Below are 140,947 nucleotides of genomic sequence, written 5' to 3' on the forward strand. Positions count from 1 at the left end.
TTGAGCCCCCCACCTGGACTGAGCCCTGACCCCAGACTAGGCCTGACCTCTGGACCCTAGTTTGAGTCCAAGACCTCCTAGTGGGTAGCTGACCCCTCCGCTAAACTTCTGACCCCAGTCAGATCCCATCCCAAATGTGGTGCCGACCTGGAGTGAGTCCAAATTCCAATTTGAGTTTGAGGCCAGTGTTGAGACTCTTAATACCAGGCTAAGCCACTGAGGTCAGAACCCATGCCGAGCCCCTGACTCATCTGGTCGCCCAAGCCCTGGGGCACAGCTCACTTTGCAACTTGAGGTTTTCTAGCTCAGAAGCCACCAGCAGGTGGGGCCAGGTCCCCACAGAGCCATCTGTCCCAGTATGAGCTCCTGGGGCTATCCTCCTGGGCTCCCCAGTATGTGTACTGGTTTGTGTACTGGGAGCCCGGAGGCTTAGAGCCTAACTTGTGCCTGGGGGCTCTGGGACGTCTGTCACCTCCATAGGCACTAAGGACCAAAGGCAGGAGAGGATGTGGGTGAGAGCTGGAGGGTTCTCTCTCCCCTCTCATCTCAGTGCCTTAAAGAGATTAATGAAGTGTGAACAGACTTTTATGAGGGAGGTGACAGACTTCCAAGCCCCAGGGCCCGAGTGTCTGGAGGGAGAGGTGGAGTCGGAACCAGGGGCTGTACAGAGAGTGAAGCCTGATTGGGTCTAAATGGATGCGACTGGAAAATGGGCAGGTGGAAGCGCGAACTGGATGAGGGCCGAGGAAAGACCTGGGCCCGGTGCCCCAAGGACGGCCCGTCCTCAGTTTCCCGGCGCAGACTTTGGGAGGGGGGAAGGCAGGATGCGGTGGGGGTGCTAATGGATCGGGCCTTGGCAGAGGCGCGTTCTGGGCAGGATCGAAGTCCTCCCATCCGCCCTGCGGCCGGAGGAAACCTGACCATTAGTGGGCCCAGCATAGATGTCTGGAGCCGGGCCGGCCCGCAAGAGCGGGGTGACCTCAGGTTCTCCCAGCGACGGGGTGGGGGGAAGGACCTCTCGGGTTGGGGTTTTAATGTCTTGTCCCTTTAAGGAATGGTTGAAGGAAAAGAGAAAAGTAAGAACAGTCCCGGGCGGGGTAGGGTTGGGGAGGATGGGGTGAAGAAGGGCCCGGGGGATTTGGAAAATGGGTGGGGGTCTTTTAAGGCGTCGGTCCAAAGGCGGCTGGTGGCAACTTTCCTTTAAGAGGGGGCGGGGCGTCCGTTGTGCCCCGCCTCCTGGGGGGGTCCCGCCTTTAGGGCGCTGTTCTGGGCTTCCGCGCTGATGGAGGCGTGGCCGGGCCTGCGGGGGCGTGGCCGAGCCTGGAGTGGGCGGGGCCTGGCGGGCGGGGCCGGGCGCACCGCTCCAAGCCGAGTTTCCCGGCGGCGGGCGGCGGGGACCGGGCGCGGCGGCGGCGGCGGCGGCGGCGGCTTCGGCGGGAGCAGCATGGATTGGGGCACCGAGCTGTGGGTGAGTCCGATAGGCCCGGCTCCAAGTTCCTCCCTTTCTGGAGTCCAGATCCCCTCCCCCTTTGCTTCTGCAAGACCTTAGCGGGGGCTCGGCGTTTTCCCCCTTCGGAGACCCCTGGAGTCCCCGCTTTTCGCCTTCTTTCGGAGTTTCCCAGGGCGTTTCAGGACGCCCAGGGCGAAGGGCGACCTTGCAGGAGCGGATTAGGGAAACTGAGCGCGGGGTTCAGAGTGAGGAGGGCAGAAGTCCCGGGACCAGGCCGGGGCGGCCGGGCGAGGTCACCTATTTTGAGCACCCTGGCTGGGCGGGCGGCTTATCTTACGGCCCCTGGGTCCCTGCCCGCCGCCCGCCTGTCCGGTTCGGGCGGGGGAGGGGCCCCTCTGGCCACTTTCAACCCCACGTGGGACCTAGAAGTTCTGACCGCCCTTTCGGCGCCTCCAATCAACACCTAGGGGCTTGGGACGCTCTGGGGGGGAGGGGGCTGCGAGGCTGCCTCGCAGCCCCCTCCCCCATCCCGCCCCAGGCACTGGGAGGGGCCGGCCCTAGGCAGCCTCTGACCTCTGCTCTGGAAGCCCCAGAAATTTCCCCGTATCCTAGTCGGGACCTCTGACCCCTCCTTTTTATGGGGGCGGTGGCATCCCTGGGTTTCTGGGTGCAGAGGGGTAACTAGAGTCCTTCCCCCGCAACTCTGGAATTTCTTTCGGAGGTGCAGTGGCGTTAGTGGGGGAAACTGAGTCACATTTTGGGGGGACCCCGGGAAGCATGGCGACCCGGGGAACATGGTGCTTGTCTCCTGGACATTCTGGGGCCCCCCAAACTGCGGCTAACCCTGCCCCTTTGGTCCTGACTCACGCCGGGCCGGCCGGATTTTCCGGAATCTTGGGAGGGGGGATTAGGGGAGCCGGGGCAGGGGGGAGTGGCTCTGCCCCATTCCACACCCCTCTTGGCGGTCTGGAGACGGGGACCCTGTGGTCCGCCTGGGGCCCCGCCCCTGTTCCCTGGCCCTTCCCGGGAAGGGGAGGGGGTTCCCGCCGGTTTCCTGCCTCCCCCCGCGCCGCCCGGGGCGGGGCCGGGAAGCCACACCTTCTGCTAGCTCTGAGCCTTGAGGCTTCTCCTGCGCCTGGTCCTCCGGCCCGTGGGGTCCCACACGGGCCCCAACGTCGTGATCTCGAATCCTCCACCCGCTTCCAGGATCAGTTTGAGGTGCTCGAGCGGCACACGCAGTGGGGGCTGGACCTGTTGGACAAATATGTGAAGTTCGTGAAAGAGCGGACCGAGGTGGAGCAGGCTTATGCAAAGCAGCTGAGGTGAGACCCTAGGATGGATCCGCCTGGGGCTTGGGGAAGCTGTTGGAGGGCTGGGGGCTCAGCCTTTCTGCCTCTCTCCGTTAGGAGCCTGGTGAAAAAATACCTGCCCAAGAGACCTGCCAAAGATGACCCGGAATCCAAGTAAGGATGGAGAGGGATTGCCAGGCTAGATTTGGGGGGCCAGGGGTGTTGGTCTCACTTCCTCTGCCTCAGCTAGACTACCTAAGCAAGTCCCTCACCTCTTGCTTCAGTTCCCACCTAGAGGGATGAGCATGGATGCAGGATCCCCATCATCTGTGCTGGAATCCTATATCCGCTATTTTCCAGCCCCACGACTTTGGGCAATTGATGAGTTTTCCATTTGCCTCTCCTAATAAGTGAGGGAGGCTCCAGCAGTTACTAAACAAGTGACTCTGGGTAATTGACTTACGTTTTATGCCTGTTTTCCTCACCTGTGAAACGGGATGATGATGATGATGACGATGACCTTGTACGGCTCATTTGAAGATTAACTGAGATAGTGTGTTGAAGCAGTGTCTAGCCCGTAGTAAGTGTCACAGGAGGATTGCGCTTCATTCCAGGCCCCCAGTTCCAGAATCCAAAAAGCTCTAGAAATCAAAAGATTGTTTTGGTAGTTTGGCAGTGGTTTCTGACCTGACCTGACTTAATTTCATCATGTCCTTGGTTTTTATCCCACTTAGTGTGAATATTAATACCTCTCACTGCAAAAATACTTAACGGTGTTTGATTACAGGATGCTGCCCCTGACCCCACTGGGGTGATGCATAAAAGATGGTATAAGCATTATGTCCCCTTTCTAGACCTGAAAAATTCTGAGTTCTGAAATGCATCCCCCTGAAGGGTTTGGGGTAAGGGATGTGGACCAGAATTTATGGTTGCTTCCAGGGGGAATGTGTTGGGGCTTTCCCTTTCCCATCTGGAGGTGGGTCCTGGGGCTCCTGGGGGGTGGGGGGATGGGTACCTGACCCTGGCTCGCCCCTGCCCATCTTGCCCCAGGTTCAGCCAGCAGCAGTCCTTCGTGCAGATTCTCCAGGAGGTGAATGACTTTGCGGGCCAGCGAGAGCTGGTGGCCGAGAACCTCGGCGTCCGCGTGTGTCTCGAGCTGGCCAAATACTCACAGGAGATGAAACAGGAGAGAAAGATGGTGAGTGATCCCCGCTCTGGGTCTGCCCGGGGACTGCTGCCTCAACCCAGGGGAGCCTAACCATTTCTGTTGGAACAGCACTTTCAGGAAGGCCGCCGGGCTCAGCAGCAGCTGGAAAGTAGCTTCAAACAGCTGGAGAATGTGAGTCTGTGGGTGAGGAGGAGGGTGGCTCTGACCCTGAGGAGCAGGCTGATTGATGGTCGCTGTTTCATGCAGCTGCCTGTGTTGTCTGGCCTGGAGCCCCTCGCATGGGTTTCCAGCGTGCCCGTTGCACCCCCCCACCCCATTTGCTGGGTGACGTCCCCCCCAGTCTCTGAAACCTTGCTTTCTCACCTTCTACCTCCTCCTGGCTCTGTCCCCGATAGAGTAAGCGTAAGTTTGAGCGGGACTGCCGGGAGGCTGAAAAGGCAGCCCAGACCGCTGAGCGACTCGATCAGGATATCAATGCCACCAAGGCTGACGTGGAGAAGGTACCTGTGGGGTCTGGGATGGGCTTGGCGGTCCGGTGGGGATGGAGCCGGAACCTGGCAGTGACCCCTGCCTTGATATTCCTCAGGCCAAGCAACAAGCCCACCTTCGCAGTCACATGGCAGAAGAAAGCAAAAATGAGTATGCAGCCCAACTGCAGCGTTTCAACCGAGACCAGTCCCACTTCTATTTTTCTCAGATGCCCCAGATATTTGATGTGAGTGTTCCAAGTCCCTGGTGCCCCCTCCTGCAAGACCCACAAAGTTAACCGACTCTTACACATTTTGTCAAAACCTTAGCGGCAATGTCCCGATCTCTGAATCGAAAGGACATTGGAAACAACGGTGAGCTCTGTCTTTACTCGAACTGTGTTTTTCTGTCAGGGATGTCTTTCTTTCCTTCGGAAACTCCTATTCATCCTTCTAAGCCCCGGCTCTCACAACCCCTCTGAAAGGGCCCGAATTTCCCCTCCTCTGCTCTAGCCTCTTCACTCCACTCCACCCTGGGACAGGCAGTATCTGTGCTGGGTGTGGTGTCTGTTCAAAGCCCTGGCTTCATTGCCACCTCCTTTGAGAAGCCTTTCCTGACTCCCCAGGCAAGGCGGGAGCTTCCTCAGACTCCCCTCTCAAATCTCCCCTATCCCATGCCTCTCCACTGGCCACCCTGGGCTGGAAGTCTCTGTTCAATGCTGTGTTTTCCCCACCAGACTGGGCTCAGGGCTGGGGCCAGTGTGGAGCCCCATCATGTTTGCGGCCTGAATCACTGCTCCTGGTCCCCATTAGCGCCCCTGTCCTGTCTCTGCAGAAGCTGCAGGACATGGATGAGCGGCGGGCCACCCACCTGGGAGCCGGTTATGGGCTCCTGTCGGAGGCCGAGCTACAGGTGGTGCCCATCATCGCGAAATGTCTGGAGGGCATGAAGGTGGCTGCAGATGCCGTAGATGCCAAGAACGTGCGTGTGGGGTCCTGGGCGAGTGGGCTGACAGGTGGGCAGTTGGACGACCCCAGGCCCTAGTCTTGTCCCTGACTGCTCCCCGCCCACCACCCCCCGCCCCTCCTCGCAGGATTCCCAGGTCCTAATCGAGCTGCACAAGTCAGGCTTTGCCCGCCCTGGTGACGTGGAATTCGAAGACTTCAGCCAGCCCATGAACCGCGTGCCCTCAGACAGCAGCCTGGGCACCCCCTCCGATGGACGGCCTGAGCTCCGAGGCTCAGGCCGTAGCCGTGCCAAGCGCTGGCCCTTCGGCAAGAAGAACAAGGTGGGGGCCGGGGCCCTTGGGAGGGGGAGTGTGAGTGGGGAAAGGGGGGCCCCCACTGAGTCAGGCCCAGCCGCCGGGACGCTGAGTCCTGGGCAGGAATTTTCCTCTTGGCTGTTGGCCCGGGCTGGAGGGAAGGGAGGCGGCCCGGCTATTGGCCTGGGAGTCCCCCAAGGCTGAGGGGGGTGCAGGGAGGGGGCCTGTGGCGTCTGTCTGCTGCTTCTCGGGATGCTGGGAGAAGACCTGCTTCTGGGATTCAGGGCTGGATGAGGGCTTAAGATACTCGCCCTAAGGACTCCCCTGGAGTCCGTCCTGCCAGTGGGTCCTTGGGCCCCCGACCCTCAGGCTGTTTTTTCTTGGGACTTTTGGTTTATTGTCAAGCACATAGCTGGACACCCCTGTTTTATACCTTAGACACCGCCCCCAGGTTTATATCTCATGACCCCTGTTACGTAGTTTTGATCCCTCTTGACATATAATTTGTTACCTCTCCTCACTTTGTACACGGGACTCCCGCAGCTTCAACCCCACCTGTGACCCCTTTGATACTTCGTGCCTTTACCTTTCTCTCTGCTTGCCTCTGGTCTCTGTGGCCATATACCTGTCTGAGATCTTGACTCCCCGAATGCATCTCCCTGTACCTTCTAGACTGTGAGCCCAGAAAGCTGGGTGGACAGAACCCTGGGCCTCCCTGCCCCCCCTCCCCTCCCCCCAGGCCCCATGCTAGGTACTGGATATAGAATTCAAGGGAGAGGTGACATACGGGGGTAGGGAGGGGTCTGGCCTTCTGGCTCACAGTCTAATGCCCTCCCCACCACCTCCCAGATTTTTGTGTTGCTCTTTGCATGCATTTTCTGTGTGTGATTGTGCATCTTGAGTTGTGGTTTTCTTACCGTTTTTTTTTCTTTTCTTTTCTCCATTTTGTTTTTTCTTTTTTCTTTATTGCGTCCGTCCGTCCGTCGGTCCATCCTCCTTCTCTACATCCTCCCACCCCTCCTGACCCACCCCCTCCCCTGCCCCGCCGGTAGCCACGCCCCCCACCCCTCTCCTCCCTGGGGGGCCCCCTGCCCTCTCCATTGCCTAACGGACCCCCATCCCCCCGCTCCGGCCTCGACCCCTTGGCCATACTGAGTGAGATCAGTAAGTCAGTCAAACCGCGGCTAGCATCCTTCCGCAGCCTTCGAGGCAGCCGTGGGGTAAGTGAGGCCTCCGGGGGAGGAGGGGGCGGCCCCAGCCTGCCCAGCGGCTGGGTGGCGGGACCCTGGGCTCGCTTCCTGCCGCCGGCTGGGCCCCCTCCTCCGGTTTCTGGACCCGGACCTGCTTTGCTCTGTGCATGGCCTTGCCCCCCAAGAACCTTGGGTGGGGAGGAAGGTGGACTTGGTATGTCTTTGCAGTGTCAGAGCCTGGAAGCTGAGAATCCCTGATCCCAAACTCAGTCTTCTTCCCACCTTGCAGACAGTGGTGACGGAGGATTTCAGCCACTTGCCTCCAGAGCAGCAGAGAAAACGACTTCAGCAGCAGCTGGAAGAACGGAATCGTGAGCTACAGAAGGAGGTCGACCAGAGGTAAGATTAGGGGCAGGCAGGCAAGGAACAAAAATAAAAGGATAAATGAACTATACTGAAATGGTACTCTGAGCTCTCCCGAACAAGCCCCAGGCACCGGTGGTTTTACAGGTGATTCCTACCATACTTAGAAGGAAACAGTTACTTCCCCTCTTACACAAGTTTTTGCAGCAAACAGAAAAAGTGAAAGCTGCCAGCTCATTTAGGAGGCTTGGTGGAATCAATTCCGACATCTCTTAGTGAGAATTCAAGACATTCAAATTCTGAGCTCATTTTACTTCACTTAGGATCTTGGATGCAGATTCCCAGCCAGACGAATCCAGTGATGTATTTTAAAAATAATGTTCCATGTGATGGGGATTGTTGCTCAACAGTGTGGCTGTACTTGATATGATAGCCTGGAACTGTACACCTAGATACGGTTCAAGTGGGAACTTTCGTGTTAATGTGTATTTTACCATAATAAAAACATAACTTTTTTAAAGACAAGTCATGATCGATTGGGTGTTATCCCAGTAATGCAAAGATGGTTCAATATAAAAACATCTATTAGTCTCATTTACTACCATAATTGGCTAAAAGAAAAAAAAAACTCACCCATGGTTATCTGCTTAATAACTCAAACACTTAAAATATTAACAATAAAAAATCTGCCAGATTGAAAAAAAGAAAATCTGTACTCACTTCTTCCAAGCAACAAGAGCCTCTTCCCACTCCTTAAATAATAGGAATGACGTTTGCCACTTGGGGATGGGCAGCCCAGTTCTCTCTTGTCATTTGCATAGAACCTCTTGTACAAAACTTTTATTGTACAAAGCTTTTATTGGTGTAAAGTTCCATTCAGAACTACCTGAGTCTTTATTTTTATTTATTTATTTATTTTAAAGATTTTGTTTATCTGAAAGAGAGAGAGAGAGAGCACAACGTGTGGAGGGGCAGAGGGGGAGGGAGAAGCAGGCTCCCTGCTGAGCCCCTGACATGGGACTCGATCCCAGGACTCCGGGATCATGACCTGAGCCGAAGGCAGATGCTTAATTGACTGAACCACCCAGGCGCCCCGAGTCTTTATGATGTAGGGGTGAAGGGAGCATGCTTTGGAGTCAGGACAGGTTGGCGTTGAATTTTCGCTATCCCCCCTCTCTGCTTGTTTCCCCGTGGCCTGGATGTGGTATTAGGACTGGAAAGAAGTTGAACCCAGGTTTGACATATTCCAAGGTCTATGCTTGTTACTATTACTGCCTATATACACAGTCTTGGAGGAGATAGGGACCAGGGACTAACGATAATAACACCGAGCATTTAGAGTGCTTACTGTGTGCTATACACTATTTCAAATCCTTTACATAGATTCACTGGCGTTCCCAAGTTCTCCTGTGACCGTGAGCCAGGGCAGAATCCTGACTGTCTTGTGTAGGGCTATATTTTGATGGCTGGAACAGTGACTGGTATGCAGTAGGTAGTCAACGTGTATCTGAATAAATAAAGGCACCATTCTAATCTTTGCAGCCACTTAATGAGATATATGCATCGTTATCCCCACTTGCCAGATTTGCGTACTGAGAGGTCCGGTAACTTGACCCACACTCACAGACAAGGAAATGCCCAGACTGGGATTCGAACCCAGGCAGTGAAGCACCAGCATTTGTGATTTAACCACTGCCTTATCTTGCTATTGGCTCCTTGAAGCCAAGCACATTTTTTTTCCTTTTTTTTGCTTGTGAAGCCATATGGGACTGTTCTTTCTGATCTGTCTGTCTGTGTCAATCCTAGAGAAGCCCTGAAGAAAATGAAGGATGTGTATGAGAAGACACCCCAGATGGGGGACCCTGCCAGCTTGGAGCCCCGGATCACGGAAACCCTGAACAACATTGAACGGCTGAAATTGGAAGTGCACAAGTATGAGGTCAGGGAAGACCCTGGGGAGGGGTGGGGGCCAGCGGGCCTAGCTGAGTCACTTCCTTGGCGGGGTGGGGGGGGCAGGGACAGGGAGGTGTTCGGTGGGGGTGGTGCCCCAGCTGTTTCTCATCACAGCCTTGGGTGTGCATGGGTGATCTCAGGAAACCTCCAGGCCCAGGACGGGCTGACCCCGGAGCCCTGCCCTGGAATTGACTGTGACTCCCTCCTCTCAGGCTTGGCTGGCGGAAGCCGAGAGCCGGGTCCTGAGCAACCGGGGGGACAGCCTGGGCCGCCACACCCGGCCTCCAGAGCCCCCAGCCAGCGCCCCACCAGACAGCAGCACCAACAGCAGACCGCAGGATGACAAGGAGAGGTGAGTGTGGAGGCCAGAGTGGGTCTGGCCCCAGGACCTGGGAGGCTTGTCCTGACCTGCTTTGCTCTCTCCAACCAGCTCTGAAGAGCCCCTCTCCGAGGAGGGTCAGGATGCCCCCATCTACACGGAGTTTGATGAGGATTTTGAGGAGCCGGCATCCCCCATAGGTCACTGTGTGGCCATATACCACTTTGAAGGTGAGGACAGCTTGTGTGTCCCATCAGCTGCTTAGGGGGTGGGCGGTGTTTTTGGCTAGATTTGTGTTTACCTGCACCTGAAGCAGATCTGAGCCTACTGCCCCTCCCACGACAGGGTCCAGCGAGGGCACCATCTCCATGGCCGAGGGTGAAGACCTCAGTCTCATGGAGGAGGACAAAGGCGATGGCTGGACCCGGGTCAGGCGGAAACAGGGAGGTGAGGGCTATGTGCCCACCTCCTACCTCCGTGTCACGCTCAGCTGAACCCTGCCACAGGCGGGAAGAAGGGGGCTGTTGGCTGCTGCTTCTGGGCCACGGGGGGCCCCAGGACCTACGCACTTTATTTCTGCCCCCGTGGCTTCAGCTGAGACCTGTGTAACCTGCTGCCCCCCGCCCCCCAACCCACTCCTCATCCCAGACGGACTCGCTGTGCCTTCTACCATTGATGTACATACTCGTGTTTCAAATCTTTTCTTCCTGCCGCTGGGCTAGGGCCATTTTGTTTTATATAAAAAAATTCTATAAAGCTTTTGGAGTCTGTGCTTTATTGGTAGATTTACATACTGGGGCTGGATATGCAAATGCCAGCCTCCTTCCTGGCCACGGAGAGAATGAAGAAGGGGAGGTAAACTCGGGCACACCTTGGACAAAACTTCCGTGGAGTTGGGTGCTTGTCTGTGACTTCAGTATGGGAAGAAAAGCACCAAACATCCTTTGTGTTTACCACAGCTTTACTGAGAAAAGGTAGTGTTTAGCACCTGCTGTGTACCAGGCATTCTCCACCCATGATATCTGAACACAGCTTTAATCCCCCATGAAAACCCCTAGAAAGTACACGGCCTCCCTTTTACGTGGAAGGCAAGCACAGAGAGGTTGAGCCATTTGCTAGAAGTCACACAGCTCTTAAAAAAGCATTTGAACTCTGGCTTCTGAGTAAGAGATCTGCAAGTTCTCTTGCCATTAAAAGCCTCATGTTGCCCATTTGTCAGATAGGTGTGTGGGGGTGGGAGGTGGGATAGGGCCTCCAGACACCTGGATTTTCTAACGTGAGGGAGGAGGCTGTCCCTCACCCTAGGATCCACGTACACTTCTAGGGATACAGTATGAGTTTTTGCAAATCTGTGAGGCAGAATGTGGGTTCCCACTGCGATTGGCTATGTGAACAGCTTGGGGCAACTTCCTTGGTGTCTGCCGGGGTTCCCCAAAGCCTGGGTGTCCCAGGAAGAAGGGGTTCTGTGCTTTCAAACATCCGGCTCAAGGCGCTGCGAAAGGACACTGAGGACGCGCTGGAACTTCTCGAGACGTGTGGCTTGCGGCGCCCCCACGCCTCGGCTTCCCCAGAGGAGCCTCTGCACGAAGCCTGTGGTCAGGGCCTCCCTCAGCTGCGGGTTTGGCCGGAATCCTAGGGGCGGGGCCAGGAGGGCTGGGGGCGGGGTCCAGGCCCCTGCCTCGCCCCACCCTGCACCTGCCTTCTCCCCTCAGAACTTTGTCCCAGCAGAGACTGTGGAGGGACTCTGCCCAGAAGCTCTGCACAACTGGGCGGGGTTCACGGGGAGGGGGCGCTCTGAGTCTCCGCAGGACTGGGGGTGGGGCGGCCAAGGAGCTCGGCGGAAGCATACTGTGCCAGGCTGCATGCGGGCAGTCTGTTCCAGTGCGTGATGCTGGGGGGGGGGAAGGGGCTGTGCCTGGGGATGAAGCCACTTGAGGGGCAAGATTTGGAGTCTGGGCCGCCCAGTGCGACACATTTTGGGGGAGATTGAGCCATGTTGGAGAGAGAGGAGTGCTTAGGTCACCAGCGAAAGCGGAATAAGCCAGGTTGGGGATTCTGGAGGCCGGGCTGTCCCTGGACGGGAGGAAGGTTTGGCTCTGAACGCAGCGGGGGCGCTGTTTTACCAGGTTGAAGAACTGACTCATCTTGGAGAGAGCTAGGCCTTGTTGGAGGGGACCGAGATCCTCTGGGGGCAGGGCCGGTTCAGGTGGGAGCGGGGGTGGGGGGCGTGCGGGCAGGGAGTGGGAATCTGTGGACGTGGCTCTGGGGCCGGGGGCCAACCCTTTTGGGGTGGAGAGCACTATTCCCTGTCAACACTGTTGGCAGCGACTCGGACTTGGGGTGAGAACTCCCCGGGGGCCAGGCCGTCCCAGTTTGGGTGGGACTCTGGGAGGCGTGGCGGGAGGCTCTGGTCCCTGGCCTGGTGGGTTTTTGGGTACCCGGTTAGAGCATGCGGGGTGCTCGGGAAGTCGGGACCGTCTGGCAGCAGGGAGCAGAGGGGAGCACTCACCTCGTAGGCGCCGGGCGGCTGCCTCACGGAACTTGGGCGCGTCCCGGGCCATCTGACGCGCCCGGTGCAGGGTGCGCAGCAGCCGCTCGCAGCTCTCGTCCAGCGGCCCCGGGAGCTCCTCGCCCTCCAGCAGGCGCACAGCGGGGACCACGTGCGGCAGCGCCACCTCGCCCGGCTCGCAGGGTCCTGTGCGGGGAAGGGCCCTGAGTTAGGCTTGGGGCTGAAGATGGGGCCTAGGGTGAAGAGGTTGGGAGACTCGGTCGAGGCCGACCCTAGGGGTGGAAGCCCAGAAACATTGGTTCCAGCTTAGCACAGAGCAGGACTGGGTCCGGGGCGAGGCCTAGGGCGGGGGCGGAGCCCAGGACAGAAACAGAGGCGGGGCCCAGGGTTTGGGCGCTCCCGGACCGAGCCGGACGCAAAGGGCGGGGCCTAGAGCGAAGAGGGTGGAGTCTATGGTGAAGGGACTTGACGTGCTGGGCCTAGGGCTGGATTCGGATTCTGGTTGGAGCGGGTGTCGAGCGCCAGGCGATGCCACTCACCGGCGCCCTCATCCAGTGCCCGCATCAGCGGCTTCAGCTCCTGCTCGAAGGCCAGCGCAGCCTCGGTGTGGCTCCTTCTGAGTTGGCGCCACGTGCGTTCCAGCCGGGACACCTGGGGGAGGAGTCTTGAACATGGGGCCTCTTCCCTCTTTCCCATCAGCAGCACTCAGGCTTTCTCCATATTTCTGCTCCCCACGCACCTGTGGCATGAGCAGGGCGCCCATGACCGCGGCCAGTCCAGGCAGGTCCCCGGCCGCCCCTGGCCGCAGCGCCAATGCCAGTTCCACCAGGCCCCTTAGGGTGGCCGCGCGCTCCTCCAGCGGCCCCGCGCAGCCCAGCACGGCCAGCGCCCCCGCCAGCGCCAGCGCCTCGTGTCTGTGGAGGTGGAGAGCAAGGGTCTGAAGGCAGTGGGAGGTTTGTAACTCTGAGGTGAGGGGCGTGGTGGGGGAGTAGCTTTGCCCATCTCACCTCCCCCCTGGGCGGTCCTTGAATGGGGGGAGGCTTGAAGACCCTGGGGATTCCAGGTGGCTGGCTCACCTCTCCAGAAGTTCCAACCTCAAGCGATGCCCATGGGGAAGTGTGAGCAGCTCCAGGCCAGAGGCGACCCCCATGGCACCCCGCTGAGCCTTGGTCACTCCTAGGAGGCCTGTAGCCTGGGCAGGGGGGTTAGTGGGGACGTCAACCGAGCAGAATGAGTATATGGGTGTGAGGTGCTGTTGGGCCTTGGCCCGGCTTCAGCCCCTGTCTGGGGAGGAGTGACCAGGTAGGTGACCCACCTGGCAGTCTACCAATAATAGGTGCAGGGCCGTGCTCCCAGGATGGTGCTCCAGGAATAGGTCACGGAGAGTACTCAGGACTTTGGGTTCCAGGGGCCGATTCTGGGGGCCCAGGAGGCAGAAGGGGTTGTTAGGGGGCCAGAAAGAGACCTCGGCCTTTGGTCTTGCAAAACTTCTGTTCTCTTCCTCCTCTTCTTTGTTGGCTTCCCACCATGGTGGGGCCTCTGTCTCTGGGCTGCCGTGGCCTGGGGGGGTTCCCTGGGCACTGGGCACTCGGGGCACCAGCTCACAGTACGTTGGGGGGCGTCCAGACGCATCATGCAGCAACAGTGAGGGTGTTCGAGGTGGTTTGGTGGGTGCCTTGGCATGAAGCTGCCCATCGGAGGCCCTGAGGCTGTCAATAACACACCCCAGAGAAGCTGGGGTCTTCAGCAACATGGGGTCACTACCCATCCGAGGGAGGGCACATATGGGCACAGCGGAGTCTCCTAGGGATCAAACAAGAGGGAGTGAAGGGAGTACACAGAGAAGAAAGCCAGATGGGGTGGGGGGCTTCATGGGCTACCAACCTTCTGGTTCATCAAGTCAATAACTGGGTATCTTGGTGTGGCTTTGAACTTAAAACTTCACCAATATAAATGCTACACACTTATCAGTGGTCTGAAAATGAACTTTTTTTTTGACACTTACATATGAATTCTGAATGCTACAGTTTAAATTTGAATTCTTTGTTTTTGCCCCTCTGATTGAAGATGGTAAGCACTGATGTACAAAACTAAAATAGAAAAAAAGTTATTCAAAATTCGAAAAACTACAAAAGCATCAAAGAAACTGCATTTATCAAACTTTCAAATGATGTCTTTTGTTAAGTGTGTGGCATTTTTACTTCTGAGGTTATTAGAACTTAAAGCTGCACCCAGACTTTTGGGAGACACTGTATTTACTGAACATATAAATAGACCCTCTTATAGAGACTTAAAACCTTCCCATGGTTCTAGCTCACTCTGAGTAAAGGCCAAAGTCCTCACAGTAGCCAAAAAAGCTCCCCAAATCTGAGCTCCAGATGGTTCAGCCCCACTCACATCCTTTGGTTGAATGAACAGTTCAAGGTCTTGTTTTGGCCCCAGGACTGCACTGGCCATTCCTTCTGCCTGGGCCACTCTCACCCTCCAGATATTCACGTCATTTCCTCCTTCACCTCTTTCAAATCTTTCTCCATGCAGCCTGTCCTGACTACTACTTAAAATTGTAATACTCCTACCCCCTATTCCCAATCTCCCTCTGTTCTACTTTTAAATTTTACCCCAAAGCAGCCTCATTTTTTGTTGTCAATGTCCATCTTCCTCCAGTAGGACACTGGCACCACTTGGGCAGAGGTCTTTGTCTTTCTACTGAGTGTTACATCTCAGCACTTAGTACAGTGGCTGGCCGTGAGGACTTGTGATGAATGGTGGGAGGGGAGGCAGGGCCGATGGGGCACACAGGGCACAAGGAAAATCCTCCTTTAGGTAGGATGGCCAGGGTCAGCTACTTTGAGGAACTCAAGTTAAACGAGATGGAGTCAGTCAGGAAAAGATCAGGGGAATGGGCTTTTCCATGGCCAGAACAGCAAGTGCCAAGACCCTGAGGCAGGAACAAGACCGGCTGGAGGGAGGAGGGGGTGTGGCAGGAGTTATGAGAGAGGTTAGCGGTGGTCAGACACACAGAGCTTCTGGGAATAATCCTAAACTCCCCCATTTTTAAGCCCCTACAAAGTGCCTGTGGATTTCCTAATCACCATGACAATTTTGAAAGTCTTGTCCCCAGTTTCCAAGAGGTTAAGTCACCTGCGCCATATCAGTCAGGCAGTGGGTGGCAGAGTAATCTCAGAGCCACGCGCTGTCTTGGTGGACCCTTACCTGGTCCAGGATGGTCTTCTCTTGACCGCCCCATGTGATCCAAACCTGCAGGCTGACTGTCACTCCGCTTCCTAGCCCTGGGGGACAGAGATGAGGGAGATGTGTAGTCCCACCCTGAGCAGGGCAGCCCCCACCGATGCCCAGAAAACCCCCTATCTAGTCACTCAGCACCAGTGGACCCCAACCAAGGTGATCTACCCCCACGGGAACACCTGACAGAGTCAGGAGACATCTTTTGCTTGTGACAACTAGGGGGTAGGGTGGAGAGGATTAGACAGGCACCCAGTAGATAGAGACCAGGGATGCTGCTCAACATCCTACGATGCACAGCACAGCCCCCCGACAATTAATCCAGACCCAAATCAGCAGCGGTTAGTGCACAGGTGGAGAAACTCCGGGGGTATCAGGTGTCACTGGAGAGGTAGAGATCCTGTGATTACCTGGGCAACTCTATCCGAGCTGGGCTCCCTAGGAGGGTGTCCTCACTAAAGCTGCGTCGAATGGGTCCTTGCCGTATCACAGGCCTGGAGGCCACGGCCCCTGTGGCCTGGGACAGTGGACGCTGCCCAGTCACATAGCTGCGAACCAGGGAGGGCAGGCTTGGGAAACGTTCATCCTCCAGCTGAAAGAGAGCTGTGGGCCGGCCTGGCCGGGGACGCAAGGCCACACGGAGCACCTCGAAGTGTAGTGCTGAGCCCTGCCAGCGGCAGGAGATCACTGGGTGGCCCCCCTGGGACCTGGAGGCTCGAACCAAGAAGTCCCCATCTTGCTGCAGGAGGGCCTCAGCCTTCTGGGGGTGGAGGACAGGGGGTAGAGGGTTTAGCCATGAGCCCAGATCAGCAATTCATGGTGATTCCCCACCCCCATCCCTCTACCCAAGAAAAGCCACCCCAGACACTGGGTGGTTTTGCCCCAAACCATTTCCTGTTTTCTCATGGGCACACCTCTGGAGTACATTTCCCAGGCTCCCTTGCAGTTAGTCATCATCTGACACAATCTGGCCAATAGGATGAGGGCAGAAGAGTTGCCGGGAATGTCCCGACCTGGCTCAAAAAACCCTCCTGCACAATCCTACAGGTTCTGTCCCCTGTCTGTCAGGGGATGTCCCCAAAGCCCTGGTGGAAGGCAGAGCCACAAGACAGAAAGAGCTCGGGTCCTGACTGACTTCTGGAGCTCCACGTTCCCCACTCCTCAACCAGCTCGTACTGTAACATGAACAAGCCCATAAAGATCTGTTGTGTTTAGCCAGGGACACCATCTTGGGGGTGCTGCTAGCTGACACTGACTAATGGAACTTCCAACCTGAGTAAATGCACGAGGCTTGGTAAACAAACATGGCTTCAAAAAGTGCCCTTCGCTGGATCCTTCCAAACTGATTATGGCCTGGAAATCCTCCTTTATAAAAATGTTCAAGCAGTCCTATGCCAGCCATGGTGGCTGGTGTTGAAACAGGGGCTGGGGGCCGCAACACCAGAGGGAGGCAAAGTGGAGTTGCTGATGGGAGCTGGGGACTGAACAATACATATGGTGGACACATGTAGCCTTTTCTACATGCCAAGCACTGCTGTGGGTATAAAACATAGGAACTCATTTAATCCTTTACCGAGGTTAAGTGGTAGATACCATCATCCTCATTTTACAGATGGGGAGACTGGGGCCCAGATAGGTCAAATACCTTGCCCAAGGTCACACAGAATGGAAGTTGTAGGACTGCGATTTTAACCACTAAGCAATGACGACTCTCATGGTTTGATTGGATGCCCAGGGTCCCAGGACTCCTGAGGGTGACAAATGAGCTGGAGATGAGGGTGAGGAGATTTGGGTTAAGAGGGAGTGCTCAACACCAACAGAGCACTCCCTGTGTGCCAGGGCCTGTTCTAGACCCTGGAGACACAGTGATGAATGAGCCCAAGGCTCTGCCCCATGCTGTCTGGTGGGCAAGACACACAACAAATGCACATGAATGAAGAAGATAGATAATGTCTAAGAGTAATCACTGAAGGTGATAAAAGAGGGAGATGGGGCCCTGGTGGCCACAGGTGCCTGGGACCCAGATGGAGAGACAAGCAAAGCGAAGGAGTAGGGTTGGGGAGCATGCCATGATACCAACCAAGCTTCAAGACAGTCCCCAGACCCTCAGTCACCCCTTCCAATAGACCTTGACCATAAGTCCCTCAACCAGGACCCCAGCAGTCCTCAGAAGTCCCCAGGAGGTCAAGGGCGGGAGAGGCTCCCTATCAGATGGTGCTGAGGCCCTGCAGGAAGCAGAGATACCTGACGGGACAGGGGGCCGTGGTACCAGGGCTGGCTGGCAAAGTCCTCTCCATCCTGTTGCACCTGCATGGAGCTCTTGGGGGCAGAAGGTGCAGGGGCTGAACTCTGTACTTTCAACAGTCCTCAGTCTTCCACATCTGTAAAATGGGAATAATTATTCCTGCATCCTAAGCTTCCTAAGTGGCTGGGTCAGCTCTTCCTTCCATGTTCCTCTTAGTTTTAGAGACAGCAGCCTGCATCCTATCAAACTTAAAATGCAACTCTCTCTCTCTCTCAACATATTCTAACACGTAAACATATTCTAAACATATAACATATAAACATATTCTAAATTAAACAAGTCACTTATAGTCAAAAATATATGTACACTAGATTTTGTTTATATATATATATATGCTAGATTCATATATACACCTCATATAAAATTGGGCTATGATTTTTTTTAAAGATTTTATTTATTTATTTGAGAGAGAGAGAATGAGAGACAGAGAGCACGAGAGGGAAGAGGGTCAGAGGGAGAAGCAGACTCTCCGCCGAGCGGGGAGCCCGATGTGGGACTCGATCCCGGGACTCCAGGATCACGACCTGAGCCGAAGGCAGTCACTTAACCAACTGAGCCACCCAGGCGCCCCAAAATTGGGCTATGATTAACTTTAATTTAGAATTGGCTGTGATCTCATGGAAACACTTGTGCCTTCACTGAGATGCTTGCAAAGGGAGAAGACCTATGCATTGCTTTCAAATGGAATGCAATTTTTGTGCAGATGACATGATGCTACTTTTTAGAGAAATTTCATTAACTAATTCACTCAAACTAATATTTATGGGGTGCCCACCATGAGCCAGGTGCTAAGGGGCACTAGAGGCCCAGCAGTGAACAAAACAGGGGCATCCCTGCCCTTGAGGAGCTGCTGTTCTAGTGGGGGAGACAGCAATTAAGAAAATAAATAAACAGATGAAGGAATAGATAGATCAGAAAGAGATAAGTGGAAAAATAAAGCTAGGGATGGGATATGAAGACTCAAGTGGTGGAGGTAAGATTTTCCATAGGGGAAGGTCTCAATCAGTAACAACTGTGAGGATTTTGAGGGAGTGAGCCCGGTGGGTGAAAGAACATTCCAGGCCAGAGCAAATTTATTTTACTAATCTCTAGCTTCTAAGCAGTGTATGTGCACACTCAAGAATTCTTAAGTTGTAAGGAAATCTAACCCATACATGGCTTTCCAATGTAACACCATTTTTTTTTCTTTTTAGATTTTTTTCATTCACTTGACAGAGAGAGACACAGCGAGAGAGGGAACACAAGCAGGGGGAGTGGGAGAGGGAGAAGCAGGCTCCCTGCTGAGCAGGGAGCCCGATGTGGGGCTCGATCCCAGGACCCTGGGATCATGACCTGAGCCGAAGGCAGACGCTTAACGACTGCGCCACCCAGGCGCCAACACCATTTTTAAAAAAAATTTTTTTATTATTATTATATTTTTAAGTAATCTCTGTGCCCAACGTGGAGCTCGAACTCAGGACCCCGAGATCAAGAGTCACATGCTCTACCAACTGAGCCAGCCAGGTGTCCCTTCAATGCAATACCATTTTTAAGGACATTAAAAAGTCACATTTTGTAGAAATGTCAATTTGGCATTTGCAGATTTTTAGATTTTGGAGTCGATACACTTTGTTATTATTATGGCCAAATTTAGGTCTCTGACATTTTGGGACTCCCTTGATACTGTGCAGGCCTCAGGCCCTGTGTGTCTCAAGTGTCTGGTGGAGAAAACCTGCCCTGGATGGGAGGGAAGCAGGAGGTCTGCTTCTCACTTCTCTACCTCTAAGGTGTTCTGGGCCTGGCCGGGTGTGCAGGGAAATAGCACCAGGATTCTCTCACCCTGAGTCAGCAGGGCCCTGAGGGCCAGAAACAGGCAAGAAGTTCCCAGGCCCGCCCCAGGTAGCTGTAGGGGCGGGGAGCTGGGCAGGGACCTGGCTCCAGGTGCTACATACCTGAACACCAGGTGTGTCTCCTGTGGATGCCTGTGTACTTCCTGTTTGTCATCTGGGCCAGGCCAGCCTCTCTCTTGAGTCCCCCAACGTCAGCTTCCCCTCGTCCCTCTTTAGTGGGCACGCAGGTGGGTCACTGACAAGGCTCTGGTTAGTTTGGTGGAGGGGAGTTTGGATGAGGGGGGAGCTCAGAGTGGGCACAGGTTAGACGGAGGCCAACTAAATCATCTTCCTGCCCTTAATCCTTTGGAATAATTTCTGGATATTTGGGCAGGGGAGAGAGGAAGGGAGCAGAATCAGGAAGAGGGTGGGGGTAGGGGCAAACATGGAGAAAAGAAGGGGGTTATTCATGCCCTGCAGACCACACCTATGTGCACACATGTGCAGGGGGGCAGCCGCCTACACATGGACACATGGACACAGTTAGACACGGGTACTCAAACTTGACATTGAGCAAACACTGATTGGTTGAGACTTACTATGTTCCGGGACCTGTTCTAGACCCTGGAAACACGATGATGAGTGAGATCAAGGCTCTGCCCTTTGCTGTCTCGTGGGCAAGACACGAAATAAACAGCACACAAGGAATGAAGACGATAATGTCTACGAGTAATCACTGACGATGATAAAACAGGAATGTGTGATAAAAAAGACTGGAGGAGGCAGCTACTGTAAATAACATATAGTCAGGAAGGTCTCTCCCACCAGGTGACATTGGAGCTGAGCCCTCAATAAAAGGAAGGAGACAGTTACGCAAAGGTTCCGAGAAAGAGCAGTTCCAGATGCGGGGGTGAGAGGGTGGACAGCAAGTGCAAAGGCCTGGGGTTAACAGAGCTTACTCTCTACATTTTACAGCATCAAGGAAGTCATTGTAGCCGAAATGCACTGAGCAAGGAGCTAAGGGGAGAGCAGCGAGGTCGGCAGGGGTGAGACCATTCTGGTGGACCCCAAATTCTCATCTTAGCGGGATGCAATGGGGGTTACGGAAGGGTTTTAAATGAGGGAGGGGCACGATCTGGTTTGTGGTTTAAAAAAATAAAAATAAAAAATAAAAAGATTGCTCAGGCAAAGTGGAAGCAGGGAGGCTTTTCATGTTGCACAGGAAGCACGCTTAGAGGTGCACTCCCAGGTACGGCCAGGTACATGGACACGCGCGACGCACAGCGACCCAATCAGGCACTCGGCGACCCTTCTCCGAACGCCGCTGCTCCTGGCCCGACACCCAGATTCTCCCTGCAAGACGGTGGCCCCATCTGGAAAAGAGAGGACTCCCCACCCCAATAACCCCCGATCCTGGATGTGCCTGGGTCCCCTCACTCACCTGGACCGGGACCCGCGGAGCTGGTGAGAAGCTGGGGCCGGGCCGAAGCCGGAGGCTCTGCGGCTCCCGGCCCCTCCCTCCCCGCCCCAGCGGACCCCACCTTCTCCAGCCGCGCCCGGTGCGTTACCGAGCCAGATCACCTGGCCCCGCCCCCGAGGACTCCGCCTCGGAAGGTGGCCTCCTAGGCTCTCACCCGCCCTCTCGTCCCGGCTCCACCCCCTTAGAGCCGTTCTCGGCGCTAACCACGCCCCCTTTGGAGAACCTCCCCCCTCCCATAAACCACGCCCCTTGGGAACTCCCTCTGTCCCTTCCAGGGGGCCCCCCGGCCTAGAACGTCGCCCCGCCCCCATCGGATGGCAACGCCCACACGCTCCTCGCCCCTCTTAGTCCCGCCCGTTAGAGCTTGGCTCCTCGGTTCCCCGCTGGCTGGTCCTAAGTACCCCTAACCCCTTGGGATCGTGGGGAGGGTGTTTCTCTCCTCTATCCCCCAGGGCTCCTCGCGGGCACAGGGCGGCCCCTTACGGGCTCTCTTGCAGCGCGGGTGTGGCGGCTGCTGTGACGTAGAGGTGCGCTTCCTCCAGACCGTCCCGTTGGGTTTCCGGGAAGGGAACTCCAGTGGATGTCGGGTTTTGTGGAGACAGATGCGGGAAAACACGACAGCCTCTCCCCTGTAACAGCACGAGGGAGATGAGCTAGACTCTGGGGGATTATGGCCGGGGGAAACATTCAGGTGGTTTCCTTGGTGGGAGGTGGGAGGTGGGCTTCCATCGTGATGCTTGGAGCAAGCATGGAAAGGTTTGAGCACTTACTGTGTGCCAGGACTGTCCCGCTTCCTTGACCTGCTTCAACGCATTTAATTTTTACATCGACCCCTCAGTGAAGTAGCTACTATTTCCATCACCCCCATTTTCCAGATGCAGAAACGGAGGCACCGGGCAGCTAAGCCATTTGCCCAAATTGACCCGGCTTGTGAGTGGCGGAGGTGGGATTCATACCTGGAGCCCTGGAGCGCCATTCTGCCTTCCTCGCTTTCATCTGTGCAGCCCCACAATCTCTGATCCCTACCAGAATTCTAAACGGTGAAGATTGCTGTCACCCATTTTACAGATGAGGAAATGAGCGCCCGGGATGGTTGGGGATGAAAAGTTTCGGTGCCTGTGGGATCGCAAAGCTGGTGATTTCCAGGCTCGGCTTTCCCCCCGCGAATGTGGAAGAGGCTCGAGGCTCAGGAAATGCTGAGGGGAGTGTCTTTTCCTTGACCTCCTCCCACCTAGTTTTGGTGCGGTCGGGGGTTGGGGGGTGGGGTGGGGGTGGTGTCTGTCCACTGAAGGAGTCTAGCGCCCCCTAGTGATTAAAGGATTAAAAAAGAAAAATCCAAGGGGCGTGCCTCGTGAGATAGAAGGGAGTCTATTCAGCCTAGTGGGGTGGAGGTGGGGAGAGAGAGACCTTGCATACAAAATGATTTCAGGTAATGATAAGGTCTACGAAGACAGTAAATGTTTGCTAAACGAATGGATTAATGAACGACACCATCGAAGTCTATAAGGAAAGAGATGGTGGTGGCCAGGGCCATGGCAATAAATGAATGAATTTGGGGATGTTAGAGGTAGAGACAAAAAAAGCTTCCAACCATTTATTTATTCATTCAACAAATACTTACGGAGCATGTATTTATGCCAGGTGCTGGGAACATATGAGACAGAGATTTCTAAATAGACAATAAAGAAATAAATATAATAAAATGTCAGGTTTGTTGGATGGTGATCAGGGCTTAATGTAGGGAAGTGGAAAAGAAAGTCTGTGATTTGAAATGGAGAGGTTTGGGAAGATTTCATGAACAGGTCACATTGAGCAAAGAACTGTTGGAGGTAAGGGAGCAGCTAGCCATGAAGTTGCTTGTCGGAGGCAGAGGAGTGGCATGTGCAAAGGCCCTGTGGCAGGATTTTGGGGTAAGATTCTAGGGTGTCCTGGGTGAGGAGGCCTGTGTGGCTGGAGCAGAATGCGTGAGGGAAAGTGGTGAGTGGAAGAGGTGAGGGCAGGGAGGCCATGTCATGTAGGGCCTTGTTGGCTGCAGGGCAGTGGGCTGTAAGAAGAGGAGGGACATCATGACTTGCCCAGATGCTCACAGGTGTTCTCCTCCGTGGGGAGGACAGACTGTGGGGGCGGGGGTGAGCCTGGGCACCAGGGTAGAGGAGAATACGCTCATTCAAGCTAGGACGTTGGGTGCCCACGTGGGGTGGAGGCAGGGCAGAGAGGGTTCAGAAGAGAGCAGATCTTGAGTCTGTTGCTGAGAGGGTTGGATACGGAGGAAGGCAGCAGGCCTCAGTAACTCCGCCAGCAGCCCCCCACCCCCAGTGCCCGGGCCTGTGTTGAGCTGGTGGGGGGAAGAGATGCCAGGGCCTGAATAGAAGGGGATGGGCTGCAGGTGCTCCCGCCTCCCCCCCCCCCACGGCTCCGCCTCCTCCACCCCCTCTCAGGGCGACAGTTACAGGCAAAGAAGAGGAAGTGGTAGCTAGCTAGCTTAGGCAGGCAGGCAGGCGGTGGAGGCCGCAAGGGCGCGCGGGCTGACCCGGCAAGGCAGCGGCCATGGAGCTGTGGCGCCAGTGTACCCACTGGCTGATCCAGTGCCGGGTGCTGCCCCCCAGCCACCGCGTGACCTGGGACGGGGCCCAGGTGTGCGAGCTGGCACAGGCCCTCCGGGATGGCGTCCTTCTGTGTCAGCTGCTCAACAACCTGCTGCCCCATGCCATCAACCTGCGTGAGGTCAACCTGCGCCCCCAGATGTCCCAGGTGAGCCTGCCACTGGCTGGAGTGCCAAGGGTTGGAGGTGGGGGCCACCCCTGGCTGGCACCAGGAGACTTAATACACTGAAACTCTGGGCCTGTGATATAGAAGAGAATATGCTCCGGACTCTGGGACTGGCACAAGGGAAGGGGGGAGGGATGGAGGGGGCAGTAAACTCTGAGATCCGGGCGTGTCTCACCCAAGGGTAACAGGAATGGGTTAATAGGCTCTGGGTTAGTGCACATCTAGGCTAAGAACTGACAAACTTGGGGTTAAAGCTTCCAAGCCCCTGGCTGACTCCACTGAGGCTCAAACCCCCAGATGGGACTGTATGGGGGTCTTGAGGGTTACCTGGGAACTCCCAGGCGGCCAACAGGTTGCCTGAGGTTTTCACCTCCTTTGACACCACCCCCCCCACCTTCTGCCTATGGGGGAGGGGCCTCCATCAACTTCTTCCCCCACATGTGTCTCCTCCTCCCAGGCCCTGGGCCCCTTCCTTCCCCTCACATCTTCTTCCCCTTCGCTTCCTGCCTGGGCTTGGGGCGCGTGGGGCGGGTGGGGGGCTGTGGGCCCCCGGGCTCTGGTCTTCCTAGCTCTACCCATCCCAGGGAGACATTGAGAAAAGCCTTGGTCTTGAGCCCAAGAGTAGGTCCTGGGGTTTTGGAGCCTAGAAATAACTGCTCTTTCTCTGTAGGGATTACTGCAAAGACCCAGGTTCCGGGGGGGAGGTGGATTGTACCGAGCAGGGCCCTGCTAGACTCAGGAAATATATTCAAATCCCTGTTTGAATGCGGTTGGGGTGGAGGAGGTGACGTGACTGGATCCCCTCTCTGTAGCCCCTTCTCTGGGTCCCTGTGGTCTCCTGGGTGCTGGGTGGAAGCTGTGTATGCTGGGGGTCTGGGGGCTCTGGGTGCCTCACCTGCCTTGGGAGTCTGAGAGGACACTCACCTCTGGCTCTCAGGCTCCACTCTGCAATGAAAGCTTTGTGTCAGGGAGCTGTGGATTGGTGGGGGGCCTTTTCTCTGGTCCAAGATCCGCCACGTGCGGATGCAGAGGGGGGAAGTAACTGCTCAGGGAGGGGGCCCATGGGGGTTCCTGGGGGGGGGCATTCCCTGGGGACACAGCCTTGGGGTTGGGGAGGTGGGTGGCCCACCCTCCTTAGTCCAGGCCGGGCTTACTGAAAGGATGAGGGAACTCCAGAGGCCCAGCCCCTCTGGCCACAGGCCATCCCAGATTTGCATACATTTGCTAACCTCCTGGCTTTTAGCAGATGGGGAAGTAGCCATGGGACCTGTCAGGCCCCGGACCCACAGGCGGCCAAGGTCTCCAGTGAGGCTTTAATGGCAGCTGATGGGGAACTGGATAAACTTGAGGATGAACTTCCACCCCTGCCTACATCTTGTGTACTGCTGGTTGTCTAACGAAGGGCACGGGGGCATGGCCTTAATATCTGGGAAGGCAGCTGTGGGGGCTGCAGGGAGGCAGCCTTCTTCTTTGCGCCAGGTGGTGCCAGGCCTGGCCCTCCGGGTGCTCCCAGACTGAGGAGATGGACACCCCCAGCCCTGTGCGGTCGTGACTGGGACAGAGGGAGAAACCTCAGGGCTGGGAGCCCTGAAGCAAAGGCGAGACATGGGCTGGCGACGTCAGGCTTTATGCAAGAGGGGACATTTTTGTGCTATGTTTTGAAGAGTGAGCATGAGCTTTCTCATTGCTCTGGCTTCCTATGCCCAGCTGTGTCAGGCCCCAGGCTGCACAGGGCTGTTCCCCCATCCTCTCATATGGAGCTCTGAGCCTTCCTGTCTCTGCTCATCTTGTCTCCCCTCAAAGCTCAGCCCTGTGCCCTGTTCACAGTGGAGATGTGTGCGCCAAGCGAAAAGGTGGTTCCACTGGGGTGGAGGGAGGTGACGCAAGGACAGAACAGCTTCTCTGGGTTTGCAGGGCCCCGTCTGTCCATTGACTTAAGCTGGGGCCACGGACCGCCCTTGGGGTGCGGAAGGGCAGAGGGAGAAAAGGGGAGAATGATCCCGACGGGAGCGCCGTAGATGAAGGTGTGGCAGCCGGGAATTTGGATGCTTCTCAGTTCCTCTGCTTTTTCTCAGTTGTTTCCCGGGAAGAGGGCGGAAAGAGCGCCTGCGCTCAACGGCAATTGGGGCGTATGTCAGGCCTCTTCTCGGTGCTGGGATGGCGGGAAGGAGACCCACACGGAGCCCTGTCACTGAGGAGCCCGTCTTCCAGTGGGCAAGACCGACAGTGAGCAAATAAGGAAACGTTCACCTTGTGGGCAGGCGGTATGTGCTCTGGAGAAATCAAAGCAGGAAAGGGAGCTCCTGAGTGTGGGGCTTGCACCCTTGAATAGGTGGTCCTGGAGGCCTCACTGATAAGGTGACATGTGGGCAGGGACATATGGGGAAATGAGGCGATGAGCCTTGTGAATCCGGGGACACAGTGCTCCTGGCAGGGGTACTGCCAGTGCAAAGGCCCTGAGGCAAGAGCTTGTGGGTGGCCTCAGAGTCTGCTGGGAATGGCTCAGGGCTGAAGTCAGACCAGAGTGTCTACAAGCCGATGGTCCCTCTGAGATCTGAGGCCGAGGGAGGATCATATCACAGGTGGTACCCTGACCACCAGACATCCTAACTCACCTCCTCTCTCTGGGAGTCCACATTCTGGGTTGCAGAGATGAAACTTGAAGGCCAAGGGAGTGGAGAGGAAGGGACGAATGTGGCAGTCATTGTGGGAAAGACCCACCAGGGCGTGGGAGCTGATTAGACCTGGTGGAGAGGCAGGCTCTGGGGCCCGGATGATGTCGAGATTCCCATCCTGTGAATGCCCGGGCCACTGACAGAGGCAGGGGAGAGGGAGGGAGAGTTAGAAGAGGGGCCAGCTGGAGGGCAGAGGCTCTGAGGGGCCAGACCTGGGTTCAAATCCTGATGCCACCACCTCCTGGCTTACCCTCTCCAAGCCTCAGTTTCCCCATCTGTGAGATGTGGATAAAAATGGGACCTTTATTTCGAGGACTGTTGTGCTATTTCAGTACTGCTTAGCATGGGGTCTGACACCTAATAAACCCTCACTAAAAAGTCTCCTTAGGAAGGATATGGGGTAGCAAGAGGGTCACGCAGCACGCAGGAGTCTAGGTTGGGGTAGTATTTCTCAGCTGAGGTGATTTTGCCCCCCCCCCCCAGGGGCATTTGGCAATGTCTGGACCCGTTTTTGGTTTCATCACGTCTGAGAGATGCTACTGAAATCTAGTGGATGGACGTCAAGGATCCTGCTCAATATCCTACACTGCTTCACACAGCAGAAAATTCTCTGCCCCAAACGTCAATAACGCTGAGGTTGAGAGACCCTGTGATCAGGGACAGAGAGCTGCAAGAGTCTTTAAAATATTTATTTGGGTGAATAATACATTCATATGGTTCAAATATTAAAACACATAAAAAGGAGGGGGGCGCCTGGGTGGCTCAGTCAGTTAAGCATCTGCTTTCAGCTTAGGTCATGATCTCCGGGTCCTGGAGAGTCAGCTTCTCCCTCTCCCTCTGCCTCTGCCCCTAACCCTGGCTTGTTCTCTCTCTCTCTCTCAAACAAATAAATCTTAAAAAAAAAAAAAACACATAAAAATGTGCACAGGGAAAAATTTAGCTTCTCATCCTGTCCCTTAGATACCCAGCTCCTTCCTTCTCCCATGTAACTACTTTTTTTTTTAAGTTGACTGTATATCCTCCCAGAGTTTCTTTATGCAAAACATAAGCAAATAGGAATTTAGGTTCTCATTTCCTACCCTCCTCCCTTAACACAGGTGATGGCACATACCACTGACCGCTTTATGTCTTGCTTTCCTCACTTAATCATCATCTTGGGACTCTTTCCAAATCAATACATAGAGATTGTCCTCATTTAAAAAAAAATGGGGCGCCTGGGTGGCTCAGTCAGTTAAGCGACTGCCTTCGGCTCAGGTCATGATCCTGGAGTCCCAGGATCGAGTCCCACATCGGGCTCCCTGCTCGGCGGGGAGTCTGCTTCTCCCTCTGACCCTCCCCCCTCTCATGTACTCTCTCTCATTCTCTCTCTCTCTCTCAAATAAATAAATAAAATCTTTAAAAAAAAATAAAAATAAAGAAAATGACTGCATGGTATGCTGGATAGTCCATTTATTTAACAAATGACTTATATTGTGTTAACTATGTGCCAGGCATTAATCCAAACCAGGGGCCAGCAAACTACAATCCAAAAGTTGAATCTGGACCACAGCATGTTTTGTTTTTTTTTAAAGATTTTATTTATTTATTTGAGAGAGAGAGAGAAAGAGATAGAGAGATAGATAGAGAGAGCATGAGTGCACTAGCAGGGGGAGAGGGAGAAGCAGGCTCCCCCCTGAGCAAGCACCCTGGGATCATGACCTGAGCTGAAGGCAGATGCTTAACTGACTGAACCACCCAGGGACCCCTGGACCACAGCACGTTTTTATAAATAAAGTTTTATTGGCACACAGCCATGTCCATTGATTCACATATGCGTTGTCTACGGCTGCTTTCCAGCTACAACCACGGAGCTGAGGGGTTGCCATAGACTGTCTGGCCTGCAGAGCTGAAGATATTAACTATCCAGAGCTTTGTAGAAAAAGTTTGCAGATTCCTGTTGTAAACATTTTCTTTTCTTTTCTTTTTTTTTTTTTAAAGATTTATTGTTTGTTTTAGAGAGAGAGAGAGCTAGAGAGAGCACGAGTGGGAGGAGGGGCAGAGGGGGAGGGAGAGTCCCAAGCTGACGCCACGCTGAGCGCTGAGCCTGATGTGGGGCTCAATCTCACGACCCTGAGATCACGACCCGAGCTGAAACCAAGAGTCGGTCGCTTAACCGACTGCACCGCCCAGGCGCCCCGTAAACATTTTCTATATACTAACTTGTTTAATTCTCATAACACCCTAGGTGGTAGATGGTATGTTATCCTCATTTTTCACACGAGGAATTGAGACACAGAGGCGTCAAGTAACTTGCCTCGGGGAGCCTAACTTGAAAGCGGCAGAGTTGGGGATTGTAACCCTGGACAGCCTGGTTCTGGGATTCTTGCTGTCCACAGTTACCCAAAACTGGCCCTATCCCATTGCTCAGTGGGGTGATCATTTATTTTCTCATCCTCTCTATCAGTGGACACTTGGATTGTGCCAGGCTTCTGTTAACGACACATTTACTTCAACCATTAACCTTGTCCATGAATCATTTTTTGACTCCTCCTCTGTGTGACCTTGGGCCTGTTACCTAACCTCTCTGTGCCTAAGTATCCTCATTTCTAAAATGGGGATAATAAATTCCTATCTTTAAGCATAATGAATTACTATAAAGAACCTAGAAAAGTCCCTGGCTACACAGGAATGTTATTATTGCTGCCATACACATGAGTAAGTATCTCCATGGAAGAAGTTCTCAGAAGGATTTGCTGGCTCAAAGTGTCTGAGCCTTTGTATTTTTGGTAGATATTGCCAAATTGTTCTCCATATGGGCCTGTTCCCATGTGGGCTATTCCAATTACATTACCACTAACAAAGCATGAGAGTGCTTACTGGCCATCACCTTGCCACAGACTGTTCTGTTGTTAAGCTCTCGGAGTCTTGCCAACTCATGGGTGATAAATGGAGCTCATTATGGCTCAATTCACATTTCTCTTATTCTGAGTGAGGTTAGACCTCTTTTCCTTTGTTTAAGAGCTATTTCTCTTTTCTCTTGGTGAAGTAATATCTGTTCATATCATTTGCCCATTGTCTTTTTTCCTTCTGGGACTGCTGTCCTTTCTTACTGATTTTTAGGAGCTCTTTATATATTAGGCTGGCTTGAAATTCAAATCAGGTACTTACTACCTTTGTTGTCTTGAAGAAAAAAAACATTGCTTGACCTATCTGAGCCCTGGTTGTCTTATCTATAAAATGGGGATGTGGACAGCATGTTTATCTCAGGGGTTGTATGAGGGTAAAATGTGATAGGTTAAGTTGAATTCCTTACTGGTGTGATTGATGTGCTAAATTTAGCCAATGCTGAAATAGTGGGAGGCACTCGTTTTTGTTAATTTGATTTCAGTCAGTCTGAGTTGGCTATATGTTGTGGTATAAGTCAGGGTGTGTAATGTTACCTGCTGTGCCAAACTACACACTTCAGTAGCAGTAAGGGTTTACTTCTTGCTCACATCACAATCTAGTTTGGGTCAACTGGGGGGTTAAGGGAGTGGCTCTTCTTTACAAAGTACCTACAGGACCTGGGCTCCTTCCATCCCATGGCCCTACTCTCCCTAAAGCCCTTGGAGTTCTTCCTATCCCAGAAGTGGTGCTGTCACCTCCATTCTTGATCCATTGCCCAGAACTCCATCACGTGGTCCCATCCAACTGCAATGGTTTAGGCTGAGAATGGTTTAGCTGGGAGCTAGGGCAGACAGGAAGTGGTTGGGTGGACATAGAAGAGAATGCTGTAGAACCCCAGAAGGATGCCTACCTGGCTTCAGAGATGCAGGTCTGGAGGGGCTGACTTGGAGGAAGCCGTAGTGGGATAAGGAACAAGGGGGGCTTGAATCAAAGCCACGAGGGAAGAATTCAGCTAGGGACTGGGGAGCCTGGGTGGGAGCAAATCTCAGCAAAGTAGGTTGGGTTGGGCTGTTTGGAAGACCTCATCACAACATGTTTACTACGGCTGATGGGGACGGAAGTCTGGGAGGGCCAACATTTGGTATTGTGCCTTCTTTTCTTCCATTTTGTTCTGTACACTGACTTCCTTTTAGGCCTTGTACTGGGAAATGTCACCCTTTAGGACTTTCCACAGAGGAGGCTGGAAAAATCCTGTCCCTCTCCTGCTCCCAGCCCTCCCATGGCTCCCCATTGCCTTTGGGGCAAAAGACAAAGTCCTCACCCTGGCCCATGAGAGTCTATGCATTTGGCCTCTGGCCACCTCCTGGCCCTCCCCTCCCCCCCTCTTCCCTTTCCTCACTCTACTCCAGACACAGGAGTCTCCTCGCTGTTCCCAGAGCCCACCAGGTCTGATCCAGCCTCAGGGCCTTTGCACATCTGTTCTTTCTCCATGGATCTGTCTTCCACCAGATATACACTGTGATTGTTCTCTTATCTCCTTCAGGTTTCTTATCAGAGAACTTCCCTGGTTTCCACACATAAGATTATGCCCCTTACCCCCCCACACACACTCCCTCTTCTTTTTCTTATTTTATTTTTCTCCATGGCACTTACAGCCCTCTGACCTACATAGTTTTTACTTCTTTGCTTATTATCTGCTTCCCGCACTGGAGTGTCAGGGCAAGGCTTTTGTCTGTTTGGTTCACAGTTGTGTCCCTGGTGCCTAGAAGAGCACCGGGCACATAGTAGGTGCTCAATAAATATTTATCAACTCTTCACTTCATTCAATTTATTCATCCTTCCTTTAATACTGGGAGAGCAAATCATAACTTATGTCCTGTTTCATACACACAATTTAATTGATACATGATCACACTCATTTGTTGACATATTGTCTTTGGCTGCTTTCATTACATGAATAATCGTGACAAAGATGCTATGACCTGCAAAGCCAAAAAAAAAAAATTTGCTGCCTGTCTCGTTACAGAAAGAGTTTACCAATTGATCCCTGATTTAGTGGGTATTTGTTGAGTGCTTACTTATTATTGGTTAGTGGTGGTTGGTTAGCAGTGGCTAAGCAAGTGTCTAGGCCTCTCTTGCCTTTGGTTTTCTCACTTGTAAAATGGGGAAAGTGATGATGATGATGCTAGTAATAATACTAATGATGACATCACCCATGTCATGGATATTTCCTTGGGTTAAGCCATGCACAGGATGATGGAGAATGCCATGATGATTAACACACAGATCCTCATGCAGCTCATGGAAATAGATGAGGAAGTAGGCAGTTACCCAAGAGTAGAACACACAGTCAGCTGATGGGTGGGTGGAGCCCAGGGCATTATGGGAGCAGAGAGGCGGGAAACCCCAGAAGTAACCACGGTAGGCGTCTTGGAGGAGGTGACATGGCAATTGAGTGTGGAGGTTGGGGCATATTTGAGGAGCCAAAAGAAGTTCTGTTTGTCTCCCTTGTTAACATTAATGGTGCCAGGAAGTGGGCAGTACCCAAGGGTGTGTTGGGTGGGCACAGCTGAGCTTCTAAAGATCTCACCACAATGTACAGATTAACTGTCCCCCTTTGATAGCGGGGATGGTGTTCTGAGACCTGGGCTTTAGGAGGAACTTGGGAGTCAGGTCCCTTGGGGAAGAGATAAGGGATGTTCAGTTGGAGAAATTTGAAGTTTGAGGAAATTCTGAGCTCAGTCTGCAGAAATTTTAACCAAGAGTTTTAGACTTAGTGACCAAAAACCCAACTGAAACTGCCTTTGTAAAAAATAATATTTACTAGCTCACATAACTGAAAAGCTTAGGAGAAAAAAGCTTCAGGTCCAGCTGGATCCAGGGGCTTTATCTCAGGATCACCTCCACCCCCTTTTCAGTTGTTTTCCTCCATTCTCAGTCATCCTTTCCCCTCATGGTGGCAGGCAAGGGTGCCCAGCTGCTCCAAATTTAGATGCCCACATTTTTGTGTACAGTGGAAAATAGCGGCTCAAGCCCCAATCTATGCTTCACTGGGCATGATTTCTTTGCGTATGTGTGTTGTGTGGGTGTGGGGGGAGTCACATATCTGTTCCTCAACCAATTGTTGTGGTTGGTAGAATATGTGGCTCTGATTGGCCAGGCTGAGGTCACATATCTATCTATTTCTGGAGATGGGGAGGAGTCGACCCCACCCAAAAGAGCTAGACTAGAAGGAGGACGGGTGGCTCCCAGGGGACACTGCGGGGCTGCTAGCAGAAGAATGGGAATAGCTGTCAGGAGGCAATCGGTGTTTACACTGGCATCAAGTACGAAGTTGCTGCACAGCCTCTTGCCAGTCCCCACCGCTGACAACTGGAGCCCCATCTTTCTCCGTCCTGGGGGCTGCTCTGTGCATCATAGGATGCTTGACAGCATCCTTGACCTCCACCCACTTGATGCCAGTAGCACCGTCTCCCCTGGAGCTGTGACAAGAAAATGTCTGCAGACATTGTCAAATGTCCCATGGGAGGTAGAATCCCTCCCCGCCCCCCCCCCCCCCCCACTGAAACTCTGTTTTGGAGGGAGTGAGCTTCTGATCTTGGGGAGGGTCCACAGAGACATGCACGGACAGTTACTGTCTGGGGACAGTGAAGAAGAGATCGAGAGCTTCATTGAGTTAGAATAATCACTTATTTTATTATCAGCAACAGGAGCTGTGCTGAGTGCTGGGGCTATGGGAAAGGACACAGCAGACATATTCTCTGGTCTCCTGAGTTCATGGCCTTGTGGGGAAGAAGGGCAGTATACTTGTTTCCTGTGGCTGCACTAACAAAGGACCACAAGCTGGATGGCTTAAAATACCAGAAATATATTGTCTCACAGTTCCAGAGATTAGAGGTCTGAAATCAAGGTGTGAGCAGGATCGAGCTCTTGTCTGGAGGTTCTCGGGGAGAATCCATTCCTTGCCTCTTCCAGCTTCCAGTGGCTCCTGGTGTTCCTTGGCTCCTGACTGTCACTCTGTCTTCACCAGCTTGTCTCCTCTGTGTCTATCTGTCTGTGGGTCTCTTCTGTGTGTCTCATGTGAGGACACTTGTTGGTGAATTTAGGGCCCACCCCAGTAATCCAGGATGATCTTGTGATCTCGAGATCCTTAACTTAATGACATCTTGCAAAGTCCTTTTATTATTTTTCCCCCCCAAATAATTTCACATTCACAGGTAGGTTCTAGGGATCTAAAGTAGTTATATCTTTTGGGGTGGCCACCATTCAACCCACTGTAGACAGTAAAAAAGCAAATCAACAAAATATTACAATAAATGCTGCAGACAAAATAAGCTAGAGGTCAAGATGGAGGAGAGGAAAGGGGCATACTTCTGGAGGTTGGTCAAGGAAAGCTGAAAGCTGAAGGCTGAGGAGCTAGCTCTGGGAAGAATGGGCTGAGGAGGGTAAATGCCATGCAAAGGCCCTGTGGTGAGGAGGGACTAAATGAAGGTGAATAGAGAAGGGAAAGTGATGGGATTAAGGTTGTGAGGAAGGTGCTTCGCTAGTGTGGCTGTGGGTATGTGTGCACAATTAGATGTGATGGGAAGTCCTTGGAGGGTTTAAGCAAATTGGTGGGTTAAGGAGGTCCCTCTAGCTGCTCTGTGGGGACTGGACTGTTAGAGTGATTGAAATGGCAATGAGGGGACATGGGTGGAGGGGTTGATGGAGATGTCCCACAGGGATGTGATGGTGGCTAGACTAGGAGTCAGGAACAGTCGATGGGCTCACATTTCAGTGGTTGTGCTGGTCAGACTTCCTGACAGACCAGATGGGGGAGGGGTCGAAGTGAACGAAAGGAGGTGAGATGATGTCTAAGTTTGTAGCTTAGGAACCTTGTGAATGGGGGCAATACTTGCTAAGATGGGAAGGCTGGGGAGAGTCAAGTTTGGGGGAAATTCTGATGGGGCTGAGTTACCCTGGAGATGGAAGGCAGCACAACATACTGGTTAGTGCAGTGGTTCTCAACCGGGGGTGTGGGGAGCAACTCTGTCCCCCCAGGGGACATTTGGAAATGCCTGGAGATATTTTTGGTTCTCACTACTGGAGGGAGTGGTGTGCTCCTGGCATCTAATGGGTAGAGACCAGGGATGCTGCTTATATCCTAAATGTTCTGTAATCCCAGGACAGCCACTGAAGTATCAATTGTGCTGAGGCTGATAAACCCTGTAACTCTAGTTACATGGGGGTCTGGGTTCTAGTCTTGACTGTGTGATCTTGGGTGAGTTACTGTACCTTTCCGTCACTCAGTCTCCCCACCTTTCAAATGGGGGTCAGGATAGTCCCTGACTTATAGGTCTATTACAAGAATTAAATGAGTGAATGGTTGTAAAGTTGTCACATGCTGCAAGCCGTACCGCGTAGTGATTGGTAAGCAAACTCATAGGGGGAGATGAGATCATTTGGGGAGGGAGGAGAGAGAGAGAAGAAAAGGGGTCTGAGCCTCAGGGTGTAGCTGCATGGAGAGGTTGGGGAGAGAAGGAAGAAGAAGCCAAGGAGTCAGAAGAGAGCCAGTGACTTAGGAGGAAAGCTAGAGACCAAAAGAAGAAAGTGTATCGACAGTGAGGTGTTGGTACTTTGAAACGAACAGTTTTATCGAAGTGGATGGAAAGAGTGTCAGAGAGTATAGTAAATAACAACAGTAGAAGCAGGTCCATTTATGGAGCACTTAATATGTGCAAGTGTTGTTCCAAGTATGTAACACTTATAACTCATTTGATTTTCACAGCAAATCCATGGAGTAGGTGCCATGATGTTCAGGTTATCTCTTCTGCAAATCAAACCACCCCAAACTTAAAGATGTAAGACAACTATTTTAGAATTCTCACAGATTCTGTGAGTCAGGAATTCATATGGAGTGTGGGGATGATGGTTTTTCAGCCCCACGATGAGATGTCTGAGGGCTGGAATCAGCTGGAGGAGCCTTCCCCTGCACGCTGGGAGTCTGGGATGGGGTGACTGAGCTCAGGCTGGGGCTGTTGACTGGAGCAGCGGCCCGTGGCCTCTCCATGTGGCTTGGGCTTCCTCACAACATGGTGACTGGGTTTTTTTGAGGAGTGTGGAGAGATCAAGGGTTTCTCAAGGTGGAAGCTGCAAGTTTTCTTCTGACCTACTTAGAGACCAGGTGGTGTCGCTTTGCTGTAATTTGCTAAGACCAGCCTGGATTCAAGGGCCGGGGAATCAGACTGCACCTCCCGATGGTGATGTGACAAGTCCCACTGCAGAAGAGCATGCTGGACGGGTGCTATGTTCGTGGCTATCTTTGGAAAGCACAACCTGTTTTCATTATTATCCTAGTCTCACAGATGAGGAAATGGAAACATGGAAAATTTAAGTGAGTTGCCCAAGTGAACAAGTAGCTATGTTGGGATTTGAACCCCCAAACCTGTGACCATAAGCACTATATGAATATCACCTCTTTGAGGTGGACATATGAAACTTTTAAGTGGTTATGGAGATAGTCTTGGATTCAAAGTTCTGGTTTTCTCAGTCAGGGTTTAGCCAGGAAAGCAGAAAACATCTTAGATCTTTCAGACAGAGAGGATTTAATTTGGGGAATGGCTAATGGGTGATGAGGGAGCTGAAAGACAGTTAGGGAATACTGAGGTAACCCAGAGAGTGGCCACTGGGCTGGAGAAACAGTAGAAGAGGTGGTGTGACCAGGGTCCAGAGGCCAGAACCATTCAGGGGAGCCAGGACCTTCTGCAAGCACTGCCATCAGGGAGCGGAGACCAGGAAGGAGAGTATTTGCGGCTGAAGCGGCAGAGCAAGAGAGGGAGAAATACCTTGGCTTCTCTTCCTCCCGCGCTTTGGTTTCCTGCCTGGGCATCCCATTGGCTGAGCCTACCTGGAAGCCAGGGTGCAAAGGAGACTGGGAAATGTAGTTCCCTTTGCTGTGACACAGAGCAAAGGGCAGGCAGGGAATGGATCTGAGAGCAAACCGACCAATGGTCCTCATAGTAACTGCCTCTTGGAGCTCAGTGCTATCTCAACGGGAGCTGCTGTTATTGCTATTTGCCTGAGAACGGGTGAAATGCAATGGTTTCGTTTCCCGAGGCGGGGTCCTCTTTAGTTCTAATGGTTCTGGTGGTTTTGGAGTTTAGTTTAATCTTAGATCCAACCCAGATCTCCTTTCTGAGGACTCTCCACCAGCACAGAGCTCATCAGCCTTCCACCAGACAACCCATCAGAGATCTGCCTGCAGTAATTATGTCCCTGGCTTCCTCCAGGTCACCTCTCGTCCTGGTAGAATACCACAGCAACTTCATGGCTCCTCAATGGACATGTTTCCGGAAATCCACCTTGGGGTGTCTGTCTTGTGCCTCTCTGCCCTGGGGACTCAGAATGATCCCCACATGGGTGTAACATCCAGCACCCCAAAAGATGTGGGCCTGTTCCCTTCAGTGTGATCTGCGCTGGAGTGTGGGACCAGGGGAATTAGGGAAAAGGCATTGACCATTTGTGCTTCCTTCTCAGGGACCCTGAGATATGGCCAAAGGGTGGAATGCTCTGGTGACAACCACCTGTCCCATTTTGATTACACAGTTTTTTTTTTTTTTAATTATTTAGAGAGGGAGAGGTGGGGGAGGGGCAGAGGGAGAGAGAATCTTTTTTTTTTAAATATTTATTTATTTATTTGAGAGAAAGACACAGAGAGAGCACAAGCAGGGGGAGAGGCAGAGGAAGAGGGAGAAGCAGACTCCCTCCTGAGCTGGAGCCCAACGTAGGGCTCGATCCCAGGACCTGGAGATTGCGACCCAAGCCAAAGGCAGATGCTTAACCATCTGAGCCACCCAGGCGCCCCATGGAGAAAGAGAATCTTAAGCAGTCTCCATGCCCAGCATGGAGCCTGACGCGGGGCTCAATCAACCCTGAGGTCGTGACCTGAGCCGAAATCAAGAATCGGATGCTTAGCCTACTGAGCCCCCCAGGCACCCCTGACTACACAGTTTTGATATCCAGTTTTGGTAAATCAGCACCTGATACTGCCCTTGGTTCACTCCCTCCCACTCCTACTTTCTCACGTTGCTCCAGCCACACTGGCCTCCAACCTCTTTTTCCAATGCACCAGGCAGTGTCCTGCCTCAGGGCTTTTGCCTTGGCTGTTCCCTCTGCCTGGAATGCTTTTCCTCCAGGCACCCACCTGGATCATTCCATCCTTCAAGCCCTTACTCCAATGTCACATTCTGAGAGAAGCTCCCCAGACCTTATTTAAAACTGCACCCCTTCCTAGCGCTCCCCTCCCCTTACCCCACTACTTTTCTCCCTTCGTACTCACCACCTTATACATACATACCCGTGTAACACTTCGGTGGTGCGTCTCCTCCTACCAGAGAGTCAGCCTCATGCCAGCAGGGATGTGTATCTCTTTTGTTCACAGCTGTATCCCCATGACTTGGATCAGTACGTGGGGCATAGTCGATGCTCAATAAATATTTGTTGAATCAATGAAGGGGTGGTTGCAAGATTAAAGCGCTCTGTCATGCCGCTCCATCTGATCATACGCTATGCACACTCTCGGTCTGCTTCTTTCACTGGGCACCATTCTTCTGCGATTTATCATAGCGCTGTGTGTATCAGTCCTTCATACCTTATTCCTGAGTTGAATTCCAGCGTATGGACGCCCCACAGTGTGCTCACCCTTTCTCCTCTTGATGGACACTTGGGTTGTCGCCATGTTTCGGCTGACGCTGATATGGCTGCTGTGAACATTCAGCTCCGTGTGAACACTTGCTTTCGTTTCTCGGTGTAAACGCCTGAAGGTAGAATAAGTTGTGTGGTAGATGCGCGTCTAACCTTTTAAGAACCTGCCAAACCATTCTTCCAACTTGGTTGCACCATTGACATCCCAGCCAGCGGTGCGTGAGGGTTGCCTGGAGCGCTTCTCTTGCTTTGCCATCCCTTAGTCCTTGGCTTTATCAGACACCTTTCCCATTTAACCAGATCCCTCCCGGGGCTCCCTATGCTGTTTCCCATGCTCACTCACCCACCACTGTTGTAACCAATCAATTATTAATGCCACTGTCTGCTCAGTGTCCATCTCCCCACTAGACTATAAGCTCTTTGGAGACAGGGTTCTGTCTGTCTTGGCCACCACCAGGTCCCGGGGCTTGGCACAGAGTAGGCACTCAATACATGCTTGCTGAATGAATGTATGACACTGCTTGGTGGGCCAGGTGCTAGAGTGGAGATTCGGTTGGTATTTTCATTCCCAGAGCGAAGACGAGGAAGAGGAGGCACCAGATGGTGCAGTAACGCATCCAAGGTCCTTGAGCTTGCTGCGGCTGGGCTGGGAGAGGAACCATGTCTCTCTGACCACCTCGACTGACACTGAGGTGTTGAGTGTGTGTTCGGGTGAGAGAGGAGGAGACAGAATAGAGATAGGCTGGCATGGGGAAGGTTTTGAAGGCCAGGATGCAGAGTTGATGCTCTGTACCTCTGTTGCCAGGCTTTGAAGCAGGAGCACAGAACACCCACCCTCTCTGGTCTGCAAGATGAAGTCTTGCAGTCCCAAGATTAAGGGGCTTCAGGGCTGAATGCAGAGGCCCCCCTTCTTCTGTCTCCCTGAGCAAGCCCTGGTAACAGGCATTTCCTGTTTCCGGTGGCTCCCTGGGCTGGGGTGGGGGTAGGGGAGCTGATTGCAGCAGTTGTGCTCAGCTGTGGGTCGTTGCTGCTGCTCCCTGCCCCCAGTCACCAAATGGAGCCTCTGTTCCTGCATACTGGTTCCCGAGAGGAGGGTGGCAAACTAAACCAACCTTTCTGCCTCTTTCTTTGCCTTGGGCAGAGGTTCTGCTGATGGAGGACCAGCAGGCAAAGGGGAAGTGTCTGGGTGCTGATTTGCATATGGGCAAGGTGCCAGCCCAACTCTTTGATATTCTGGTGGAAGGGGGAGGGGGCTGAGGGGCTTACCTCACCAACACGGAGGAAGTGTTCTCACACACCCCTCCTAACTTTGGTTAAAAGGTCCCCTGTCCTTTGCCACCTCTCCCACGCTTTGGGCTACCAGAAAGTCCTTCTGGTGGTCTAACCTCAGTCATTCTTGCTGCCTGAGGGAGCCCTTTTCTTCAGCTGGCCCTACCCCAGCCTGGAGGCCTGATAAGTCATACCCCCTGTCCCCCCTTGAGATGTCACATGACTTGGGGGAAGAAGTCTCAAGACTCAGCTGATCTCCCTGAGGTCAGGAGGGAACTTCCTCCCTCAGGCCAGATGAGGCCAACTGTTCTGTTGCCCCTGGTGACTTGCAAGCCCTGTCTGGAATCAGCCTACAAGGCTGCTGGGCAGGAGAGTGTTACATGTGGTTCCTGTCACGTGCCAAACCTCCTACGTGGCACCAGGAGGCAGACTGGTGTGGTTCAAAGAGGTAGGGTGGTACAGTGGTTAAGGGCATGGCCTCTAGGCTCAGAGAACTTGTGTCTGGCTCTTCATTCCTTCCTGTGTGGCCTCAGGCAAGCGATATATCCTCACTGAGGCTCAGTTGTCTCACTTGTAAAATGTGGATTCATTTATTCACCAACTTTTACTGAGCATCTACGGGGTGCCAGGCATTGTACTAAGTGTTAAGGCCATGGCAGTGAGCAAACAACACCGAGAATCCTCTCCTTGTGGAGCTGATGTGTCAGTGTGTAAGGGAGGACAGACAGATACTAACAAAATAAGTAAGAGAAATATACAGTGCCCCAGACAATAAGCTCTGTGAAAAAACACAAAGCAAAGGGGAGGATAGGGAGTGCTAGGTGTGTGTGTGTGTGTGTGTGTGTGTGTGTGTGTGTGTGTGTGTGTGTGTAGTGCAGTTTTAAATAGAGGGACTGGGAAGGTCTCACGGAGAGTGACATCTCCTCAAAGGCCCAGAAGAGACAAGGGAAGGAGGCACCAGGTTAATTGGGGATGGACATTCTGAGCAGACAGGAACAGCCTGTGCAAAGGCCCTGGGGCACGGCCATGCCTGGCAGGTTGGAGGAACAGTGAGGAGGCCTGTGTGGATGGAGCAGAGAGAGCTAGGAGGAGAATGGGGGCAGGGGAGGGGAGGGAGGGGATGGGACAGGTCATGTGGGGTCTTGTGGTTTGCATCTGGGTAGGATGGAAGCCTTGGGAAGATTTTGACAATATTTCTCTGGCTGCCATGTTGAAAATAAATGATATGGGTCCAGGGGCAGAAGCAAGCAGTCCCAACGAGGAGGCCACCGCAGTAATAATGCAGGTGAGGGATAATAGTGGCTTCGGCCTGGCAGGTGCAGAGGAGGGGCGGGATTCTGGCTGTATTTGGAAGGTGGAACCAATAGCATTTGTTGATGGGTTGGAAGTGGATGAGAGAGAAACAGAGGAGTCCAGGTAATGCCAACGTTTTGGGTTTGAACAACTGGAAGGCAGATGTCATTAGAGCGTGCCTCCTAGATCTCAGTAGCAATGTTGTTGGGAGGATTGCACAGACATGTGTATGCCAAACTCTTCATCTCAGGTTTGGAAGAGGCAATGCTCTCCATAAACGGTGCCTCCCCGGAAGGACTGGGGGCTCTGGAGGGGAGGGGCTGGCTCGCACAGGCAGTGCTGGTTCACTGAGTGACTCTTTAGGGACAGCTTTGGGAAGTAGGGCTGTAGCGAGAAAGGGAGGGTGAGCCATGGGACAGAAAGGAAGGAACACAAGACAGCATAGAAGCACACTACTTGCTGTTCGTGGATGCGTGCACGTGTGGAGGGAATGAGGACATGGACTGGAACGGTCCACATCTACTTGCAGAGACAGGCCACCAGTGAGGAGGGAAAGAAGAGAATGAGATCAGAGACAGTGCACAGGACTTGGAAATGTAACTATAATGTTTAACTAAAAAACACATTTACCCAAAGGAGCTGAGAACTCATGTCCACACGGAAACCTGCACATAGATATTTATAGCAGCTTTATACATCATTGCCAGAACTTGGAAGCAGCCAAGATGTCCTTCAGTAGGTGATGGATAAGGAAACTGTGGGACATACAGACAAGGGGAATTATGGAGACAGTGTTTGCCAGGGGCTGGGGGGAGGGAAAGATGAACAGGTGGAGCACAGAGGGACTTGAAGGCAATGAAACTACTCTGTATGTTACTATACTGGTGGATACGTGTCATTATATATTTGTCCAAACCCACAGAATGTACATCGGGAGTGAACCTTGATGTCAACTACAGACTTTTCAATGTAGGTTCATTGGTTATAACAAATGTACCCTCTCCGGTGGGGGAGGCTGATGGTGGGGGAGGCTGTGCGTGCTTGGAGGTAGGGAGATGTATGGGAAATCTCTCTACCTTGCATTCAGTTACTCTGTGGACCTAAAACTGCTCTAAAACATAAAGTCTACTATAAAAGAAGAGAAAAAAAAGAAAAGAAAGGAGGGGGGGAGGGAGGGCAGAGTAGAGCCTCCAGACAGGACTGACGGAGATACCATGCACACCAAAAGGGGATGACCTGGTGTATTTTCACCTCCCTCCAGCCTTGGCCAGCATGTTCGTCTCTGCTCCACATGGTCTCTCACCCTCCAGAGTTTAGCCTGAGCTCTTTAATTTGGCAGCACTGTTCCAAGAAAGCAAGAGCAGAGGTTACAAAGCCTCTGGATGCCTAAGCTTGAATTCACACAGTGTTGCTGCCACTGCATTCTATTGGTCGAGGCAAGTCACAGACCAGCCCAGACACAAAAGATGGGGAAGCGGACTCTGCTTCTACTTGGTATTTGCCTGACTTTCAAAAGTTTGCATATCTGGTGGGTGGGAAATAGTATCTTGTGGTTTTAATTAGCATCACTTTGATGACTACCAAAGTTGACTGCCTCCTCATGGGCTTGGGGTCATTTGTGACTCTTCTTCAGGGAAACTTGTGTTCGTATCTTGCCAATTTTCTGATTGAATTCTTGTCTTTTTCTTACTGAATCATTAGGAATTCTTTATAAATTTGAATACAAATGTGTAGCAAATATCCGTATTCACTCTGTGGCTTGTCTTGTTACTCTCTTCCTGATACTTTTGGATGAATAGACCTTTTAGTTTGATCAAATCCTGCTTATCATTTGGACTTTTGTTGTTCCAGAATCACTCACAATTCTGAGGTCATCCAGATAGTCTCCTCAATTGTCTTCTCAAAATCTTGCCTTTAGCATTTAAGTCTTTAATACCATCTGGAATTTGTTTCGAGTAGGATATGAGGGAGGCAGGGATTTGATGTATTGTTTGTTTTTTTGCCCTTATGGATAACCGGTTGAACCACCCACAATTATAAAATAATATTTCTTTTTACCATACATGTGTAATACCTGCTCAGTCATAAAAGACATTTTCAAACATGTATGATTTATTTCTGGGTCCTCTATTATGGTTTATTTGTCTTTATCCCTATATTTCTTATCTATTGCTAAGTAACAAATTATCCCCCAAATATTCCTTTATTGAGCACTTATTATGCTTATGAGTTATTTGGATCAGGAATGATGAAATGGCTCAGCTGGGGTTTCTTGTGAGGTTGCAGTCAGATGTCAGCCAGGGCTGCAGTCATCCAAAGGCTCAACTGTGGCTGGAGGATCTGCTTCCTTGATGATTCGACCACATGGAACCCAGTTCCTCTCCATAGGGCTGACTGAGGGGTCTCACAACATGGTGGCTGGTCAGTGACCCAAGAGGCCCAAAGTGGAAGCAGGAATGCCTTTTATTACCAAGCCTTGACAAGTCATGTATCATTACTTCTACCATACTCTATCAGTCAGTCACACAGGGCTAATCTTGGTTCAGTGAGAGAGGTAATTACAACTAGGGCACAAGTACTAGGATCTGTGGGCCACTGGGGGCCATCTTGGAGGCTAACTGCTATAATTACATTGTCTTAATTACTGTAGATTTATGATAAGTCTTGATGCGAGTATTTCCAGTTAACTTTTTCTCTACAGACTTGTCTCGGCTATTTGTGACTCTGTGCTTTCCCATATAAATTTTAGGATTCATGTGCCAAGTTCAGTGAAAAACCATTTTGAGATTTTAATTGAAATTGTGTTGGACCTGGGGTGCCTGGCTGGCTCAGTTGTTAAGTGCCTGCCTTTGGCTCAGGTCATGATCCCAGGGTCCTGGGATCGAGCCCCACATTGGGCTCCCTGCTCGGCGGGAAGCCTGCTTCTCCCTCTCCCACTCCCCCTGCTTGTGTTCCCTCTCTCTCTGTCAAATAAATAAATAAAATCTTAAAAAAAAAAGGAACTGTGTTGGACCTATAGTTCAATTTTGGAGAAGGCTGAAATTTTTAAAATATTGAGTCTTTCTAGACAAGAATTAGTATATATTTCACTCTCTTTGTTTAGATCTTCTTTCATATTTTTCAATAAAATTTTATAATTTTTCATAAAAGATTTTTCACTTCTTTTTGTTAGATTTATATGTATCACTGGCTTTTTTGTATGTTTATTTTACATTTTTTAGGCTATGATAAATGGTATCCTTTTAAAATAGAAGTCCAATTTTCATGCAGTGAAATGCTCAGTTCTTCAGTTACTGCTCAATGAGTTCTAGCAGATGTATACACTTGTGCAACCCACACCCTTATCAAAACACAGAACATTTCCATCACTTGTGGCCTTTCTGAGTCAATCTCCACCACCCTCCCCACCCCAGAAGCAACCACTGATCTGATTTCTATCACCATAGATTAGTTTTGCTTATTCTAGGATTTCACAAATGTTATCTTTTTTAAGAAAATAGCATTTTCTGATTGATTGTTGCTAATGCACCAACACACAGTAAACTTTGTATATTGATTGTGTATTCACTCACATTGTAAGGTTACTGTATTTATTCTGGTTATTTATCTGTATATTCTTTTGGGCTCTTTGTGTTGACAGTGGTATCTTCTGCATTTGCCCAATTTCTTCCTCCCTCCTCCCTTCTCCTCCCCTCCCTTCTCCTCCCCTCCCCTCTCCTCCCCTCCCCTCTCCTCCCCTCCCCTCTCCTCCCCTTCCCTCCCCTCCCCCTCCCTCCCTTCTTTCTTCCCTTCCTTCCTTCCTTCCTTCCTTCCTTCCTTCCTTGTTTTGTCTTGCAGTGCAGGCTGAGATCTTCAATGCAGTGTTGACTAGAAATGGTAATGGGGACACCCTACCTTAGTTCTGATTTCAAATGCCAGGGAATCTTTTCAACATTTCCCTATTAAATATAATGTTCTACTTTTTATTTAAAACAAAGGTTTAAGATTTTTTTTGAAGATGCTCTCTTTATCAGGTTACAGAAATTCCTTTCCACTCTTACTTTGCCAAGAGTCTTTCTTTTTCTTTCTTTCTTTCTTTCTTTCTTTCTTTCTTTCTTTCTTTCTTTCTTTCTTTCTTTCTTTCTTTCTTTCTTTCTTTCTTTCTTTCTTTCTTTCTTTCTTTCTTTCTTTTTCTTTCTTTCTTTCTTTCTTTCTTTCTTTCTTTCTTTCTTTCTTTCTTTCTTTCTTTCTTTCTTTCTTCTTTCTCTCTCTCTCTCTCTTTCTTTTTTCTTTCTTTCTTTAAGATTTTATTTATTTATTTGAGGGAGGGAGGGAGAGAGAGAGAGAGCGCACAAGGGGGAGGGGAGCGGCAGAGGGAGAGGGAGAAGCAGGCTCTCTACTGAGCAAGGAGCCCGATGCAGTTCTCAGTCCCAGGACCCTGGGATCATGATCTGAGCCAAAGGCAGATGCTTAACTGACTGAGCCACCCAGGCGCCCCTCTTTCTCTCTTTCTTTATCACAAATGGATGTTGAATTGCTACTCTTACTAATCTCTTTTCAACAGAGAAAGAACAAGCCTTGGGCAGGCAAGAGAATCCAGCTGGACTTTACTAACACTGTTTACATCATATTTATTTTACACTGCCTTCTTTTTATAGCAAATGATCCTAGTTTCCTTTTGATAGAAGGATGTAAAGTTCTCTTCTTAAATACATTTAAGTTAAAGTTTATTTATTTACCTTATTTTATTTTTTTAAAGATTTTATTTATTTATTTGACAGAATTAGAGAGGGAGAGGAAGTGAGAGAGCATAAGCAGGGTGAGTGGCAGAGGGAGAGGAGAGAATGGGAGCCCGATGGGGCTTGATCCCAGGACCCTGGGAAGCTGGAGGCAGAAGCTTAACTGACTGAGCCACCCAGGCATCCCTAAGTTAATTTAAAGTTCACGTTCCATAGAGAGTGGGGTAGGTATAATGTGGATGTAGCAATGATTGAGAAGAAGATGCAGTCTGAAGATGGAAGTGTGAGATCTACGGGTACAGTAAACACTGTATTGACTTGATTCACATATGTTACTACAGCATAGTGCTTGCAGTCACACTGACTGGGTTTGCACCCTGGCTGGCTGTCCTTGCCTCAGTTTCCTTATCTGTAAAAGGATGATATAATAGTACTTGCAGAATTCCATTACACACACACACACACACACACACACACACACACACACACACACACAAGCACGGGGTGGGGTGGGGAGAGAATAGGAGTGGGGGGAGGGGTATGGAGGGAGGAAGAGAGAGAGAGAAAGTCAAACTCATAGAAACAGAGATTGGAAGGGCTGAGGTGAGGGGATGAGGAAAATGGGGAGATGTTGGTCAAAGGGTACAAAACTGTAGTTAGGTAAGATGAATCCTTCTAGGGATCTAATGTGTAGGCATGATGTCCTTAAGAATACTGTCCTTAAGAATACTGTATTGAGGGGCGCCTGGGTGGCTCAGTCGTTAAGCGTCTGCCTTTGGCTCAGGTCATGATCCCAGGGTCCTGGGATCGAGCCCCACATCGGGCTCCCCGCTCTGCGGGAAGCCTGCGTCTCCCTCTCCCGCTCCCCCTGCTTGTGTTCCCTCTCTCGCCGTGTCTCTCTCTGTCAAATAAATAAATAAAATCTTAAAAAAAAAAAGAATACTGTATTGAGGAGCGCCTGGGTGGCTCAATCGGTTAAGCATCTGACTCTTGATTTTTCCTGAGGTCATGATCTCAGGGTCATGAAATCCAGCCCTGCATCGGGCTCAGTGCTGAGCGTGGAGTCTGCTTAAGATTCTCTCTTGCCCTCTCCCTCTACACCCCCACCCTACTCCCACTCCCACATGCATGTACACACACTCTCTCTCTCAAAAAAAATAATACTATATTGAACCTGGAAATATGCTAAAAGAGTAGATTTCAGGTGCGCTCGTCACACACAAGAACGACTATGAGGAGATGCTATGTTAATTAGCTGGACTGTGGTAATCATTTCACTATGAATATTCATATCAAATAATCACATAGCATGCCTTAAATATACACAATGGTATATATACATTAAAAATATATAGAGAGAGTGCTGGGAATTGGGCACATGGCAGGTGCTCATGCAAGGCCATGACATAAACCTGGGGTCAAGAAAGTTTGGTTAGAATTCTGTAGGATCTAGGGAGCTTAGAGAGAGCTGAGCCCGTTGGGACATTTGGATGAATTGATATCAGGCAAATGCAAGGATGTGAGGTCTTGTTTATAGCAGAACCAAATACGCCAAACCCAGAGTGACATCCTGTATGTTTGACTGCTGCATCAGTTAGTATCTTGTGGTTGCAAGTCACTACAACCCAACCCAAACAGATTTAAACAAGAAAGGAATGTGTTGGCTCATGAAATTGAAAGTTCAAACATCTTTCCTATAAATGGAACTGTACAATATGTAACCTTTTGTGCCTGGCTTCTTTCACTGAGCATCATGTTTTTGAGGGTTATCCACTTTGTAGCATGTATCAATACTTCACTCCTTTCTATGGCCCAATAATATTCCATTTTATAGATGTACATTATTTTGTTTATCTATTTATCAGTTATAGACATAAGTAAATTCACAGAGACAGAAAACAGACAGTGGTTGCCAGGGAGAAGGAAGAGACTGGGAACGGCAGGTGACTGCTTAATGGGGACAGGGTTTCCTTTTGGGCTGAGAAAAAAGTCTTGGAACTAGATGAGGTGCTCATTGCGTGACATTGTGAGTGGGCTAAATGTCACCGAAATGTACGCTTAAATGGTTCATGGTTAGATTTTTTTATTGTTGTAAAAAATACACAATATTTATCATTACATATACGTACACAAAATGACATAAATATATATTTGATAAATATAAATACAAATTTATCTAAATATTTGAATACTGTATAAATAAAGTAGAATATTTGCCATTTTAACCATTTATAAGTATACAATTCAGTGGCATTAAATCCGCTCACAATGTTGTGTACCTGTTACTACCGTATCCAAAACTGTTCCTCATCCCCAACAGAAATTCTGTCCCCATGAAGCACAGGCTCCCCCCACCCCCACCTCCAACCTCTGGCTCCCACCATCTACTTTCTGTCTCTGTGAATTTGCCTACTCTAGGGACCTCATATAAGTGGAATCCTATAATGATTGTCCATCTGTGTCTGGCTTATTTCACTGAGCATAACGTTTTCAAGATTCATTCATGCTGTAGCATAAATCAAAATTTCATTCCTTTTTCTGGCTGAGTAATATTCCACCATATGTATATACTACATTTTGTTATCAGTTAATGGTTAACTTTATGTTATATGAATTTTACCTCAGTAAGCAAGAATTCAAGGGTAGAGTTAGCTTCAGGTACAGCTTGATCTTTATCAGAAGAGGGTGTGGCTTACTGAGAGGGAGGTGGTGCCTTCTTTTTCCCCTTCTGGGCCAGTCCCCAAGTCAGACTGCCCAGGGCTCAGCTTCTCCCCTGTCCTGTTACGTTTCCTCCACCCCCATTTCTGTCTCTTTTCACAGTTCCTATGCCTTAAGAACATCCGTACCTTTTTGTCTACCTGCTGTGAGAAGTTTGGCCTCAAGCGGAGTGAACTCTTTGAGGCCTTTGACCTCTTTGATGTGCAGGATTTTGGGAAGGTAAGCTGGTGCTGAACTTCCCGTGAGCTGGGCACATAGAGCTGGAATATTGGATTTCAGTCCATTTCCATGAACATTTCCATCAAGAAAGCTAAGTGTTGTTGGGGGAAGAACAGGTAAGTCAGACCAGGCAGTACACCAGGTGCAAAGAGCATGGGATATGGCAGCTGGGTTCCAGTCCCTGCTTTGCTACTTGCTGTGTGACCTCAGATTTGTGACCATGTCTCTCTGAGCCCTAGGTCCCTCCTTTCTAACACAGGAATAATATCATCCTATACTTTCTGAGTGGTTATAAGGATTGCAAAGAAGAAGGCGATCAAGTGGTGGGTGCTTAGTTAAGGGAACCCTGACCTACTCACATAGAGGAGTGGGAAGGTGGAGAAAATCCTGAATTAGGCTCCTAGGGGCGTGGAATCTAACCATAATATCTAGCCTCAGATATTGGAGTCTGAGGCTATGTTCTGGCATGTGGGTGGGCAAGGGGCTTGCTGAGCATCCATGGCCTTTGTCACAGGTAATCTACACCCTGTCTGCTCTGTCCTGGACCCCGATTGCCCAGAATAAGGGGATCATGTGAGTAACCATTTGATCTGACAGCCTTGGGTTGATCTGGCTCCAATGCTCCCCCTCCTGGAAGTGCCCCTCCCACCTAGCCCCCAGGCCTCTGGCTCATACCATCATGTCTCCCCAGGCCCTTCCCCACCGAGGAGGAGAGTGTGGGTGATGAAGACATCTACAGCGGCCTATCTGACCAGATCGAGTGAGTGTGTGGGACCACCACCCTGCCCTAGGGAGTCTGAGAGGACATGGCCCTGCCTTACGGGGTCTGAGGGGACATAGCTCTGCCCTAGGGAGTCTGAGGGGGACATAACCCTGCCCTAGGGGGTCTGAGGGGACATAGCCCTGCCCTAGGGAGTCTGAGGGGGACATAGCCCTGCCCTAGGGAGTCTGAGGGGGACATAACCCTGCCCTAGGGAGTCTGAGGGGGACATAACCCTGCCCTAGCGGGTCTGAGGGGACATAACCCTGCCCTAGGGGGTCTGAGGGGGACATGACCCTGCCCTAGGGGGTCTGAGGGACATAGCCCTGCCCTAGGGGGTCTGAGGGGGACATAACCCTGCCCTAGGGGGTCTGAGGGGGACATAACCCTGCCCTAGGGGGTCTGAGGGACATAACCCTGCCCTAGGGAGTCTGAGGGGGACATAACCCTGCCCTCGCGGGTCTGAGGGGACATAACCCTGCCCTAGGGAGTCTGAGGGGGACATAACCCTGCCCTCGCGGGTCTGAGGGGACATAGCCCTGCCCTAGGGAGTCTGAGGGGGACATAGCCCTGCCCTAGGGAGTCTGAGGGGGACATAACCCTGCTCTAGGGAGTCTGAGGGGGACATACCCTGCCCTAGGGGGTCTGAGGGGGACATAACCCTGCCCTAGGAGGTCTGAGGGGACATAGCCCTGCCCTAGGGGGTCTGAGGGACATAGCCCTGCCCTAGGGGGTCTGAGGGACATAACCCTGCCCTAGCGGGTCTGAGGGGACATAACCCTGCCCTAGGGGGTCTGAGGGGACATAACCCTGCCCTAGGGGGTCTGAGGGACATAGCCCTGCCCTAGGGGGTCTGAGGGGGACATAACCCTGCCCTAGGAGGTCTGAGGGACATAGCCCTGCCCTAGGGGTTCTGAGAGGACATGGCTCCGCCCTGTGGATCTGAGGGGACATGAGTTTGATTTGGGAGGGACCTGAGGGGTTCCTGGCCTGGGGGATCCGGTGGCCCTGGCTGACTCCACACCCCGCAGCGACACGGTGGAGGAGGATGAGGACCTGTACGACTGTGTGGAGAATGAGGAGGCGGAGGGTGATGAGATCTATGAAGACCTCATGCGCTCGGAGCCCATGCCCATGCCGGTGCGTGGGGCGGAGTGTGGTGTCTGCGCGGGCGTATGGGCTGGCGGGGGAGGCTGCCCCGGGCTCCCCAGCACCAACCTGTCCTCCCCATTCTCAGCCCAAGATGACAGAGTATGACAAGCGGTGCTGTTGCTTGCGGGAGATCCAGCAGACGGAGGAGAAGTATACGGACACGCTAGGCTCCATCCAACAGGTGCGGTGCTCCGACCCAACCTCCGGCGGGTGCATGCGCATGCGCGGGAGCTGGGCGGGCAGGTGCACGTCCACCCGTGTGGTGGCCTCCGGGCCACGCCTGAAAAGCCCCCTGTGTCCTAAGCGGGCCTGGGGCTCTTCTCAGTCCCCGTTGCTTTGTGTTTCTTCATCTCTCTTCGTCTCTGCTTTTCTCTTTCATCCTGTCTCCTGCGTTGATCTGTCTCTCTTTCCCTCCAGGTCTCTCCTTAATTCTTCCTCTGTTTGTCTTTCTTTCCCTCTGTGTGTCCCTCTGTCCCCGTCTGTATCTGTTCCTGTGCCCTCGTCCTGTCCGCCTGTCTCGATTACGTCTCTCTGACCTTCTATTCCCTTCCTTTTGGCCACTGCTTTTTCAACTGCTTTATTGAGATGAGCCCAATATACTATACAGCTCACCCATTTAATGGATACAGTTCAGTGGCTTTTGGTTTATTCACAAGGTTGTGCAACCGTCGCCACTGTTAATTTTAGGACATTTTCATCATCCGCCCCAAAGAAAACCCATACCCTTCAGCCATCACCCCGTAAACCCCCATCCTTCCCCAGTCCCTGGCAACTGTTAATCTACTTCCTGTCTCCGTGGATGAGCCTGTTCTGGGCGTGTCACCCACGTGGACTCACACCCCGTGTGGCCTTCTGTGTCTGGTTCCCTCCCTGAGCGTCGTGGGCAGCGCGTGTCGGCGCCTCACTTGTATTCAGGGCTGATATTCCCGTGTGAGTGGACCACATCTTGTTACCCGCGCATCCACTGATGGACATTTGACTGATGGACATTTGGGGTGTTCCCACTTTCTGACTATTATGAATAACTGTTGTGAATAGCCATGTACAGGTGTCTGTGTGGACGTTCTCCATCTCTCTTTCTCTCCCAATCGCTCTTTCTGTTTGTCTCTTTCTGACTCTGCCTCCTTGTCCCCGTCTCTCTGGGACTGGGCTGGAGGGGGAGGTGTCCCCCTCCCTCACCCTTCTCTCCCCTCCCACAGCACTTCATGAAACCCCTGCAACGGTTCCTCAAACCTCAAGACATCGAGATCATCTTCATCAACATCGAGGTGAGCTGGCCAGTCCCCAGTCCTCCTGGCCTCTGTCCAGTGGGGACAACCTACTGGCCCCACCTGTCTCTGGAGCGCGGGGGTTGGGAATTGAGCAACATAGGGCGGGAGGTGACCCGTCTCCTGCTTGGCATCCTGAGGCCTGGCCCTCACCCCTTCCTCCGAGTAGGACCTGCTTCGTGTGCACACTCACTTCTTAAAGGAGATGAAGGAAGCCCTGGCTGCCCCAGGTGCACCCATTCTCTACCAGGTCTTCATCAAATACAAGGAGAGGTGAGACCCAGCTGGCCAGCTCAGACCCCTGGAAGTCACCCTGTCCTGCCCAGGCAGGGCATTTGGGAGAAATTGCCCTCAGAGACTACTGGACAGGCGGGGCTCTTCCTTCTTTGCTCATGGGCAAGGGACTACCCATCTCTGGTTCAGTCACCAGCTCTGCCTCTTTTGAGCTGTGTGGCATTGGGAAATCACTTAACCTCTCTGTGCTTCTGCTGCCACATCTATTAAAATCGGTGTGGCACAGGAATATACCTCCTAGGGTGTGGTGAGGATTAAATAAATTGATGCCTAAAGTGCTTAGCAAAGGGCCTGGCACGCAGCAGGTGCTCTGTAAGTGTTGGTTAAATGAATGAACATTGGAGAGACCACTATACCAAGTGCTAAGAGCTTCTTATGCATTATCTCATTCAACGCTACAATAGCGCCATGTGGGAGGTGCCACTGTTATGCCCATTTTACAGATGGGGAGACCGAGGCTCAGCATCACCCATCTGGGAAGAGGTGGGGCCTGGACTGACACCCAGATCTGCCTGACTGTGGTGCCGGCCACCATTACCCGGCCACCTGTCCTTCCCTCAGGTTCCTCGTCTACGGCCGCTACTGCAGCCAGGTGGAGTCGGCCAGCAAGCACCTGGACCGTGTGGCCACAGCCCGGGAGGATGTGCAAATGAAGCTGGAGGTCGGGGCCCAGGCCACATCTGGGGGACTCTCTTGCTCCTTCCCAAGGCCCCAGGGGCGGGCAGCGGGGAGGGGACTGAGTTCATGGTGCAACTTTCTGCAGCAGCCCAGCCAGGGACCTGCCCACTGAGGGTTTGGGGAAGGAGGTACTGACCAGCCGAGTGGGAGAAATGGAGCAGGAGGAGGTGGGCAGGAGCACTGAGCCCTGACCCCAGCTGAACCCCAGCTCTGGACTCAGCCCTGACACCAAGCTGAGGTCCTGACCCCAAACTGAACTCTGACTCCAAACTGATCCCCAGCCCAGCGTGGGCTGAGCCCCAGCCTTGGCTGCACCCCAAGTCCAGGCTGAGCTTCAACTTTACACCAAGCCCCCATCCTGGGCTGAGCCCCACCCTGGCCCAGTGTGTCTAGTGGAAGCACAGTCAGGGCAGAGGTGATGAGGAGTCACCTGTGTGTGTTGTATATCTGGCCTCGTTGGTACCCACTGTGGAGAACTTGCAGATCTGTCCCTCTCTCCCTTGCCAGCCCCACTCAGCTGGTGGGATCCTGGGCTTCTGCCCCAGGCAGTATTTGCCAGCCTTCCAGGAAATTCTTCATTATTTCCTTGGGGGAGATATGATGTTTCATGTTCTAGAAAAGTCCACACCTGTCTGCATCTCATCTTGCTCATGTCTTTCTCTGACCGCCCCCCCCCCCCCCAGGAATGTTCTCAGCGAGCAAACAATGGGAGGTTCACCTTGCGGGACCTGCTGATGGTGCCCATGCAGCGGGTACTCAAGTACCACCTCCTTCTCCAGGTGCGCGAGCGGGGGCCCCGAGGCAAGGGCTTGGCTTCTGTACCTCTATGTGTCATCGGAGTGGGTGCGGCTGGCTTCCAGAGGCTGGGCTCTAGGACCCTCTGGGAGGAAGGAGGAAGCTGGCAGGCCAAGGCTTGTCTGGAGGGCCCCCAAGAAGAGAGGGCAGGCCCAGGTGATGTCTGTCTCTGTGGGCCATGCAGGAGCTGGTCAAACACACGCAGGATGTGGTGGAGAAGGAGAGCCTGCGGCTGGCCTTGGATGCCATGAGGGTGAGTGGTCCCACACAAGTACATATTCATTCAAGGTAGTGCAGCTCAGGCACACGGTCACCCCCATGGGCAACCCCTCCTCTCATCAAGAGTGACACGACCATGTGACCAGCGAGTGATTCCCAGCACCCCCCTTCGGGACAGGACATGCTGGGGATACCCTCTCTACACCTCCTACCAACCCCTGGTGGGGGCTGACCCCCTATCCCCTGCCAGGTAGGGGACTGGGTGGGGCGGGCGGTCCAGGCTCATCACATGGCCCACCCCCAGGACCTGGCACAATGTGTGAACGAGGTCAAACGGGACAACGAGACGCTGCGGCAGATCACCAACTTCCAGCTGTCCATTGAGAACCTGGTGAGGGCGTGGGACAGGGAGAGCCAGGGGTGTGGCCATGTGGGGAGGGTGTTTGGTGTCCTCCTTGGTGGCCCCTTGCCAGACCCCCTTCCTGCTTCATAGGACCAGTCTCTGGCCCACTATGGCCGGCCCAAGATCGATGGGGAGCTCAAGATCACCTCAGTGGAGCGGCGCTCCAAGATGGACAGGTGGGCGGAGCCAACAGATAGAGGGTAGAGCCTGGGCAGGGGTGGGGCCAGATTTCTCGTTATACCAGGAGGTGGAGCCTAGGTGGACAGGCCGGGCAGAACAGGCGTAGATGTGTGGGTGAAGCCAAGACCAACAGGTGCTGGGACCAGTACTGGGTGAGGTCAGGATGGACAGACAGGCGGGCACTGCCAAGTTGGCCACAGAGGAGGAGAAGGGCGGGAATCCTAGATGGACAGCAGGGTGGGGCCCAGAAGGTGGAGGAGATCAGGCAGGGAGCTGGTGGGAACCAGACAGAGGTACCTGACCCAGCTGCTCTCAGGTACGCCTTCCTGCTCGACAAAGCTCTGCTCATCTGTAAGCGCCGAGGGGACTCCTACGACCTCAAGGACTTTGTGAACCTGCACAGCTTCCAGGTTCGAGATGACTCCTCTGGAGATCGAGAAAACAAGAAGGTGGGCTCTGAGGCCAGAGCTGGGGTCCCCAGTGCTGGGAAGCCCCAGTGCAGCTTAAGGCTCTCCCTTGGACCTTTCAAATGCCAGTGTGTGTGTGTGTGTGTGTGTGTGTGTGTGTGTGTATGTGACCCGAGTGTGTATATGCGTGTGAGTGTGCGATTTTAGATTTATGAATGTGTATTTGGTTCTCCTGGGTAGAGCCGTACAAAGGTACCCATGCCTGGTTCTTCTGGGGGCAGAGAGGCTGTATTTGCCTAACCCTGTTCTCCCCACAGGGCTAGGGGTAAAGAGGGTGTGTGGTCCCGCCCTCTGCAGAGCGGGTGCCTTCATTCTAAACCCTGCTTCCCTGCAGTGGACTCACATGTTTCTCCTGATCGAGGACCAAGGCGCCCAAGGCTATGAGCTGTTCTTCAAGACACGAGAACTGAAGAAGAAGTGGATGGAGCAGTTCGAGATGGCCATGTGAGACCCCCCGCCCCCCATCCTGTCCTCAGAGGACTCTGCATACGGGCAGGAGCTGAGAGACAATTCTGTGCTCCATTCTGTAGGGCCATTCTGAACCTCAGTTTCCTCATCTGGGAAATGGGAGGGATAGGCTTTTGATGTTGTCTGCATCCTCAGAATGCCAAGGTTCTGTGTGAGCTTCAGCCACCAGCCTGGACCCCTCTTCTTCCTCCTCCTTCTTTTTCTTTCTCTTCTTGAGGTGAAATTCATGTAACAGAAATTAAGCTGTTTTATTTTATTTTTTTTAAAGATTTTATTTATTTGACAGAGAGAGATAGCGAGAGCAGGAACACAAGCAGGGGGAGTGGGAGAGGGAGAATCAGGCTTCCCGCGGAGCGGGGAGCCCGATGTGGGACTCGATCCCAGGAACCTGGGATCATGACCTGAGCCGAAGGCAGACGCTTAACGACTGAGCCACCCAGGCGCCCGGAAATTTAGCTGTTTTAAAGTGCATGGTTCAGGGGCATTTAGTACATCACAGTGTTGTGCAACCATCACCTCTGTCTAGTTCCAGAGCATTTTCATCCTCTCAAAAGGAAACCCTGCAGCCACGAAGCAGTCACTCCCCATTCCCCCTGCTCCCAGCCCCTGGCAACCACCAGTTTGCTTTCTATCTCCACTCATGTTCATAGCAGCACTATTCACAATAGCCAAAAGGTGGCAACAACCCAAATGCCCATCAGTAGACAGATGGAGAGGCACAGTATGGTTTATGCAGCATATCCAATTTGGCTTTGATGCATCCAAGTGGCAGCGTGTATCCATAACTTCATGCCCTTGTGTGGCTGAATACTATTCCATTGCATGGGATTCTCTCCCCTCTCTAGCTCCAACATCTACCCTGAGAACGCTACTGCCAATGGGCATGACTTTCAGATGTTCTCCTTTGAGGATACCACATCCTGCAAGGCTTGCCAGATGCTGCTGAGGTGGGCATATGGGAGGATGGGCCTGGGAATTGGGCTTGGGCAGCTCTACTCCTTAGAGGGGCTCCCCCAGCCATCTGTCCCCTGAGTTGGGAGGTGGGAGGCTCTCCTTTGAGCTTCAGCCCCCCTATCTCTCTCCTGCCCTAAAGAGAACCCAAGGGGACCCTTGGCAAAATGATCACCTGTGTCTGTTCAACGTTACTGACTTTCCTTTATCTGGTCTTGCTGTCCCAGAGGCACCTTCTATCAGGGCTACCGTTGTCATCGGTGCCGGGCACCTGCACACAAGGAGTGTCTGGGAAGGGTCCCTCCGTGTGGCCGAGCTGGGCAAGGTACCAGTGGGACAGAGGGTGGGAGGTGGCCCTGGTTCTGCGTGGGGTGTTTCCCATCCTCACTATTTCCTTTTCCATCCCATAGATCTTTCAGGAACTATGAAGAAGGTAGGACCCCTATGCTCCTTTCTCTGCATGGAAAATCATGGGGGATGAGGAGGGGTGGGCATGGCCTTTTGCTGGGTGCTCACATAGGGGCTGAGGAGGACCCAGGCTGGGCCCAGGTAGCCACGCTTGCTTTCTTGGTCTCTCCCTCCAGGATAAGCCACATCGCCGGGCTCAGGACAAAAAGAGGAATGAGCTGGGTGAGTCCGAAGAGGGTGGGGCAGGAGGAAATCCAGTCTTTGCTTCAGATCTCAACAATTATATTATTGACAACATAGTGTCCTGTTTATAAAGCTGTGATCCTAGAAACCTGAAAGGAATTTAAAAATAACCACCTCAAATTCTTTACTTGCTTTGCTCAAACCCTAGGGATAGGAGCACTCTTTGCTAAGGTACTCTCTTTCTTACCATCCGCTTTTCTTGTCCACTGACCCTTTTTTCTTGCTCTCTCACAGGCTTCTTAGTCAACTAGGCACACCTCTGACTGTTCTCCTCTCCTCTCCTCTTGATTCGGTGCCACAGAATCTTACTATGATACGTGGTTTCAGCAAAATGCCCTCCACCTGGTTGATGGGGAAGCAGAGGACATGGGTTCTTTTTAGCCCAGTGGCAGGGGAGAGAGGCTGGCCTCATTCCCGTGTTAATGAATTTTGTGGACTCACAGCAGTGATGGGTGATTTGTGTTTAGCATCTAGTGGATACATCATCTGGGACAAAGGATGACTACAACACCTGTGCTCCTTGTCCTCTGGAAGTTCTCAGACCGGTGTGTGGGGCGGGGGAGCAGACTTTCGTGGTGGGCGAGGTAGAGGGTTTTCTGGAGCATAAAACTGAGGGACCTGACAAATCTGAGTCTTCAGGGAAGGCTTCTCACAGGAGGAGGAATTTAGGTGGACGTTCGTTGGGCGAGGAGGAGTCAGGCAGATGAGGAGGAGGGTTGTTCTAGGCAGAGGGGACAGCATGTGCAAAGGCTAGGAGGCAGGGAGGTCCAGGCATCATCAAACATGTGAGAACAGTTTGGTGTGGCTGATGGAAGTAAACCCCTTGCTCATAGTCATACAGAGACAGTGTAAAGACCCAGATTTCATATCTACCTATCCCCATCTACCTGTATTCACATATAGATGTCACCATATAAAGATCTACAGATGTCTGTAGTCTAGATCGATAGGTAGGTAGATATAGATATATCAGGTTTATTTGAAATAGTAAAAAATTGGAAACAAGTGATCTCAATAGGAGGAATGTATATATCATTATATATATATAGTATAACCAATTTATACAAAAAATATATATCAGCTTTATTTGTTTTTGTTTTTTTTTAAAGATCCTATGTATTTATTTGTCAGAGAGAGAGAGTGAGAGAGAGAGAGAGCACACAAGCAGGGGGAACGGCAGGCAGATGGAGAAGCGGGGTCCCCGTTGAGCCAGGAGCCTGGTGTGGGACTCGATCCCAGGACCCTGGGATCAGGACCTGAGCTAAAGACAGACGCTTAACTGACTGAGCCACCCAGGCATCCCTTCATTTGTTTTGTTTTTTGTGTTTTTTTTTTTTTTAAAGATTTTATTTATTTATTTAAGAGAGAGAGACACACAGAGCACAAGCAGGGGGAGCGTCAGAGGGAGAGGGAGAAGCAGGCTCATGCTGAGCAGGGGCCCGACGTGGGGCTCGATCCCAGGGCCCCGGGATCATGACCTGAGCCAAAGGCAGACCCTTAACCGACTGAGCCACCCAGGTGCCCCAACTTTATTTGTTAAAAACTAGAAGTGACCCAAATGTCCTCAATAGGGGGAAATACATATAAGTGTATGTATATCTATTATATATGTTTATATTTATGCATATCATATATATGTGTTAATATGCACATTTATACATACCCATTATATATATACTTTTTATTAAGATAGAAAATACATACTGTAAGATGTATAATGTGAACACATCTTAACTCCATGGCTCAATGAATTTCTAGCCAAGTAATTGCCATGCAGATCAAGGTATGAGAACATTGAACTGAATTCTAGAAGTACACGGTCAAATACAAATTGAGACTAGTTTAAATAACTTGAAACTCCTGTATTCAGCCACACTAGCCACAGTGCGTGTGCTCAGTAACCACCTCTGGCTAATGACTGCCCTACCAGACAGTACAAGACTATTGAACTCTCCACCACACAGAAAGTTTTCCTGGACAGAGCTGCTGGTCACTACCCACCTGGCTCTCAGAGGGGACTGCTCTTAGACCTCTGTCACCATAGATGAGTTTTGCCTTTCTCTGAACTGCACAAAAATGAAATCATGTGGTGTGTCTTCTTCCTGCATCTGGCTTCTTTAAGCAGCATCATGTTGGTGAGACCTCACAGTTTGTTCATTGCTGCATAATATTCCATTGTATGATTATATCACACTCGGTATATCCATTTTATTGAGGACATTGGGTTGTTGCCAGTTTTTGGCTTTTGTGAAGAAAGCTTGTCTAGGACTTTTGGTGGACACGAGCGTTCGTTTCTCTTGGTCACATACCCCTGAGTGGAATTGTCGGGTCACAAGGTAGATTCCTATTTAGCTTTGGGAGATACTGCCAGACAGTTTTCCCACATGGACTCCCACCAGCAATGTAGGAGAGTTCTGTGTGCTCCATATCCTCACCACCTCTTGGTGCTGTCAGTCCCTAATTTTTGCCTTTCCGGTGGGCAGTGAGACTCAGGTGTGAACATCTCTGACCACCAATCACACCGAGCCACCACCTTCTCTCCCCTCCAGGCCTGCCCAAGATGGAGGTGTGTCAGGAGTACTATGGGCTTCCTCCACCCCCTGGAGCCTTTGGACCTTTTCTACGGCTCAACCCTGGAGACATCGTGGAGCTCACCAAGGCTGAGGCCGAACAGAACTGGTGGGAGGTATAGGCTGGGCTGTGGGAGTGATGGAGAAGGACCTGAGTGTGGGGTCATGGGTGTAGGCAGTCCCGGGAAGTGACTCTGGCAGGGGAGCCTGGTCTGGAGGAGGCACCTGGGGAGGGTGGTAAACATGGGGATTTCTAGGGCTGGCCTGGCCCTTCTGAGCTGGCTGTCTTCCCAGGAAGTTGATAGTAGCCGGCACTCCATGGGTCATGCAGGCTGCAGAGAGATAGATGGACGGACAGAGTGGCCACTGGGTAGAAAGTTCAGTGTGCGCGTGCACGCGTGTGCGTGTGCACGCGCGCGCACGCACACACACACACACACACGCATGCTTGCACGAATGCCTATAACCTCTCTGTACATGTCTTTGCCTCCTGGCTTTTTAGGGCAGGAATACAGCTACCAATGAAGTTGGCTGGTTTCCCTGTAACAGAGTCAAGCCCTACGTGCATGTGAGTGCCTCAAATCTGGATGTAGTGAGGGATCCAGAGAAGGTCCTGCGAGGGTGGGAGGCCTTGGGGTGACACCCCTGAGATAGGGAGGGGCTGTCCATCATGGCAGGTCATTCCCGAAATCCGTGTTCTGCCTAGCTTGCCTACTGAGCCCAGAGTGGGGGCCACAGAGAGAATGATGACCAGTCCTTTCCCCCTTGATTCTTCTTGTATGAAGGTCCTCTCCCTCGTAAAGGAGAAGGAGCAGGGGCTCAGAAGGCTGGCCAGTCCCTGCTTCCTTCAGAGACAGCGAATGTTGTCCCATCAGGGGGGTGGCCGCTCACGCCTCCATGGCCCAGCTCCTGTGGACACACCTGCCCGCACTTTGCCCACCTCTTTTCTTCAGTTGTCCTCTGCTCACCTGACTACCTCGTTCTCTGATGACCTCAGATTTTTCCCACTCTCCCCAGACCTCCCTCCCTCACGGTAGATGCCCCTCTGCCTGCTTCCCAGCCCAAATAGGAACCTGCAGAGGGAAACTCTCTCCTGTTCTGTTGCTTTAATTTTGTATCATTTCAGACTTCCAGAAAGGTTGCTAGAATAATGCAAAGAACTCCAAATAGCCTTTCCCCAGATCCACCAGCTGTCAACATTTTGTCCCATTTGCTCTCTCATTTGCTCTTTCTCTGCACATTTTATTTTATTTTAAAAATTCATATTTTTTTCTTGAGACATTTAAAAGTTTACAGACATATTTTCCCTTCACCCCTAAATACATTCTAAGAATAAGAACCTTTTCTTAAATAACCATAGCATGATTTTTTTTTCATAGTAATATAGCTACCATTTATTTAGCTGTAATGATGTGCCAGGCTCTCTAACCATAGCATGATTTTAACAACCATGGACTTGACACTTGACATTGACATCATACTGTGATTTGATTTATAGTCCATATTTAAATTTTGACAGTTTCCCCCAAAATTATCTTTTAGAGATTTTTTTCTTTTTTGGCCTGGGGTCTTCCAGGTTTCTCCACTGTGGAGTTACATTATACATTTCCAACTTCATGGTTCTGTCCAAGTTTATTCGCAGATGTTCTACTGTAAGGACTAGCTGTATCCTAATCAATCAATTAATTAACCTACCTAGCAATTAGTCATCTATGTATCTAATGATCATCTGTGTATCTATCTGTGTCTCTGTGTATCTATTAGTCATTTATGTATCAATCTATGTATCAAGCATCTATGTATCTGTGTAGATGGGTATCTCCAGTCGGTCAGGTATGTATGCATGCATGTATCTCAGGAAATACCCGTGGATTCTTGCTTTAAAATTGTCCCAGCTTTGGCCAGTTGGAGCCCTATCAGCCTGGCTCATCTGTTCTTTTGATATGTCCCTATTATTCTCTGAGGTCTTCCTTATTTTCTGGCATAATACCAGACTTACCTTGTACTTCCCAGGCCCCAGTCTTGGAATCAACCGTTTTCCCAAGGAGCCCTGGTCCTTTCAGTGGGACATGGCATTCAGAAGCCAAGATCTGGACATCTCTCCAGTTTCTGCCTCCAAATGCACCGCCTTCTTAAAGCTACACCCATCCTAGCCTCCTCCTCTTCCATTACAATGAAGACTCTGAGAAAAGATAGAAAAAAATGACAATTCTCCTTTCTACTCAAGGATTCCATGCTCCTGGCACCACCCATCTTGCAAGAAACTACTCTGTTTTCTGTATGCCTCTCTGGAGTTTCTTAGTGCACATACAAGTAGATACAAATACGGATTCTCATTTCCCCCATGATAGATTCAAAAGATTTGATATTCACTGTTATGCAGCCTCCCCCCCCCACCCCTTAATATATCTTGGGATCTTTCCATAGCACTGTACGTAGACCATTTTATTCTTTTTTTCCTTTAAAAAAATTGCGGTGAAATTTGAAAAAACATTAGCCATTTTAAAATACACACTTCAGTGGTACTTAGTACATTTTGCAATCATTTCATTTATGTGAAACATCTAAAATAGGTAAATCCAAAGGGACAGAAAGCAAATTGGTGGTTCCCAGATTTTGGAGGTGGGGGGGACTAGGGACTGATGTTTAATGGGTGATGTGTATGGGTTTTCTTTTGGGGTGATGTTTTGGAACTAGATAGATTATTCCTCATTCTTTTTATTGTTAGTATTTTTAAATTATGGTAAAACACACATAACATAAAATTTACCATTTTAACCATTTTTGAGTGTACAGCTTGGTGGCATTAGGTATATTCAGACTGTTGTACAACCGTTCCCACCATCCTTTGCCAGAACTCTTTTCATCTTGCAAAGCTGAGACTCTGTCCCCGTGAAACAGTAACACCCCTCCCTTTTCCTCAGCCCCTGGCTCCCACCATCTACTTCCTGTCTCTATGACTTTGACTTCTCTAGGGACCTCAGGTAAATGGTATTGGTCCTTTTGAGAATGGCTTTTGCACTGAGCCTAATGTTTTCAAGGTTCATCCATGTTGTAGCAGGTGCCAGAATGTCCTTCTTCTTCAAGGCTGAATAATATTCCATTGTGTGGACATACCACCCTTTCTTTACCTGTTCATCTCTTGATGGGCACACACCTTTTGGCTCTCATGGATAATGTTGCTATGAACATGGATATGTAAATATCTCTTTGAATTCCTGTTTTCAATTCCCTTGGGTAGATACCCAGAAGAGGAGTCACTGGGTCATATGGTAATTCTATTTTTAGTTGTTGAGAAACTGTCATCTGTTTTCCTTAGCAGCTGTGCCATTTTACATTTCTGCCATAAGATTTCCAATCTCCCTATAACCTTGCCAACACTTACTGTCTTCCGTTTTTTGGTTTTTTGTTTTGTTTTGTTTATTTTTACAGTAACCATCCTAATGTGGTGGAAGCGAGCACCTTTGCATTTATTCAGACCAGGGGCTGGGCTTTCTGTAAATATATAATACAAATTTTCATCTTTGCAGGTCATAGGCTCTCTTTGTGACCGCTTACCTCTGCCAGAGAAGTGCAAAAGCAGCCTCAGTGTGTAAACGAGAGGGCATGGCTATGTTCTGATAAAAACTTGAATTTGTGGACCTTGGCATGTGAATTTCATCCCATCCTCACATGCTGGGCAATATTATTCTTCCTTTAATTTTTGTCAACTATTTAAAAACATAAAATCCATTCTTGGCTTGAGGGTCATGCTAAAACAGGTGCCTGGACAGCCCCTGTTGGAAGTGGACGGGTCTCTCGGTGAACAGCACAGTGCCTGGCACTCAGTAAATGATGGTGGAATGAATGATAGTAGATGATAACAAATGCATGGAGTGCCCTGCCAACCTGGGTTCTTGATCCTAAGTCCCAGTCTCTGTCTGTGTCCCCAGGGTCCCCCTCAGGACCTGTCCGTTCATCTCTGGTGAGTAGAACTACCTTTCTTATTTTCAGCTTGAGGCCCTCTGGGGTGGGTTCCCAGGTTGGGCGTGGAGGGGCCTCCAAAATAACTGGTTATTCATTTTTTGAACTCTGGGTATTGACTGTTGGATTGAGCCCTGTACCCGGGGCTGCTGAAGAGTGAGCAAGTGAAAGAGGGTCCCTGACTCTGGGAGATCAGGGTCTCCCTGGAAGGAAAATGGTGGTGGGGATGGTAACAGCAGCCCCTCCCTCCTGCTTTTGAACACCTATTGCAGGTAGAACAGTGAAGGGTGGAGGTTTACAGTGTTGCTTCTGGAGCCCACTGACCTGGGTTCAAATGCTGAGTCCCACATTTCCCAGCTATGTGACCTTGGGCTGGTAACTCAACCTCTCTGGGCTTCAGCTCTCCTTTCTGGAAAATAGATTAATGCCAACATCTATTTTGGGATTTTTTAAAAACCCATTTGTAGGGATTTTCATAAGGTGTTAATGAGCTGTTACCTGTAAAGTTCTTAGTCCTGTGCCTGGCACACAGTAAGCCCTTTATTATCTGTGATTAGATTAGACCTGTTATTATTGCGGCCATCTTATTAGGACTACATTTCATCAATTCTAAAACGCACATTTTTTTTCATGTTTTAACATCTCTGACATTGGAATGGCTCTTACGGTCAATGGAAGGTCAGTCTTCTGCCTAATTTTGTGGGTAGGACTTTTTATTTCATAATGGCCCGTGAAAGAACAGTGCCCTTTACAGTCGCCAGCATCTTAGATGATATCATATGGGATTGTTTTTAATGAGTGTTGTGTCAGCACTTAAATGAGCACTTTGAATTCTCGTAAAAACGCTTTGCTTTTCTTCCCCCCTTTCGGCAAAAGAAGGAGGAAACCAGGGCTTAGAGGGGGGAAGTGATTTGTTCAGCGTCACGCAGTGAGGAAGGGATGGAGACAGGACGGAACCCATCTGCCCTGACTCCGGACTCCAGAGCCAGACCTTGTTGCCCCTGGAGAGTCAAAGTAACACAAGGGGCATTATAACGCTTGCATTTCCTGAGCGGACGAGGTGCATTGGCTGCATTACTGCCAGTAGTCAGAAACGTCGCTCTGTATGTGTGGGGGGCAGTTTTAACTTCCTCTTTTCAGAAGAGGAAATTGGGGCTCTGAGTGGCAAAATCAGTTCCTGAGGTCACAGAGCCAGGTTTCAGACCCCATCTCCATCCTTCCCTGCTGGGATGGGGTCATCACGCCTGAACTGGGTGACTCATTTCAGGTGCAAGATTTAAGGGGGCGCCAAAAACCCAGGGATCAAGTTCCATGCTATTTCAAGGCAGCAGTTAAAATAATCAAAAGCGAGGCAAACGGGGGCGCCCGTCTGGCTCAGTCGGGAAGCCTGCAACCCTTGATCTCGGGGTGTGGGGTTTAAACCCATCGTTGGGCATAGAACTTAATTAAGAAAAAAAGCAAGGCAAAATCCATGATAAGCAAAACATCAAAACTGTAAATAAAGACAGGATCTCATAGGGTGGGGGTAGAAAGAGGTGATGTGGTGAGCCCCCAAGTATGGAGTCAGGTCTTGTCTTTATTTAAAGCCTTGACGTTTTGTTCACCTTGGATTTTTTTGCATTAATTTTTAAAACTGAGTTGAAATCCACATAACATACGATTAACTGTTTAAAGTGGCATTTATATTCATACTTGTATTTCTATTACATGTTTACATGTATATATCATATATAGTTATATTTTACCTCAAATTAAAATATGTTATTTATGTTACATATTTACATTTGCAGCATACATTCATGTTCACCTTTATATATCATCTATAATTACATATGATCTATAATTAGTATATATGTTATGTATTTACATTTATAGCATAATACATTCATATTCATATTTATATCATCCATAATTGTGTATCTTCTATAGTTAATATATATTATTTATGTTATATATTTATGTCTACAGCATAAATATATTTATATCCAGTGGCATTTAGTACATTCGCAAGGTTGCGTGGCCATCACCAGTATAACTCCAGAACATTCCGTCCCCCCAGAGGAAAGCCCGCCCCCATTAGCGGTCACCCCCAGCCCCCCCAGCCCCTGGCACCCACCTCTAACCCCTTCCCGTCCGTGGATGAGCCTGTTGTGGACGATTCACGCACATGGAACCACACACAGTGTGGCCTTCTGTGTCTGGTTCCCTCTCTGAGTGTCGTGGGCTCAGGGTCCGTCCACAGGGCAGTGCGTGTGGGCGCCTCGCTTCTTTTATGGCTCTTTGGCGGTCGTTTTGGTTTTTAAAAGTATTGCATTAAAATACTCCTTACTTCACTTGCTATCACTTATCTTGATGGTGGAGTGTTTTGCTCCCTCTTCACAGTTTGTACCTGGGGCTGGTGTCTCACTCTCCTCACCCAGTTTCTGTCCTGGTGGCCATGGAGATGGACGAACTGTGGGGATTCAGTAAATGCCCATCCAAGCAACGCCAAATTCCAGATTAAAGGGGAAAAAACCCTGCTTTTTTACACTCGCACTCTTGACCAAATGTGTGGGTTTTTTCCCCACACCCAAACAATTCTGTAATTCTTCCCTCTCAGCTGGGTGTCCTATAATTGAGTTCATTTCTGACACTACCCACCTAGAGATGGCATCAGACCCCACAGGTTAAGAGTTGGTTCGCATCAGATTGCCCACACCTCAGGTGCTAATCTCAAGTCCAGCCTTCCAGGACTTCTGACCGACCTGCTGTAAATTGTGGGCTCCCACAACCCCCTCCCCAGTTTGGATAATGCACTAGCACAAACTCCTAGAACTCAAGAAAACCATTTCCTTAGATTACGAGTTTATTATAAAAGGCCATGTCAGGGCTCAAGAATTCCTGTCTCCTTCAAGGTCCTTCTAGCAGGACTAAAACTCAAATTGCCACGAGACAGATTAATAGGAGAAAAATCAAATTAATTTTGTATGTACAGGGAATCCACAGAGACATGGAAATCCCAGGACGGTCAGGCAAAAGGAGGCATATATGTCATTCCAAATTAAGGAGAAGGGGGCAAGGGTGTGGGACGTCAAAGGGAAGGAATGCACTTCACAGGAGGATGAAGAGGAGGAAATGTCTGGTACACAAATGTTTGCTGGGCCCCTGGAAAACTGTGGGACACAGAGGATTTGACCAAACGGGCCTCGCTAATTTCCTCCCAGCCCACCGCACCTCGTTCATAGCCTAATGTAGGTATCTAGGGTGATGGCTGCTATCTTCCCAGAGCAGGTCCTCTGTCAACATTCTTTTTAAGCAGTTGTGGGTGAGGTAGAGTTTTTCCTGAATCTGCTGGATTTTGATTGCTTTTTTTTTATTTTTTAGATTTTATTTCTTTGTCAGAGATGTAGAGAGAGAAAGAGAGAGCATGATCAGGGGGACCTGCAGGCAGAGGGAGAGGGAGAAGCAGGCTCCCCGCTGAGCAAGGAGCCCCATGAGGGACTTGTGACCTGAGCCTAAGGCAGACAATTCACCGATGGAGCCACCCAGGTGTCCCGGCTTTCGATCGCTTTTTAACTCAAAATGGTCTTCATGCCAAAGTGGCCCATCTTGGAGCAGCAGCCTCCCCTGGGACTGTCACCAGCTTAAAAATCACAGGCATGGGGGTGGTGTGGACCTGTCTCCTTGTTGTATCTTGACAGGTACGCCGGCCCCATGGAGCGCGCGGGGGCAGAAAGTATCCTCACCAACCGCTCGGATGGGACGTTCTTGGTGCGGCAGAGGGTGAAGGACACAGCAGAATTTGCCATCAGCATTAAGTAACTCCTCCGTCCCTGGGAGGAAGGGAATGTACAGTAACAGTAGCCACCTTACTCCTTTTACTTGACGGACAGCCCACAAGAAAGAGATATGCTTCCCAGGCAGGCTCCAAAAGGCATTTAGCACATTCTAGCAAGAGGCAGAAATCCCATGTGGACCAACGCTAGCGGACCCCTTTGCTCATGCCCCGTCTGTTGTGTGCAGCTTCTCACTCACGGTGACTCGTTTCCTGGTCGGTTTTATAATTTTGTCTTATGATGTCCAGTGGGGATTTCCCGCTGGGGATCTTGTGCTGCTTGGGTCTCCAGAGATTTTGCATTTACTTCTGTTGATCACCAACAGGTTAAATTTTTTGTTTTCAGGTTCAACATTTGAGGTTAATTCCTTAGTTTCCCCAGACTGTGCAGGTGGTTTAAGTTCAAACCCCAAACCTACACGAGGGCAGGCGCGAGGTTCTGAATTCTCAAGGGTGACTTTTCCGTTTGGGATCTGAGACAGATAAGCTTTCTTAGGGTCCCCTGTGTGACGGGTGGTTTTTCTAGAGGATGTAGCATTTGATAGTCCAGGCTTATGGGGTGTGGGCGGGTCTCAGTGCTAACCTTCCACCTCCATGGACCCGGTAGCTCATCCCATGTTTCTGTGGGATCATCAAGGCATAAGCTACTTGGTTAGCAAGATCAGCAAACCCCGTAGGGTAGCAGTTCACTCCGTGAGCTCAGTTTTTAGATTCAACCTCAATTTTGGCCTCTGGGGGTTTCCCTTTACTTTTTTGAGAGCTCAGCATTTTTTGTTCTCATCCTTTCTTGTTTTCTGTAGTCAGATTTTTTTTGGGGGGGTGCCAGTTATCTAGTTTTCCATGTTGACAGAAGTGAATATCTCTTCCATGTCCTTACTAGTCTGTGGCCCGCCATGTTGGTGGAAATGGGTCTCTTTTCCCAACCTGTAAATCCTAGGTCCTCCACCTTGGGGGAAGCACAGATCTCATCCTCTCTATTCTAGACCATGGCTTTCTTTACAAGACCCTTGTGACTTCTCAACAACCCTCCGAATCAGGGTGTGGGGGTGTGTAGCCCGGGGGCTGAGACTTGGCAGGGGATGAGCTTGGGTCCCCAGCCTCAGGGCCCTGTGACCATCTGGGCCCCTCTCTCACTGCTTCCAGGTATAATGTTGAAGTCAAGCATATTAAAATCATGACAGCGGAAGGACTGTACCGGATTACAGAGAAGAAGGCTTTCCGGGGCCTTACGGTAAGGGCCAATCTACCTCAACCCCAGCCTCCCAGAATCTAGGAGAATCTAGCCCTCCCTGAAGCTCCATCTTGGGACACCCCCTTTCCCACACCCAGAGCAGTCCCTCCAAGAGCACTATGGAGCAATGGGCTTTAAACTCATTCCCCTAATGGCCGATGATGATGATGATGATGATGATGATGATGATGATGATGAATAACAGCAGTGAGCATTTACTAAGCCCTTACTGAGTGCCAGACATGCTCTGGATAGGACTCCAGTGAATCCCCTCGACTCACTGTGGGAGGTTCTACTTCACACACAGATGAAACTGATATTCTGTCCTTATCTAGTATCACAGAAGAGCAGAGCTGTTTCTGTCAGACTGCAGGCTTAGCTTTGCCTCATCTGTTCAATGGTCTTTTCACTGCGAATTCAAACACCTTTCAAGTGTTTTTGCTTCTGTTTGATGCCCTGTAGTTTTGGGAAAACTTTTAGACATTTTAAATCCCATTGGTCTAAGGCACATGGATTTTACCTGTGGTCCTTGGATCCTTGAGGAGCTTTGAGTCCTCTGGAAAAAGATAGAGAATTTTGCACATAGCTGCATGTATTAGGAGGTGAGTGTCTCAGATTTCCCTTGATTCTCAAACAGATCCTTGACTCCCTGAAAGGTTAGGGACTGTTAATTTATTCCACAATTTTTTTTTTTTGTCCACCAAACCTGATTCTGAAAAATTTTCCCCTCATTTTTTTATTTCTGAAAAATTTCCAAAAAGTTCCTGGAATAGTGAAATGAACATGTGTGAATCTATCACTTACTAATCGTTAATGTTCTGCTTCTTTTTTGCCCTGTCAATCTCTCCCCCGCTACACACATTTATTTTGCCCTGTGTAAGAATAAGTTGCAGGCATCTAGACTGTTCACCCAAAAATACTTTAGCATGAATATCCAAAGAGCCAAGACATTCTTGTACCTCACTACAGTATCATTATTACATTCAGGAAATTGAGCATGGATGCCAAATTATTATGTAATATACAGTCTATTTTCCAAACTCCTGATTGCCCCCAAAAGTATACCTTTTATAGCTCTTTTTTCTTGCAGGTTATAATCAAGGATCACACATTGCATTTAGTTTTTATCTCCTTAGTCTCTTTTCATTTGTAATAGATTGCCAGCCTTTTTAAAATCTTTTTTTTTTTTTTTTTTTTGGTCGTTCACGATACTGGCATTTTTGGAGTCTAGAACTCTAAACCATGAGACATTTTGTTTTGTCTTAGCTACTACACTCTACTGCCCCTCTCCCTGGGGGACTGTATTCCGGATCTGCCCTTTTCCAGATGTGCGACCCTGGACGAGGAACTTGGCCTCTCTGTAACTTGGTTTCTCCATTTATAAAATGGGAGAATCATGAATGTATTCACCTTTCATGATTATTTGGAGATTTTGATGCTGTGTGATTGCACACTGACCAGCACATAGTAGGTGCTGAATAAGCAGAATTTATTGTTATCATTATTATAATTAATTATAAAAATAAGTCTCTTGACACCCACAGTGGGGGTTGATTTTGGTGAGCTGGCTATCAGGCAAGTTGATTATTCGGTAAATTTATTATGAAGTGACTTGGTTATTAAGAGAACTGGCTTTAGGCAATGTGATCTCTTCCCAAAAAAATGGTCCTGGTCGCCCAGGAAGGGAATGAGCCCCCACCATGGGGAACAGTCAAGGAGTCACTTACCAGGGAGGCCAGAAGGGATAGCATCTGCCCCCCTGTCCTTCCAGGAGCTGGTGGAGTTTTACCAGCAGAATTCCCTAAAGGACTGCTTCAAGTCACTGGACACCACCCTGCAGTTCCCCTTCAAGGAGCCTGAGAAGAGAGCCATCAGCAAAGCCCCAGGTAGAGGTCTCAGGCTGGGGACCTGTGTCCCAGCTCCTTCCTATTGTAGGGGGCAAATTCAGGGATGCTATGGACTTCCAGTGGGCATACAGAGGTCATGTCTGGTAAGCAGTGGGAGCTCCTTCTCACGACAGTCTGTCCCTTTGCTCTTGGGTGGTTTGCATGTTCGTTTGCTTGGCTGGAAGGTGGGACAGAGGTTACTTTTGTATTGGGGAAGATGAGGACACTAGGTACCAGAAGGGTTCTCACCTGCACCTTTTAAGCCTGTATTTTTGTATCAATATCAAGGATTAATCAGTACCTATATCATTATCTCACAAAAAGGCAAGACCTTTAGTGCACTCTTCTCTTTTCCTTTGCATCTCTTCCCCATAGGTTCATGGACGTTATCTGGAATGTTGGATACAGTTTGCTATGAATTAAAATAATTACGACATATGTTTTAGGGATTCTTTCTTAACAGGTTGCATTTAACTTCTCAAATACAGTATCAAGAATTACTCAAACTCCATCTATATTTCTTGTTTTCTATATTTTCCTTTATTTTTTAAATTCCTTTTTCTGATTCAAATTTCATTTTGCTAGCATGCATCCTGAAGTATGTTTTTCAGAAAAGTCACATGGGTGGTATAGTTTCTGGATTCTTACATATCCAAAAAAAATTTTAAAGAGAGATTTAAAAATTGATTATTATTAAAATGTTACATTTTTGAAAAAAGCAACACCAACATAACATCAGGACTCCAATCTTCATCAGAGGATCCTCATCACCCAATGGGATAAATGTTTGTGTCTGTCTGTACATTACTCATTTGCCCTGGTGTCTATATGGATCTTAGCGTACTTGGAGAAATACTACAAACACTTTCCATTCTACAATGCTGCTTAATATTTCACCACGAAAAATTTTCTGTGTCTTTCGAAATTCATAAATGGCATTATTTTCTAAACTTGGATACTGGTTGGGCTAGAATGATGATTTCAGAAGAACAGTTGTGTCCCCTCAGAGCACGGGGTGTCCAATACTCTGCATGAAGAAGTATTGGGGGACACTTTTGTCCTGGTGTTACTCTCCTGAGAGCCCTGCCTCCCCCCAGCTGTCCCCAGATGGTGGGCAGGTGTCTGCTCCAGGCCCTTTACTCACCTCAGATCTCCCCTACACAGCAGGGAGCACCAAGTATTTTGGCACAGCCAAGGCGCGCTATGACTTCTGCGCCCGGGACCGATCAGAGCTGTCTCTCAAAGAGGGTGACATTATCAAGATCCTTAACAAGAAGGGGCAACAAGGCTGGTGGCGAGGGGAGATCTATGGCCGGGTGAGTTGGGGCAAAGCTTGGCAGCCTGGGGAAAGGGCATGAGATGACCTGGCTATAGCGCTATAGCCTGGAATTGTGGAATGGAGCAGGTGGGGAGTGGCCCTTGTGGGTGTTCCCTGGTCAGAGGGGAGGAAAGGAGATAGAGATTTCATTCATTTATATAACTTGCATCTATTTACTGAGCACCTGCTATGTGCCGGGCACTCTGCTGGGTGCTGAGGAGACAAAAATGAGTGTGGTACAGTTACTGCCCTCATGAAACTCATAGTCTAGTGAAGATGATAGATGTGTAACCAAGCGGGTACAACATTGAATGGTAAGGGTTGAGATGGGGAATCACAGGGCAGGGTAGGAGCAGGTCAGTAGGACTTCTGAGAGGCCAAGGTGATCACTGAGGGGTGCGTAGTTAGCCAGGCAAGAAGGTCATAGAGGGGGTGGAGGAAAGTATTCCAGGCAGAGGCACCAGCATGTGCAAAGGCCCTGAGGTGATTAGCATGTTTGGGGGACATGAAGGGAGCGGTTTTTGTCTATCTTGTTCACTGCCGTGTCACCAGTGACTGGCACATAATAGGTGCTCAATAAATATTGAATGCATGAAGAGGTATATAACTGGAAATGACCATTTTTGCCTTTTGTGCTTTTTTGTCTGCCTGCATTCGGACTGTCTGTCAGGCGGGACCGTAAGGTTCCTCAAAAAATTTGTTTCTACCTGGTTCTTATTTTTGTCTCACGAAGACAAAGAGTCTTCTTCATTTTATCCATGAATGAATTCCTAGTTTCTAGAATACTGCCTCGCTTGTAATGGTTTCTAAAAAATATTTGTTGAATGAAGATAAGGACATTGGTCAGGAGCTTACATTCTACTGGGGGAAACATGTGAAAAAACAGCCCAGATAATTGCTTAGGTGAACAGTTTTGTTAAGAATTGTGGAGAGTAAGTTCAGTGTGCAGTGGAGGACAGTTGGGGTTTAAGGGAGCCTTTGGGAAATCTCAGCTATAATGAATTCATCCATCCATCCATCCATCCATCCATCCATCCATCCATCCATCCTTTTAAGAAATATTTATTAAGCATCCCCCGTGTGTCAGGAACTCTTCTAGACTCTTTGGGAATCTAATGAATAAAACGGATGCCAATCCTTGCCCTTGAGGAGTTCATGTTATAGTGGGGGTGTGGGGACAGACAACAAGCCCATAAATAAGTAACATATACTCAATAAGATGCTGACAAGTGCTATGGAGAAAAATAAAGCAGGGATAAGGAGTGTTGGGGTGGGTGGGGTTTGCAATTTCAAATAGGGTGGTCAGGAAGGTCTCACTAGTAAGGCGACATGTGATAGAGAACGCTGGAAGGTGGGGGTGTGTGTCAGCCACATGTACCTCTGGGGGATGTACTTTCTGGGGTGGAAGGTGTGGCTGGTGCAAAGGCCCTGAGGTGTGAGGGCACCTGCCTGGTGTGTTGAGGAACAGTGGGGAATGTGCAGAGGCTGCCCTGACCCCTTCCTCTTCTCTTTCCAGGTTGGCTGGTTCCCCTCCAACTATGTGGAGGAGGATTATTCTGAATACTGCTGAGCTTTGGCACACTGGACGAGAGATGAGAAACTCCAGGCTCTGAGCCCAGGATGAGCAGGCAGCAGGGCCAGAGGGGCTGTGACAGGTCCCAGCGGGCTGAGAATCCAGGATGGACTGTGGAGGGCCAGCGTCCAGCTGGCAGGGCTCCTGGGATGATGCCCTGCCATGGTTAATTTATAACACACTGGTTTTCTCTTGGGGCCCCTCAAGAAGGTGGAGCTCAAGGCAACAGCTTTTAATAAAATGATGAAAGGAATGACTGCTGTCATTCAGGAGGACCTGGATGGGAAAGGGTGGGAAAGGACATGGGGGCACAGATAAAAGCCCCCTCCACAATCCCCGCCTTCCAGCTTTATTATCTTGCTTTGCCATATAAGATAAGACCCCAAGAAGGAAATGGGACCCCCACAAGGCAGGAAAGAATTTTACACTCACAGATTCCAGATCACAAAAATGTAACTCTCCTTTGTTTTTTCTCTGCTAGAACTTAACTACTCTCCAATTCTGCTAAGAGGTAGAGACTTCATCTTAGTTTCCCCCCAAGATCAGGTTTAAATTCCAGGCAGTTTGGCACTGGGGTGTTGGGGAGACAGATGTCATGGTTTCTGCTTTGCCTTTGGTTCCTCTGTGTCTTCCACATCCTTCTTGGCACATGCAAGACATCTGGCTGTTTGTCCTGAAATGCTGAGTGGAATGACTGTACCTCCTGGTTTACCTGCAACAGTCCTGGCTGTTGTCCTGGTATAGTTATTAATCACGATGCTTTTCATTTTCCAGAGTGTCCTGGTTTGGGTGATAAATTATATGGTCACTGCCTTAGGTTGGGCTTCTCCAGAAGCAGAGCCTGAGACAAGGATTTGGATGTGCAAAGTTAATCTGGGAGGTGATCCCAAGAAGTAGCCAGAAGGGAGGGAGAAGGGAAAAGGAAGGAGCCAGTAAAGGGAGCACTGATGAGCAGGTGACAGCTGTGGGCAACAGGGGCTCATTCTTGTTGGGGACCCCCTGGAAGTCCACATAGAACATTCCTTGCAGTTGACGTGCAAGGGAGTTAGGGTATGTGTTCACCAACTTCCATCAGTCATTACTTGAGAGCTGCTTGTATGTAGGCAGTGCATGCTCTAGTGGTTGGAGAATGACAGGCATTTCTGGAGCTGTTGACCTGTTGGATATTGTCAGTGGGTGTGTGGGGTGCTGACAGGGTCTGCTGCGTTATCCCTAAGTACAGAGAAACTGCATGCACACCCCTTTGCAGCCATCCCTACCCAATGGATGCTGCCCTATGCAGGGTGTGGGGAGCCTCTGCAGAGCTTGCTATATCCTGGGGTCCCTAGGGCTCCAGGGAACCTTCTTTTTCTCATATCACCCTGAAGCCATCTAAACTGGGGTGTGCAGATAGGATACAGGGATGCTTCTCTTGACCCCTCTCTTCCCCTCCACCTTGGAGAGCCGTTGACTTATCTTGTTGCAGGAAAGGTTGCTTCAGTCTGATGAATGCTTTTCTACATACATGACCAGATTTTTTTTTCTTTTTACTTAATAGATTTAACTTTTACAAAATTGTGGCCCTATATACACAATATAAAATCCACCGTCCTCACCAGTTTTACATGTATGGTTCAGTAAGTAGTGTGACGTATATTGGTTGTGCAACCAGTCTCCAGAATTTTTCATCTTGCGAAACAAACACCCTGTCCCCATTAAGCAACAACTCCCTATTTCCTCCTCCCTCCAGCCCCTGGCGCCCACTATGGCCAGATTTTTATTGGGGAATTCTTTGGGGCTTAGATTTTTGAGGCTCAAAAGCCAAGATGCAAAATCTCCAAAAAGGCTTTTGAAGTTCAAAAGCCAAAAAGCTGTTTCTGTGGTAACTCTCTTACAGGTTGTACAAATACCCCATTGGAGGCAAAAAGATGGTGGCCAGGTCTGGGGAAGGGCCAGGAGCTATATGTTACTTTGGGGGAAAAGAGTTAGTACTTCTAAATATTACTCCCCCCCCCCCCCCCACACACACACTAATAACAGAGGCAGCCCCATGTCAAGCATACGCCACAACAGCCTTGGCCAACGCCATCTCACAACCAGCTTCGTGGGCTGTAGAGCATCATGGCCATGGCTCCAGGAAGATCCTAAGATCAGCTTTGCTCCTTTAAAATTAGCTGTAACATTTTGAGAAAGTGACTTCACCTCTCTGAACTAGAGAAAGATGAGAAATCCCGCATCCGAGGGAGCAGAGTTGGCTGGTAACTAAGTGCAAAGCCACCCTCTTAATCATCGCTCCAGCGGCTGACGGGAACTTCCTGGTTCTGTGCTCGGCCCAAGGAAAGCAGTGCTCAGACAGCACCTGTGCACACCTGGCCAGGTGCACGGTCTGGACTCCGAAGCCTGGAAGTATTTTCCGTGTTTGAAGGACCAGGTAGCTGGAAAGGGGATGTTGGAGTCACAGAGGGCAAGGACTATGAAGAGGGGGCTTTTGCCCTCTCCCATGACTGCCCCCACTCCCCGAGCCATGCCATGAGTTTACCAAAGGCATAGGGAGGCTACCCGGCTGTCTAATTCAGGGGTGCTGTTGAGGTGGAGGTCATGGACTTGTTCTTGGAGGTCCGGCGCATCACTGTCCTCCAACCCCAGGCTGAACTTCGACCCCAGCCATGCCTCGGGCTCTACCCCAGTCTTGGGTGTAGTGTTGTTGTGGCCATTTGCGACTCTCCAATCTCAGTGTCTTACAAACAACTCCTTCGTGTTTTAGCTTCAACTGTGCTGAAGAAGTTTCTGGAAGGAGAAGGCACAGCAAGAGTAGCACCATTGTGAGACATACGAGGCTCATGATGCGCCAGGCTCATGGCAGAAAGAGAGGAGAGATGGCAGGACGGCTCAGTGGCTCTCAATGTTTCTTCTAGAGAATGGCACACCACTTCCTCTTGCATTTCAGTGGCTAAAGCAAGCTGAACAGCTAAGAGTAACATCAACAGGGCAAGAATGTTTAATCCTCAAACAGAGAGAGCTGTGAAAACTTGGAACAAAGCCAGAGTCAACAGGAGAGGCTGTTGGTATCATTCAACATTGATTCATTCACTCATGTTTGTGATAAGCAGTTAATAACACCAGCTGTTACAGGTTGACCTGCATCCCCCTCCAAATTCATGGGTTGAGGTCCTAAACAGGACCACAGAGTGTGACTGCATTTGGAGATAAAGTCTTTATAGTGGTGACTGAGTTAAAGTAAGGTCATTAGGGTGGGCCCTAATCCAATGCGACTGGTGTCCTTAGAAGTATGGGAACACAGACATTCACAGATCATCTGTGAGCCAAGGAGAGCAGCCTCAGAAAGAACCAACGCAAATGACATTTGATCTTGGACATCTGGCCTCTGTGAGACAATAAGTGTCTGTTGTGTAAGCTGCCCTGTGTGTGGCACTTCGTTACGGCAGCCTGAGCCAGCTCGTACACCAGCTTTGTGCCGTGTGAATGCATCAGGCACAGACCCGCCTGCCAAGTGCAAAGGATCTAATGGGGACTCTTAACAATCAACTAGGTGATCATGACCTGCAGCGATGAGTTTCAGGTTGAAGGAAGCAAGGGGTTGTGGGAAAAGAGACATACCTAACCCAGTCTTGGGTTGAGGAGATGGTCAGGGAGGGCTTCTTGGAGGAGGAAACATCTAGGGTGGTACCTGAACAATGAGCTGGAGTATTTAAGAAACATGCAGGGACATTTTTTTAGGGAGAGGTGGAAGTGAGGGTGTACTTTGTAGGTTCTGGGAACTGCAGGGGTTTAGTTTTCTTAGAAAGGGAGGGAGAGAGGGGGGCTGGAGTAGTGGTCAGACTGAGCCCAGGTCAGGCCCGGTGCAAGACCTGCCTTCTTATGTGTCCCTCAGAGGGGCCAGGAAGGGAGAGGCTGTGACTGGCGTCCTGAACACACCTGCTGGAGGAGGCTGCTTCTTGCTGGTGTGGTGGAGATGATGAGGGGCCTCAGGGGAGCTCTGGAGAGGCCTGCTGATGGTTGGGGAGTTGGGTTCGAGGGCACAGCTGTTACCCCCTCCTCTGGCACAGAGAGTTAAAGGAGCATGTAGCAGCCCCCCAGTGCCCTAACTCAGAAGTTCTCTGATGCTGGCAATCTGTTGCATGTGGCTGCCTGGGGATGCGCGCGCGCGCGCGCGCGCACACACACACACACACACACACACACACACACACACACACACACCCTGTATTAGCTTGTTTGTACTGCTGTGACAAACGACCATGGACTGGGTGACTTAAACAACAGACATTCACTGCCTCTGTTCTGGAGGCCAGAAGTCCAACATCAAGAGGTTAGTAAGGTTGTGCTGGGTCTGGAGATGCCAGAGAAGGATCTGTTCTAGGCACCTCTCCGAGCTTCTGGTAGTTCCTTCGCTTGTGGCACAGTCCAACGTTCACATGCTGTCCTCCCTGTGTGCGTGTCTGTGTCCCAATTTCTTTCTTTTAAGGACACTCGTCAGACTGGATGAAGGGCCCACCCTACTTCCAGTATGACCTCAATTTAATTCATTATATCCACAAAGGACCTATTTCCAAATAAGGTCACATTCTGAGATACTGGGGACTCAACATGTGGACTTTTGAGGGGAAGCAATTCAATCCGTAACACACACATTATGTGTACAGGAAGGTCCTCTTAAAGGAACCCCAACAACAGGACAAGCACACACACAGACGGTCATGAAGAAACACAGCCCCCAAATACACCCCATAGAGCCTGGCACGTGGATGCACAGATGGACACGAACAGACACAGAATGTTTGCCCAGGTACAACTGTAGGCAGGCAGCTCTAGAGACACAAAGATATGGTAATACTCCCCGCGTTGCAACAGACCAACAGACCTCAGACCCCAAATCATCTTAACCAGGCTGAAAACGAATGGAAACATACAAAAATACCAATACTGTCTTTCTACAGGCAATCACATGCATGTGTGCACACCCATGTGCACGTATGAAGCTGGCTTGCATAGGCATGGAGACATATCGGAGACTCAACCAGGCCCAGGGACGCACCCAGAACCCTTACAAAGCTACCTCCGCGCACAACAGGTAGTCCGGGAAGTAGACAGTCACACACACCCTCAAATAGACTCGCTCATACGCCCTGTCCTAGGAACTCGTAAACTCGGATGAAGACATCCACACATGAAGTTGGTGGAGGCCGACTTCAAACAGGCAGCCAGGCAGCCCCGGGATCAGACTGAAACATTCATAAACACGAAGACACAAACCGGGGACATCGGCGCAGCAGATCGCCCCAAATTAAAGCCAAGCCTGCCCCCTGGTGGGAGGTAGCAGTAGCGCCCCAATCTCTTCTGCGGACCTGGGTCCCCGCTTGGGGAAGAGAGGAGAGAGCAGAGAAAATAGCGTGTGTGTGTGTGTGTGTGTGTGTGTGTGTGTGTGTGTGTGTGTGTGTGTGTGTGTGTGTGTGTCTGCACGTGTGTGCTTGTTCACAAACTGTATGAGCCCAGGTTTGGGCACCAGAAGGGGCTCCTGGTGCTTTTGGCTTCGCAGCTGATCATCATCATCACACCCATTCACCCAAAACCACAGGGAAGGACCCATCCAGAGGGGCCCAGGGAGATCTTAATTTCAGGATCTTCCTGGATACAAGCACTGCCAGCTTTCAGAGGCTGGGACAGGGCAAGAGGGAGAAACAGAGTTGAGATCCGGTGTCTTTGAGGGAATAAGTTTATGTTTATACTATTAAGAAGGCAGTGAAACATATTGTGGGTGGACGAGGCTCTATCCAGAGCCTTTTTCTGTGGTCTGAAGGTCCTTCGCATTTCTGTCACCCCTTCCAGGGGCTTGTACTTGGCCTGTTGAGTCAGTACCTTGTATCTTTTGGAAGAGAAATGTTTAATCTAAAGGAATAACTCTCTAATGGTGGAAGTTCAGTGAAGTCAGGCATGAGGCAGATTCTCTTTATTCTTTTTAAAACTGTTTTGTTGAGGTGTGATCAATACCTAAAAAGCTGTACATGTTGAACGTATATGTCACCATGAGACTGGGGATACCGTATCTACCTGTGAAATCATCACCAGTATCAAGGACATTAACATATCTATGACCTCCCAGGGTTTCTTCCTGTGGCATTTTCATGGAGGGCCCATCATATTACATGGGGACTATTTATTCAAGGACAGCCTTTCCTCAGGGGCCCAGAACGTTGTGTTTCCTTGGTGTTGGAGATTGGGGTCCCAGGTCACCTAAGATCCATCCCCACTGTGTCCTCAGGCACCAGTCTGAAGGTGTGCGCTGCCTTCTAGTGGCTGATTTGGCTTCAGCAGGCACAGGTTTCTGCTTAGACTGTTCTAAAAAGACCAGACTTTAAGGGCAGGCTGGAAGTCAGCCTTATGGGCTTGAGGTTTAAGCTGCAGAAGACGGGAGCGGGGCATGAAGTAAAGGGATTTAATCAGTGGATGCTGGGACAGCACATGCCAATTTCCAGGGTATGAATACATCTGGCATGTCTGATCCCAAATCCTTAGTATCATCCCTCCTTTGTCTCCAGTCTTCCTATTTCTGATCCACTCGGGGAAAAGCACAGGCACACATCAGACAGGACAGGTGTCAGGTTGCATCTGTAGGACGACCCACAGGGCCCCATATGATCTGCGTCAACCTTCCAGCCCCGGCCACAGTGGCCTCCACAAGCAGGAAGGGGCAGGAGAAAAAACTGAGCCAAGATGCAGCCTCAGCTTGAGTTTGGAGGTCAGCTCTGTGGAGAAAAATAATGCTGAGTAGCAGGCCCGGAATGTCTTGCTGGGGGTGGGGGTTGTTCCTGATTGGGTGGCCAGGGAAAGGCCTCCCTCACATCTGTGCTGAGGCTGGAATTCACGGAGAGAGTGCACCATCGAAAATGGGGAGGAAAAATGTATTTCAGGCAGAGGAAATGGCAAGTGCAAAGGCTCTCAAAAGCCCGTTGAGTCAGTGCCCTCTTTAGTGCCAGATTTTCTGGAAGAGAAATGCCTTTTTTTTTTTAAATGTTCAATTAGCCAACATATAGTTGGCTTTATATCATTATTTTTTGATGTAGAGTTCAACGATTCATTAGTTGCATATAACACCCAGTGCTCATCACTTCACTTGCCCTCCTTAGTACCCATCACCAGGCTAACCCATCCCCCCCAGCCCCTCCCTTCTGAAACCTTCAGTTTGTTTCCCGGAGTCCAGAGTCTCTCATGGTTTGTCTCCCTCTAATTTCTTCCCATTCAGTTTTCCCTCCCTTCCCCTATGGTTTTCTATGTTATTCCTTATGTTCCACACAGGAGTGAAACCATATGATAATTGTCTTTCTCCGCTTGATTTATTTCACTTAGCATAATTCCCTCCAGTTCCATCCATGTCGATGGGAATGGTGGGTATTCATCCTTTCTGATGGCTGAGTAATATTCCATTGTATACACGGACCACATCTTTATCCACTGGTCTGTTGAAGGGCATCTTGGCTCCAGTAGCCAAACTGTGGACATTGCTGCTATGAACATTGGGGTGCATGTGCCCCTTTTTTTCACTACATCTGTATCTTTGGAGTAAGTACCTGGAGAAATGCTTTTATCCAAAGGAATGACTAATAGTGGAATTTCAGGCAATGAAGTCAGGCATGGGACAGGTTTCTCTCTCTCTCTTTTTAACATCACTCTATTGAGGTCTGAAGAATGAGCTTGGTGAGATCAAGAATTAAAAAAAATCATAAAAATTAAAAGCCCCTCTAAGAGCTTCCTTTGGTAGCCCCCAATGGCCTGCCAGAAGTCTTTGTGAAAATTAAGAAAAAGTTCCCCCCACCTCGGCAGATGCTGACCCACTCCCAGAGTGTCCAATACGCACAACCACACAGAATCACTGGCATCTGGCGAGGGACAGAAAAAAATCCCATTTTATTAAATAAATAAATTAATTAATTAAAAAAACCCATTTTTGCAAGGGCGGTTCAACATTCACAAATCAATCGATGTGACAGAACACATTAATAAGAGAAGAGAGAAGAACCATATGGTCCTCTTAATTGATGCAGAAAAAGCATTTGACAAAATACAGCATCCTTTCCTGATTAAAACTCTTCAGAGTAGGGATAGAGGGAACATTCCTCAAGTTCATAAAATCCATCTATGAAAAACCCACAGCAAATATCATCCTCAATGGGGAAAAGCTGAGAGCCTTTCCCTTAAGATCAGGAACACGTCAAGGTTGCCCACTCTCACCACTGTTGTCCAACATAGTACTAGAAATCCTACCAACAGCAATCAGACAACAAAAAGAAATAAAAGGTATTCAAATTGGCAAAGAAGAAGTCAAACTCTCTCTTTTCGCAGATGACACGATATTTTATGTGGAAAACCCAAAAGACTCCATCCCCAAATTACTAGAACTCATACAGCAATTCAGTAATTTGGCAGGATACAAAATCAATGCACAGAAATCAATTGCTTTCTTATACACTAACGACACAACTGTAGAAAGAGAAATTAGAGAAACTATTGTATTTACAATAACACCAAAAACCATAAGATACCTCGGAAAAAACCTAAGCGAAGAGGCAAAGGATCTATACTCTAGGAACTACAGAACACTCAGGAAAGAAATTGAAGAGGACACAAAGAGATGGAAAAACATTCCATGCTCATGGATCGGAAGAATAAACATTGTTAAAATGTCTATGCTACCTAGAACAATCTATACCTTCAACACCATGCTGATCAAAATTCCAATGACATTTTTTCAAAGTGCTGGAACAAACAATCCTAAAATTTGTATGGAATCAGAAAAGACCCCGAATTGCCAAGGAAGTTTTGAAAAAGAAAAACAAAGCTGGGGGCATCATGTTGCCCGATTTCAAGCTATATTACAAAGCAGTGATCACCAAGACAGCATGGTACTGGCACAAAAAGACATATAGACATATAGACATATAGACAAATGGAACACAATAGAGAGCACACATATGGACCCTCAACTTTATGGTCAAATAATCTTCGACAAGGCAGGAAAAAATATGCAATGGAAAAAAGACAGTCTCTTCAATAAATGGTGCTGGGAAAATTGGACAGCTATATACAGAAGAATGAAACTCGACCATTCTCTAACAGCATACACAAAGATAAACTCAAAATGGTTGAAAGATCACAGTGTGAGACAGGAATCCATCAAAATTCTAGAGGAGAACATAGGCAGTAACCTCTTCGACATCAGCCGCAACAACTTCTTTCAAGATACATCTCCAAAAGCTAGTGAAACAAAAGCAAAAATGAACTTTTGGGACTTCATCAAGGTAAAAAGCTTCTGCACAGCAAAAGAAACAGTCAACAAAACAAAGAGGCAACCCACAGAATGGGAGAAGATATTTGCAAATGACACTACAGATAAAGGGCGGATATCCAAGATCTATAAAGAACTATTTCTAGTTCATTGATTTCTGCTCCAATCTTTATTATTTCTCTTCTCCTGCTGGGTTTAGGCTTTATTTGCTGTTCTTTCTCCAGCTCCTTTAGGTGTAGGGTTAGATTGTGTATTTGAGACCTTTCTTGTTTCTTGAGAAAGGCTTGTATTGCTATATACTTTCCTGTCAGGACTGGCTTTGCTATATCCCAAAGATTTTGGACAGTTGTGTTTTCATTTTCATTGGTTTCCATGAATTTTTTAAATTCTTCTTTAATTTCCTGGTTGACCCATTCATTCTTTTTTTTTATTTTTTTATTGTTATGTTAATCACCATACATTACATCATTAGTTTTTGGTGCAGTGTTCCATGATTCATTGTTTGTTCATAACACCCAGTGCTCCATGCAGAACGTGCCCTCCTCAATACCCAGCACCAGGCTAACCCATCCCCCTACCCCCCTCCCCTCTAGAACCCTCAGTTTGTTTTTCAGAGTCCATCATCTCTCCTGGTTCATCTCCCCCTCTGACATACTCCCCTTTTCTTCCTCTCCTGTTATCTTCTTCTTTTTCTTTTTTCTTAAAATATGTTGCGTTATTTGTTTCAGAAGTACAGATCTGTGATTCAACAGTCTTGCACAATTCACAGCGCTCACCGTAGCACATACCCTCCCCAATGTCCATCACCCAGTCACCCCATCCCTCCCACCCCCAACCACTCCAATAACACTCAGTTTGTTTCCTGAGATTAAGAATTCCTCATATCAGTGAGGTCATGTGATACATGTCTTTCTCTGATTGACTTATTTCACTCAGCATAACACCCTCCAGTTCCATCCACGTCGTTGCAAATGGCAAGATCTCATTCCTTTTGATGGCTGCATAATATTCCATTGTGTATATATACCACTTCTTCTTTATCCATTCATCTGTCGATGGGCATCTTGGCTCTTTCCACAGTTTGGCTATTGTGGACATTGCTGCTATAAACATTGGGGTGCATGTACCCCTTCGGGTCCCTACATTTGTATCTTTGTGGTAAATACCCAGTAGTGCAATTGCTGGATCAAACGGTAGCTCTAATTTCAACTGTTTGAGGAACTTCCATACTGTTTTCCAGAGGGTTGCACCAGCTTGCATTCCCACCAACAGTGTAGGAGGGTTCCCCTTTCTCCACATCCCCGCCAACATCTGTCGTTCCCTGACTTGTTAATTTTAGCCATTCTGACGGGTGTGAGGTGGTATCTCATTGAGGTTTTGATTTGGATTTCCCTGATGCCGAGCGATGTTGAGCACTTTTTCATGTGCCTGTTGGCCATTTGGATGTCTTCTTTGGAGAAATGTCTGTTCATGTCTTCTGCCCATTTCCTGATTGGATTATTTGTTCTTTGGGTGTTGAGTTTGAGAAGTTCTTTATAGATTTTGGATACTAGCCCTTTATCTGATATGTCATTTGCAAATATTTTCTCCCATTCTGTCGGTTGTCTTTTGGTTTTGTGGACTGTTTCTTTTGCTGTGCAAAAGCTTTTTATCTTGATGAAATCCCAATAGTTCATTTTTGCCCTGGCTTCCCTTGCCTTTGGCGATGTATCTAGGAAGAAGTTGCTGCGGCTAAGGTTGAAAAGGTTGCTACCTGTGTTCTCCTTTAGGATTTGGATGGACTCCTGTCTCACGTTTAGGTCTTTCAACCATTTGGAGTCTATTTTTGTGTGTGGTGTAAGGAAATGGTCCAGTTTCATTCTTCTGCATGTGGCTGTCCAATTTTCCCAACACCATTTGTTGAAGAGACTGTCTTTTTGCCATTGGACATTCCTTCCTGCTTTGTCGAAAATAAGTTGACCATAGAGTTGAGGGTCCATTTCTGGGCTCTCGATTCTGTTCCATTGATCTATGGGTCTGTTTTTGTGCCAGTACCATACTGTCTTGATGATGACAGCTTTGTAATAGAGCTGGAAGTCCGGAATTGTGATGCCGCCAGCTTTGCTTTTCTTTTTCAGTATTCCTCTGGCTATTCTGGGTCTCTTCTGGTTCCATACAAATTTTAGGATTATTTGTTCCATTTCTTTGAAAAAAGTGGATGGTATTTTGATGGGGATTGCATTGAATGTGTAGATTGCTCTAGGTAGCATTGACATCTTCACAATGTGGATTCTCCCAATCCATGAGCATGGAACGTTTTTCCATTTCTTTGTGTCTTCTTCAATTTCTTTCCTGAGTATTTTATAGTTTTCTGAGTACAGATCCTTTGCCTCTTTGGTTAGATTTATTCCTAGGTATCTAATGGTTTTGGGTGCAATTGTGAATGGGATCGATTCCTTGATTTGTCTCTCTTCTGTCTTGTTGTTGGTGTATAGGAATGCCACTGATTTCTGTGCATTGATTTTATAGCCTGCTACTTTATTGAATTCCTGTATGAGTTCTAGCAGTTTTGGGGTGGAGTCTTTTGGGTTTTCCACGTACAGTATCATATCATCTGCAAAGAGGGAGAGTTTGACTTCCTCTTTGCTGATTTGGATGCCTTTGATTTCTTTTTGTTGTCTGATTGCTGTGGCTAGGACTTCTAATACTATGTTGAATAGCAGTGGTGATAGTGGACATCCCTGCCGCGTTCCTGACCTTAGGGGAAAAGCTCTCAGCCTTTCCCCATTGAGAATGATATTCACTGTGGGTTTTTCATAGATGGCTTTTATGATATTGAGGTATGTACCCTCTATACCTATACTCTGAAGAGTTTTGATCAAGAAAGGATGTTGTACTTTGTCAAATGCTTTTTCTGCATCTATTGAGAGGATCATATGATTCTTGTTCTTTCTTTTGTTAATGTATTGTATCACGTTGATTGATTTGTGGATGTTGAACCAGCCTTGCATCCCAGGGATAAATCCCACTTGGTCATGGTGAATAATCCTTTTAATGTACTGTTGGATCCTATTGGCTAGTATTTTGGTGAGAATTTTTTCATCCATGTTCATCAAGGATATTGGTCTGTAATTCTCTTTTTTGATGGGGTCTTTGTCTGGTTTTGGGATCAAGGTAATGCTGGCCTCATAAAATGAGTTTGGAAGTTTCCCTTCCATTTCTATTTTTTGGAACAGTTTCAGGAGAATAGGTATTAATTCTTCTTGAAATGTCTGATAGAATTCCCCTGGGAAGCCATCTGGCCCTGGGCTTTTGTTTCTTGGGAGATTTTTGATGACTGTTTCAATTTCCTTAGTGGTTATAGGTCTGTTCAGGTTTTCTATTTCTTCCTGGTTCAATTTTGGTAGTTGATACATCTCTAGGAATGCACCCATTTCTTCCAGGTTATCTAATTTGCTGGCATAGAGTTGCTCATAATATGTTCTTAGAATTGTTTGTATTTCTTTGGTGTTGGTTGTGATCTCTCCTCTATCATTCATGATTTTGTTGATTTGGGTCATTTCTCTTTTCTTTTTGATCAATCTGGCCAGGGGTTTATCAATCTTGTTAATTCTTTCAAAGAACCAGCTCCTAGTTTCGTTGATCTGTTCTACTGTTCTTTTGGTTTCTAGTTCATTGATTTCTGCTCTGATCTTTATTATTTCTCTTCTCCTGCTGGGTTTAGGCTTTATTTGCTGTTCTTTCTCCAGCTCCTTTAGGTGTAGGGTTAGGTTGTGTATTTGAGACCTTTTTTGTTTCTTGAGAAAGGCTTGTATTGCTATATACTTTCCTCTCAGGACTGCCTTTGCTGCATCCCAAAGATTTTGAACAGTTGTGTTTTCATTTTCATTGGTTTCCATGAATTTTTTTAATTCTTCTTTAATTTCTTGCTTGACCCATTCATTCTTTAGTAGGATGCTCTTTAGCCTCCATGTATTTGAGTTCTTTCCGACTTTCCTCTTGTGGTTGAGTTCTAGTTTCAAAGCATTGTGGTCTGAAAATATGCAGGGAATGATCCCAATCTTTTGGTACCGGTTGAGACCTGATTTGTGACCTAGGATGTGATCAATTCTGGAGAATGTTCCATGGGCACTAGAGAAGAATGTGTATTCCGTTGCTTTGGGATGGAATGTTCTGAATATGTCTGTGAAGTCCTTTTGGTCCAGTGTGTCATTTAAAGTCTTTATTTCCTTGTTGATCTTTTGCTTAGAGGATCTGTCCGTTTCAGTCAGAGGGGTGTTAAAGTCCCCCACTATTATTGTATTGTTGTCAATGTGTTTCTTTGCTTTTGTTATTAATTGCCTTATATAATTGGCTGCTCCCATGTTCGGGGCATAGATATTTACAATTGTTAGATCTTCTTTTTGGATAGACCTTTTAAGTAGGATATAGTGTCCTTCGTCATCTCTTATTACAGTCTTTGTTTTAAAATCTAGTTTGTCTGATATAAGGATTGCCACCCCAGCTTTCTTTTGGTGTCCATTGGCATGGTAAATGGTTTTCCACCCCCTCACTTTCAATCTGGGTGTGTCTTTGGGTCTCAAATGAGTCTCTTACAGACAGCATATGGATGGGTCTTGTTTTTTAATCCAATCTGATAGCCTGTGTCTTTTGATTGGGGCATTGAGGCCACTTACATTCAGGGTAACTATTGAAAGGTATGAATTTAGTGCCATTATATTGCCTGTAAGGTGACTGTTACTGTATGTTGTCTGTGTTCCTTTCTGATCTTTGCTGCTTTTAGGCTCTCTCTTTGCTTAGAGGACCCCTTTCAATATTTCTTGAGGGGCTGGTTTCGTGTTTGCAAATTCCTTTAGTTTTTGTTTGTTCTGGAAGCTTTTTATCTCTCCTTGTATTTTCAATGACAGCCTAGCTGGATATAGTCTTCTTGGCTGCATATTTTTCTCGTTTAGTGCTCTGAAGATATCTTGCCACTCCTTTCTGGCCTGCCAGGTCTCTGTGGATAGGTCTGTTGCCAATCTAATATTTTTACCATTGTAGGTTACATATCTCTTCTCCCGAGCTGCTTTCAGGATTTTCTCTTTGTCTCTGAGACTCGTAAGTTTTACTATTAGATGTCGGGGTGTTGACCTATTTTTATTGATTTTGAGAGGGGTTCTCTGTGCTTCCTGGATTTTGATGCCTGTTTCCTTCCTCACATTAGGGAAGTTCTCTGCTATTATTTGCTCCAATATACCTCTGCCCCTCTCTCTCTTTCTTCTTCTTCTGGGATCCCAATTATTCTAATGTTGTTTCGTCTTATCGAATCACTTATCTCTCGAATTCTGCCTTCGTGATCCTGTAGTTGTTTCTCCCTCTTTTTCTGTCTCTTTACTTTCCATCATTTGGTCTTCTATATCACTGATTCTCTCTTCTGCCTCATTTATCCTAGCAGTTAGTGCCCCCATTTTTGATTGCACCTCATCAATAGCCTTTTTGATTTCGACTTGGTTAGATTTTAGTTCTTTTATTTCTCCAGAAAGGGTTTCTCTAATAACTTCCACGCTTTTTTCAAGCCCAGCTAGTATCTTTAAAGTAATGATTCTGAACTCTAGGTCTGACATCGTACTAATGTCCGTATTGAGTAGGTCCCTGGCTGACGGTACTACCTCTTGTTCTTTTTGCTGAGGTGATTTTTTTCGTCTTGTCATTTTGTCCAGAGGAGAATAGATGAATGAGAGAACAAAATGCTAACAGGTTTACAACGTCCCCAGCAAATATACTGTATACAAATCAGAAAAGACCTGAAACCGGGGGAAAAGAAAGGGAAAGAAAGAAAAAAGAAAGAAAAAAATGATAAAAACAAAAACAGAACAATACAAAAAAAGCAGAATGTGATCAAATATGATCAGGCTAGTGCATAGATCAGTGTCACACACTAGATTTTGGGCGTATTTTGGTCTGTTAGAAAAAAGTGCTTCCTAAAATTTTAAAGGAAGGAAGACATATATGTACAAAATAAGGGTTGATACAATGAAGGGATAGGAGATGATTGTAAAGATGAAAATTATAAAAGATTTTATGAAAGGACTTGATAAGATAAGAAGTTGTTTGAAAAAAGAAAGAAGATTTAAGAAAAATGGGAGAGAATGTGATCAGGCAGGAGACTAGAACAGAACCATACACTAGTGATTTAGGGTATATTTTTATCTGTTAGAAGAAACTGTATCTCAAAATTTTAAAGAGAGAACAACTTATATATATATGCCAAAAATAAGGGTAACTACTATGAAGGGATAAAATATGACTGTAAAAATGAAAAATAAAAAATGTTTTTTTTTTTTTAAAAAGAGATTGATACGATGTTGGTTGAAAAAGGGAAAAAGAAAAAGAAAAAAAAACAAAAAACAGTTAACAAAAATTAACTTTGATGAACTAATGAATCATGGTAAAAAAAAGCCATGAATTCTATGTGCAGTAGTCCCCTAGCGCTGGAGTTCTCCCGTTCTCCTTGATCGGTAAACTTGTTCTTGGCTTGCTGGCTGTTCGTGCTGATCTTCTGGGGGGAGGGGCCTGTTGCTGTGGTTTCCAAATGTCTTTGCCGGAGGCTGAATTGCCCCACCCTTGTCTGTCCAGGCTACGCACGCTGCTCGGGTTTGATCTCAGGAGATTTTGTTCCCTACAAGCTCTCCGTACAGCCTTGGAGGACCAGGGCAAAAATGTGGCCTCCCAATCTCCACCCGGAGGAGCTGAGAACTCGGGGCCCCGCTCCTCAGTGCACCCCCAGAGAAAAGCAGTCACTCCCTTGTCCCTGGTCTCCGGCCGCTCTCCGTGCTCACCCGGCCTGTGACCAAGCGTTTGTATCTCTGGCACCCGACCCCGTGTGGAGTCTCCAAACCCAGCAGATCCCTGCGGTGCGTTCCCGCGCCGCTCCTCCCCGGGAAGGAAGGGGAGTCTCTCCGGATCTGCCACCTGTTGGGTCCCTGCTGCAGGGGCAGTGGCCCGACTGGGCCGCGGATCACAGTGTATGGCAACCCCAAGCTGAGAGCCCGCGCCTCAGCTCCATCTCTGCAGCCGGCTTCCCCGCTCCGATACCTGGGAGCTCTGGCGCACTCAGGCTCCCCCGGCCTTTCTGTGACCCCAAGGGTCCTGAGACCCCACTGTCCCGCGAGGGTTCCACCCCCGCGTAGCCACTGGAGCGACGTCCCTCAGCGGAGCCGACTTCTAAAAGGTCCGATTTTGTGCTCCGTGGCTCTAGCACTTGCCAGAAGTGGCCGGCGGAGGCCCCTCCCCCACCGTCTATCCTCCCGAATATCGCCTCGGATTCACTCCTCCGCACGTCCTACCTTCCAGTAAGTGGTCGCTTCTCTGTTCAGAGAGTTGTTGCTACTCTCCTCTTTGATCTCCTGTTGAGTTCGTAGGTGTTCGGAATGGTTTGATCCCTATTCAGCTGAATTCCTAAGACCAGAGGAAATCTAGGTCTCCTACTCCTCCGCCATCTTGCTCCAAATAGCTCCACCCCTCACTTTCAATCTGGGGGTGACTTGGGGTCTAAAATGAGTCTCTTGCAGACAGCATATGGATGGTCTTGTTTTTTAATCCAATCTGATAGCCTGTGTCTTTTGATTGGGGCATTTGGCCCATTTACATTCAGGGTGACTATTGAAAGGTATGAATTTAGTGCCATTGTATTGCCTGTAAGGTGACTGTTACTGTATATTGTCTCTGTTCCTTTCTGATCTGTACTGCTTTTAGGCTCTCTCTTTGTTTAGAGGATCCCTTTCAATATTTCTTGGAGGGCTGGTTTCGTGTTTGCAAATTCCTTTCGTTTTTGTTTGTCCTGGAAGCTTTTTGTCTCTCCTATTTTCAATGACAGCCTAGCTGGATATAGTCTTCTTGGCTGCATATTTTTCTCATTTAGTGCTCTGAAGATATCATGCCAGTTTTTTCTGTCCTGCCAGGTCTCTGTGGATAGGTCTGTTGCCAATCTAATATTTCTACCATTTTAGGTTACATATCTCTTCTCCTGAGCTCCTTTCAGGATTTTCTCTTTGTCTCTGAGACTCATAAGTTTTACTATTAGATGTCGGGGTGTTGACCTATTTTTATTGAGTTTGAGAGGGGTTCTCTGTGCCTCCTGGATTTTGATGCCTGTTTCCTTCCTCACATTAGGGAAGTTCTCTGCTATTATTTGCTCCAATATACCTTCTGCCCCTCTCTCTCTTTCTTCTTCTTCTGGTATCCCAATTATTCTAATGTTGTTTTGTCTTATCGTATCGCTTATCTCACGAATTCTGCCCTCGTGATCCTGTAGTTGTTTCTCTCTCTTTTTCTCAGCCTCTTTATTTTCCATCATTTGGTCTTCTATATCGCTGATTCTCTCTTCTGCCTCATTTATCCTAGCAGTTAGTTCCCCCTTTTTGATTGCACCTCATTAATAGCCTTTTTGATTTCGACTTGGTTAGATTTTAGTTCTTTTATTTCTGCAGAAAGCGTTTCTGTAATAACTTCTACGCTTTTTTCAAGCCCAGCTAGTATCTTAAAGTCATGATTCTGAACTCTAGGTCCGACATCGTACTAATGTCCGTATTGAGTAGGTCCCTGCCTGACGGTACTATCTCTTGTTCTTTTTGCTGAGGTGATTTTTTTCGTCATGTCATTTTGTCCAGAGGAGAATAGATGAATGAGAGAACAAAATGCTAACAGGTTAACAACGTCCCCAGGAAATATACTCTATACAAATCAGAAAAGACCTGAAACCGGGGGAAAAGAAAGGGAAAGAAAGAAAAAAGAAAGAGAAAAGAAAGAAAAAGATAAAAACAAAAACAGAACAATACAAAAAAAAACCCGAATATGATCAAATATGATCAAGCTAGTGCAAAGATCAGTGCCACACACTAGATTTTGGGCATATTTTGGTCTGTTAGAAAAAAGTGCCTCCTAAAATTTTAAAGGAAGAAAGACTTATATATGTATAAAATAAGGGTTGATACAATGAAGGGACGGAAGATGACTGTAAAGATGAAAATTATAAAAGATTTTATAAAAGGAATTGATACGATAAGAAGTTGTTTGAAGAAAGTAAGAAGAATAAAAAAAAGAGGGGGAGAGAATGTGATGAGGCAGGAGACTAGAACAAAGCCATACACTAGTGATTTAGGGTATATTTTGATCTGTTAGAAGAAAGTGTATCTCAAAATTTTAAAGAGAGAACAACTTATATATATATGCCAAAAATAAGGGAACAACTATGAAGGGATACAATATGACTCTAAAAATGAAAAATAAAAAATGTTTTTTTAAAAAAAGGGATTGATAAGATGTTGGTTGAAAAAGGGAAAAAGAAAAATTAAAAAAAAACAGTTAAAACAATTAACTTTGAAAAACTAATGAATCATGGTAAAAAAAGCCATGAATTCTATGTGCAGTATTTCTCTAGCGCTGGAGTTCTCCCGTTCTCCTTGATCGGTAAACTTGGTCTTGGCTTGCTGGCTGCTGGTGCTGACCTTCTGGGGGAGGGGCCTGTTGTCGTGGTTCCCAAATGTCTCCGCCGGAAGTGGAATTGCCCCACCCTTGTCAGTCAGGGCTAAGCAAGCTGTTCAGGTTTGCTCTCAGGAGCTTTTGTTCCCTGCAAGCTCTGGTACAGCTTTGGAGGACCAGAGTGAAAATGGTGGCCTCCCAATCTCCACCCAGAGGAGCTGAGAACTCGGGGCCCCGCTCCTCAGTGCGCCCCCAGAGAAAAGCAGTCACTCCCGTGTCCCCGGTCTCCGGCCGCACTCCGCGCTCACCCGGCCTGTGACCGAGCGTTGCTATCTCTGGCACCCGACCCCGTGTGGAGTTTCCAAACCCAGCAGATCCCTGCGGTGCGCTCCCGCGCCGCTCCTCCCAGGAGAGGAAGGGGAGTCTCCCCGGATCTGCCGCCTGTTGGGTCCCTGCTGCAGGAGCAGTGGCCCGACTGGGCCGCGGATCACAGTTTATGGCAACCCCAAGCTGAGAGCCTGCGCCTCAGCTCCGTCTCTGCAGCCGGCTTCCCCACTCCGATACCTGGGAGCTCTGGCGCACTCAGGCTCCCCCAGCCTTTCTGTCACCCCAAGAGTCCTGAGACCCCACTGTCCCGCGAGGGTTCCACCCCCGCGTAGCCACTGGAGCGACGTCCCTCAGCGGAGCCGACTTCTAAAAGGTCCGATTTTGTGCTCCGTGGCTCTAGCACTTGCCAGAAGCGGCCGGCGGAGGCCCCTCCCCCGCCGTCTATCCTCCCGAATATCACCTCGGATTCACTTCTCCGCACGTCCTACCTTCCAGTAAGTGGTCGCTTCTCTGTTCAGAGAGTTGTTGCTACTCTCCTCTTTGATCTCCTGTTGAGTTCGTAGGTGTTCAGAATGGTTTGATCCCTATTCAGCTGAATTCCTGAGACCAGAGGAAATCTAGGTCTCCTACTCCTCTGCCATCTTGCTCCGCCCCGGGTCTTGCTTTTTTTTATCCAATCTGATGCCCTGTGTCTTTTGATTGGGACATTTAGCCCATTTACATTTAGAGTAACTATTGAAGATATGATCTTAGTGCCATTTTATTGCTTGTAAAGTCCCTGTTTCTGTAGATTGTCTGTTTCTTTCTGGTCTATATTACTCTTGGGCTCTCTCTTCCCTTACAGGATCCCCCTTACTATTTCTTGCAGGGCAGGCTTAGTGGTCACATATTCTTTCAGTTTCTGTTTGTCCTGGAAGCTCTTTATCTCTCCTTCCATTCTGAATGACAGCCTTGCTCGATAAAATATTCTTGGCTGCATGCTTTTCTCATTTAGTACCCTAAATATATCATGCCAACCCTTTCTGGCCTGCCAGATCTCTGTGGATAAGTCTGCTGTGAGTCTAATGTTCCTACCCCTATAGGTTAAGAACCTCTTGTATCTAGCTGCTTTCAGGATTTTCTCTTTATCTCTGAAATTTGCTTCACTATTATATGTCAGGGTGTTGATCTATTTTTATTGATTTTAGGACGGATCCTCTCTACCTCTTCGACTTGAAGGCCTCTTTCCTTCCCCAGATGAGGGAAGTCCTCAGCTATTATTTCCTCAAGTATAACTTCTGGCCCCCTCTCTCTCTTTCGTCTCCCTTGGGGACTCCAATAATTCTAATATTGTTTCATTTTATGGCATCACTGATTTTTCAAAGCCTCCCCTCATGGTACATGAGTTGTTTTTCTCTCTTTTCCTCAGCTTCCTTCCTTTCCATCAACTTGTCTTCTATGTCACTTACTCTCTTTTCTGCCTCATTTACTGTAGCTGTTAGGGCATCCAATTTAGACTGCAACTCAGTTAGAGCATTTTTAATTTTGGCCTGATTAGATTTCATTTCTGCACTAAGTGATTCTCAAGTGTCTTTTATGTTTTTTTTTCAAGCCCAGCTAGTAACTTTATAATTGTTACCCTGAATTCCAGCTCTGACATTTTACTTATATCCATATCAGTTAGATCTGTGGTAGAGAGTATTACCTCTGGTTCTTTCTTTTGTTGTGAATTCCTCCTTCTAGTCATTTTGCCCAGAGAAGAGAGAACGAGAAAGCAAAATCAAAAATATCAATCATGACCCAAGCAAAACACACAATGGATAAATCCAAAGAGGTCAGAAACCAAAAAAGTAAAGAAAAAGAAATTTAAAGTGGGGAGAGAGAATATAATCTCCCAGGTGGACAAAACATGGTGATCCACTTGGTCCTGGGTGTATTTTGGTCTGTTAGAAGATACTAAATCCCAAAATTGTAAAGAAAGCAAAACTTACATACATACAAAAATAAAATTGAGGGGGTGCCTGGATGGCTCAGTCGTTAAGCATCTGCCTTCGGCTCAGGTCATGATCCCAGGGTTCTGATTTGAGTCCCGCATCAGGCTCCCTACCCCACGGGAAGCCTGCTTCTCCCTCTCCCACTCCCCCTGCTTGTGTTCCCTCTCACTCTGTCTCTCTCTCTCTGTCAAAAAAATAAATAAAATCTTTTAAATAAAAAATAAAATTGAATACAGTGAAAGGAAGCAAAAAACGAAGAATATATCTATAAAATGTAAAAAATGAAAGCTAAAAAAAGACCTAAAAAAAAAAAGAGTTGATAAAATAAGAAACCAGTTGAAAAAGAGAAAAAGAGAAAAAGGAAAATTTTAAACTGAAAAAAAAAACCCTCGAATTCTATATATTCTTTTCTTTTCTTTTTTTTAAAGATTATTTATTTATTTATTTATTTAACAAAGAGATAGAGAGCACAAGTAGGCAGAGCGGCAGGCAGAGGGAGAGGGAGGAGCAGGCCCCCCGCTGAGCAGGGAGCCCGATACGGGACTCGATCCCAGGACCCGGGGATCATAACCTAGGCCAAAGGCAGACACTTAACCGACTGAGCCACCCAGGCGCCCTATATATTATTTTCCCCTGGCCCTGGAGTTTTGCAGTCCTGTGTGCTCTATAAACTTGGTGTTCCCCTGTTGTTTCAGTTGGTCTTCTGGGAGGAGGCTGCTGCCCTGATTCTCAGCTCTCCTTGCAAGGGGGGGAGTTGCACTGCTCCTTGCCAGGGGGCCATGCTCAGTGTAAACTACTTTATGTGACTTTTTTTTCCCCTGCAGGCCTTCCACCTCTCTAGAGGATGAAAACAAAAATGGCTGCACCACAATCTCGATCCCCAGAGCTGAGATACTGCAGTCCCCTCTCTTCAACAAACCCTCAGATACAAGCAGTCTTCACTTTTGTGTGCCAAACTCTGCAGTCTCCTGCAGTGCACCCTGGCACAAATTCTCCTGGGGGAATGGAGGGAGGGTCGCTGCATTTTTGTCCTTTGCAGTATGCCCACACTGTGAGTGGTTGCCTGGTCGCACGAGCTCCCATGCTACCCCTCCCAGGGGAAGGTGGAGGTCCTCTGCTCTTCTGTCTTTTGCAAGGCCCTGCAAGAGGGCTATCACTTCATCATGCTGTGGTTTGTGGTTTATGGCAAACTGAGCTGAGAACCTCGTCCCAGGCTCACTCACCCTAACTGGTTTCCTCATGCCAATGCTTGGGAACCCTGCCAGCTGAGGCATCCTCATTCTTTCTGTGACCCCAGTGATCCTGGGACCACACTGTCCCAGGAAGGATTCTGCCTGGCTTCACCACCTGAGCACCTTTCAGGAAGGGACATCTCTCACTGGAGCATATTTCTAAAGGTTCTGATTTTGCACTCTGGGGCTATATCACTTTCCGGTAGCCGGCTTATAGAGGCTTCCTCCCCTCCACCAATTATCTTCTGATATATTGCCTCAGACTCACTTCTCCACACTTCCTACCTTGCAAAAAGTGGTTGCTTTTCTATTTGTAGAATTCCAGCAATTCTTTTCTTATACCTCAGGATGAATTCATAGGTGTTCAGAATGATTTGATAGTTATCTATCTAAATTCAGGAGACCAGATGAAACGAGATCCCCTACTCTTCTGCCATCTTGCCTCCCTTCAGAATTTTCTAGAATTTCCTGTTGTTGGACTGTGTGATGGTTAATTTTATATGTCTGCTTGGCTGGAGTCTGGTGATCAGTTGTGTGGTCAAACACAAGTCTAGATGCTTCTGTGAAAGTATTTTAAAGATGTGATTAGCATTGAGATCAGTGGACTTTGAGAGAAGCTGATGACCCTCCATAATGTGGGTAGGTATCATTTAATCAGTTGAAGGCCTTATGAACAAAAACTGAGGTTTCCCAAGGAAAAAGGAATTCTGCTTCCAGATTGGAACATAGAAATCTAGAAATCCTGCCTGAGATTCAAACTTTCAGGCTCAAGATGGCAGCATCAACTCTTTTTTTTTTTTTTTTTTGATTAGCATATAATGTATTATTTGTTTCAGGGGTACAGGTTTTTGACTCACCAGTCTTACACAATTCACAGTGCTCACCATAGTACATACCCTCCCCAATGTCCATCACCCAGCCACCCCATCCCTCCCACCCCTCTCCACTCCAGCCACCCTCAGTTTGTTTCCTGAGATTAAGAATCTCTTATGGTTTGTCTCCCTCTCTGATTTTGTCTTGTTTCATTTTTCCCTCCATTCCCTTATGACCCTCTGCCTTGTTTCTCAAATTCCTCATATCAGTGAGATCATATGATACTTGTCTTTCTCTTATTGACTTATTTCACTTAGCATAATACCCTCTAGTTCCATCCACATCGTTGCAAATGGCAAGATTTCATTTTTTGATGGCTACATAATATTCCATTGTATATACATACCACATCTTCTTTATCCATTCATCTGTTGATGGACATCTAGGCTCTTTCCATAGTTTGGCTATTGTGGACATTGCTGCTATAAACATTGGGGTGCATGTGCCCCTTAGGATCACTACATCTCTATCTTTGGAGTAAATACCCAGTAGTGCAATTGCTGGGTGATAAGGTAGCTCTATTTTCAACTTTTTGAGGAACCTCCATACTGTTTTCCAGAGTGGCTGCACCAGCTTACATTCCCACCAACTGTGTAGGAGGGTTCCCCTTTCTCCACATCCTCATTGGCAACATCAACTCTTAGCTGGGTCCCCAGCCTGTTGGCTTGGCCAACAGATCTTGGACTTGACAGCTCCCACAGTCAGAAGAGCCAGTTCCTTGGGATTCTTCTCCTGTTGCTTTTGCTTCTCTGGAGAACCTTAATATAGAATTCTTTGAGTATTTACTCTTTTGTGTCCTTTATGTTTGGCTTCTTTTCCTCAGCACAAAGTCTTTGAGATTCATTCATACTGTTGAGGGTCCTAGTAGTTCCTGCCTTCATCCTATAGACATATCTGTCTGTCCATGGATGTCTGAACTCTGTCCAGCATTCAGCAATTGTGAACAAAGCAGCTGTGAACATTTATATATGCGCCCTTCTATGGATATATGCTTTTATTTCTCTTGGACAATCACCATGTGGTCTGGTGATCCCACTTCTGGGTGTATAACCATAGAAAATCAAAACCAAAATTCTTTGATATATAATCAAAGAATATCAAAAAGATAATCTGCACCTCCATGTCCATCGCAGGATTGCTCACAATAGCCAAGACATGGAAACAATCTAAGTGTCCATCAATGGATGAATGGATAAAGAATATCTCTCTCTCTCTCTCTTTCTCTCTCTCTCTCACACACACACACACTGGAATATTATTTAGCTATGAGAAAGAAGAAAATCCTGCCATTTGTAACAATATGGGTGGAACTTGAAGGCATTAAGTGAAATAAGTTTGACAGAGAAAGATAAATGCTGTATAATATCACTTATATGGGAAATCTAAAAAAATGAAACGTGTAGAAATAGAATAGGATGGCCATTGTCAGGAGTGGGGGTATTAGGGAAGTGATGAGACATTGGCCAAAGGGTACAAACTTGGAGTTAGGAGAAGAGTGAGTTCTGGGGATCTAATGCATAGCAGCATGATTATAGTTAACAATACTGTATTATATACTTGAAAGTTGCAAAGATACTAGATCTTAAATGTTCTCAACAGAAACAAAATCTAGCAATTATGTGACATGATAGAGGTGTTAGCTAATGCTCTGGTGGCCATCAGATTGCAATATATAAATATATCAAATCAATACATTGTACACCTTAAGCTTAAGAAGATATGGAAATATTCCATTCTAGTTGGCAAGTGATCATGACTCCAAGCCAACTGTATATCTAGCCTTTACCATAAGATATCTCATGATCCAGCTGCTGATGGGTTAGTGGCTGGCACCAGAGGTGGCCCCTGGATCTTGCCTGAGGTTCACAGCCAGCATTGATTCTGATTGGTCAGTGCCCTGCTTAGACGAGGTATCTTATACTTTGGATATCACCTTGTAAGAGTGCTGACAATATTGACTCCATCTTTGGTCCTCCATCTTGCTCCTGCCTGGGCATTGACCTTCCTGGGGACTACATGTTTCAGGCGCCATGGAGGTTAATGTATGCTCTGACTGGGAAGTGGGAAGGCTTGTTCTGATCTTCCCTAAAATGCTGCACAGAAGGCCTCACTTTAGGCAACCAGTAGAGGTTCTCTGGTGCCCAGACAGCCCCACTGTAGGTAACTACCCTACAACCTCACCACCATGCCCTTTGCTCCATAAAAGCTTGGGATTGCATCTGGACTGGGTGGAGAGTAGCTGTGGAGAGTGGCTGTGTACCCCACGGATAGTCACTTGCCCAATTCCCCATCAGTAAGTTACCCTGAACACAATTCTGTGTAAGTGCTATGGAGAGGTTTGCTTTGTTTTTCTGTCTTAAAGTGTCTTCTCAATAGCATAGAGGACCATTAGAGGAAGGGAGGAAAAACTTGAGTGGGAAGAGATCAGAGAGGGAGACAAACCAAATGAGATTCTTGACTCAGGGAAACAAACTGAGGGTTGCGGAAAGGGAGGTGGGTGGGGGGATGGGATAACTTGGTGATAGGCAATAAGGAAGGCATGTGATGTGATGAGAACTGCGTGTTATATGCAACTAATGAATAAACACTACGTTAAAACTAATGATGTACTGTATGTTGGCTAACTGAACACAATAAAAAAATAAATAAAAATTCTCCCTTCTTGGTCTGGAGGATACATTACTGACTCTCCCTCACTTTCTAACACACGTGTTTATAAAGATGTTAACACAGTTGGCCCTTGGTTGGGGACTGGGAGCTTGGACCCTGCTGTGAGGATTCTTGTGCACCAGGTTTGCTGGGGAGGGTATTTAGCAGAGGCGGGGTGAAGGAAGCCGGGTGGGGACAGAGAAAAAGAACTAAGCAAAGAGGTGTTGTCAGCTGGAATCTAGCCTCAGCCTGATCCCATGGGGAGCTGGGACCTTAAATACCACCATGAGTTTATCTCACTGTGGGGCTGGCCTTTTGTAGCTCTGTGACCGTGGGTTACTAGCTGGGCTGGGTCTGAGGGTTTGTGCAGGCACTGGGGAAGGGGAAGCTGTGAGCTGTTAGGCCATGCTCACAGCAGCTGGGGGATTGGTGCTACACCTGCTAAAGGGTGGCTGTAGGGCATCAACAGCATCCACTATGGGGGCTTCAGTTGGTATAGGATGACTATGGTTTTGGGGGAAAGGGGAGAAATGAGGCCAGCAGGGGCAACCAGTGTAAGACTAAGCAGGGTCTTGAGTGCCATATTAACAAGATTGGAGTTCATCCTGAGGATAACAGGGAGCCATGGGAGGATTTAGAGTATAGGAGGGACATGGTCAAGTTGGGTAAGGCTGTCCTAGAGTAGCCCTGTCACATTCAGTGTGGGGAAGAGTGACACCTCTGGAGCTCCTCCAGGCTGATTTCTTTAATCTTAAGTGTCCCTTATTTTAGCGTTTGCTGGGAAAGACATAAGAGGTTAGGCTTACCAAGCCATGTGGCTAGAAACTGCATTTCCTCTACTCCATCCTTCCTCTTCTCCCTCTAAGCCTGTCCTCTGACTGGCAGGATCTCTGAAGTGCAGATTTTATAGCCTTGGTTAACTCTTTGGGGTTTAATAAAGGTAACAGTCATCTTGTGATCCTCCATCCCTGACCAGGACCCCAGACCCATATATAGGTAGAATTACAAGGTTCCCTGAATACCTTCCTGCCAAATTGTCCACATCCAAATCCCTGGAACCTGTGACTATGTGACCTTACATGGCAAAAGGAGCTTTGTAGATGTGATTAAGGCTCTTGAGACAAGGAAACTCTGGATTATTTGAGTGGGCCTAATGTAATCACAAGGGCCCTTTTAAGAGGGAGGGAGGAGGGTCAGAGAGAGAATGAGAGAGGGAGATTGAAGGAGAGAGGGAGGGAGATTGGAAGATGCTACACTGCTGGCTATGAAGACAGAGGAAGGGGCCTTCAGAAGCTGGAAAGGACAAGGAATGGATTTCCCCTGGAGCCTCCAGAAGGAATGCAGCTCTGTTGATGTCTTGATTTCAGTCCCTTAAGACTCACTTGGGACTCTGACCTCTAGATCTGTAATGTAATGAATGTGTCATTTTAAGTGGCTGTTTGTGGTGCTTTGTTATGGTGGGGGCAGGAAAGTCACATGTCCTCATCCCATGTCCATCCCCATTCTGAATGTCAGCTATTCCTTCTGTCTCAGACTCCCCACTCACCAGATATTTCCGCACATCTGCTTGCCCTGCTTCCTAAACCCCTCTCTGCCTCCACAGCCCCTGCCCTAGACCAGACTACCATGCTTTTCTCTCCCCCGGATGCAGCCCCAGCCTTCTCCATGGTTCCTGCCCGGTCCAGGGTGCAGCAGTTGTAAAACCCAGCCAGCCTGCCCCTCACTCACTCCCTTGCTGAAATCCCTTCTGGTGCCCTGAAGATCAAGTCCAAACTCACCCACATTAGAAGGTTCTGCATGAAATGGTCTTTGCTGGCTTTTCCAGTTCAGTCATCGCTGGTACCAGGTCTTCTATGAGTAGCCATGACAGCTTAGCATAGCAAAAGAATAATGTAATAACAATGAATATTAGAGAGCATTTAATCCGTGTCAGGCAGGATTTTGTAATTTTATTATATTAAACCTCAATCCCTGTGAAGCTGGTGTTGTCTTCATTTTGCTGATAGGGAAAATGGCTTCTAGGTATACCAGTTGTCTCTTGCTGCACTACTACTCCAAAACTGGACAGCTTTAGACAACCAGGTTTTATTTTCCTTATGGTTTCTGAGGGTCAGGAATCTGGACGTGGCTTAGCTGGGTGGTTCTGGATCAGGGTCCCCCCATGAGGTCACAGTCAAGCCATTGGCCACAGACCTCAGTTCCTCCTCATGTGGGCTTCTCCACAGTGCTGCAGAGTGACCTCACAACATGGTGATGGTTTTTCCCTGGTGAAGGATCCCAGAAGGGGAGGGCAAGCAGGAAGCCACAGTGACCCTCTGAACCTCAGATGTCTCAGATGGCACAGTGTCACATCCTCCTTTTCCTGTTCACCAAGTCCAGCACACTCTCAAGGAGAGCAGGATTAAGCCCCTCCTCTTGAAGGGAAGAGTATAAAAGAATTTGTGAATGAACTTAAAACTGCTGCATTTTTTTGTCTGCCTCTAGTGTCCACACCTTGGATGCACTGAACAAGGAGTATAGAAGAAAGTGCAAATCCCAGAAGTTGCTCCCAGTTGGCAATATTACCCCACATTATGGAATCCCCTCCACAGCTATCCTGTGGGACATGACCTATTGTTACCCTCATTCTCCAGATGAAGAAACTGAGGCCCAGAGAGGCAAGTCACTTCCAAGTTCACTTTGAGAATACCTTGCAAAATCAGGATTTGATCCTAGGTCTGATTCTAGCTCCTGTGGCCATAATACCCAATACTTGGAGTTTTTCCTGCATACCAGGTTCAGTTCTAGGCACGTCATGTATGCCCTCTTCTCAGAGGCTCACACCAGTGCCATGAAGTAGACCTGTTATTATTGGGTCCATTTTACAAATGGGAATGTTGAGGCACAGAGAGATTAAGAACTTGCCCAGGACCACACATGACTAGGAAGCAGAAGAGATGGGATTTGAACCCCTGGTGATCTGGTTCTAGAGTCTGTGTATACTACAGTGCTTCTCCTAATACAACACAGCTTTTGTTTATCCTCTTTCTTGGTGGAATTTGCTATATTTTTGTGCTGGCTCTTAACTACAACCTCACCGGGTAGAGTCCCTTGATCACACATGGGGGACCATTGATAGATCTTCTTCAGTGATCATAACTGCAAGGTAGGTATTTTGCTTTGCACAGAGCAAAAGGGAGAATGCAGAAACACGTGGGGGCTTTTCTTCCCAAGAACTTGGGGCTGCCCTTTGTGCCTCATTTTTAGCTTGTGGCAGATGCTTTTGGTGCCTACTCATGCCTGTGATCCTCAACCCCTTGGGTCACACTAGGCCAACTATCAGCTGCTGCATTTTGTTATCTACAAGGTTACACTCTGGTTATGCACATTCTCTCTGCTAGGAGGCCAGGCCCAAGGTGTTGTGGGTTGATGTGAGCCTCAATGCATGACTGGCAGTAGCTGGTTGATAGATACCCCAGCTCCGTCGCCCCTCTGTTGGGGTAACTGAAGACTACTCTGGGCTGCCTTTCAGAGGTCCCCAGTGAGATTGAGCTCTAATGCAACTTTCTAGATGGCATGGCCACCTGGGACCCTTTCCCATCCCAAACTCACTGCCCACCCCACCTCCAGTTGGAGTCTTCTGGGGTCACCTCCCTGATGAACTACTTTCACTAGAATCCTGGTCTCAGCATCTGCTTCTGGGGACCCTGGCCAAGGCATTACTAGACCTCCGTGTGTGTGAGATTGTGTGTGCAGATGTGTTAGGGCTGGGAATGTGGTAGAGTGCTGCTGTGCAGGGGTCAGATGTAGGAGAGATGGAGGCAGATGGGATGGTTCAAGTGCTAGACCTTGGAGCCAGAAGGTCCTGGATTCAAATCTTGACTCCAAGTAACCTTGGACAAGTCCTGTCCCCTCTCCATGCTTCAGTTTCATTTTTAATTTAATTTAATTTTATTTTATTTTGTAAAATAAGTGGGGGTCAGAATCCTTACTTGATGATATTGATGTGATGTGATGAAATTAAATTTTGTTGGCAATGTGTCTAGCATGGCACCTGGTCCATGATGGCTATGGTGGTTATTTGTGTGGGGCGTTCTGGGAACGTAACTTTGAGTCTAGGATTTGCTTCACTGGGGACAAGTGGTGGTAGTATATTTATAGTTGGGGGGAAATGAAAGAAGGTTGAGAGGTAGCTGTTGATGGGGAAAGAAAAGCAAGTGTGGAGGGAAGGCAAGCAATTGGCGAAAGAGAGAACACAGTGACACATTAGCCAGACCAACTTCTCTTCACTCTGGCAGAGAGACAATTAGGGGTTTGCCACGCTGTCCTCATCCAGCGGCAAGCAATTCAGCAAAAAAGGCTGTGTTGCTCTGGTGGCATTGAGCAATTCTGGCTCCACCCTCCCCTCTTCCCACACATTCTGTTTACTGAAAACCCCAAGACTGAAGAAGAGGTTCCCTCTTTGAATGAGAGAAACTCAGCACCATGTGGAGCTTCAGGTTTCTCCTCTTCTGGGGTGAGTGTGGGGCTGAATGGTGATGGGAGTGTTGGGGGAAGCCTGCACTGGATGTAGACTGTAGGGAAAATGGAAGGCCATGAGGTATCCAGCCAGAGACCCCAGTTCTAGGTTGGATACTGCCAACACCCTCACTGGGGGACCTTTGACAAAAATCACTGAGCACAGGGAATTCCATCTGTCAGGGCCGACTTTCTTTATAGTTATTCATTTGACCTGTACTTCCTGAGCAACTACTATGTGCCAGATGCTGTTGTAGGCACTGAGGGGAGAGCAGTGGTAAACAAGCAATTCCTGCTGTCATGAGGCTGACATCCTCGTGGGAGGGACAGGTAGAAAGCCACTGGTCGTAACAGCAACCACCTACCTAGCACTGTTTTAAGTTCCTCAGATAACTTCACAAAACTCCTCCAAATACTGGGTCACTAATAACCCTATTTTACAAAGGAGGAAACTGAGGCAAAAGATATTAGATGACTTGCCCAAGACTACTTAGCTAACAGGGGGTAAGGCAGGCAGTCTGGCTCCAGAGTCTGTATGCTTTATTGCTTATCACTATGCCATGCTGTCCCAAATAATAACTACACAAAAGCATCTCAGGCAATGATAGTGCCTCAAAAGAAGAGAGTAACTGGGGTTATGTTGAAGGGGGAAGTCAGAGAAGACCTCTTGGAGGGGGTGACATTTGTGCTGAGGCCTGAGCCATGAGATGGAGACTTCCTGTCTGTTCTCTTATTTTCCTTTCTTCAGATGTCAGTTTTGTACTGGTCTTGTTTATGGTCTATGTTGTGGTTTTCTTCCTGTCTTTCAATTTTTTTAATTAAATTAAACTTTATTATATTATGTCAGTCACCATACATCATTAATTTCTGATGTAGTGATCCATGATTCATTGTTTTTGTATAACACCCAGTGCTCCATGCAGTACGTGCCCTCCTTAATACCCATCACCGGACTAATCTATCCCCACACCCCCTTCCCCTCTAAAACCCTCAGTTTGTTTCTCGGATTGCACAGTCTCTCATGGTTCGTCTCCCCCTCTGATTCCCCCCCCTTCATTTTTCCCTTCCTTCTCCTAATGTCCTCCATGCTATTCCTTATGTTCCACAAATAAGTGAAACCATATGATAATTGTCTTTCTCTGCTTGACTTATTTCACTTAGCATCATCTCCTCCAGTCCCAGCCATGTTGATGTAAAAGTTGTCTTTCAGGTTTTGGTCACTGGTTCAAATTTATGAATGGAAGAGATGAGCACTGGGTGTTATACACAACTAATGAATCATTGAACATTACATCAAAAACTAATGATGTACTATATGTTGGCTAACTGAACATAATAAAAAAAAACCCAATATATATATGAATGAGGGACAATATTTTGAGCAACAAGTGTGGGCTTCCTAGGCTGTGGTCCAGTGCATCTATTTGTGGAAGAGAAAACTTAGATCCAAAGAGATTAAATAACTTTTCCAAGGCAATGCAGTCAGTAATTAGTGAAGCCAGATTTTTAAACCCAAGCATTTTGACTCCAGAGTTGGTATGCTTAAAAACAGTGTTCTGTTGCCTCTAAAAATGATTAACAAGCAGAATTTTGTTTGATGATAATGAATGGGAATCAGGGGTTTGGGTCTGTGGGACTTGTTGACTGGCAAGCTTCATTAGAAGGAGCAGGTAACTTGTGGACCACAAATGCAGGAATGCTGAGTTGTTGCTTTGGGGTGTCAGGGCTGGTATTAGCTATTAGTGCCCCTTATTCTGCCCTGAAGATTTTTAGCAGAGTAGTGATGATGACATTGATGGTGGGGATGGTGGGGATGAAGGCGGAGGTGGTGGAGGTCGGGTGGCGGGAGTGGTGGGGTTGGGGGTCACGGAGGTGGTAATGTCAGAGAAGAGCTAAATGTCGGGGTCTGCACTGCCTTTTAGACACTTTTTTTTTCACCTTTCCCTGAGAACCAAGTTTTGCCCTTTGGGGAGGAGATGTCATTTCTTTTGAGAATACATGTTTTAGGGTATATTTTTGAAAATCAGCTGGAACTTTGTAATTGAAAAGAAAATTAAGATAATACAAGCAAAATGAAAAAACATAAAGTGCAGAAAAGCAGGAATGTCTGCTGTGAGTATTATGTGAAATACTGTGTGTTTGTCATTTGGTTGGATATCTCATCAAACCTATTTATACGAGGCCATTTCAGGAGTACTTTTCAGGTTGAGCACATTGCTTCTTGATGGTTCATGGTGTTTTTCTTTTCTTTCTTCACAGGGTATTGTGGTATATTCATCTGGGTTATGTTCCCATTGGAATCAATGACAGATGGTAAGTTGGTCAAAGAGAATCCATATGTTCAATGTGTGGGAGGATGTTTTCTGGGGAGGAGACCCTTCTGCCCCAGGAGGCTGAGCCACGGCTGAACACTTGCTGGGAGCTACTTAGTGGCAGAGCAAGGGATAAATAATATCCAGGTCTCTTGGTTCCTGCTCCAGGCACTAACCTGGATTATATGAATAATCCAGAGGGGAAGACAAGGCACTTGCCTTGGATTCACTGTATGACCTCAGGTGAGTCACACAAAATCTCTCTGATTGTCACTTTCCTCAACTGTGAAATACAGTTAACACAGGTTCCTATCCCAGGGGTACATCGTGAAGCTTAAATCAAAAGAGGTAACTTTGTTAACCAACTGGTATGTGGATGAGAGCTTCATAAATGGTAGTGTGGTGGGAATGGGGATAAAATTTACTCAAACTACAACTCAGTGTGGAAAGAATGCGTTTTAAAAATGTATTAAGTGTTCTCATTTTCTACATAAGCTGCTGCTGGATGGAGAGGAAAAACGTTGCCAGTTCTTCAGGTTCTTGGTGTCTCTGTCCTGGCTCAGCCTTATTTGGGAAACTCAGTTTGCATTGTACAGAGTTAAACTTTCAAATTTCTTACCCTACTCTTGGTCCTCCCAAAATGGTGGCTGGGTGTTAGTGTAGGGGCAACTATGGGATCTTGTGGCTGTCAGGGGTGGACTCTGGATGGGATGTTTTGTCTACCGGTAAAGCATGGCCCCACCTTGCTTGTCTGGTAGTCCTCTTTGCAGCTCTGTACCCCCCAGGGGTCCATGCAGGAGCTTCTGCTTTCCATGTTCAGGCTATAGGAACCCAGAAGAGTTTTCTTGGACCTCCTACTGGCTACCTCCCTCTGTGGGTTCTAATCTTTGGCTCTCATACCCTGTTGGATATGATAGCAGCAAAAAGCAAACTTCTCTTCTAGACTGGGAAATTCCACCTGGCTTTTGTTGGGAGAAGTCAGGCCCTAACCTTGATACCCCTAAATTCACCCATTCCTGTCCAAAAGTTTCTGAGGTGAGGTGGCAGAGGAGTAGGGCTCTTGGTGTGTTCCTCTCATCTTTATTAGCATCCTACAATTTTTTCTCTTCCCTTGTGATAAGTATTTCCCTTACACCATGGCTTAATGAAAACTCTACCTTACAGTCCTTCAAGCCTGGTTACCACAAAATCTTTTTATTGACATATGACTGACATATAACGTTGTGCAAGTTTAAGGTGTGTGCATGTTGATATGATACACATGTATATTGAGAAATGATTATCACCATAGTGTTCACTAATATCTTCATCACCTTATATAGCTACCATTTTTATTCCTGGTAAGGATATTTAAGATCTACTCATAGCAACTTCCAAGAATATAATACAGTATTGTTAACCAGAGTAACCATGCTGTACACTAGATTCCCAAAACTCTTTCATCTTATAAGCCTTTGCTTTCAAGGTTATTGTTTTGCTGGGAACCCAAACATCCAGTTTGGTAATTAAAACCTGAACATTACTGTTTTGCTTTCATGTATGTCTGCTGCTAAGACATCTTAATTCTTCCTGAATGAGAGTAAATCTTTTGGCAGAATGTGTTGGGGGAGGGGGTTCACAACCATATAAGTGGAAAAGAGAAAATCATATCACTATATTTCCAAAAAAGGTCACCTTGATAAAAAAATCGATCATTATTATTGATTCCAGAAAGCCCTTGGCTGGTGAGGAAGTCATTGTATGACTCTTCACAGCTCTGGGACCCAGCCTGGGCCTGATACTGCACAGGCGAGTTAGGTAGATAAATAAATGAAAGAAAGAAACTGTGCCTCACATAGAGAGTGTGAGAGATGTTATAGTCAAGGCACATACAAGGAATTTGTAAGTGGGAATTCCAAAGACTTAACATTTGAGAAAACTGGGCACTATTGGAATTAAAAATTATAAACACAGGGATGTTAACTTTGTGATAGTTCATCAAAGTGCACACTTACAATATTTGTGCTTTTCTCTCTATATCATACTTAATGAAACACTATGAAAATGCATATACACTTTGACACAGCAATTCCTAATCCAGAAATTTATTCCAAAGAGATATTTGTATAACATACGGAGATACCTCACCATACACTCAAGGATGTGTTTGTTATACTATTCTGGTAACAACTTGGAATAACCAATGTTTGTTTACATGAGGGGACTGGTTGGATAAAACGTTGTGTTTGTTAGAGTAACCCTAGCTACTGTAACAAACCCAAAACTGTCCATGGCTTAATAAAAAGAAATTTAATTTTTGTTTAAGAGTCCAATGCAGATATTTCTGGCCAGTGGGTGATTTTTCCTCCAAACGGTAATTTGGAGACCCGGACTCCTTCTGTCTTGTGGCTCAGCCATTCGAGGGTCTTGGAGTCTTCTGCAGACCATGGTCAAAGGGAAAAGAAACAGTGCAGAAGGCACACCCACTTTCTAAACACCGAGGTCTGGCAGTGAGTCATGTGGTATTTGCTCAGGGTCATAGGACCATACCTGGACATAAGGTGAGCTGGGAAATGTAGTCCATGGTGGGTAAGCTGCCTGCTAGTGACAATTCCATACCATGGAAAGGGGAGTGTGGAGTTTCTGCTTGAACCTTTGATTATCAAGCCATCTCTGGCACAGTTAATGCCTTTGGACACAATGGAAACTACACAGCTGTTCAAAAGCATGAGTTAGGTCTGTATGGACTGACTTGGAAAGTTGCCCCAAACATATCCTTCTCTTAACTTTTTATTATAGAAATATTCAAACATTCAAAGGTAAGGAAAATAGTACAAAAAAACTCCCAGTACCCATCACCCAGCTTCCATGCTTGACAAATTTTGCTGCTCTTGGTTTGCAAGACCTACTCCTAAGTGAAAAAGCAAGTTAAGAGTACAACAGAGTTGTCCAACAGAACTTTCTATGATGATGGACATGTTCTGGATCTATAGTAGCCACTAGTCACAAGTGGCTACTGAGCAATTGAAATAAAGCTAATAGGATCAAATAATGGAATGTTTCATTTTATTTAATTTTCATAGATATTTATTTAATTAATTAATTTATTTTTAATTTTATTATGTTATGTTAGTCACCATACAATTCGATGGTTAGTCACCATCATTAGTTTTTGATGTGGTGATCCACGATCCGTTGTTTTTGTATAACACCCAGTGTTCCATGCAGTATGTGTCCTCCTTAATACCCATCACTGGGCTAACCAATTCCCTCTTTAAAAGATTTTATTTATTTATTTCAGAGAGAGAGAGAGAGCGAGCAAGCATGAGTGGGGGGAGGGGTAGAGGGAGAGGGAGAAGCAGACTCCCCATTAAGTGGGAGCCTGAGACAGGGCTCTATCCCAGGACCCTGAGATCATGACCGGAGCTGAAGGCAGACACTTAACCAACTGAGACACCCAGGTGCTCCAATTTTCATAGATTTAAACTCAAACAGCCATATATGATTTGTAGCTACTGTTTTGGAGAACACAGTTGATTGTATAGTGTACGATCTCACTTGTGTTAAGAAAATTGTGTGAATTTATAAATTTATTCATATTTAATAATATACTTGTATGACTGAGCCTGTGAATAGGACTTAGCCTGGAGGGGATTCACTCTAAGCTTTTAACAGTGATTGCCTCCAGGTATAAGGATGGGGGACTGAGAGATCTTCACTTTTAATTTTATATACTTCTGCATTGTTTGAATTTTTTTTAACAAATAATTACTATCTTCCTAAAAAAAGATACAAACAAAACAAAAATGCAAGAAAATAAGGATGACCATCTGCTTTTGGTCAGTTTCTGTAGAAGCAGAGCCTGATAGGATTTTTGTGTGAGTAATTAATTAATTAATTAATTAATTAATTAATTTATTTTAAAGATTTTATTTATTTATTTGAGAGAGAGAGAGAGAGAAAGAAACAGCATAAGAGGGGGGAGGGTCAGAGGGAGAAGCAGGCTCCCCGCTGAGCCCGGAGCCTGATGCGGGACTCGATTCCAGGACTCCGGGATCATGACCTGAGCCGAAGGCAGTCGCTTAACCAACTGAGCCACCCAGGCGCCCCCTGTGAGTAATTTATTGAGGGAGGGCTGTTAGGAAGCACTTGCTGGGGAACGAGGGAGGTAGGACAGGGTGGAGAAGAAATTAGCCTCCCAGAAGTTGTTTTGGGAGAGTTTCAGCCACAGCCTGGTCTCACAAGGAGCCCTGGAGTGTGAAGTGCATCCCAGAGGTTCACCTGCTCAGATGCAAGGCAGAAGCTGTGCTGTAACTCACCTGCACCTGTCTGCCAGTCATTGCCTGGGGGATGGGTATGCCATCCCAGTAAAGCAGATGGGGGGTGGTGGGTGCCAAGAGCGGCCACTATCCCACCCCTTCTTACCTGGCAGGTTGTGAAGGGCTCATGAGCTGATGTAGGAGAATCTCCAGGAGGATACTGGGTTTTCCCCTTCACATGCCCACTCCTGCTTTCGTAACTTGCTGCTGTAATCACTGGCACTCGGGGAAATACAGAGACTGGCTGGCTCACGGCCACTTTCAAAGGGATCTGATGGCTTCTCATTGCTCTGCTTGTGGGCTGGTGACAGCTGCAGAGCATGTGTTCGGGGAAGAGGCCTCCCAGACTGAAGGCAATTAGACCTTGGGCAAGCACCTTCAGCTCTCAGTTTTGTCATGATTCATGGGTATTGCGATGACTACCCCCTCATCCCCCACCTGATGGGATAGTTGAGGATTTGACTCCATGTGCAGTTGTTAAGAGGTGGGTTTTGGAGTCCATACTTCCTGGGTTTGAATCTTGGTTCCAGTGCTCACGTATTTCAGTAAATTGCCTAAAACTTCAGTTTCTGTGAAAATGAGGGTCAGAGGGGTTAATCCAACTGGGTTTTGATGAGCATTATATGAGGTAAGATACAGGTACCAAGTGGTACATGGAAAATAGCAGGTGCACAACTATGTCAACCCTCCCTCTCCTCAGAGAAACCTAAATTTTCTGGTTTGTACTGGCTGGGCCAAAGGGGTAGTGAGTGGGTTCAGTCAGGACAATGGCCAGGACCCCTGGATGCCCTGCCAACCTTTGCCGATTCTAGTTCCTCTTTTTCCTTCTGACTGGTGGTGTGACCCGGGGGAGGCTATGCAAACGTATCTGTTTCCACATCTGTAAAATTAAGTCCTAATGTTTACCTTGACATAGGGTGACCAACTGTCCTGGCTTGCCTCGGACTGGGAGGAGGGTCCCGGGACTCTGGACTTCTAAGGATAACACCAGAGAAGTCCTGGGAAAACCAGGGTTACTAGGTCAACCCATCTAGAAGTATTATTGTGGGGCCTGCAGAAAATGCATGGAAGGGGCCTGGTGCTTGGGAGGCACCAATGAAACAGAAGCTCTAGTTCTATCTTTAACTTTTTTTTTTTTTTTGCCCCTTGGAGTCTCTTTACGCTTGGGTCAATTAGGTGATCATCCATTAAGTTGTTTGGCTCATGATTGAGGATCATGTGTCTGTCTCAGGGGGATTGTTGAAGGGGTTTCCTGGCTTCTTGCCCTTGCAGTGCCCACCAGAGGACACCAGGGAGTGCCCAAGTCAAGTTCCACCTCTTCTGCCCACAACCCTCCAGGGCTCCCACCACCCTGGGGTAAAAGCCCAAATCCTCCCGGAGGCCCCCAAGGCCCGACATGACCTGCCCTGTCCTGCCCTCATCCCTCTCTCCCCCTTGCTTACTCTGTTCCAGCCACACACCGCTTCCTTACTGTTCCTCTAATACCCCAGGCCCAGTCCTGCCCCAGGGCCTTTGCATGAGCTGTGCCCTCTGCATGGGATGCTCTTGCCCTACATATACACTTGGCTCTCTTCCTCACCTTCTTTATGTTTCAGCTCATGTGTCATCTTCTCAGTGACTACTCTATTTTTGACATTGTATCTCTCACCCTCAACTCTCCAGGTTATCAGCTCTGTGAAGGTGGGGAATTTTGTGTGTCTTGTTCCACTGCTGAATCCACAGTGCCTAGAATAGTGCCTGGCATATAGCAGGTGTTTGTATTTGTCAGAGTTATCCAGAGAAACAGAACCAACAGGATGGATACATATAGATTAAAAATTTATCATAAGGAATTGGTCCATACAATTAGGGAGGCTGGCAAGTCCTAAGATATTTTTTTTTTGATGGCTTAAAACAATAGAAATTTATTCTCTCACAGTTCTGCAGCCCAGAAGTACCAAATTAAGGTATTGGCAAGACCGTACCTTCTCTGAAGTTTTCAGAGGACAATTCTTCCTTACCTCTTTTTATCTTCTGGTGGTTGCTTATCCTTGGCGTTTCTTGATGTATGGACACATTGTTCCAATCTCTGCCTCATCATTATATGGCATTATCCCTGTGTGTCTCTGTGTTCAAATTTTCCTTTCCTTACAAAGACTTCAGTCATATTGGATTTAGGGTTCACTCTAACCCAGTATGAACTCATCCTAAGTTGAATATACCTGCAAAGATCTAATCTCCAGGGTATGTCTCATTCGCAGGTTCTAGGTAGACATGAATTTTGGGGAGGCCGCTATTCGAACCCAGCAGGGTTGATATGACAATTAGATGAAACACTATACAAACTGTAAAGTACAAGTTGATTCCATTTCTCAAATTTCTAATTGTTAGATAATTTTTATGTAATCTAAGGAAATGAATTATTCATTCAAAAACTACTTTCATAAGTTGTAAAAAAATCATTTACCAATTAAAGGAAAAATGAGATAATTCCTACCCCAAAATAAAGTTACAAAAGACAAAAAAATTTTTATGTCTAGTATGACATTTCATTATGTAGAATTAACTCATTTTAGATAATCTATAGTCATGGGCAGGAATTACAACATATTGAACATCAAGTTTAATTTTCCATTAGTTATGTTGATGATTAAATTCTGCTGATGAGATAGTGTGCCCTTGAGCCAAAGCTTAACTGTCCACTTGCAAGTTTTGGGGGTTTTTTTGCTTTTATTTTAATTTTTTATTATGTTATGTTAGTCACCATACATTACATCATTAGTTTTTGATGTAGTGTTCCATGATTCATTGTTTCTGTATAACACCCAGTGCTCCATGCAATATGTGCCCTCCTTAATACCCATCACCGGGCTAACCCATCCCCCAAACCCCTCCCCTCTAGAACCCTCAGTCTGTTTCTCAGAGTCCATAGTCTCTCATGGTTCATCTCCCCCTCTGATTTCCCCCCTTCATTTTCCCCTTCCTTCTCCTAATGTCCTCCCTGCTATTCCTTACGTTCCACAAATAAGTGAAACCATATGATAATTGTCTTTCTCTGCTTGACTTATTTCACTTAGCATAATCTCCTCCAGTTCCATCCATGTTGATGCAAAAGTTGGATATTCATCCTTTCTGATGGCTGAGTAATATTCCATTGTATATATGGACCACATCTTTATCCATTCATCTATTGAAGGGCATCTCGGCTGTTTCCACAGTTTGGATATTGTGGACATTGCTGCTATGAACACTGGGGTGCACATGGCCCTTCTTTTCACTACATCTGTATCTTTGGGGTAAATACCCAGGAGTGCAATTGCTGGGTCATAAGGTAGCTCTATTTTTAACTTTTTGAGGAACCTCCACACTGTTTTCCAAACTGGCTGTACCAACTTGCATTCCCACCAACAGTATAAGAGAGTTCCCCTTTCTCCAAAACCTCTCCAAAATTTGATGTTTCTTGCCTTGTCAATTTTTGCCATTCTAAATGGTGTAAGGTGGTATGTCAATGTGGTTTTGATTTGAATTTCCCTGATGGCTAATGATGATGAACCTTTTTTTCATGTGTCTGTTAGCCATTTGTATGTCTTCTTCAGAGAAGTGTCTGTTCATGTGTTCTACCCATTTCTTGACTTAATTATTTGTTTTTTGGGTGTTGAGTTTGAGAAGTTCTTTATAGACCTTGGATACCAGCCCTTTGTCTGTAGTGTAATTTGCAAATATCTTCTCCCATTCTATGCATTGCCTCTTGGCTTTGTTGACTGTTTCCTTTGCTGTGCAGAAGCTTTTTATCTTGATGAAGTCCCAAAAGTTCATTTTCACTTTTCTTTCCCTTGCGTTTGGAGACGTGTCTTGAAGGAAGCCCTGTGGCCGATTTCGAAGAGGTTACTGCCTCTGTTCTCCCCTAGGATTTTGATGGATTCCTGTCTCACATTGAAGTCTTTCATCCACTTAGAGTTTCTTTGTGTATGGTGTAGGAGAATGGTCGAGTTTCGTTCTTCTGTATATAGCTGTCCAATTTTCCCAGCACCATTTATTGAAGAGACTGTCTTTTTTCCATTGCATATTTTTTCCTACTTTGTCGAAGATTATTTGACCATAGAGTTGAGGGTCCATATGTGGGCTCTCTATTCTGTTCCATTGGTCTATATTTCTGTTTTTGTGCCAGTACCATGCTGTCTTGTTGATCACTGCTTTGTAATACAGCTTGAAATCAGGCAATGTGATATCTCCAGCCTTGTCTTTCTTTTTTTTTTAATTTTTTTATTGTTATGTTAATCACCATATATTACATAATTTGTTTTGGTGTACTGTTCCATGATTCATTGTTTGTTCATAACACCCAGTGCTCCATAGCCTTGTCTTTCTTTTTCAGCATTTCCTTGGAGATTTGGGGTCTTTCTGATTCCATACAAATTTTAGGATTCTTTGTTCCAGCACTTTGAAAAATGTCATTGGAATTTTGATTGGGATGGCATTGAAGGTATAGATTGCTCTGGGTAGCATAGACATTTTAACAATATTTATTTTCCGATGCACGAGCATGGAATGTTTTCCCATCTTTTTGTGTCTTCTTCAATTTCTTTCATAAGTGTTCTGTAGTTCCTGGAGTATAGATCCTTTACCTCTTTGGTTAGGTCTATTCTGAGGTATCTTATGGTTTTTGGTGCTATTGTAAATGGAATCACTTCTCTAATTTCTCTTTCTATAGTTGCATTGTTAGTGTATAAGAAAGCAACTGATTTCTGTGCATTGATTTTGTATCCTGCCACATTACTGAACTGCTGTATGAGTTCTAGTAATTTGGGGATGGGGTCTTTTGGGTTTTCCACATAAAGTATCATGTCATTTGTGAAAGGAGAGAGTTTGACTTCTTCTTTGCCAATTTGAATACCTTTTGTTTCTTTTTGTTGTCTGATTGCTGTTGCTAGGACTTCTAGTTCTATGACCAGATGGATCTCATAGATATATAAAGAATATTCCACCCTAAAAAACAAAATACTCATTCTTCTGGAGCGCACATGAAACTTTCTCCAGAATAGACCACATACTGAGTCACAAATCAGGTCTCAACCGATACCAAAAGACTGAGATTATTCCCTGCATATTCTCAGACCACAATGCTTTGAAACTGGAACTCAATTGCAAGAAAAAATTTGGAAGAAATTCAAACACTTGGAAGCTAAAGACCATCCTGCTTAAGAATGTTTGGGTCAACTAGGAAATCAAAGAAGAACTTAAACAATTCATGGAAACCAATGAGAATGAAAACACATCAGTCCAAAACCTATGGGATACTGCAAAGGCGGTCCTATGGGGGAAATACATAGCCATCCAGTCCTCACTCAAAAAAATGAAAAATCCCAAATTTACCAACTAACTTTACTCCTCAAAGAACTGGAGAAAGAACAACAAATAAAGCCTAAGCCATGCAGAAGAAGAGAAATAATAAAGATTAGAGCAGAGATCAATGAATTAGAAACCAGAAATACAGTAGAGCAGATCAATGAGTCTAGAAGCTGGTTCTCTGAAAGAATTAATAAGATCGATAAACCACTGGCCAGACGTATCCAAAAGAAAAGAGAAAGGACTCAAATTAATAAAATCATGAATGAAAAGGGAGAGATCATGACTAACACTAAGGAAGTACAAATAATTATTAGAAATTATTATCAACAACTACATGCCAATAAATTAAGCATCCTGGAAGAAATGGATGCCTTCCTGGAAACCTATAACTACCAAGACTGAAACAGGAAGAAATTGACAACCTGAAAAGAACAATAACCAGTAACGAGATTGAAGCAGTGATCAAAAACCTCCCAAAAAACAAGAGTCCAGGACCTGATAGAATTCCCTGGGGAATTCTACCAAACATTAAAAGAAGAAATAATATCTATTCTTCTGAAGCTGTTTCAAAAAATAGAAACTGGGGCGCCTGGGTGGCTCAGTTGGTTGGGCGACTGCCTTCGGCTCAGGTCATGATCCTGGAGTCCCGGGATCGAGTCCCGCGTCAGGCTCCCTGCTCAGCGGGGAGTCTGCTTCTCCCTCTGACCCTCTTCCCTCTCGTGCCCTCTATCTCTCAGTCTCTCTCAAATAAATAAATAAAATCTTTAAAAAAAAATAGAAACTGAAGGAAAACTCTCAGACTCATTCTATGAGGTCAGAATTACCTTGATCCCCAAATCAAGCAAAAACCCCATCAAAAAGGAGAATTTCAGACCAATATCCCTGATGAATATGGATGTCAAAATTCTCAACAAGATCCTAACTAATAGGATCCAACAGTACATTAAAAAGGTTATCCATCATGACCAGGTGGGATTTATCCCTGGGATGCAAGTGTGGTTCAACATTTGAAAATCAATTAATGTGATAGAGCACATTAATAAGAGGAGGGAGAAGAACCATATGGTCCTCTCAATTGATGCAGAAAAGCATTTGACAAAATACAGCAGCCTTTCCTGATTAAAACTCATCAGAGTGTAGGGATGGGGGAATAGTCCTCAATTTCATAAAAACCATCTGTGAAAAGCCCATAGCGAATATCATTCTCAATGGAGAAAAGCTGAGAGCATTTTCCTTAAGATCAGGAACGCGACAAGGATGCCCACACTCACCACTGTTGTTCAACGTAGTACTAGAAGTCCTAGCAACAGCAATCAGACAACAAAAAGAAATAGAAGGTATTCAAATTGGCAAAGAAGAAGTCAAGTCCTAAGATCTTTGGGGTGACATGCAAAGGTCCTGAGACCAGAAAGAATTTGGGGAACTGAGTAAATGTAAGCATGGCTAATGGGACAAGGTAGAAGATGAGCTGGAGAGATTGGCAAGTGCTGAGTCACACAGGACTGGGTTGCAATTCTGGTTTCGGGTGGGTTTGAGTTGTGAGCAACTGAGCCAGAGGAAGAGGGTAATGGGAAGCTCAGATGAGAGACCGCAAGTGGCAATGTGCCGGAAGTTTGCAAAGAACAATGTTGACTTTGCAGATGAAAGAGGAAACTGTTAATGAGAAGAGGTACAACTAAGATGTCCTGCAGGGAAAGGAAATAAATAAGGCATGTTGTAAGAAGTGAAGAGCCTGACTCTAAAGACCCAGAGAATAATCCATCCCTTAAAGTTTTTGCAGCACTTTATAAAGTGCTTTCCCACTCTACCAATCAATGTTGACATTACTGTTTACTCCTCTTTCTTTCACACCCCACACCCGGTCCTTTGGCAAATCCTGTTAACATCACCTTCAGAATAAACCCCGAATCTTGTGCCTTCCACAGCTCCCAGTGGGGTTGCATCCACCATCCTTGCTTACCTGGACAGGTGCAGGCACCTCCTCCCTGGTCATCCTGCCCCTCTACAGTTCATCTTCCAGCCAGGGGCCACAGGATCCTGTTAAAAACCTCAGTCCTGCTGTGTCCTGCCTGTGCTCAGACACCTCGTGGCTCCCAATGCTCTCCATAGAAAGCCAGAAGTCTAGCAGATCTAACATGATCTGTCCATGTCCAGGCCTCCCATTTCCCCCTGCCCACTCTGTTCCAACCACACCGACCTCCTTGTAACTCCACCAAATCTCCAGGCGTGGTCCTGCCCCTTCATGCACTTACTGTTTCCTCTGCCCTAGGCACCTTCATAGCTCACTCACCTCCCTCTGGTATTTGTTCTAATGTTAGCTTCTCAGCGAGGTCTTCATTATTGAGCACTGACTGTGTACTGGGCACTGTTGTATGCACTCAGCACACAGCAGCGAATGACACAGACACAAATCCTTGCTTTCTAGAAACTCAAAGTCCATCAGGGCAACAGACTTAATCACAAAAGTTTTTACAAAGAATTGTCTTAGAAATTGCCTGAAAATTGATTCCATTTCCAACCAGATCTACCTCTTCTTGGGTAGCGGTAGTGAAAATCACTCACTTCAGGTTTCGACAGGCCTGGAGCTGCCACTCACCAGCTGTGTGTCCTTGGACAAGTTACTCAACCTCACTGAGCCTCAGTTGTCCACATCTGTATAATGGGAATTGTATTAGTATTCTACAGCTGCTCTAGCAAATTACCACAAACTTAGTAGCTTCAAACAACAAAAACATTACCTTACGGGTCCGGAGGTCAGAAGTCCAAAGTGGGTCCCAGTGGGCTAAAATCAAGATGTCAGCAGGGCTGTGTTCCTTTCTGGAGGTTCTAGAGGATAATCTGTCTTTTCGCCTTTTCCAACTTCTAGAGGCCACCTGGATTCCTTGCCTGTGTCCCTCCTCCTCCATCTTCAAAGCCGGCAATGACTGGCCAGGTCTTTCTCACATTGTGTCACTTTGCCTCTCCTGGCTTCACCTTCTGTTTATAAGGACCTTTGTGATTACACTGGCCCCGTCTGGGTAATCCAGAATAATCTCCAGAATAATCTCTTCATCTTGGGATCAGCTGATTACCGATCTTAATTCCATCCGAAACCTTAGTGCTCCCTTACCACATAGCATAGCTTATTTGTAGGTTCTGGGGATTAGGATGTGGTCATCTTTGGAGGGGCCATTATTCTGATGACCACAGGAATGATAATATCAAATAAGTCTCTTCCCAGGCACCAAAAGCCTGCCTCCACCTCTGGCTTTGTCTTTCTGGAGCTTACAATGTGGTGGGGGAAATGATCACTAAAAAGCTAATCATACAAAAAATGAGCAACTATAATTATGATAAGTGTCATAGAGAAGGAGCACAGGAAGCCTTGGGGGAGTCAGGGGAGGCTTTCTGGAGGAAATGACACTTAAACAAGATCTGAGGAGTGAAAAGGAGCTGGCCAGGCAAAGCAGAGGCAGAGGGAATAGCACATGCAAAGGCCCTGAGGTGGGATGTCTGGAAATGGAGACGAACATGAGATGAGGCTTAAAGATGTGGTTGGGTCTGGTCACGGGGGCCTTGTGGGTCCTGTTAAGTGGTTTGGATTTTAATTCTGAGTGTGACAGGGAGCACTGTAGGCAGGGGTGGGGGTAGATGATCAAATCTGTATTCAGAGATGACTACTATGTGAAGAGATTGGAGGGGACAATGAAGGATTTAGGGATGTAGAATCCAGAAGAGGACCTGTGGAAATGGAGAAAAGCTGGTAAATGCCAAATGCTATTTGGAGAGAGAACCACCAGGGCTTGGGGACCCACTGGATGTGAGGGTGAGGGCTAAACAGGTAAACTGAGGTACAAAGAGGTGAAATCACTGGTCTCAGAACTGAACGGGCTAGGATGTTGTTTTGACTGCTTCCACATAAACGAAACAACTTAGAAATTTGTTTCTTAGAAGTGCATTCTTTTTCTTCTCATACATCTCCAACTTGTTGATGGAACAGGGTGACAGGGCTGTCCAGATCATCCCAGCTCCCAGGTGTCTCCCATCTTGTTGCCTCTCTATCCCTCAGCATTGTGGCTTTCCCAAACCATCATCCCCATGGTGAGGGATAGATCAGCCCACTCTGTCCATGTTCCAGCCCAGGGAGAAGGGGAAATGGGAAGGAGGCAACATGTTTACTCTTTTTAAGGGCATGGCCAGACAGTATGCATATCACTTCTTCATGTGCCCACTGGGCAGATCTTAGCCTCATGGCCACACCTAGTGCAGAAGACGCTGGGAATACAGTCTTTGATTGGATGGTCATGTTACTAAAAAGAAGCAGGAGAGATGGGTCTGGGGGAATAGCTGCTGTTCTCTCCTTGGAGGTTTGCTGCTGGAGCTTTAACCTGGGTCTTCTGTGCTCCAAAGGCTGAAATGTTGAGTCTCAGACTCTTGTGTCTAGAGTTCTGATGCTCATGGTGTGGGCCATGGACCAGCAGCATCAGCATCATTCAGGGGCTTGTGAGAAATGCAGAATATCAGGCCCCTTCCTAGACCTGCAGAATTGGCATCTGCTTTTCCCAGATCTGGGACCCAGGTGAGGCAGATGCTGTTGGTCTGAGGACCACACTTGCATTAGCAAGTGTCCATGTCAGTGCATCTAACACTTTCCTGTGCACACAGGTCACACAAGGGTGTGTGTCTTGCTAAAATGCAGATTCTGATTTATCAGTTCTGGGGTGGGGCCTGAGATGTTGCCTTTCCATCAAGTTCCCAGGTAGTGCTGATGCTCCCACTTGACAGCACTGAACAGTTTCTCAGGGCTGTTATAACCAGTTGCCACAAACCAGGAGGCTTAAAAGAACAGAAATCTATTCTCTCACTGTTCTGGGGGCCAGAAATTTGAAATCAAGGTGTCTGCAGGGCCATGCTTTCTCCGAAGGCTCTAAGCGAGAATTTGTTCTGGTGTGGCTGGCCGTCCTTGGTGTTCCTTGGTTTGTAGGCACATCACTCCAGTCTCTGCCTCTGTCGCCCCCATGGTGTTCTCCCTGAGCCTGTCTCTGTGCCTCTTCGCCTCTTCTTATAAGGACGTCAATCATATCAGATTAAAGGACCATCCTACTCCAGTAGGATCTCATCCTCACTGAGGTCTTTTTTTTTTAAATTTGAGAGAGAGCGAGCGAGTGAGAGAGAGAGAGACAAAGAGAGACAGAGAGAGAGAGAGAAAGCACGAGCAGGGGGGAGGGGCAGAGGGAGAGAGGGAGAAGCAGACTTCCCACCCAGCAGGGAGCAGGTTGCGGGACTCCATCCTAGGACCCTGGGATCACGACCCAAGCTGAAGGCAGACGCTAAACTGACTGAACCACCCAGGCATCCCCTTCACTGAAGTCTTAATTACATTTACAAAGACCCTATTTCCAAATAAGTCTGCATTCTCAGGGACCAGGGTTTAGGGTTTCAGCATATTTTTGGGGGGGCACAGTTCAGCCCACAACAGTCCCCTTCATATTCTCATGCTGGCTGTCTTTGAAGCCCACACTGGGGCTCTAACTTGACCTCTTCCCTCTGTGCTGCCCAGATGTGAATGAGTGTCTGGATACCACCATGTGCCCAGCTTACGCAACCTGCACCAACACTTTGCATAGTTACTACTGCACTTGCAAACGAGGATTTCTGTCCAGCAACGGACTGACGCAGTTCAGGGACCCAGGAGTGACATGCGAAGGTAAGTACACACCCCCTCAAAACCCTCCAGCATATTGTAGGAAAATGAGGTGGAAGCTGGCTGGGTAGTGGATGTAGGTACTTTTTCTTTTCCCGAACATTTTTCTCCCCCTCCCTCTCCCTTATCCTTCTTTTCTTTCTTTTTCTTTTCTTAAAAAATTTTTTAATTTAAATTCAGTTAGCCAACATATAGTACACCATTGTTTTCTTTTTTTCTATAATGACAATGATTCTTGCTCACTCAACATTCCAACGATTCAGAGCTAACATTAGAATGAAAATAAAAGTAAAAACCATGTTATTTGTCAATATCCAAAAATAACCACTGATTTCATTTTGGGAAATCTCCTTTTGGTTGTCTCTCCATGCAGAAAACAGGAATTTCTAACATTCACTGAGTACCAGGTCCCCTGTGAAGGGCTTTCTATGCATTTTTACATTAAACTGAGTGCAGGCATCATGATGATCTCCACTATACAGATGAGGAAACTGCTTGGGGCACTGGAATGACTCATTCATGGTCTTGCGGTTGAACTGGCCTCCAAACCCACATCTTTCTGACTCTAACAGCAGTTTCTGAATCACGTCACCTAGTTGTGAGGTGTTGGGGAAACGTATTTACTCTCTCTAAGCCTCAATGTTTCCATCTGTAGAATGAGTGTATAAGAGTACCTACCTTAAAGGGTAGTTGGGAAAATTAAATGCAGTCATGTGTATGCAGTGTGCTAGGCACAGTACAAGTGATATAAGTAATATAAATTGAAGTAATCCCCAGAATGAGCAAAGTTCTTTGTCTGTATTTCTTATATTTAGATGCCAATTCTCCCCTTGACAGTCAAGATCTGACTGTGCCTCTTAATAATACCAGGGTCAGCAAACTATTTTATGAAAGGGGCCAGAGAGTAAATATTTTGGAGGTTGCAACCCGTATGATCTCTCTCATGACTACTTAATACTCCAGTTTTAGTGCAAAAGCAGCCATAGATGATACACGAAGGAATGGATGTGGCTTTGTTCCAACAAAACCTTATTTATACAAACAGGAGGTGGACTAGATTTGACCCATGAGCTGTAGTTTGCTAGGCTCTGAATAAGATAATTCATTTCTACTGTTGCAGTACACAGGGTGCTCCCAAATCCTTCTTTACCTTTGGGTTACAGTTCATGGGTTATTTGGTAAGCTTCAGTAGTCCCGATGGGCTCTGGTTTCCAAATTTGGGTTGAAATCAACATTCCGCATCCAGAAAATTATGGATACTACAGCAAGGATTTCATCCCCTTTACGACTTTGACCCCCCTATGGTGCCTGATATATTGTGAGTATTCAGTAGATACTTGTTGAATGAAGGAACATGTTACCTTATTCTTTATGTCAACTACAGATTTAATCAGCCTTAATTGGTTGTCTCTAATGTTTTACTACTTCAAATAAAAGTGGAATGAACATTCCTATGGTCTGATCTTGATGTAGAGGGGCAGCTCCCAATTTCTGTCTAGGAGAGGCACAGTTTTCTGGGAAGAGCTATAAGAGACTTGCCTTGAAGCTGTATTTGCATGACAAATATGTAGCAAGAGTTTAGGATGACTTGGCAGACCAGGGATGAAGGAGACTTGGGTTGGACCACCCCATGGTACCACAACTGCACAATTTCATGGGTCCTCCAATTAGTAAATTGCTCTACGTGGCTTTGCAAATTGTTCTTTTTTATCTACTGCTGGGTAGCAGAGCACCTGCAAACTTACTACATCAAAATAATGGCAATCATTTTTTTGTTCATGAATGTATCTGTCATTTGGGTTGAGTTTGGTGAGTATGGTTTGTCTCTGTTCCATGCAGTGTCAACTGAGTTGGTTCAAGTGGGGGCTAGAGGATCCACTTTAAAGAGAGCACACTCACATGGCTGGTGAGGTGGTGCTGGCCTTAGGCTGGCTGCTCCACCAGGGCTGTGGGCTGGAGGTCTTGGTTCTTCTCCATATGAGCTGCTGTTTTCATGGCTTGTTCCTCACAGTATGGTGGCTGAGTTCCAAGAGAACAAGGAGGGAATGCATGGTATCTTTAGGACCTGGTGTCACCACCTTCGCAGTCACAGCATGTTCAGATTCAAGGGGAGGGAATATAGACCCCACTGCTTGCTGGAAGGAATACAAATTCCCATAGAATGAAGGGCATACAGCATGGAAGACATCATTTCTGCCATCTCTGAAAATACAACGTGCTACACATGATGAGGCAAGTTTGTAACTCCAACTCTTTCTGTGTCCAGATATAGATGAATGTTCTCAAAGCTCCCCACCATGTGGTCCTAACTCAGTCTGCAGAAACCTTATGGGGAGGTACAGATGCAGCTGTTTCCCTGGTTTCTCTTCTCCCACCGGAAATGACTGGGTCATGGGAAATCCGGGTCATTTCTCCTGCACAGGTAATGCTCTCAGGCATGGGTCTTTGGTGAACAGTGACCACTTAACTTGGGTACATGTGTCCCTCACCTTAGACACACAATCTTTGGTCTGCTCACTCTCCTCCACTGCTCCTCAGACATCAATGAATGCCTCTCCAGTGGTGTCTGCCCAGAGCATGCTGAGTGTATCAACTCCTTGGGAAGTTACAATTGCAGCTGCCCGGTTGGATTCATCTCTCACAACTCCATCTGTGAAGGTATAGAGGACCTGTTTTTCTTTATTTACCTACTTAATTAATTAAGAACCACCTTACTTAATGATCCTGTGAGGTAGGGATTATGTTATTCACTTTGGGGATAAGAAAATTAAGGCTCAGAGCATTGAAGCAACTTCCCCAAGGATACACAGCTGTTCAGTAGAAGAGGCAGGATTTGAATTCCTGTTGAGGGCCTACTATGAGTCAAGCAGTGGGTCAGGCAGTACTTGAGAGTGATGAAGTGCTCTCTCCCTAGAGTGATATCCTTCCAGGGAATATTGGCAATGTCTGGAGACATTTTTGATTGTCACAACTGGTGGTGGGGAAGGAGGGTTGTGGGCGCTACTGTGATCCAGTGGGGGAGAGGCCAGAGATGCTGCTAAACACCCTGCAATACATGGAACAGCTTCCCTACAACCAAAAATAATCCGGTCCCAGATGCCAGTAGTTCTGAGGTAGAGAAACTCTGTCCTGGGGAGAGCTCAGACTCAAACTTCAGAACTTTTACTAAACTGTATTTGACTCAAGACCTGAGAGTTACCCTCAACCCCCCACCCCACCTCCATATTAAAACAGTCATCGTATCTTGGGGAATTTCCTGCTAAATATGTCTTAAATCTCTCCATTCTTCCCCATCCTTGGTCTGGGTTTCACTGTTATTTTATCAGACTCCTCACTGGGCTTTCCCTTCCTCCAGTTTTGTCCCCTTGAATCCATCCTCCAAACTGTAGCCAGAATATTCTCACAAGATGCAAGGGCTCCATCTTCCTGAGTCTGGTGCAGTGCTACCATGTTCATTTGTAGGGAAGGTGACCCCATCAAGTAAGGCATGGAGTGATCAAGACCTTATCACATCCCCTTGGCTTGGAATGAGAGATATTTGAAGTCCTCTCTGATTTTTCTGATCCATCTGGAGCAGTTAGCTATTGCTGAGTAACAAATCACCCTGAAAGTCAGTAGCTAGAAACAAACACCATCTATTTGGCTTTCTATTCTGTGCATTCATAGTTTAGGTTGGGCTCTGCCGGGTCAGTTCTTTGGGTCTCTCTTGGGCTTTTTACGTGTCTGTGGTCAGCTGTGGGTCAGCTTTACTCATCTCAGCTGGGCTGCCTCACAGTCAGGGCAGCCATCTGGGATAATCCATCTCTCTTCTACTTTGTCTTTCATTCTTCGTTAGGCTAGTCTAGTGCTTGTTCATATGGAAGAAGCAAGGAGCCCAAAGAATGAACAGAAGCAAATAACTCTCTAGAAGTCTAAGTATGGAACTGGCACCGTATCATTTCTGCTGCATTCTATTGGCAAGTGAACATCATAGGCCAGCTAGATTGAAGATGTGGGGAAACAAGCTCCACATCTTAAAAGAGTAGTGGCAAAAAGTCACATTGCACCACATCATCTGCAGCCCATGGTGTAGGTACGGGGAAGAGTAAAGAAGGACAGCCACGTCTATGGTCATTACTTTTTGGAGCTATTTACCACTCTCTGGTTATATATGTTGGGCTCATGATTCTGTGGGTTGACCGAATGGTTTTTCTGGGTCACTAGGATGGCTGCCAGGTCCAAAATGGCCTCACTTACATGGCTAGTAGTTGGTGCAGGCATCTGGCTCGGAGCTCAGCCGGGCCCCTCAATTTCCCTCATGGGCCCATCCTCATGGATTCTTGGGCTTCCTCAGAGCATGGCAGCTGGTTTCCAGTAAAGGAAGTTGCAAAGGGAAGGAAGCAGAAACTGTGGGTTCTTGTAAGACCTGCGCTTGGAAGTCCCAGAACGTTACTTCTGCCACATTCTCCTGGCCAAAGTCATGGGGCCAGCCTAGATGCCAAGGAAGGGGAAATTAACTCACCATCTTGTTGGGGGACAACAAATGCACGCAGGAAGTGGAGGGAGGAATTGATGGCAGCCATCTTTGGAGGATCTACTCTACTGCAGAACATGTCTTATGTTCTTTGACCCGAGGGCAAATACGTGCTTCTTTTCATTAAAAATGTTCTATTTCTTTTCATCCATTGATCTTCATCAGCTGTTGACGTTGTTAGAGGCAGAACAATAGAGAGGCAAATTTGAAAGGGACCTTAGAGATAAACTAATACAGCACTCCGGGCTCCTAGGCATTTTTTCAGGACCCCGTTTCGGTTAGATTATCACCACTCGTATTTGTTTTAACTACTCAGTAGGTTTCACTTTGTGTGAAGGAAGGTTTCCTCAGCTAAAACAGTTTTGAAAACCATGCACCTAGTCCAACTCCATATGCAAAATGTAAATTCCACTTGTACTATTTCTTTTGTTTAAGTGCTATTATTATTATTATTTTCAATTAGCCAACATATAGTACATCATTAGCTTTTGATTCAAGGTTCAATGATTTATTAGTTGTGTATAGAATTGCAGTGGGCACTATTTCTTTTTTTAAAAAAGATTTTATTTATTTGAGAGAGAGAGACAACATGAGAGGGAGGTAGGGGCAGGGGGAGAAGGAGAAGCAGACTCCCCGCTGAACAGGAAGACTTTGGGGGGCTCGATCCCAGGACCCTGGGATCATGACCTGAGCCGAAGGCAGATGCTTAACCAACTGAGCCACCCAGGCACCACCCCCCCAACCTGTGCTATTTCTTTTTTCTCTTTCTTTCTTTCTTTCTTTCTTTCTTTCTTTCTTTCTTTCTTTCTTTCTTTCTTTCTTTCTTTCTTTCTTTCTTTCTTTCTTTCTTTCTTTTTCTTTCTCTTTGGCACAACGTGCCCTCTTTAATATCTATCACCAGGCTAACCCATCCCCACACCCCCTCCCCTCTAGAAGCCTCAGTTTCTTTCTCAGAGTCCATAGTCTCTCATGGTTTATCTCCCCCTCCGATTTCCCCCCTTCATTCTTCCACTCCTGCTATCTTCTTCTTCTTTTTTAATTTTTTTAACATATAATGTATTATTTGTTTCAGAGGTACAAGTCTTACACAATTCACAGCACTCACCATAGCACATACCCTCCCCAATGTCTATCACCCAGCCACCCCATCCCTCCCACCCCCCACCACTCCAGCAACCCTCAGTTTGTTCCTGAGATTAAGAATTCCTCATATCAGTGAAGTCATATGATACATGTCTTTCTCTGACTGAATTATTTCGCTCATCATAATACCCTCCAGTTCTATCCATGTCGTTGCAAATGGCAAGATTTTGTTCCTTTTGATGGCTGCATAATATTCCATTGTATATATATACCACTCTTTTTTATCCATTCATCTGTCGATGGACATCTTGGGTCTTTCCACAGTTTGGCTATTGTGGACATTACTGCTATAAACATTGGGGTGCACATACCCCTTCAGATCCCTACATTTGTATCTTTGGGGTAAATACCCAGTAGTGCAATTGCTGGATTGTATGGTAGCTCTATTTTCAACTTTTTAAGAAACCTCCATACTGTTTTCCAGAGGGGTTGCACCAGCTTGCATTCCCACCAACAGTGTAGGAGGGTTCCCCTTTCTCCGCATCCCCGCCAACATCTGTCGTTTCCTGACTTGTTAATTTTAGCCATTCTGACTGGTGTGAGGTGGTATCTCATTGAGGTTTTGATTTGGATTTTCCTGATGCTGAGTGATGTTGGGCACTTTTTCATGTGTCTGTTGGCCATTTGGATGTCTTCTTTGGAAAAATTTCTCTTTATTTCTTCTGCCCATTTCTTGATTGGATCATTTGTTCTTTGGGTGTTGAGTTTAAGAAGTTCTTTATAGATTTTGGATACTAGTCCTTCATCAGATATGTCATTTGCAAATATCTTCTCCCATTCTGTTGGTTGTCTTTTGGTTTTGTGGACTGTTTCTTTTGCTGTGCAAAAGCTTTTTAACTTGATGAAGTCCCAATAGTTCATTTTTGCCCTTGCTTCCCCTGCCTTTGGCGATGTTACTAGGAAGAAGGTGCTGCGGCTGAGGTCGAAGAGGTTGCTGCCTGTGTTCTCCTTTAGGATTTTGATGGACTCTTTTCTCACATTTAGGTGTTTCAACAATTTTGAGTCTATTTTTGTGTGTGGTGTAAGGAAATGGTCCAGTTTCATTCTCCTGCATGTGGCTGTCCAATTTTCCCAACACCATTTGTTGAAGAGACTGTCTTTTTGCCATTGGACATTCTTTCCTTCTTTGTTGAAGATTAGCTGACCATAGAGTTGAGGGTCCATTTCTGGGCTCTCGATTCTGTTCCATTGATCTATGTGTCTGTTTTTGTGCCAGTACCATACTGTCTTGATGATGACGGGTTTGCAATAGAGCTGGAAGTCCGGAATTGTGATGCCGCCAGCTTTGCTTTTCTTTTTCAAGATTCTTCTGGTTATTCGGGCTCTCTTCTGGTTCCATACAAATTTTAGGATTATTTGTTCCATTTCTTTGAAAAAAGTGGATGGTATTCTGATGGGGATTGCATTGAATGTGTAGATTCCTCTAGGTAGCATTGACATCTTCACAATGTTTGTTCTTCCAATCCATGAACATGGAACGTTTTTCCATTTCTTTGTGTCTTCTTCAATTTCTTTCATGAGTATTTTATGGTTTTCTGAGTATAGATCCTTTGCCTCTTTGGTTAGATTTATTCCTAGGTATCCAATGGTTTGGGTGCAATTGTAAATGGGATCGACTCCTTCATTTCTCTTTCTTCTGTCTTGCTGGTGTATAGGAATGCCACTGATTTCTGTGCATTGATTTGATATCCTTCCATTTTACTGAATTCCTGAATGGGTTCTAGCAGTTTTGGGGTGGAGTTTTTTGGGTTTTCCACATACAGTATCATATCATCTGCAAAGAGTGAGAATTTGACTTCTTCTTTGCCGATTTGGATGCCTTTGATTTCTTTTTGTTGTCTGATTGCTGTGGCTAGGACTTCTAATACTATGTTGAATAGCAGTGGTGAGAGTGGACATCCCTGCCGCGTTCCTGACCTTAGGGGGAAAGCTCTCAGCTTTTCCCCACTGAGAATGATATTCACTGTAGGTTTTTCGTAGATGGCTTTTATGATATTGAGGTATGTACCCTCTATCCCTCTACTCTGAAGAGTTTTGATCAAGAAAGGATGCTGTACTTTGTCAAATGCTTTTTCTGCATCTATTGAGAGGATCATATGATTCTTGTTCTTTCCTTTGTTAATATATTGTATCACGTTGATTGATTGGCGGATGTTGAACCAACCTTGCAGCCCAGGGATAAATCCCACTTGGTCATGGTGAATAATCCTTTTAATGTACTGTTGAATCCGATTGGCTAGTATTTTGGTGAGAATTTTTGCATCCATGTTCATCAAGGATATTGGTCTGTAATTCTCCTTTTTGATGGGGTCTTTGGTTTAGGGATCAAGGTAATGGTGCTCTCATAAAATGAGTTTGGAAATTTTCCTTCCATTTCTATCTTTTGGAACAGTTTCAGGAGAATAGGTATTAATTCTTCTTTAAATGTTTTGTAGAATTCCCCTGGGAAGCCATTTGGCCCTGGGCTTTTGTTTGTTGGGAGATTTTGGATGACTGCTTCAATTTCCTTAGTGGTTATAGGGCTGTTCAGGTTTTCTATTTCTTCCTGGTTTAATTTTGGTAGTTGATACATCTCTAGGAATGCACCCATTTCTTACAGCTTATTTAATATGCTGGCATATATTTGCTCATAATATGTTCTTATAATTGTTTGTATTTCTTTGGTGTTGGTTGTGATCTCTCCTCTTGCATTCATGATTTTGTTGATTTGGGTCATTTCTCTTTCCTTTTGGATAAGTCTGGCCAGGGGTTTATCAATCTTGTTAATTCTTTCAAAGAACCAGCTCCTAGTTTCGTGGGTCTGTTCTACTGTGCTTTTGGTTTCTATTTCATTGATTTCTGCTCTGATCTTTATGATTTCTCTTCTCCTGCTGGGTTTAGGCTTTAGTTGCTGTTTTTTCTCTAGCTCCTTTAGGTGTAGGGTTAGGTTGTGTATTTGAGACCTTTCTTGTTTCTTGAGAAAGGCTTGTATTGCTATATACTTTCCTCTCAGGACTGCCTTTGCTGCATCCCAAAGATTTGGAACAGTTGTGTTTTCATTTTCATTGGTTTCCATGAATTTTTTTAATTCTTCTTTAATTTCCTGGTTGACCCACTTATTCTTTAGTAGGATGCTCTTTAGCCTCCATGTATTTGAGTTCTTTCCGACTTTCCTCTTGTGATTGAGTTCTAGTTTCAAAGCATTGTGGTCTGAAAATATGCAGGGAATAATCCCAATCTTTTGGTACCGGTTGAGACCTGATTTGTGACCTAGGATGTGATCAATTCCGGAGAATGTTCTATGGGCACTAGAGAAGAATGTGTATTCCGTTGTTTTGCGTTATAATGTTCTGAATATGTCTGTGAAATCCATTTGGTCCAGTGTGTCATTTAAAGTCTTTATTTCCTTGTTGATCTTTTGCTTAGATGATCTGTCCATTTTAGTCAGGGGGGTGTTAAAGTCCACCACTATTATTGTATTGTCAATGTGTTTCTTTGCTTTTGTTATTAATTGCCTTATATAATTGGCTGCTCCCATGTTCGGGGCATAGATATTTACAATTGTTAGATCTTCTTGTTGGATAGACTCTTTAAGTAGAATATAATGTCCTTCCTCCTCTCTTTTTACAGTCTTTGTTTTAAAATCTAATTTGTCTGATATAAGGATTGCCACCCCAGCTTTCTTTTGGTGTCCATTGGCATGGTAAATGGTTTTCCACCCCCTCACTTTCAATCTGGGGGTGTTTTTGGGTCTAAAATGAGTCTCTTGCAGACAGCACATCGATGGTTCTTGTTTTTTAATCCAATCTGATAGCCTGTGTCTTTTGATTGGGGCATTTAGCCCATTTACATTCAGGGTAGCTTTTGAAAGATATGAATTTAGTGCCATTTTATTGCCTGTAAGATGACTTACTGTATATTGTCTGTGTTCCTTTCTGGTCTATGTTGCTTTTTGGCTCTCTCTTTGCTTAGAGGACCCCTTTCAATATTTCTTGGAGGGCTGGTTTTGTGTTTGCCAATCCTTTCGTTCTTGTTTGTCCTGGAAGCTTTTTATCTCTCCTTCTATTTTCACTGACAGCCTACCTGGATATAGTATTCTCGGCTGCATATTTTTCTCGTTTAGTGCTCTGAAGATATAATGCCAGTCCTTTCTGGCCTGCCAGGTCTCTGTGGATAGGTCTGTTGCCAATCTAATGTTTCTACCATTATAGGTTACATATCTCCTCTCCCGAGCTGCTTTCAAGATTTTCTCTTTGTCTCTGAGACTCGTAAGTTTTACTATTAGATGTCGGGGTGTTGACCTATTTTTATTGATTTTGAGAGGGGCCTCTGTGCCTCCTTGATTTTGATGCCTGTTCCCTTCCCCACATTAGGGACGTTCTCTGCTATTATTTGCTCCAATATACCTTCTGCCCCCCCTTCTTTTTCTGGGATCCCAATTATTCTAATGTTGTTTTGTCTTATCGTATCTCTTATTTCTCAAATTCTGGCCTCGTGATCCAGTAGTTGTTTATCTCTCTTTTCCTCAGCTTCTTTATTTTCCATCATTCGGTCTTCTATATCACTAATTCTCTCTTCTGCATCATTTATCCTAGCAGTTAGTGCCCCCATTTTTGATTGCACCTCATTAATAGCCTTTTTGATTTCGACTTGGTTAGATTTTAGTTCTTTTATTTCTCCAGAAAGGGTTTCTCTAATAACCTCCATGCTTTTTTCAAGCCCAGCTAGTATCTTTAAAATCATCATTCTGAACTCTAGCTCCGACATCGTACTAATGTCTGTATTGAGTAGTTGCCTGGCAGATGGTACTACCTCTTGTTCTTTTTGTTGAGGTGATTTTTCCATCTTGTCATTTTGTCCAGAGGAGAATAGAAGAATGATAGAACAAAATGCTAACAGGTTAACATCATCCCCAGAAAATATACTCTAAATAAATCAGAAAAGACTTGAAAGCAGGGGAAAAGAAAGGAAAAGAAAGAGAAAAAAAAGAAAAAGATAAAAACAAACAAAAACAGAACAAAACAAAAAAAACAGAATATGATTGAATATGATTAGGCTGGTGCATAGATCAGTGCCACACAGTAGGTTTTGGGTGTATTTTGGTTTGTTAGAAGAAAGTGCCTCCTAAAATTTTAAAGAAAGAAAGACATATATGTACAAAATAAGGGTTGATACGATGAAGGGATGGTATATGAGTGTAAAGATGAAAATTATAAAAAAATTTTAAAAAGGAATTGATAAGGTGTTTGAAAAAAGAAGGAAGAGGATTAAAAAGAAAGAAAGAAGGAATGAAAAAAAAAGAGGAGAGAATTTGATCAGGCAGGAGACTAGAATAAAGCCATACACTAGTGATTTAGGGTATATTGTGATATGTTAGAAGAAACTGTATCTCAAAATTTTAAAGAGAGAACAACTTATATATATTTGCCAACAATAAGGGTAACTACTATGAAGGGATAGAATATGACTCTAAAAATGAAATAGAAATGTTTTTTTTAAAAAGGGATAGATAAGATGTTGGTTAAAAAAGGGAAAAAGAAAAATTAAAAAAAACATTTCAAAAAAAATTAACTTTGAAAGACTAATGAATCATGGTAAAAAAAAAAAAGCCATGAATTCTATGTGCAGTATTCCCCTAGCGCTGGAGTTCTCCCGTTCTCATTGATCGGTAAACTTGGTCTTGGCTGGCTGTTCTTGCTGACCTTCTGGGGGAGGGGCCTGTTGCCGTGGTTCCCAAATGTCTTTGTCAGAGGCGGAATTGCCCCACCCTTGCCTGGTCCAGGGTAAGGAATCTGCTCGGGTTTGCTCTCAGGAGCTTTTGTTCCCTGCAAGCTTTCCGTACAGCTTTGGAGGACGAGACTGAAAATGGCGTCCTCCCCATCTCTGCCCGGGAGGAGCCGAGAACTCGGGGCCTCACTCCTCAGTGCACCCCGGGAGAAAAGCAGTCAATCACTCCCGTCTCCCCGGTCTCTGGCCGCACTCCATGCTCACCTGGCCTGTGACTGAGCATTTCTATCTCTGGCACCCGACTCGGTGTGGGGTCTCCAAACCCAGCAGGTCCCTGCAGTGCCCTCCCACGCCACTCCTCCCGGGATAGGAAGGGGAGTCTCCCCCGATTTGCCGCTTGTTGGGTCCCTGCTGGAGGAGCAGTGGCCCGACTGGGCCGCGGGTCACAGTTTATGGCCACCCCGAGCTGAGAACCTGCGCATCGGCTCCGTCTCTGCAGCCAGCTTCCCTGCTCTGATACCCGGGAGCTCTGCCGCACTCAGGCTCCCCCTTTCTTTCTGTGACCCTGAGGGTACTGAGACCACTCTGTCCCGCGAGGGTTCCACCCCCCACTTAGCCACTGGAGCGACGTCCCTCAGCGGAGCCGACTTCTAAAAGTTCCGATTTTGTGCTCCGTGGCTCTATCACTTGCCAGAAGTGGCTGTCGGAGGCCCCCTCCTCCACCATCTATCCTCCCAAATATCACCTCAGATTCACTTCTCTGTACATCCTACCTTCCAGAAAGTGGTCGCTTTTCTGTTCAGAGAGTTGTTGCTATTCTTTTCTTCGATCTCCTGTTGAGTTCGTAGGTGTTCAGAATGGTTTGATCCCTATTCAGCTGAATTCCTGAGACCAGACGAAATCCAGGTCTCCTACTCCTCCGCCATCTTGCTCCGCCTGTAATTCTCCTTTTTGATGAGGTCTTTGGCTGGTTTTGGGATCAAGATAATGGTGGCCTCATAAAACGAGTTTGGAAGTTTTTCTTCCATTTCTACTTTTGGAACAGTTTCAGAAGAATAGGTATTAATTCTTCTTGAAATGTTTGGTAGAATTCCCCTAGGAAGCCATCTGGCCCCGGGCTTTTGTTTATTGGGAGATTTTTGATGACTGCTTCAGTTTCCTTAGTGGCTATAGGTCTGTTCAGGTTTTCTATTTCTTCCTGGTTCAGTTTTGGTAGTTGATACATCTCTAGGAATGCATCCATTTCTTCCAGATTATCTAATTTGCTGGCATAGAGTTGCTCATAATATGTTCTTATAATTGTTTGTATTTCTTTGGTGTTGGTTGCAATCTCTCCTTTTTCATTCATGATTTTGTTGATTTGGGTCATTTCTCTTTTCTTTTGGATCAGTCTGGCCAGGGGTTTATCAATCTTGTTAATTCTTTCAAAGAACCAGCTCCTAGTTTCGTTGGTCTGTTCTACTGTTTTTTTAGTTTCTATTTCATTGATTTCTGCTCTGATCTTTATTATTTCTCTTCTCCTGCTGGGTTTAGGCTTTATTTGCTGTTCTTTCTCCAGCTCCTTTAGGCGTAGGGTTAGGTTGTGTATTTGAGACCTTTCTTGTTTCTTGAGAAAGGCTTGTATTGCTATATACTTTCCTCTTAGGACTGCTTTTGCTGCATCCCAAGGATTTTGAACAGTTGTGTTTTCGTTTTCATTTGTTTCCATGAAACAAATGTTTTTGTTTGTCCTGGAAGCTTTTTATCTCTCCTTCTATTTTCAATGCCAGCCTAGCTGGATATAGTATTCTTGGCTGCATATTTTTCTCATTTAGTGCACTGAATATATCATGCCAGTCCTTTCTTGCCTGTCAGGTCTCTGTGGATAGGTCTGTTGCTAATCTAATGTTTCTACCATGGTACATTACAGATCTTTTCTCCCGAGCTGCTTTCAAGATTTTCTCTTTGTCTCTGAGATTCATATGTTTTACTATTCGATGTTGGGGTGTTGACCTATTTTTCCTGATTTTGAGGGGGTTTCTTTGTGCCTCCCGGATTTTGATGCCTGTTTCCTTCCCCAAATTAAGGAAGTTCTCTGCTATAATTTGCTCCAATTATAGCCCCCCCTTCTTCTTCTGGGATCCCAATTCTAATGTTGTTTCATCTTATGGTATTGCTTATCTCTCGAATTCTGGCCTCGTGATCCAGTAGTTGTTTATCTCTCTTTTTCTCAGCTTCTTTATTTTCCATCATTTGGTCTTCTATATCACTAATTCTCTCTTCTGCCTCGTTTATGCTAGCAGTTAGAGCCTCCATTTTTTATTGCACCCCATTAATAGCCATTTTGATTTCGACTTGGTTAGATTTTAGTTCTCTTATTTCTCCAGAAAGGGTTTCCCTAATATCTTCCATGCTTTTTTGAAGCCCAGCTAGTATCTTTAAAATCATCATTCTGAACTCTAGTTCTTTTTTTTTACAGTCATTTTTTTAAATTTTTTATTGTTATGTTAATCACCATATATTACATCATTTGTTTTGGTGTAGTGTTCCATGATTCATTGTTTGTTCATAACACCCAGTGCTCCATGCAGAATGTGCCCTCTTTAATACCCATCACCAGGCTAACCCATCCCCCTACCCTCCTCCCCTCTAGAAACCTCAGTTTGTTTTTCAGAGTCCATCATCTCTCATGGTTCGTCTCCCCCTCTGACTTACTCCCCTTCATTCTTCCTCTCCTGCTATCTTCTTCTTTTTCTTTTTTCTTAACATATGTTGCGTTATTTGTTTCAGAAGTACAGATCTGTGATTCAACAGTCTTGCACAATTCACAGCGCTCACCGTAGCACATACCCTCCCCAATGTCTATCACCCAGCCACCCCATCCCTCCCACCCCCCACGACTCCAGCAATCCTCAGTTTGTTCCTGAGATTAAGAATTCCTCATATCAGTGAAGTCATATGATACATGTCTTTCTCGGATTGACTTCTTTCACTAAGCATAACACCCTCCAGTTCCAACCACGTCGTTGGAAATGGCAAGATCTCATTCCTTTTGATGGCTGCATAATATTCCATTGTGTATATATACCACCTCTTCTTTATCCATTCATCTGTCGATGGACATCTTGGCTCTTTCCACAGTTTGGCTATTGTGGACATTGCTGCTATAAACATTGGGGTGCACATACCCCTTCGGATCCCTACATTCGTATCTTTGGGGTAAATACCCAGTAGTGCAATTGCTGGATCGTATGGTAGCTCTAATTTCAACTGTTTGAGGAACCTCCATACTGTTTTCCAGAGGGGTTGCACCAGCTTGCATTCCCAGCAACAGTGTAGGAGGGTTCCCCTTTCTCCACATCCCCGCCAACATCTGTCATTCCCTGACTTGTTAATTTTAGCCATTCTGACTGGTGTGAGGTGGTATCTCATTGAGGTTTTGATTTGGATTTCCCTGATGCTGAGCGATGTTGAGCACTTTTTCATGTGCCTATTGGCCATTTGGATGTCTTCTTTGGAAAAATGTCTGTTCATGTCTTCTGCCCATTTCTTGATTGGATTATTTGTTCTTGGGGTGTTGAGTTTGAGAAGTTCTTTATAGATTTTGGATACTAGCCCTTTATCTGATATGTCATTTGCAAATATTTTCTCCCATTCTGTCGGTTGTCTTTTGGTTTTCTGGACTGTTTCTGAACTCTAGTTCTGATATCTTACTAATGTCCATATTGATTAGGTCCCTGGCAGTCGGTACTGCTTCTTGTTCTTTTTGTTGAGGTGATTTTTTCTGTCTTGTCATTTTGTCCAGAGAAGAATAGGTATATGAGAGAACAAAATGCTAACAGGGTAACAACAGTCCCAGAAAATATACACTGAACAAATCAGAAAAGACCTGAAACTGGGAGAAAAGAAAGGGAAAGAAATAAAAAAGAAAAAAGAAATGAAAAAGATAACAAATAAACAAAAACATACAAAAAAATATGATCGAATATGATCAGGCTGGTGCATAGATCAGTGCCACACACTAGATTTTTGGCGTATTTTGGTCTATTAGAAGAAAGTGCCTCCCAAAATTTTAAAGACAGAAAAACTTATGTATGTACAGAAAATAAGGGTTAATACGATGAAGGGATGGAATATATCTGTAAAGATGAAAATTATAAAAGATTGTATAAAAGATACTGATAAGATAAGAAGTTGGTTGAAAAAAGAGAGAAGAGGATTTAAAGAAAAAGGGGGGGAGAGAATATGATCAGGCAGGAGACTAGAACAAAGCCATATACTAGAGATTTAAGGTATATTTTGATCTGTTAGAAGAAACTGGGTCCAAAATTTTAAAGAGAGAACAATCTATATATCTATCTATCATCTATCTATCTATCTATCTATACCAAAAATAAGGTTAACTACTATGAAGGGATAGAGTATGACTCTAAAAATGAAAAATAAAAAAGATCTTTTAAAAAAGGGATTGATAAGATGTTGGTTGAAACAGGAAAAAGAAAAATTCAAAAAAAAGTTTAAAAAAGTTAACTTTGAAAGACTAAAGAACCATGGGAAAAAAGCCATGAATTCTATGTGCAGCATTCCCCTAGCGCTGGAGTTCTGCCATTCTCATTGATCGGTAAACGTGGTCTTGGCTGGCTGTTCTTGCTGATCTTCCGGTGGAGGGGCCTGTTGCCGTGGTTCCCAAATGTCTTTTCCAGAGGCGCAATTGCCCCGCCTTGCTGGGGTTCGGGCTAAGTAATCTGCTTGGGTTTGCTCTCAGAAGCTTTTGTTCCCTGCAAGCTTTCCATACAAATTTGGAGGATGAGAGTGAAAATGGTGGCCTCCTAATCTCCGCGCTGCAGGAGCTGAGAGCTCAGGGCCCCACTCCTCAGTGAGCTCCCAGAGAAAAGCAATTAATCACTCCCATTTCCCTGGTCTCTGGCCGAACTCCATGCTCACCTGGCTGTGACCGAGTGTTTCCTTTTTTATTGACCGAGCATTTCTATCTCTTGCACATGACCCCGTGTGGAGTCTCCAAACCCAGCAGATCCCTGTGGTAAGCTCCCACGCTGCTTCTCCTGGGGGAGGAAGGGGAGTATCCCCAGATCTGCTGCTTATTGGGTCCCTGCTGGAAGAGCAGTGGCCCGACTGTGCCCCGGATCATGGTTTATGGCAACCCCGGGCTGAGAGTCCACTCCTCGGCTCCGTCTCTGCAGCAGGCTTCCCTGCTCCGATACCTGGGAGCTCTGTTGCACTCAGGCACCTCTGGTCTTTCTGTGACACCAAGGATCCTCAGACCACACTGTCCCCACGAGGGTCCACCCCCCCCTTGCCCCTGGAGCGACGTCCCTCAGTGGAGCCCACCTCTAAAAGTTCCAATTTTGTGCTCTGTGGCTTTATCACTTGCCAGAAGCGGCCAACAGAGCCACCCTCCCCCGCTATCTATCCTCCCGGATATCACCTCGGATTCACTTCTCCACACGTCCTACCTTCCAGAAAGTGGTCGCTTTTCTGTTCAGAGATTTGTTGCTATTCTTAACCAACTGAGTCACCCAGGCGCCCTGATTTGTTGCCATTCTTTTCTTCGATCTCCTGTTGAGTTCATAGGTGTTTAGAATAGTTTGATCCCTATCCAGCTGAATTCCTGGGACCAAATGAAACTTAGGTCTCCTACTCCGCCGCCATCTTGCTTAGGTCCCATCTGTGCTATTTCTGACGAGAGTTCACCTTGTGGATGCTTAAATATGTCTGTAAGTGGGAAGCTCACTATTAAAAGAAGGGCACCCTTTGTTTAGAGATGTTTTCTATGATACCAAGAGGAAAACCACTTACCTGTACCTTCCAGCTGTGGGTCATTCTCCTTTGAGATTTCCAAATTAGTCTACATTCATATCCCAAGGACTTCTAATGCCCCATGGTAATGCACAGTGCAACACACTGTATACTTGCACAGGCCTCTAATGGATGTTGCCTGTTTATTCCTCCTGTTTTGTGAATTGACAGAGGAATATGAAAACTTTTGCCCTTATCTCTCTCCTGATTATTTTTTCCCCCAGGACATTCTATTCCATATATCCTCTATGGCTCAGAAACCTCCAGATGGAGAGGTAACTCCATAGTGCCACAGTGACCTGGCATCCCCCTGTATTAGTAGGCCAGGCTTCCTCGACTCTGGTGCTATTGACATTTTGGGCTAGATAGTTCTTTGTGGTGGTGGGCTGTCCTGGGGACTGTAGGATGTTTGACAGTATCTGTGGCTTCTACCCACTAGATCACCCCCTACCCCCAGCCCAGGCATGACAACCAAAGATGTCTCTAGACATTGCTCAATGTCCCCTGGCAGGGGGTAGAGGGGGCACACTGCCCTCAGTTGAGAATCACTAGCTTAACGCTAATAGAAATTTCTTACTCTCATTACCATCCAATATAGACATACCTGGCCAATGGGCAGCTTTTCTCCACATGGTGATATAGGGATCCATTTCCTTGTATCTGTTGGTTCTCATATCCCTTATGCTTTGGAATCCCTGATTCAGCCAGTGGTGGGGAAAGAGAGAGAAGGCACACCCACTTGGCAAACACCTTGGCCCAGAAGAGACAGATGTCGTACCTGCTCACATTCTATAAGTGAAAATTAGTCACATGGTCCCACCTACATGCAGAGGGTCTGGGAAATGTTGTCCCTGCTTGGGCTACCCCTTTTTAGGGATAACTCTATGCATTGGAAGCATGACTTTTGTAGGATTGCTAGCCAACTTTGCCTCATGCCCATTCTCTACCCTATAGATATTGATGAGTGCCTTCACATGTGCCCTTCCAATGCAACATGCACCAACACTCCTGGGAGCTACTTTTGCACCTGCTCTCCTGGCTTTGTACCAAGCAATGGACAGCCAAGCTTCACAGACCAAGAAGTCGAATGTAGAGGTGAGAAGAGAGTTTGCTGAACATCCCTGGAAAGAAGTATCTCCTGGTTCTTCTGCGTTGTTTGATATTCTCACGTTCTTTGCAGATATTGATGAGTGTTCCCAAGATCCATCACCTTGTGGCCCCAATTCTGTCTGCACCAATGCCCTGGGCTCCTACAGCTGTAGCTGCCTTGGAGGCTTTCAACCCAATCCAGAAGGCTCCTTGAACTTCAGCTGCAAAAGTAATCATTTCTTTGTGTCTCTGGGCAATGGAATCTGTGTCTTGGTTTGGTTGTGAAATCTTCAATCTACTCAAACTCAGGATCTTCCTCTTAACTTTACCTCATCTACAATTCTCTCTTTTCTAATGTATTCATTCACTCATTGATTAATTCACTCATTCAATTAATTATTCTTGGAACATCTATTAGTCAAACAGGCCCCTGCACTAGGCAGTGATGATTCAATCCTGGATGTGATGGACATGATATTTGCCTTCATGTAGTTCATGGTCTAGGAAGGGAAGTAGAAAGCACATACATAATTATTTAATAAGCACAATGAGTGTGACTCCTGAAAAATCATAATGTGCTTCAGAGTGAGTAATGAGATATTTAATATACTCTGGGCAAGTGACATTTAAGTTGAAGCTTGAAGGAAGAGTAGGAATTATCCACATGAAGAGTGGAGATCTCAGTGTGCTGGGTTGTGGCATGTGCAAAGGCCCTAAGGCTAACACAGAGTGAGGACCAGGGGAAATGGCAGCAGGTGCACCTGAGGACATGGGCAGAGGTCAGATCTTGCAGGAAATGGTGAGCCATGTGAGGAATTTTGGAGATGGTTTTTTATCCCCCCAAGAACAATAGGGAACTGTGAAAGGTTTAAATTTTTTAAAATTGTGGATACTTGGTACATTAAAAATAGAGGTAGCTTATATGGAGGCAATGAAGTATAATAATAAAATGAGTATGCCTGAGGCCCCTCACCAACATGAGAACTAAAATATCATCAATGCCCTTGTGTTTCCTGCATGTTCATTCCCCATTAGATCTCTCTTAGTCCTCCCCAGAGGGGACTACTGGGAACTTTGTGTTAATAATTCCCCTACTTAAAAAAATGCCCCCTATGTATGTATTCCTAAACAATACTTCACTTAGTTTTGTTTGCTTTGGAGCATTATAAAAATGGTATCATGCTCTGGATAGTCTTTTCTGACCAGATCTTTTCACTCAGTCTCCTGCTTCTCAAAGTCCCTGATGTTTCAGTGTGTAGCTATCATATAATCTGGTAATGGATGGATTTGAAGCAGGGGATAATAAAATCAGATTTGTCTTTCAGTCATAGTTTGCTGTGGTTGAGCTTTAATTTGGTTGCTTTTGTTTCCTTCCTAGGGATTCCCTTTAAGTGTAAAGAAGATGTGATACCCAACAATGAGTGGGTCCAGCTCTGCCAAGTGGGAGGAGCAGTGGAGCCTGAACATGTAAGTATTTTTAAGGTTCCTAGCTCTTGAGTTTCCTAGAAGAACTTCTAGAAGTTCCCAAAAGGTTCCTAGAAACCACTCAGGTAGGATGTCATTTTGCAGCTTTAACAAAGGCCAAAATAATGGTGACCTAAATTATATACCAGTTTATTTCTCTCCTTGTAAACATCTGAGTGTCAGCTGTGGAGAGTTGATATGATGGCTCTGTAAGTGCTCTGCCAGCATCAACACAAGCCTCCCACGTTGTGGTCCAAGATGGCTGCTCCAGCTCCTGCCATCACGTCTGCATTTCAACTGGTGGGAAATGGGGAGGGGGAAGTGAAAGGCATAGTTCTTCTCTAAACTCTGTTAAGAGTTTAACCCAGTATCACTTCTGTTTCCTGGCTTCAAGGAAAGCTGAGAAGGGAGGACATTTGTCTATTTAAAACTTGGGAATTCTTTCATGAACAGAGGAAAGGATGTTGGAGTCTAATTACCAGTGAGGGTGCTGGTGCTGTATCTGTGTGATGTGGGAGGGGTGATGCATAGCCCCTGGACCAGGCAAAGAGGAATTTGGATGTCCTGATTCTCTAATGAAGTTGTTCCAGCGACTAGAGCCTCCATGAGCATCTTCAGGAACTGATGTCACAATTTTCAATAGGAGCTTATAAATTAGCTTGGGAATTCCCATGCAATTTGGACCACTGCT

The 140,947-nt window shown here is 47.2% G+C and overlaps 4 protein-coding genes across 15 annotated transcripts in view; 3 read left to right on the top strand and 1 right to left on the bottom strand.

Annotated features, from left to right (window-relative positions):
• The first annotated feature begins 1,320 nt into the window (after positions 1–1,320).
• Positions 1,321–10,237, top strand: TRIP10 (thyroid hormone receptor interactor 10). 3 transcript variants are annotated; one of them, XM_027586258.2, is made up of 15 exons: positions 1,321–1,468; positions 2,657–2,772; positions 2,857–2,913; positions 3,790–3,937; positions 4,016–4,078; positions 4,303–4,407; positions 4,494–4,622; positions 5,210–5,356; positions 5,469–5,663; positions 6,689–6,856; positions 7,116–7,225; positions 8,996–9,128; positions 9,355–9,494; positions 9,573–9,691; positions 9,807–10,237. In XM_027586258.2, exons 1-15 carry the CDS (start codon positions 1,445–1,447, stop codon positions 9,953–9,955), a joined length of 1,803 nt encoding a protein of 600 aa, XP_027442059.1. In that variant the 5' UTR covers positions 1,321–1,444; the 3' UTR covers positions 9,956–10,237. The 3 variants fall into 3 exon arrangements, with proteins under 3 accessions (XP_027442059.1, XP_027442060.1, XP_027442061.1); XM_027586259.2 differs by lacking the exon at positions 6,689–6,856; XM_027586260.2 differs by lacking the exon at positions 6,689–6,856 and having other exon boundaries at positions 9,778–10,070.
• SH2D3A (SH2 domain containing 3A) lies at positions 10,230–21,966 on the bottom strand. 5 transcript variants are annotated; one of them, XM_027586262.2, is made up of 12 exons: positions 21,763–21,966; positions 20,768–21,435; positions 19,450–19,704; positions 17,458–17,594; positions 15,624–15,973; positions 15,184–15,260; positions 13,286–13,773; positions 13,047–13,162; positions 12,710–12,884; positions 12,510–12,621; positions 11,971–12,156; positions 10,230–11,093 (listed from the first exon to the last, which is right to left on the bottom strand). In XM_027586262.2, the coding sequence occupies exons 4-12, from the start codon at positions 17,524–17,526 to the stop codon at positions 10,933–10,935; spliced, it is 1,734 nt and encodes a 577-aa protein (XP_027442063.1). In that variant the 5' UTR covers positions 17,527–17,594; positions 19,450–19,704; positions 20,768–21,435; positions 21,763–21,966; the 3' UTR covers positions 10,230–10,932. The 5 variants fall into 5 exon arrangements, with proteins under 5 accessions (XP_027442063.1, XP_027442065.1, XP_027442066.1 ...); XM_027586264.2 differs by lacking the exon at positions 19,450–19,704 and adding an exon at positions 19,926–19,950; XM_027586265.2 differs by lacking the exon at positions 19,450–19,704 and having other exon boundaries at positions 10,230–11,040.
• A 1,349-nt stretch (positions 21,967–23,315) lies between these two features.
• Positions 23,316–72,902, top strand: VAV1 (vav guanine nucleotide exchange factor 1). Of its 4 annotated transcripts, none has more exons than XM_027585291.2 (27): positions 23,316–23,557; positions 47,898–48,014; positions 48,529–48,587; positions 48,706–48,774; positions 49,806–49,914; positions 50,012–50,107; positions 51,126–51,194; positions 51,364–51,467; positions 52,050–52,149; positions 52,850–52,945; positions 53,146–53,214; positions 53,485–53,571; positions 53,674–53,759; positions 54,080–54,212; positions 54,565–54,674; positions 55,544–55,645; positions 55,877–55,974; positions 56,060–56,082; positions 56,234–56,279; positions 58,850–58,986; positions 59,373–59,438; positions 62,803–62,834; positions 66,514–66,630; positions 67,791–67,878; positions 69,650–69,764; positions 70,929–71,080; positions 72,599–72,902. In XM_027585291.2, the coding sequence occupies exons 1-27, from the start codon at positions 23,354–23,356 to the stop codon at positions 72,650–72,652; spliced, it is 2,538 nt and encodes an 845-aa protein (XP_027441092.1). In that variant the 5' UTR covers positions 23,316–23,353; the 3' UTR covers positions 72,653–72,902. The 4 variants fall into 4 exon arrangements, with proteins under 4 accessions (XP_027441092.1, XP_027441093.1, XP_027441094.1 ...); XM_027585292.1 differs by having other exon boundaries at positions 70,932–71,080; positions 72,599–72,759; XM_027585293.2 differs by lacking the exon at positions 70,929–71,080 and having other exon boundaries at positions 23,354–23,557.
• Positions 72,903–102,823: 29,921 nt separating this feature from the next.
• ADGRE1 (adhesion G protein-coupled receptor E1) overlaps positions 102,824–140,947 on the top strand; it is a 66,804-nt gene continuing 28,680 nt past the window's right edge. For all 3 annotated transcript variants that reach the window (XM_027586829.2, XM_027586832.2, XM_027586831.2), the window contains exons 1-8: positions 102,824–102,922; positions 105,184–105,237; positions 120,402–120,548; positions 122,812–122,967; positions 123,084–123,203; positions 138,658–138,798; positions 138,884–139,021; positions 140,171–140,259. In XM_027586829.2, coding sequence (XP_027442630.1) covers positions 102,892–102,922; positions 105,184–105,237; positions 120,402–120,548; positions 122,812–122,967; positions 123,084–123,203; positions 138,658–138,798; positions 138,884–139,021; positions 140,171–140,259 — 876 coding nt within the window. In that variant the 5' untranslated portion in view covers positions 102,824–102,891. The remainder of the gene's footprint in view (positions 102,923–105,183; positions 105,238–120,401; positions 120,549–122,811; positions 122,968–123,083; positions 123,204–138,657; positions 138,799–138,883; positions 139,022–140,170; positions 140,260–140,947) is intronic.

Source organism: Zalophus californianus, chromosome 1 (genome assembly GCF_009762305.2).
Source record: "Zalophus californianus isolate mZalCal1 chromosome 1, mZalCal1.pri.v2, whole genome shotgun sequence".
Lineage (NCBI taxonomy): Eukaryota > Metazoa > Chordata > Mammalia > Carnivora > Otariidae > Zalophus > Zalophus californianus.

What these genes read in the sequence shown, in the direction of transcription:
- TRIP10 (XM_027586258.2), top strand. Translation starts at nt 1,445, where the DNA reads ATGGATTGGGGCACCGAGCTGTGG. An exon ending in GCCTTCGAGGCAGCCGTGGG is followed by an intron (nt 6,857 to 7,115) that starts GTAAGTGAGGCC and finishes CCCACCTTGCAG; the next exon opens with ACAGTGGTGACGGAGGATTT. An exon ending in GGCCATATACCACTTTGAAG is followed by an intron (nt 9,692 to 9,806) that starts GTGAGGACAGCT and finishes CTCCCACGACAG; the next exon opens with GGTCCAGCGAGGGCACCATC.
- SH2D3A (XM_027586261.2), bottom strand. Translation starts at nt 17,526, where the DNA reads ATGCAGGTGCAACAGGATGGAGAGGACTTTGCCAGCCAGCCCTGGTAC. An exon ending in AGAAGACCATCCTGGACCAG is followed by an intron (nt 13,774 to 15,183) that starts GTAAGGGTCCAC and finishes TTTGATCCCTAG; the next exon opens with GAGACTCCGCTGTGCCCATA. An exon ending in GCGCCCTGCTCATGCCACAG is followed by an intron (nt 12,622 to 12,709) that starts GTGCGTGGGGAG and finishes CTCCTCCCCCAG; the next exon opens with GTGTCCCGGCTGGAACGCAC.
- VAV1 (XM_027585291.2), top strand. Translation starts at nt 23,354, where the DNA reads ATGGAGCTGTGGCGCCAGTGTACCCACTGGCTGATCCAGTGCCGGGTG. An exon ending in GCTTGCCAGATGCTGCTGAG is followed by an intron (nt 55,646 to 55,876) that starts GTGGGCATATGG and finishes TTGCTGTCCCAG; the next exon opens with AGGCACCTTCTATCAGGGCT. An exon ending in GAGTCAAGCCCTACGTGCAT is followed by an intron (nt 59,439 to 62,802) that starts GTGAGTGCCTCA and finishes CTGTGTCCCCAG; the next exon opens with GGTCCCCCTCAGGACCTGTC.